The sequence below is a fragment of the Ylistrum balloti genome, unplaced genomic scaffold (assembly GCF_031769215.1).
Source record: "Ylistrum balloti isolate Yb309-2 unplaced genomic scaffold, AGI_CSIRO_Ybal_v1 Utg369790, whole genome shotgun sequence".
In the NCBI taxonomy this organism is placed as follows: domain Eukaryota; kingdom Metazoa; phylum Mollusca; class Bivalvia; order Pectinida; family Pectinidae; genus Ylistrum; species Ylistrum balloti.
Window position 1 is genome coordinate 1087934 of NW_026781974.1, and position 119591 is coordinate 1207524.

Sequence of the window (119591 nt, forward strand, 5' to 3'; positions counted from 1 at the left end):
GATTGCCTCATTCTGACCTCGAACCTGCGATACAGAGGTGGAGGGCCAGTGATAAAATTGGTCAGATTCCTTAACCACTCGGCTACCATTATTGGATCCATTTCATTACACAGACCGAGTCGTTTTTAACGAAGATAGTTGTATTTTGGGATTTTGGATTACTAGTGTTATTGTACTGCCACATCCAATCCTAGACAGCTCTATGACATATGTAAAACTGAATAATTATAAACGATGTGTTACACAGCGGTCTTAAACTGCTCTTTCTAGCAATCCAACTGGATTTGTATCGGATTCAACCTTTGCAGAATCTTGCATCAATCGATCTCAATCCTGGTGACGTCACATTATTTGATGACACATTTCATCTATGACGTCACATTATCTGTGGATTTTAGGACGTAATATTAAGAGCAGGTGTTGAAGTGACTCCAGAATCGTCTGTACCGTTGCATACTGTTGTCCCGGTTGTTTGGAATATGACGATGGAATATGTCAGGATGGTTCCAAATAGCTGCCAAAAATCAAACATAAACCGTTATTGTCTGCTGAATGTATTGTCAAACATGAGTGAACAAAAGACACAGAAATAGTACAGATTTAGAATCAGGTAAAGGTTACCCAAATAAAGTATTATACTGAATTATATAGTTGTTCAAGATTGTATATCACTATTTGAAATTTATAAATTTTTTTTTTTGAAAGTATATATACTTATGAATGCTGGTGCATGATTCTCAAATATAATGTCTAGGTTGCGTTTTTAAAAATGCAGTTTAGACAACGGTGAACAACAATAAAGAAGAATAATTTCATAGATGAAATTAACCATTAGACGTACCATTAGTAAACTCGAACCATCCACCGTGAACATTTCATACACGTTTATTCCAATTGGCGGTCCGTTCACTCTCGAGATAAAAATCTGAAGCTGAGCAAATGTATATACATCAAAAAGACATTGAATCTCTCATAATGGAAACTTGTATTTTTTTAAAATCTACATACATCACTTGCAAATAGATTGAAAACTTTATATGGATAAGTTATTGAAGTAGATATGATTTCAGCGTAGCAAAAAGTATTGACTTTCAACACAACATGGAGACGCATATTTAATAGGTTTTGAACTATAAGTTTCATTCTGTGTATAGATACAAAAAGTTTTAGTTCAACTGAATCATTTTGCAGAAGCTACTTTTGTTTGATTAAACCCTACAGGCGTTTCTAACTGCATGTGCATTTGAGATAACAAAGCGCTGGTGACTCTCTATGGAATATTGACTTTGCTTTCATATCCTTTGCTTAACCAAATGAAAGAAAGACCAGAGTAAAACTATGGCACCAAATACAATATTTGTGATTTATATATTTCTCCTGGGATTTTCATTATATATTTGAAAGCTTGTAATAGTTTTTATGAAATAAAATACAATACTGGTAATAACTCCTCTGGACTTTCAACTATTAATGCGTCAGTTGCAGATTAGCAAGCACAGATGTAGTGTCAAGCCTTGGTGTCCCGAAAATGACATTTCAGTGTGATGGCACTTTAACATGGTCGTTAAGTGATTATCTCTTGATTCATCCTCATATGACATTAGATGTTGTAAATGTTGAGAACCAGAAAACTAAATTTTCAAGAGTTCATGGATATATTTATCCCATTTTAAATGTCATTTCATGCATGTGAAAAATGGCCCAACGTAACCGGAAGAAGAATCACACATTAAAGATAGAAGAATTTAACCTTTATCATACCTACACTTTTCATTAGTATGTGCATATATACCTGTCTTCATATGACATTGGTATTTGTACGTAATTCAAGATTTAACACCTTTTTACCTGTCGCACTGTTTTCTCAGATAATCCTTTCAGATCAAATTGGAACAGCACATCCTTTACTTCGTGAGCCTGCAAAATGTAATAATGTTAATTAGATCTTTTGATCAACAGGCAACAAAAACATTGGTGCACATAGTTTCCTTTGGATATTCAAATTAATACCTTTATAACACAAATTTAGAACCTAACGATCAAACCGAAAACCAAAATGAATGTCGAAATCACATGATATTTCAGTAAGATTGTACTTCACAAAGGTTGTTGAATGATCAGACAACGTGCTGGTGCCAAGACAACAATGTTGGGTCGGGGGAAATCCCGTGATATAAATTGGTTAACAAGAACAATAATTGTCTTTTTCTACACTGTTAAGGTGATGAACTTTGTGTTACAGGTTTTATTGACACCCTTTCTGAGGCCCCATCATCATATTTTTAGTTTCAGCAATAACGTTACCCATACGCAACCTTTCTGTGTTTCTATTGCACTCGATCATTTGATGTTGGAACCCTTGTGGAATAGGAGTGACTTTTGTGTTTGATAGTTCTACGTGATAAATGTGATAATTAATATCTTAATACTGCATTACTCAGAATTGTACACTTTTCTTTTTTCCCTGTCAGTTTTATTTTTTCTCGTTTTACTCATATGACCCTAGCCGTTGGTATCTCCCTCGATACTATCTTCATATGACCCTGGCTGTTGATGTCTTTCTAGACATCCATTCTCGAATGGTCCCCCACGACACCCATCTTCATTTGACCTAGGCTGTTAGGGTCTCCTATTACATTTGTTTCATATGACTATAATTGTAGGCATCCCTAAGACACACTTTTGCATATGACCTTGGCTATTGATGTCACCCTAGACATCCCTTCTCGTATTACTTTAGATCTTGGTGTCTCCCTACACATCCGTTCCCGTATGACTAGATCTCGGCGTCTCCCTAAACATCCGTTCCCGTATGACTCTAGATCTTGGTGTCTCCCTACACATCCGTTCCCGTATGACTCTAGATCTCGGCGTCTCCCTATACATCCGTTCCCGTATGACTCTAGACCTTGGTGTCTCCCTACACACCCGTTCCCGTATGACTCTAGATCTTGGTGTCTCCCTACACATCCGTTCCCGTATGATTCTGGATCTTGGTGTCTCACTATACATCCGCTCTCGTATGACTCTAGATCTCGGCGTCTCCCTATATATCCGTTCCCGTATGACTCTAGATCTTGGTGTCTCCTTACACATCCGTTCGCGTATGACTCTAGATCTTAGTGTCTCCCTACACATCCGTTCCCGTATGACTCTAGATCTTGGTGTCTCACTATACATCCGTTCTCGTATGATTCTGGATCTCGGCTTCTCCCCACACACCCGTTCCCGTATGACTCTAGATCTTGGTGTCTCCCTACACATCCGTTCCCGTATGATTCTGGATCTTGGTGTCTCACTATACATCCGCTCTCGTATGACTCTAGATCTTGGTGTCTCCCTACACATCCGTTCCCGTATTACTCTAGATCTTAGTGTCTCCCTACACATCCGTTCTCTTATGACTTTAGATCTTTGTGTCTCCCTACACATCCGTTCCCGTATTACTCTAGATCTTGGTGTCTCACTATACATCCGTTCTCGTATGATTCTGGATCTCGGCTTCTCCCTACACATCCGTTCCCGTATTACTCTAGATCTTGGTGTCTCCCTACACATCCGTTCCCGTATGACTCTAGATCTCGGCGTCTGACTACACATCCGTTCCCGTATTACTCTAGATCTCGGCGTCTCCCCACACATCCGTTCCCATATTACTCTAGATCTTGGTGTCTCCCTACACATCCGTTCCCGTATTACTCTAGATCTTAGTGTCTCCCTACACATCCGTTCTCGTATGACTCTAGATCTTAGTGTCTCCCTACACATCCGTTCCCGTATTACTCTAGATCTTGGTGTCTCACTATACATCCGTTCTCGTATGATTCTGGATCTCGGCTTCTCCCTACACATCCGTTCCCGTATTACTCTAGATCTTGGTGTCTCCCTACACATCCGTTCCCGTATGACTCTAGATCTCGGCGTCTGACTACACATCCGTTCCCGTATTACTCTAGATCTCGGCGTCTCCCCACACATCCGTTCCCATATTACTCTAGATCTTGGTGTCTCCCTACACATCCGTTCCCGTATTACTCTAGATCTTAGTGTCTCCCTACACATCCGTTCTCGTATGACTCTAGATCTTAGTGTCTCCCTACACATCCGTTCCCGTATTACTCTAGATCTTGGTGTCTCACTATACATCCGTTCTCGTATGATTCTGGATCTCGGCTTCTCCCTACACATCCGTTCCCGTATTACTCTAGATCTTGGTGTCTCCCTACACATCCGTTCCCGTATGACTCTAGATCTCGGCGTCTGACTACACATCCGTTCCCGTATGACTCTAGATCTTAGTGTCTCCCTACACATCCGTTCCCGTATTACTCTAGATCTTGGTGTCTCACTATACATCCGTTCTCGTATGATTCTGGATCTCGGCTTCTCCCTACACATCCGTTCCCGTATTACTCTAGATCTTGGTGTCTCCCTACACATCCGTTCCCGTATGACTCTAGATCTCGGCGTCTGACTACACATCCGTTCCCGTATGACTCTAGATCTTGGTGTCTCCCTATACATCCGTTCTCGTAAGATTCTGGATCTTGGTGTCTCACTATACATCCGTTCTCGAATGACTCTAGATCTCTGCGTCTCCCTACACATCCGTTCCCGTATGACTCTAGATCTTGGTGTCTCCCTACACATCCGTTCCCGTATGACTCTAGATCTCGGCGTCTGACTACACATCCGTTCCCGTATGAACCTGTTTTTGACGTCTCCCACGACGCTTACCCTTATATGACTGTTGCAAGGATGAAAATCTGAAACAACAAACAATTCTTCCCGTTTTTTGTTTTCTTCTACGGAAGAATTGAGCCATTTAACGGTTGTCAGAACGCATTCATATTGAATATGATACTGACGACCGTTCAATAGTTTAAAATGTCAATGTGTTTAAACCATCCGATCATATTATCAAGATTAATTTGTAGCATGTTGATTTACTGGAAGAGCTTCATGAAAATCGTAATCATCTAAATGATTGATGTAAAGCTGTTTATGGTTGCTGCGGCAACGTGCAAAAAGCGTTGATGAAACGGTGGTTAACATGACACCATAATGACGTCATAGCATTGTCTTACTCTCCTGTATCTACACTCCTATGAAAATAATTCAGAAGAGCACTCCGAGTAAGTGAGAGAGTAAAATGCAAAGTGTCAACATTTATATACGATTCCGACAGGTACATGAATTATGAATTGATAACAAACAAATCTACAGACAGGGGTTGGTTTGTATATCGCTTAACGCCCATTGTGGCCATTACAGGACGGCCGTGGTAACGTCTTCTAATTCTTAGAAAACATTTGGTAAAATTCAAGATCAAGTTTAATATTTACCGAACGGTCAACAACGAAATACAAACAAGCATAATCCATTGTGTGTTTACATTGGTTTATATGTCAAGAATGAAGGTTTAGTATCACGTTGTGTACTTTGACCCCGAAGTTTATATTAAAGCGAAAGTTGGAATTTATTTACACAAACTTACTCGAAGAATCTGAAATACATATTGTGCCATTCTCGGTAATACTTAATTGTGTAATTAACACTTTCTCCTTCACATGAACATGCATAAGTATCTATATATTGATAGAGACTTCGAGATCCGGGTACCTCAATTACTCATTTACATTTCGTCAATGGTATTTCGTGCTCCGTACATGCCGATCAGCATGTTTCAGAGTTATTCTACTTCAGACCGATTTCATAGTGTTCGAAGGACAGGCCTCAATAGAATTTGGTTTCTGTTATTGTCCATGTGACATTGATTCTGAAAATGTAAACGTCACTATGGTCGTCTGGATAGTATCTTCTTGTAGTCTTGTGATTTACCATTCTCTTTTTAAGGAAACCGCCAGGTTTTCAATGACGAAGTCGTTGATGTTACCTTGTTCTTAGTGAGGATACGTCGTGTTTGACTTAACAATTCATAATACACACGTTGATGATATTGTTCCCGGGAGTGGTCACATGTTATAATTACATTCAAAGCAAGCGTAATTATCCTCGTTCCGGGAAGGCAGTGACTTACCTTTGAACTGAGACCTGCTCCCATAAGAGTGTAGTATAGGATTCCAAACAGAAAACCAGAAAGGAATTCCAAGAGGATGATTAAATCAACGGCATTTATGCCACTTTCAGCTATACCATATAACAGAAAACACACCAACGGAATACCGCTGATATACGAAACTAACACGCTGAATTGTAGTATCGGGTTTGATAATTGGAGCAAACTGGTCAAGCACTCGTGCTGTTTTCTGTAATCTTCCAGGTATTCTTCAATGTCCTCAGTACTATTGTATTCAATCAAACATCGCACTTTTTTGGTAACATCCGAATATTCTCGTTTTATGAATAGTATTAGTTCGTGTCCGAAAGATGTCACGGCGGTCATAGCTAATGTGAGAAATGCATTTTTTAAAACAATGACAACAATTGGAATGACCTTTTCAGTATCATTGGAGGATGGGAAACCAACCAAAAGTGTCATTATAATTGTTTCCTCCGGAAGAAAAAATAACAGTAAACCAATAGTAAGAGAGAATCCTAGAGAGTGTGTTACTACCATAATCATAAGATTCCTTCGCCGTTTCGCAAGGTAGTTTGGTTTCAGTTTCACGCCGTAACGTTCCTCCAAAGAATACAATGCACTTAAAATTTTGGGCACATGTTTAGAATTGAGATATAGAAATCCTAGTGTCAATATTGGCCCGACTAAATGAAAACATGATATGGCGAATATCCCGGCCAGTCTATTTGAAATTTTGTGAAATTCTTCATATTTGTAAATGGATAGGTATCTTGCAGCATCTGCGATGAATACCAACGAGAGAAACACACAGTAAAACCATTTCATCACATAAGGTAGCATTCCTGATCTGGTTTTTCTATCAACGAAAACCCCTGCGGTTTTCATCAGTAATAGCAGAGGACTGAAAAGTTTTGTTACACTGTTTTCAGTTGTATCTATCCTATCCCTCCTGTCAGTGGTTTTCGATGTCTTCAATTGATGGATTTCAGCAACAGACATGTTAATCGGTTATCTGAAAAAGTGGGAATTTTGGAAATAGTTACTCTAATCGATTGTTGTATATCCTTTTTAATTGATGAAATGCATACCATTGGAACACCAGCACTGTTGTTGTCAATATGTGCGAGACATAAATGAAGAGAAGTTGGATGATAACGATTATCACTCTTGCATTGATTATGAGTCTATTCCAACAGCTACACATTACCGCTGACCGGAAGCCGAGAAATATCGCTAGCACCATGTAATCCGAGAAATATCATTACTGATCACGCCGATGTCTCGTTATATTGGAAGCTCTGTTTTACGGCTGGCAAATACTCAGTGACCACTCCACAAGTGTTTGCATTCCTTTCAGAGTACCAGGGGTTATCAGTACACATGCAATTACGATCAAATATTTCAATCAATTTTATAACGAAGAATAGATCTGCATTGTATTTACTTTTACTGATCATGTGACATTGATTCATAAATAGAGTCATCACGATAAAATCCACCATGTCTCTTACAGATGATTTTTAATAATTGGGCTTGGATCAATTCGTTTCATTTTTGTTTTATTCTAAAGATAAAAGCAACGCAATTTGTGAATGCACATAGTTCAAACAAAGATAACTGTTAACCATTAAGTACAAACAGTCATAGTCATGTGATGTCAGCAGAAGATGGAGCCACTTCAGCCTGGACACATTAGCACTTCACCACTCGGTCCCGTTATACTGGTAATGTAATAATGACAGCTCAGTCTCAAACACAGAACAGCAGATACCAATTTCATTTTATAAAATTTTGGCGGCAGGAAGGAATTTTTCGTAAGAAAAATATACACGTTATTTCAAACCTGTCTGTTTGATCATTAGAATTTTTCGAGAGATTTTATTCCTTTTACATGTATTGAATTTTGAAACAATAAAACAACTTTATTTATGTGTAGAAGGTTCAGAACAGGGGTAAACGAATCCATGACATCTGAGGCTTCTGTTGGCTGGCACGTCATTTCATAATCTCAAAATCGACATATATTTTCGGTCACAGGAAAAAAAGAGAAAATATCAACCTGCCAACAGATTCCTAATACAATGTTAAATTCAACAAAACTTGGGCAAACTATGAAGAACAATAATGATATGATGAAGACTAATGAAACGCACAAGGAAAATAAGGCAAGATGTTCTGGCAAAGTAAGCTCTTCTTCTTCATCAAAGACACCCGCCATGTCAACATTGGTCAATGCAAGTAAGTCATGTCCAGTTCCCAAATGAGAACACGATAAACAACAACGGAACAACAGGTAAACTAAAGAGCATAAACACGTGCATCTTAATATCGTATAAGGAGACATTTCCCAATGAGATTATTATGACGACCATAAAACTGCGACAAGTTAACACCATAGGTTGGGGATCAAGGGATGTTACTGTCTAGATCTGGAAAATTTACAATAAGGAAATAAAAGTCACTACGCCTATCATGGCTGTATTTAATCTTTAATCAACACAAGGAATAAATATGCACTTTTAGCTTGTAGTCTTTCAGGTTTATATATCGTCCTTTTATATGACTAATACTCCATTTCCCTGTAACTTCTATGTGTAAATTGGCAATGGATGGAGAATTAGGTGAGTAGAACTGAAATATTCAATAACTTAAAATCAAATATATGTAAACACAACCTCATTCTGATTACATAAATATATGTGAGAATGTCCTCTACAACGAAACCAATATGACTAACAACTAGTAAGCGTGATGATTTAATTTCTTTTTAGTGAATTTTTCATTTCTACATGGTAATAATTCCTGCATTCCAAACCTACATGTATGGTGTTTACAATTCGATATACAACGGATAGTTCCCAATATCAATACCATTTCAAGAGATAGAAATTGGTGAAGACAATGAGATTTTTTTAACTGTCCCGTTGATCTCGTTGGGAAATCGAGTAACGCCTCAGTTTACTACAACGAAACCATCTAGCAGATTACAGAGATCGAACATATCTAGATTCATACCGAACAAAGAAAAGGAACATTTTCCAATGAGATGATGATGGCAACCATAAATATTCCCTGTAGTCTTTATTAAGTTGCATCTCTTGACACTGTGCTGTTCATTTATCTGTCAGATGTTAAATTTTTCTACCCGATGGTGCTGCTGTCCCGTTGTATGCTCCTACGTTGAAGTTAATATATCTATTTTCTTTTGTCTACGTTCCTTTACAATAATCTTTATCATTTTTTTTTTTTATTAAGTTTTGATAAATTTCAGTTCAACGAAACACATTGTACTTTACAATACATACAAACGTAGTTGTGGAAATCACACATTTTGGCAAAAGTCTCCGGTTAAAGATTGTTCCCACTTCTGTCTTCATTTTCCTCGTTTCACTAACCAAAGACATCTCCTTTTTTCGTCTCTTTCTGACCTGAGCGATCGTATTCCTAAACATTCTAACATTTCTAAATGGTTACCATGGTTACGAATAATTCAATTTTTGAGTAGATTAATAGATTCATTACTGATTACGTCTTTTTCAAGTAGATATCCCCTTCATGCATTATTGTTTCAGGTTTTTGTCAGCTTTTTATCTGTATAAATTCAGCACAGGGAGGTAAACATAAATAGACAATTTGACTGTGCTGTGTGTTGGACTGGTTCTTGTCTAATCATTGAGTGATGTTGTTACCACTAAAACCATTAGTATTTATCACTGTTTTCATTCATTATTTGACTGATGTGTAAGTTTGTGCCCAGTTCCTTTCGTCAGTAAAACCATGAAATAATCAGAAAGGAACAGCAGTATAAAGGTGACTACAAGAGTAATCAGAGCATTAACGTCTATAGTATGTTTACATGAGATTGTTCTGCTGATAAATGTCCATTTTAGACAATTTGCTTACCTTTGAATTGAGTTCTGCTCCCATAATTGTGTAATATAATAATCCACCCACAGAGCCGAAGAGGAATTCCACAAGAATCATTAAGTCAATAATTCCGAGGCCACTTTCAGCTATACCATACAACAGGAAGCACACAACTGGAATTCCACTTGAATACGCGACTAACACACTAAATCGTAACACCGGATTTGATGATTTCAGAAGGCTCGTCAAGCACTCGTGCCGTGTTCGGTAATCTTCTATGTACTCATCTATTTTCTCGGTACTGTTGCTATCGACCAAACCCATCATTTCTTTTGTAATCTCGCAATATTCTTTTCCTATAAATCGCATAAGTTCGTGTCCAAACGAACAGACGGCAGCCATAGCTAATGAAAGAAACATCATTTTCAAAGAAATGAAAGAAATAGGAATGACCTTTTCAGAGTAATTTGAGTATGGATAAGCAACCAGAACTGTCATGATTATCGTGTTCTCAGGAAGAAATGTCAGCATCAAACCGATTGCAATAGCAGAAAGGAGGCTATGACTTACTACAGTGATTAAAAGCTTTCTTCGTTGTCGCTTCAGAGAGTCTAGTTTTAAATGTACTTCATAACGCTCCTTATAAGAACACAATGCACTAATAATTTTCGGAACATGTTTAGTGTTCAGATACAAGAATCCCGCTGTCCAGATTGGCCCGACGGAGGTGTACGTTGTCAAGGCAAATATCCCAGCAGCTCTGTTAGAAAGATTACGAAATTCTTCATTTTTGTAAATGTACAAAAATCTTGATGCGTCTGCTGTAAACACCAACGATAGAAATATACAGTAAACCCACTTCATTGCATATGATATTGTTCCCGATCGAACATTTCTATCAATGAAAACCCCTGCGATTTTCATCAATAACAATATAGTACTGAAAAGATTTGTTAAATTGCTTTCACTTGTCTCTTCTCGGTCACTTCTGTTAGCGATTTCTGTAGACTTAAATCGGTGGACTCTTGTTTTAGGCATAGTCAAAGTAATCCCACACAACGTCAGATTCGTTCTGTAACGTTTTGCTGGATTGTCGTTCACTTTACGCGTCAATGATGCAATACACACTTCTAAGATCAATTTTTGATTGCACCATAGAAGAGAAGTAGAAGAATACACAATATTAAGTAGTTTTCCGATTGGTCAAAGGTGGATAAATTAATTTATGTCCGAAAGTGAGATATACATGTTTCTCTCTAAATAAAGACCGAGATTAATTATTTGTGTCAATTTGCCTTAATGGTGCGAATATTTAATATCTGATGGTTGATCAGACTGATGTCTAGTTGTGAGGGCAGTTGTTAACATGAACGTACAATTACTTTTATCGATTCAGGAGTTCTATCCACAGACGGATGTTATCAATGATTCCAAATACCGCATTCTATTATTTATGTATTTATGATTGGGTTTTCCTATCGATTTCGTCCTACTAGAAGGACAGGTCCGTGTGATTTTGTTTACTCTCTCGGTGACAAACTAATTCATGTTTTTATGTTACTGATTGCTAATGATATTTACATAACTTTGAGCACATATGGGAAAACAATGAAGTGTTCTCAAATAAAATCAATATACAAATATATCAAATCCAAATCTTGATGTTAATGAGGCAAGGTAGTCACTTATTAAAGATGAAATATCATTAAAACTTCACCAACATGTCACTACCAACATTGTTAAGAAAATTATGGGTGTTAAGAAGAGAATATAAGAGGTTATAAAATTTTTTGAATGATGTTAATGAACAATTGAAGCCAGCAATGTAATTCTACTAGAAATTTGTAGCTAAGACAAGGACGTAAGCGACCTGTTAAATGTATACATGTACAAGCTTGTAGTGAGGCGAAAGTGACAACACTGTTCTATAAAAGAACTCAAATGCTAATCTTCAATACCCTCTTCTAAAAAACAATTTTTCTGTGAGAACTTCTTCTTTTTCCACTCTGTTCATCATAATACTCCATTTTAAATTGAGAGAACCCTTCACTTCTCTTATATCAAGAAAGGTGAACAGCGGTATGGTTGTGAAATATTCTAAAGTGTATTTCCTTAAAAATACGCCCAAATTAAGGAAAAACATACGGATGACGAAATCATAAAGATACTGAAATTTCTGGTAGTCAATATCTTCGACGAATTGGTGATAAGATCTTTCAACAGACTATTGGCATACATATGGAAACTAACTTTGCCTCTTTATCGAAAAGTTTATCAAAACAGATCACAAAGATCTTGCAAATTCCTTCATTTTCACTATCAGACATATCAAAACCTGATATTTATGGACCATGACCATCATATAAACCGACCAGAATTGAAAAAAAATCCCTGTAGTGAATGTTCCATTTCTGGATAGCAACATCCTCTGCATCCATATCCTGTAGTGTTTACATATCGCAGTTGATTCGAAAATCAAGGGACTTTTCCTAATATCACTATCTCAATGCAAAATGTCGTCAACTCACAGACAAATTCATAACACATGGTTTCAAAAATTGCAGATTGGTGAAATTAATATATATCTGAATATAAAATTGTAAATAAATATCTCCTACGCCCACTTTTAGGTATTGCATATTTGATAAAATGTAGATCCTTCAGGCCCAGTCACGCCGTTTCGAGACGAACTTACGTGCTACTTGCAGGAGTGTGTAGGGAGCAATTTTCGCTAACCGCAGATGGCGCGGACTCGAAATTATCTGTTGCGGATCCTCATCCGGACGTCATCGAGGGTCTGAGATGTCCGGATGAGGTTTAGAACATGCTCAAAACGTCTTAGCTCACAGAAGTCCACGCAGAACCCCAGCATGGGATCCGTTGCAGAGGAAGCTGCGGTATATGCGGTCTTCCCACCGGGTTGTTTTGTAATGTATTCCAGTGATATCTTCTGTTCCTTCTGTCTAAGTGTTATGTGAGTATGGGGGTCCAATGCTTCATGAACTTGTTGTTCTCATTCTCACTTACCGGGTTGATCATGTGCCATACAAAAGCGAATGGTAGGATATTTCCGAACATATAGCAAACGCACTTTTTTTCAATTTTGCTGAAATGCGTAAGGCTCTTACATTTTGTAGACAGGTTTGGCTGGGGTGTCTGTCTGTCCGAGCGTTTAGTTCGTATCGGGCTGGAGAGAGGATGACATTGTGAAGAAGTTGTAGCACCTCTAACCCGTAATCTATTATCGGTCTTACAAATGTAACAATGTGAATGGTACATAATTTGTATTCTCTTGTTATTTGTTTCTTAGGTTTATTCAACGATATAATATGTCGCACACTCCGTAATTGTCTTGGTCACGTGACAATACATGACATGGAAGTAGGTTAACACTATATTAATGTTATTTTTACCTAGTTAGTTTTAATAACCTTTTAATCAGGCTATTCGTGAAGATCCCATACATGTGTATATTTTTAAAATACAGTTAAAAGTTGATTACGGAAATATTACGGAAAATTGCAAATTGTTTCGACCAATCGGATCCAAGCGGTCAGTTCAAACCAATTCTTTGTCATCGATTCGGCAGTTACTGGTCAGACAGCGGACGACCAATACATGTCAAAGTAAATTGATTCTAGATAATCTATCTCCGATCAAGACAAAATATGTTCCATTCATATATCACACATGTACATATCCTGTGTAGGAAACAGTAATCTTCCTGAAATCTTCCTTAGGACAAATGCTTATGCTAGTGATCATGATTCCGAAATGGAGTTTATACTCCAGAGCATAAAAGAACTTGTGCATAACTCAGATGGGTTTTGGTGTTGTCTGCATGTTACACAAATGTAACATACGTATGGTAGGGTTCACGTCCATCGAATATCGAACATATAAGGGCGTTAACCGGCTGTGTTGAATCCCTTCTTCAATCTTTCCTGCCTGTCAATATTCCGAGTGATTCCTTGATGGTCCGCCTGTTTCCTCTAGAATGACTTCCCTGAGATTAAGTTGATAAGAGGTCCTGTTGTTACCTGCTGAGCCTACTGTCTGCGACGGTCGTTACATCCACAAATACATTCTTTATGAAAACTCCAAGTTGATCCTCCTTGAAGATGTTAAGTGTGGCTTTGGTGAAATACTTGTACAGGGATGGAGACTACTTTGCGCCTTGCCTTGCAGTTCACCTTTTCCAATGGCGGACTGATCCCCTAACTGGTCCCTCCATTTCACCTGTAAAGCAGTATTTGTTTACAACTTCATGGTGAAAAGCCAGATGTCATTATTTATACCCACGTCATATAGCTTCCCCAGTAGACTGCCGTGCAGAACCCTATCGAAGGCTTACTCCCCGATAAGTGTTACCATGACTACGGGTTGCTCGACATCCTTGTCTTCATTTATTGTTTCTTCAACAAGTACAGCAGCATTACTAGGTGAAGTCTTTGGTGTAAAACTCTTTTGTGTCAGGTATTGAGTGAGCATTAAGGTCTCATCAATTACTCGTAACAAGAGAGCTTCAAATGCTTTTCCTTTAACTGATGTGGGTGTATTACCACGATAACACCCAAGTGATGTGTAATCTTTACCCGTATTTTGGCAACTGGGATGATGATAACACTTTTGGTGTTCTGTGGTACTCTTCTGGGTCCAATAATTTGGTTCATACTGTCTACAGTAGGGACACGTAATGTATCCCTATAAAATTTAAAATGTGCTACTTTGAGTCCAAAGCGCACATGGAGCTTTTACCGAGGCTTATCGATTTCACTGCGTTTGTAGCATTTTTGTTTGTCATCCTCAGCTGTGGAGTAGGTTTTTTGGACAGAATATTTGCTATCAGGATGAGTTCGTCCTGTAAATGTTGGTTGTGTAACTTGTTAAGGTGTGGCGTTTCAGTAGTTGCTAGCTGTTTCAAGAAGTTGTCCCATTCGTCTATGATTTTCACGGCTGTTCTTACTATCTCCTTCCAATACTAACGTTTCTGTGAGGGGTTGTTGGTTTTCCTTTGTTTCTCCTGTGTTGGACTCCATTATCTCGTGAGTACATATTTCTTTCGATTTCTCGTCCCCTTATGCCTTCCACTTAGTGTTCTTGGTTCGGTATAGAATGTCTGCTGGACTTGGCTTGTCCATGCATGCGAAAAATTGTCTCCCTTTTAACATACACAACGTAGTCGTTCACCACACGAGCCTGTGCCGATAAGGACGGCCATTATCGACCATGAGCCCCCCGCAACGACCATAACATGGTGTAAATGTAATCCTCGTAACAGGCAGTGGTTAAGGATTCATTGTCAATGGCATATAGGTCTGTGTTGGTTTCATATCAATAAATCATATAACATTCATGAAAAAAGCATGATAAGTTGATGGACAAAAACTGTATTTGTTTTCTTAATTCGTTCAAATGACGAACGGTTTATTGAAAACAACTAAATTTTAGAAAGAATCTTTAAATTTGAATATTGAGAATACATATTTCTAAGTCGTTTTACTTTTCACTTATAATTTCTCCTAAACTTTCCTTTCCATGTTCTCATTTATTTCGATAAAGCTGTGTAATATCATTTTGATTTTTTTATATTGCTTCTATATATACAATTAATGGGTTTAAAATTAAATGATTACATTTAAAAACAATATCAGGTTGATTCTACTTATTTCTTTCAACTTTATCTACACTTTGGTTTCAATAGTACTTAGTTGTTTGTACTTACGGTAGTTAAACTGAAGTTGTTATTTCATTTGCTACTATCTTTTATAATATCTTACTCAGAACTATTCAAATGTGAACACTCTTCCGGATTCTACCGCGTGTCGTGTCCATAACTAGAATCACCCTGGTTTACATGTGCGACTTCCGGTTATTGTTGAAATGGAAGGAAATTTTGAAATTGCCTGCTAACTAACATTTTTATTTCGGTTGCAAGAACAAATTTCCGTCATTATGGCACACTGGACACCAAATCAATATCTGCAGTCTGTAAGTTCAATGAAATGTTTGTGTCAATGTTCCCAGAGACCTAGATCAGGGAATGGTACCTAGTATGGAGACATCGACTGAGATTGTGAGAATACATCGTCAGTCTCTTTCTTGTCACTTTTCTCTTTCTTCACCCTGGCCAAAATTCAACCTAAATTTCAAGACACTGGCCATGCATTTATTTATATTGAAAGTCAGACTATTGAAACTGTTTTGTTCAATCTGTGTTTACGTGACATGAACATTAAGCTGAATTTTGCCTGATGACGGACTCCAAATAATTGCTCCGTACGGAAACATGTAATTCTGTCAAATTACTGCACATGCTACTGTACAGTTGTTTTCCATTATTGCCGAATACAGCAATCAGATGTTGCAGATGTATTCCGGCAATTGTAGGATAAAGTATCGTACGCATACGTCCATGATCGGAATATATCGTGTTTAGATTTAGTTATTAAAACTGCATTATGTCCATGGATTATATAATTTAGAATTGGGGAAAAGGAGCTGGTCGTGTGGTTTGTACATGTACATGTTGTTAGAGCCATGAAGATCAATCCGGAGACCCGGATTTGATTCCTAACATTGTACAGGACAGGAATGTGAATTTTCCTTGTTCATTTGCAAAATGTTTTTCTGTCTGTCTGTCTCTCTCATTACTTTTGGTTTTGCATCTAAAAACTAATATGAAATAATAGGCCTCAGGTCGGCTGTGTACGCCTTTGATGTAGCAAATGGGAAAATTATATAGGTTGACATAATTTGCCACATAAAATCATGATCAGTCAAAGTGAAGGCTACAGGTTATGATTATTTGTGGTATTTAAAATATAGATCTTGGATTAAGGTTTAGGAAATCTCTAGATTAGTGGGGGTAGTGTGAAAGGAGGCGGTCAGTGTGGCTTGTACCAAGTGTAAGATAGGGTCTCATTCACACAGCCGATTGATCAGGCTACAGTGGATCAGTTGGTAGAGCTGTAGCCATCAAGCCAGAGACTGGGGTTCAATTTCTGTTAGGGCTGTATAAAGGAATAATTATGTTTTTGCTTTTCTTTCATATCGGCACCAATTTGCATGTACAGACTCAAGAATTACACTGAGCATTATTATCGCAAGCATTGTTGTAAACCCAGGAAACGGGAGGGGGGGTATATGTTACCATGGCAAAATATTAGTCGCAATAAACTGTTCTGCTACAGGGGGATCTTCTATTTAGATTAATCATTTGATAGTAAGACTAGTAAGTCTAACAGAGGCATTGAAATAACAAATAGATAATACTATTACAGTAGTAAGGTTAGTGTGAACATGTTACCCTTTCTCCTTCCTTTTGACCAGGTGATGCAACATGTTATATATAGGTATTGTTTAATAATTGCGTCTCTTTATTATGAACTAACAATGTATATATTATATCTTATTTTTGTGCCAAGTCATATGTCTTGTATGTCTCTGTCTCCTTTGTCTCTGAGATTCCAGTAGCTACTGGTGGCTACATCACTGACCATCATGCAGAAGGCCCATACCTATTGACCCCTCCCCCCTAATTTTGGGGTAGTTTTTTGCTCTAAATTGTGTATTTCAATTCTGCATGTTTCTTAAACCTTAAATTTAAAATTTTGAAAATTAACATTGAAATATTCCAACAATGAAAGAGATTTACTTGACGAGATACTTATGACAAGTAAGAGATTGACTGACCAGCATCCTAATGGATAGAGATTGAACCACACGCTTTTGTCTTCACTTGCAAAGATTGCTTTTACATGGACACTCATTCTACAGGCTGAGCTATTGTTGGTATTGTTAATCTGTATAATTCTATATGCAGGTACAATGTATAAGTATCTGATTAGAATGAAAAACACCTGTTACCCGAGCATATAAAATATTTTTCTATGCATTAAGAAAAAGTCACCAACCATCCACATCCCTACACCCATTTTTTGTGAAAAAAAAAATGAAAAATATGAAGATATAAACCTGTCTATTTCAGATGGATGATGCACTTTCAGAGAAGGATGGTGTTGTGTGTGCAGTAAGTTATTTGTCAATAATGACCTGATTTAGTCCTAGGAGAGACTAATGAGTCAGTCTACCTTTTCAAATATCATTAGTTTCTATCTCAATATAGAATAGACTTACATCTATGTGCTATATCCTCTTGGTTTATAAACTGCCTATGGAATCAGAGAAAATATCATTATTATAATTAATCAATATAAAAGTAGTTTCAAAAACTCAAGTTTAGTAGCCAATTACAGTACTTAGCTCTTGCTATAATCATTTATATGAAAAAACAGAATTTGTGATTAAAAAAATGAAATTGTTCAAAGTTTAACTGAAATATGCTGTTGACAGGAGTTACTTTCCTTTAACCATCCTCACATCGCTAACCCACGCCTCCAGATGGAACATCCTGAGTCAACTGTTCAACGAGTGTTTGATCCCCCATGTGATGAGCTCATTGCTGCCCATTTACGGTAAGTCATTCTTTATCTTCGTTTACATCCAAATGAAAATTGTAGACCCCTTAAGCATCAGTAATTTTGTTAATGTTACAGTTAAGGTTGAATTGTACTTGTGTTGGTGTCTGTAATAATTTTTGTGTCAAAAATATGTACTTAGGTATTTCTAGTACCTGGATATACAAAATCATGTTTCCATATATAGCAATACAAGAATTTAGATATGCTGATTTGGGCTGTAAATTTCATGCAGTATATTCATATTATTAGAAGCTACATAAAAACAAATGAAAGTCAGCACATGTGAATGGTAAAAATGATCATGAACCAGTGATCAGTTTACAATTATGTTGATGAGTACTTTTCATTTTTATTGCTAAAACAATGGGTCCAATATTGTAAAATTTAAGTCTTTGCGGAAATTCTGGACTCCCATAAGAATTCTGTGAGTGCAGGACAACAGCCTTCCATGAAGATTTATCACTGAAGAACATGAGTTCACTTTTGTAGTATAGAAAATACAGTTAACTCATAGTTTATAAACAATATTAAACAAATGAATTTCATTGAGAATTAACTAAAAGTTTGTATTTATCTGACATCTTGATGAATTTATTTTTCCCTGAATCGGTCAGTGATGATCATCACAGTATACATTGGCCCTGTTTGTTAATTTTCTACATGACTTCAATAATACTCTACATGAATGTGATAATTGGATAAATGCATTTGTCATTGTGTGTATATTTTCAGATGTTGCTGGGCAGTGTCAAATCATGACTTTATTGAAGCCTATGGTTGCCAGTCTGTGGTGGTACAATATCCTTTTCATATAAAACATACTGGGTATTCTGTATCCCATATGGATTCTCTCAGAAAAACAATACTAACAAGCAGTGTCAAATCAGGCTTTGAGAGGAAGGTACACCTTCTCCAACAGGATAACACTTAATTGTACTTCCTACTTATAAAAGTAGGGACAGTCCATGATTTTGTACCATGAGAAATTTCCAAATCAATGCTTTCTCTTTATTCTGTCCTTTGCTGTTTTTCCATTCAAAATCCATTCAAATTTATATTTGCATCAAAGTATAGTGCTGATGAATTAAGAATATAATGTATTGGCCTATTTTTTGCTGTTTATCAAATTTTAGAGAGAAATTAACCTCAAGATTTCTTCTTTCCCAATGTTATTTGTATATTTCATTTTCATATTAACTTTTGCATTTGTGTAGTAGATGTACATAGAGGATTTATTTGAACCATTGGTTGGTGGAAAAGCCTCTGAAAGCATCTTGTATCATGACATGTCACATCAGAAATATTTTATCTTTAGTTACAAATCCTCTACTGAATTTTATCAATACCTTGAGATGCCATTGTTGGAGATCTTGTATCACTAGTTTCTTCAATGAGAGCAATTCTGTGCACTAGCTTGTTTTCATCAAATCCATCCATATTCAACAGATTTTTTTTTACGTAAATTATGAATATATTTCAGGCAAATTTCAGGCAATGTACTTGCATTTAATTAAGATACAGTTTGATTCTATCATCAATATGGAAATCTCGGCCTTCACTAAGAATTGCCATGTTATAAGACTTAACAGCCGTGTCACTTTCCTGAAAAGACTTTTCCTTAATTCCTTTACAGCATTCGTCAAACTGTTTCAAAGTGTGAAAGAGGAGAATTGGCCGCTTTCTATCATGTTTTCTGTCTGTCTTGATCTCAGGCTGTTTGCTAACAGTGTAAGTTTGATAGGAAATTAACAAGAATGGTACATACACTTTAATTAATAAATCATCCGTTTTGAAGGTGACTTAGATTGTCTCCCTTCTTTCTCATCCTTGTACCATTAAATGAGGAAAATACTTTACTTGACTCTTAACTTTTATATTTCAAAAGCAAATGTATTCATACCTATACAAATAACTTTATTAAATGTACTTTTCCTGTAAAAATCATTTTTCAGACTAAGATTAAGAACCTAGTCATAATATTTTACATCTAGGCAGACCTTCAAGCTGCAAAGAAAGGAAAAGGAAAACCTGGTGAGAGACTGGAGAAGTCAGCTGAACTCTTGATGTCATGCTTCAGAGTGTGTGCAAGTGATAAGTAGGTTTCATCTCGGAAGTTGAATTTCTATCTACTTTTTTCTTAATCAAATGAAAATCATACATCTTTTCATGGATTTTCTTCATATTTTTCCAATTTATATGATTTTGCTTTCATTATTAGTCCCCATCAGGAACAGGGTTTGGGATGCAGTGAGGGGGCTGGGTTGGGATTAACCATAGTTTTGCATTGTGTTAACACATCCTTCTGTCTTTCTATCCTCCTGCTTATTCAGGCTTTATCTTCTGCCTTGTACTGTCATTGTGTATCAAAAGTGATCACTCTGGCCTATATTTTGACCTCTGACCTATATCAAAGAAAATTATTTTCGTTGCTCTTATTTCCTTCACTACTAGTCATGGGAAATTTTAATGTATGAGCTCAAATTGATGAGGCAGTGTTTTGGTTCGGGACTGTATTTATTTACCTTTTATTCATGTTTTTTTAATATTACTCAGTTAATGTTTTGAAAGGCTTTTGTTTGATTCCAGATGAACAGAAGAGAGCTCTCCCAGAAATTTTGAAAGTCAATTTAACAAAAACAAAGGAAGATAGTAGTTGTGCTGAAAAATGCTGAGAAAAATTAAGAACTTAAGAACAAAATTTCTGATATTTTGCTTTTTATTTGGATTAGAATAGTTTGTACATTAGATTTTAAATTCTGTCATGGCATTGAGCTGATTTTAATGCTATTGATGTTTGTATATTTATGTTTACAGTATCTCTGTTTTTCAGCCGAGCTTCAGTTGAGGACACAAAAAAGTGGGGAATGCTGAATCTAGTGAACCAGTTATTTAAGATATATTTCAAGGTCAGTTTTAGTGATTTTTCATGTAAATTAGAATTTTTTGTCAAAGTTACATCATGTGGCTCAAGAGTACAGTTGTGACATCAGGAACTGATATTGTCATTAAGTGTAAGGGATAGTAACCTGAACCGAGATATGAGGCTGTTTAGAGACAGTACTATTCATTATTTGTGTTGTAAAGATAACTTAAATTAAGGAAATTCCCATGGAATTGTTCAGACTCTTGTAAAATATTAGTAAAAATATTTATTGACTATGCTGAGATTCCATAAAACCTATCCATTAATTTAGATGATGTTGCATTTTGGTATATTTAAAATATTTTGAATATTTTTTGCAGATAAACAAACTTCATTTGTGTAAGCCATTAGTGCGTGCCATAGACAGTTTACCCATCAAAGACAGGTTTCCTCTCTCCCAACAAGTCACTTACAGGTACAGTTTGATAGTGCAGGTTCCCTCTCTCACAACAAGTCACCTACAAGTATTAATCGAAAGGTTTCCTTTCTATGAACAAATCACATAATAGCCTAGCTTGATTGAAGAATTTCCCTCTCTCTTACATAGTCACCTACCATTACATGTGTGGAGTGATTAATGAGGTATTAATGTAGTTGTGCAGAGTTCATCCTGCAACAAAGCCAAAGGCTAACATATCACCCTGATTCAAATTTGAGACGTAGGCTTATTACAGGACAATAATGATATTTCTGTGTAAAATCCTGTAAATATGGTTAAATATAACCAACTCTGTTAACTAGCAAATGCATGTATTGGATCTAGTCTGAAGTACTGCAAAAACTATAATCATCTGGTCATTTGAGATTTTCAAGGAAAGTTGGATGTCAGCTTTGAGTTAAGGTAAAGATTATGATTTTATTGTAACATACAAAAGTTAGTTGATGGAAAGTTTGGATATCTTAAAATGATTCCCAGTAAAGTATAAAATATCATAATGAAGTTAGGGCTGTTCCAAAATTATCTCAGTGTATGGGAGGGATGGCAGGTAGTTGTATTATAACTTGATGGGTGATGGGGTAACCACCATTTTTCTGTTATTCTTTAAACTGTATACACGTATATTTTGATATTTGATGGGTATTGAGGTCTCTGAGGTCCCACCCCACCCACACAGATAATTTTGGAACAACCCTTAGAGTAGAGTATGATATTTCAATCACAATCAAGATGTCCTACTGTCATGTCCTGTAGGCATAGCTTTTTAGAGAAAGAATGTTTTGCAGAACTTTTTTTAATATTGTAAGAGTCAAGCTGTCATGTTATTCAACATTATGAAGAAAAATTACCCCCCCCCCCCACCCCCTCCCTTCTTGAAAATATATATGACTTACTGCTTTGAACTTCCCTGAAGTAAGTGAAATATTCTCTTTTATCCTAACTTCCACTGACCTTGGTCTTCTGAACAGTATTTATTTAGTTATCCAAACCAGAACTCTGTGTAAATTGTCCTTACTATAACTACCATTTCACCTTCTGGTGACAGATGGTCCAGTCATCCAATACAAGTTGACGATGCTGTATATTGCTGTTCAGTAAAATCATAAACCAAATTTATTTCCTTGTCCAGTGATATGTCCACCTTGACTAAGAAGTGGTATGTTGTTTCTGGGATGAATTTAGCTTTAATATAGCACATGTATGTATACACTCCAGTATCTAGGATTTCTAAACCAGCTCTCAGTTGGCAATCATCAATAGGATGTTAGATCTAATGACATTGGCACTTTACCAACCCCTTTAGTTCTACCTTGAACTTTGTATAATGATGGTGATTGCTCATCAATAATGAGAGACTTTTATTTTGTAGATACTATGTGGGAAGGAAGGCTATGTTTGATAGTGATTTCAAGAGTGGTAAGTCTTTAGATTGCTTACATGCATATTATACCCTCGGGGAAATACAGGTTAATTTTCTTGCAGTAACTAACTGCTTCACTGCTGTTTTGTCATCTTTATGATCCTTTACTTTCAATTGATTTCTCTTAATTGCTAAACACACATATTTTTCTATACCTGGTATCAAACAATGGATTATGCTTTTGTTATACAAAATTGTGTACAAGAAAGTCCAACCAGCTGTTGTCCTATAAAGCAATTTATTGTCTTCAGTCATATTTTGTGAAAATCAGCAAAAGGGTGGGTGAGGGGGACATAATTTTTGTTCGTTACTGAAAATGCTGATATTTATTAACAGTAAGTTTTGTTACATACCATTGTTCCTGTTGTGGTATGGTGTTTCTCGATTATTTATGTTGCTTACTAGAACTAACATTACATTTCAATGTATGGGGCACTGTGTGAAGCTCCTTGTGTCCTTTATCATGTACACATGTTTTATTTTGTACATGTATGTATAAAATCAAAAACATTAATTTTTGTCTGTTGCAGCGGATGAGTTCCTTTCCTATGCTTTTGAGCGTTGCCATCGAGCCAGCAAGAAAAACAAGAGAATGACTTTAATATACTTGTTACCTGTGAAGATGTTGTTGGTAGGTATATTCTACAGTGGTCTCTTTATTAATGGGAAATACAATTATAAATATTTCCTCTCGCAAAGTTTTTATGCTCCCCAGAGGGAGAGCATATAGTCACTGCTAAAACCATACAAGGTATAAACAGGAAACTTCCTAAGTAGATCTTAACAAATAGGAGGGTAGTGCACCAGAATCATATCTCTCTAATTGCCCTTTGTTATTTTTTGTACTTAAATTTTGTCCCTTTCAAGGAGCATAACCTGTCTCTGACAGCCATTGTATTAGATAAATACTTTTTGGAAGGAATCAGGCAATGTCAACAGCCGGAAGCCTAACGTACAAGTGGACTGATACACACCAAAGATCGTAGAATGTAATAATTGATGTTAATTTCTCCCATCATTCACAGGCTTGTCACCTGTTTTACTTGTTCAAGATTTCTCTGTCAACCCCTATGGTATAACAGATAGCGCCTGCACTGGAAGTGAACCGGAACTACTTCTACACACGTCGTCTGCTGCATATGAACAGTATTTTTACCTGTTTGTTTACATAATTACTATCATTGAAGCTAAGGCTCTCTGAGAAAAAGTAAGATGGGAGAAAAAAAATCATCCCCTACCTTGAGGGTGTGATGGAGAAATCTCTAACCCTTGGGGTGATATTCTTAGTTGTCTAACCCTCGGCAATTTTATTAATGAACATTGTAGACAAACCAAATAGCATTTACAGTTTAGGAGAGTTATCTCCCTTCTGTAATCAGACTTTTTCGGACACTATTGATATTTTATCTGGCTGGTTTTGACCTCACTATGGTGAAGGAGCAGCAGCATGACTAAAGTGGGTTTTTCAGTAGAGCTCATATGTCAGTTATTTTCTCAGATTACATGAGTGTTACTGCTACAAGCTGTGGTATACACAAAGATGTGACATTGTGAAAACAGAATCTGGTAATGATTGCATTGGTATGTATTATCACATCGAAACTACAAGTATAGGTGATGTGTGTTTGATTCATACAGTCATTACAAAGAGTCTCAAACAGGAAAGGGACAGATCTAGAATTGAACAGCATCCACTAAATATGTTCTCCATAAAAGTCAAAAGTAATTTCCTTCAAAAACAAAAGCCAAGAAAAATGAACAGTATTTCAACGTTTTGTTATGTTGAGTGCTTGATTTTTTCTTAAACTGTTCTTGTTGTAAAGCACATCTACATAGAAAATTAGATGATGATGTTCTTACCATGTTAACTTGCTTGGTATTATCCTTCCAACTTACTAGACTGATTCTGGCCATTTTTGGTGATATTGTCAATACAGTCTCAAAGGTGTTTGTATAAGTTATAGGTTTCATTTGAATGATATCTTTGAAATTGAAGATTATGTAATATGCTCAGTTATGTATTCAACAATTCTTATTGAAATATAAGCTCTTTCATATCTCAATATAATTATACAAAAATGTTATTTCATTGTCTTTGAGCCCAGAATTGTAGGTCGACCCATTTGGCTTATCAAATGATGATTATAGTATTAAGTTTTCCAGCACAGATATGATTGGTGTTGTAGTAAAAGAAATCACTACAATAACTCTTTATTTTTCTCATTCAGGGTCACATGCCAAAACAATCCCTGTTACAGAAATATGATCTGATGCAGTTCTACGATGTAGCAAAGGCTGTCAGGTAAGAGACAGTAGAACAGAAACAGAGATAGGCCATGTCATCAAAATTTTCAATTTCAAAATTAAGAAAATGTTGGAAATAAGGATTTTTATTTTATTTTTCAATTAAAAATCTTATTAATAATACCCGATAAATTCTTCAATAGTTTGGAAAACTTTTAAATATGGAGGTTGTTTCAGAATGTGAAGGTTTTAAACATTTAAAATACTGTTGTACATAGACTTGTTTGCATCCTTATAGTGACATTTTAACCTGTCTCTAGATGTGTATATGTGAACAGTGAAGGTCAGGGTCACAATTTTTGAAAATAGAATATATTGTCAAATACATGTATGAGGACATACACAGTACACAGTAAGGCCCAGGCTCCCTTGTTTCTTGTCAATAATCTCATATAACTCTTAGTGGTTAATTCCTCCTTCACATGTCAGATGTCACATATTTTTCCGATCTAAAGATGCTTGCTATGTCCAACATGAAAAACTTATTATTGAAATCTTTTTATCTGGAAAAAAAATTTGCAGAATGTATTTGACTTATCCAAAATATCAGACTTCCGTTGAAAATTTCACTTTGGAAAGTCCTCAAGACATACATACAATATGTACACATTAGACGTTCCTGGAAATCTTACATTGGAATGTCAAAAAAACCCACCCATACATATAATACATTGTACATATACACAGTAGACTTTTGTGTAAAATCTTATATTGAAATGTTAAGAAAAAAAATAAAATACATACAATATGTACACAGTAGATATTCCTGGAAAATCTTATAATGGCATGTCAAAAAAGACAATTCAGTATTTATCCATAGTAGATTTTCCTGAAAATCCTTTATCAAAATTTGAAAAACCATGCACATAATATGTATACTGACATTCCTAAAAATATTTATCAGAATGTGAAAAAACACACTTCGAGTGGTTAGTGTTATTAACTGCCACTTTTATTTCATGTTTTAGTTCTGGAAATCTGTTGCTGCTGAATGAAGCATTGGAGAAGAATGAAGCTTTCTTTATCAAGTGTGGCATTTTTCTCATTCTGGAGAAACTCAAGATCATTACATACAGAAATCTCTTTAAGAAAATGTAAGTATAAAAAGCTGGTGTTTTTCTGACAATTAGTCACATCAACTAGATGAGAGGAACTAGGTTACTGAATATATCAAAGCCTTTTTTTTTTGCTTCCAAGAATGTGTATGTTCATGATCCTTGTCTTTCGAACTTGACTTCTTGATATCACTATGATAGGATATAATCAGTATTTTGATCGATTTTTTATCAAGTTCTATATTCAACTGTTAAAACCAAATGGTATGGATATATTTTCCAGTTTTTGTTTAACTTACCAGAAATGTAACTAGGGGTAGGGCTGCTTTGTTCCCAAAGTCCAGGTAACATTTCAGGTAGATCATCAATAGGAAAATTTCATATTGTGATTTCTATCAATTAAATAATTTTGAAATTTCATGAATCATCGATCAGAACTGGTTTATATGAAAAATTAGTTTCTATTATAATCAATCATTTAGAACAACATTTACAGATATATGTACATCTTCTGAAGCATCAAATAAAATTTATAATCCAGTTACCTGCTCCTAAACACTCACCAGATACCAGTGAAAGCCTTCACAGCAGCTCTCAGGATGATGGAGGTAAGTATACCTATATCATAAAGTGGGGAGTGAAGCAATGCATTCACTTTTAATTTGTCTCTTAAATCTGTGATCATTCCATCCCTGGTGTTGGTTGTCCTCAGATTATATTTACAATCCCATAACAGTCTGTTTTAGTGGTGAATTAAACCATTCCCACTACCAAATGTTGTATATTGCCACTGTTGAGCACAGTTATCTCCCTTGCTATATTTTTTAAAATTCTGCCATATTACATCAGTCTGAGTCTCCCATCTCCTACACCAGACATTTGAGATTTTGACCTGATGCCTAGTGAAGGAGCCACAGGTAACTGTGTAGACTGTGTAGATTGTGTAGATTGTGATATAATGAATTTGCTTTTGAAGGAAATATCTACGTTATCCATTGTATCAGATTTGTAATGATGAGAATGTGCCATACAATGTGAAAAATATAATACATAGTGTTTCCTGTGGATGTAGAGTTGATATCAATATGTTGTGAAGTTATAAATGTATCATTGCAGGTTACAGATATTGACGACGACGAAACATCATGTATCATCGCAAATCTTATCTACGAGGTTTGTTTCTGTTTTTCTACTATCATAGTGTTCATGTAAAAGCAAACTTTGACAGTAACTAAACTTTTGTCAGGAATTGAAAAGAAAATCCTGTTATTGTATCACTTTTGCAAATCATTTTCTATTAAGTCACTCGAGATTTAGTCTCAAGTTACTTATTGAATTTGTCTCTTGTCCATCATTATGAGTCATCTGTCGTGCATCCATGAATAATTTACAACTTTTCAGCTTCTTATCAAAACCCCTGGTACCAATATCCCAATATCAATGTAATTCTGCAGAAACTTTCCTTTGTTAAAAAGTCCTCATTTCAAAATGGCCTGAGGACCCAAAAGGAATTAAATTGACTCAAAAATCTTCTCATGATTCAGATATGGTAGAATCAAATATGTATTCTTCATAGGTGAAATAGACTTCTAGTGCTTAACCAAAATGTTCATTTTGTGTTCCCCATGGTCCTACATTTCCCATCTTGAGCACAATTTCTTAAATTTACAATGACAAATAATCTGAAATAATTCAAACTTGATTAGCATTATGCAAATGTAATTATAGACTGACAGTTTGATATTAATTCTGGCTAACCACCAGGGGATGATGTATAGTTTCAATTTGACTAAAGCATTAAAAATCTTCTTCTCTGGACCCAGATATAGTAGAATCAAATACTCTTTATGAATGAAAGTGTTTTTATTTGAATATGAATTCTATGACCCAAATTTTTCACAATGCCACTTACAATGGTTTTTGCAAGAAAATCACATTTTTGAGCATAATTTGACTTATTTTCATTTTTAAATAATTGGTTAGGATTATTTACATGGGATAGCAGTTAATGCACAATTTAGTTTTGCATTACATTCACAGACCTTTTGGCCTCTCATCATTGAATACTGCCTTTATTGATATCATTATTTATCAAAAAATATGTACCAGTTTTTGTTACTTTTTCAGAACAAGATAAAGGGCTACATTTCCCATCAACATCAGAAACTAGTGGTCAGCAAGCAGAATGCATTCCCTGTCCTAGCATCAGTGTTATCATAGTTATGTTGGCATAGCAAGTAAAGCCATCACTACAATTTCTTGTTATGACTTCAGCTATGTTAGATTCGCTATTCTGAAAGCAACGTTATGGCTGTATCTGTTTTTATAGAGGGCCACCAAAACTATCTGTAGCACCAGTGATTGCTGTGACCTTAACTTTCAATGTCTTGACACAGTCATTCAATGCAAGATACATGTACCCAATGTCACCTGACTGGATTTTAAAAGCTGCTTGTTGGAAATTATCACAAATAAGATACAATGGTTAAAGTGCTTCATTGTTGAATTTTAATGTTGGATCTTTATACATGAAAAAAAGAAAGTGTGGAGTTGTTGGAGAAGAGAAAGTGATAAAGTATGTTCCTAGAATGTGTGATACTGGAATATGATGTGTGTGAAATTAGAAAGGTGTATATGAGAAATAGATAAAAGTGGTGGTATTGGAAAAATAGTGCTAGCATTAATGAATGTGCTATGTATGGTGAAACTATCTTATGAATGATTTGTGATTTTAAATGTGTATGGAGTTTTGATGTGTGGATGTATTTGTAATAAAACAATTTCAGAATACTTCTCTTTGATGGTTTCATTTCTAAGTGACAAGCATGGAAATAACAAGTTTACAGTTGGCAGTGACTGATAAGAAAGGGGGAAAAGAGGATTATGTCATATTTCGGAAGTGTAAACATCAAGTTATTGAACAAAATTCAAGTACACCCAATAATATGATTACAACAACACAGTCTTAAAGAAATACATTGTTTTCGCTTCTAAGTGATTCTTTTTCTCTGCTGTGGTGTCGGTATTTTTTTCACTTTAGAATAAAATCTAAGTGTCCCATTTGATAATTGCAGAGGTTATACAGTGACTGTTCACACTGTCACAGGAGGGCTGCTCCAGACTTATCATTCACACTTGCTCTTATCATTCACACTGTCACAGGAGGGCTCTCATTCTCCACACATATCATTCACACTGTCACAGGAGGGCTCTCATTCTCCAGACTTATCATTCACACTGTCACAGGAGGGCTCTCATCCTCCACACATATCATTCACACTGTCACAGGAGGGCTCTCATTCTCCACACACATCATTCACACTGTCACAGGAGGGCTCTCATTCTCCACACACATCATTCACACTGTCTATACTTTCAAGTCACATGCACATACCTATACTCTTTTAAATATGCACATTATTTTTTCCACTGTTTCAGTAACCAAAACTGACACAAATGTGTATACATAATGTTATTAAAATGAAAACCTGCTTATTTTATTATCAAGACAAGATGTTTCAAGTTAGAAAATATTTTTTGTATCGCCCGAGAAATAATGCTGGTGAGCAGGACAATTGATATATAAAATCTTACAACTCAAGCAAGTTTTACATGATTTTTTAAGCGAGTCCAAATCAATTTTCCAAAATTGTGAGTCTGCTTTATCAGATATAATTGGTTCCCCAATTTTCAGTGAGTCCCATAGGAAAACCATATGAGCCCAGGACTCCAATATCTGAGTACAGTATCTTATGCTATATTAACAAATGTGAATGCAGGAAATGAAAGAAACACCACAAATAGAGCACAATGTGATCATAATGAAAACTTCCAAGTTTAAAACGGAAACAGGTATCCATGCGAGATTAACATGAAAAACAAAATTATAAGTCTTTTAAAAAAATGTGAAGAAATTCAATCAGGAAAATGAAGAGATCTACATGTCCTGTTGATAAAAGTGAAAGAGATACATGTGTAGGTTGCTAACTGTGGGCGATGCACTACAGACAATAACCCCTTAAAAACTGGCCTAATGATCATACTTTTGAGGAAAATAATTAAATGTCCTCCACTGAGAAAAAATAATTTTACATGTGAGGATGAAATAGCCAACAACAAGGAAGAGAAAAACAGGAAATGTCTGGACATAATATTAAAACAAGAAGCCCACAGGCCTTATCAGTCATCTGATCACTACAAAAACTTTCAGTAGGGAGAAGGGTTATGTTTTCTACTTTTAATGTAATCTTACTAAGAAGCTGTTTTCCTTGATGCAGATGGTAGTTTTGGTGAGAAGTAGGTAACTGTAACAAGTGTTACCTATTTTTTGACAGTAAAGTTTTCAAACAGCATTCAACCCTAAATCTGAGTCAGATTTCTTTTTGAAGGCACAGCCCTTGTGTCAAAGGGAGTTAATCCTGCCCTCTATATATGAGAAATGTTGAGTGACAAGTTTGGAACACAGCTATGATTGGGGAGTATATATAAGATAAATATTTCTTGTGATGAACTTTAATTTGGTAGTGACTTATGTACAGTACTTAGTGTATTAAGAACTGTTTCTAGCTTGTGATTGTAGTTTTAAATTATTTAAATTTTACTTTTTAATTACAATATTGTTACAAATGCTATGAAATTGTTATGTAGTATGTATTTAAATTCAAATTTGATAGATTTGAGCAATTTTTGCATCAATATGTAGTGGTGATACCTGAGAACTTTTAAATAGATGTTGCACAAGAAAACCATGATTGTGCAGTCATGTTACAAAATGGCCTCCCTTGCTGCCTTGTTAGAGTTTTGACAAGGTAAAAAAACCCACTTTGTTAGGTACCTTTCCTTAACATTCCCACCACTTTTTAGCTCAATGGCACCAGTGGAACTGGAGAAGAAGTTTGAAATATGTTTTTCAAGATGATGGCGATCTTGGATTTTAAACAGACTTTAAAATGACAACACATGGTCAGGACCATCCCAGGATCATTACAGACAAGTTGGAGTTAAATATCATAGGTGAAATGTAAGAAGAAAATTGAAATGTTGGATGACGACGACGGACGAAGCACAATGACTATAGGTCATTAAGACCCTTTGGGTCAGATGACCTGATAAGATCATGAAAAAAACAGCATTAGGATGAGTTACTGTAATTTAACGATACTGTGTTTTAATGTCTGACTCACTGCATGCTTCAATATCGAAATCCATACATGTAATTATTCTAAATTTAGACATGCTGAATATTTATTTTGTTAATATGTACATTGTATGTATTTGAATTTCCCGCCCAAATATCTTCACGCTGAGAAAAAATATTCTGTAATTTATATCAACCTTACCTTTATTTTTCGTTTTTGTTTTAGCATTCCATCGTTGATTTCGATCAAATTAAATTCAATAATATACTTGTAATTGAAAATGGTTTTATCTTTTCGTAATATGAATATTTGAACTTAACAGTGCGTTTCATTAAATTTACTTGCAATTCGTTAATTTTATAGAACCTATCAATAATGGCGGACACGTTGGCTTTACCTGTCAACCAGAGAGTGATACGTGATCGTTTGCATGCTTGGGAATCAACCACTGAATCCACAGCTCCACTTACTGGCACTCAGAAGGATGCTTTGTTGGAATTGACATCAAAAACGTCAGAAAGGCCATTTCCTAAAGATGTCAGTACTTGTCCTAATGTCGTTCTGGCCGAAACCGGCCTTGGCTCTTATCCATAGGTTCTCGGTTAAGGAACATATCTAGTTTATAAAGAATCCCATTACATTAATAATGATTTATCACTACAGGTGATTTTTCCAAAGTTGTATGTTTAATAAACCAGGTACATCATATCTTGTGATTTTTTTCTTTACATGTAAATTGTATGACAGTATAATGCGAGTATACATATGCTCCCGTGCCTTTATCAATTTGTTCTCGACCCGAAACCAACATTAGCCTATTGCTGGAAACTTGTTTCTGGTTGTTGATGCTTCTGATATATATAAATATATGTATGTATGTGCAATATATGCCTCCACATTAATAGCAGTAACTATAGTGTATAGTCTATATATCGTCTGAACATCAGTTCCTGTCCGCAATATGTTTTAGGTTTGACCATTGTATATGAGTTGAATTGTATTACATGAACTAAATGACCTAGCACACGGGTGTTATTGGTAACTGTATCATGTATCAAAAGAACAAAAATCTTGATTAAATCCATTCATTGTAAAATAAGAGCATTCGTTTCATAGGCAAATTTGGGTCTTTTTCTTAACACACATTTTTACATGCCAAACATCCTTCCAGATATCATAAAACAGCCAATCAATCCATCCTTGGAAGCAAGTATTTTGTTGCAGTCTATCAAGTGAATTAAAATTAATTGTGAATTATAGGCCACGCCTCATTGCAACTGCACGTCTTATATTGGGAAAAAATATGATTTTAAAATAATCTTATTTGGTGACTGCTTTCCAATTCGAATGAACAAGTGAATTGAAGACTGGCACATGAGGATATAATCTTATTTGAAATGTTTATGGTCTGAAAAAAAGGCAAGAAATGTAGCTTGTTTAAGAGAAAACAGATAAAACAACGAAAACTTTAATCTTGCCCTGTAGAAAAGCACACATGATCACAGAAATCTGCCATTTTCTGGAAATGGTTTTACATTGATTTTTTTCATTGAAATGTCATTCCCATTGTAAGTGATGATTTTATGAAAAAAATGTGCATTTCTGGGCCACTGTAAGGCTAACTCAAGAGTCTCTGTGATACAATGATATCACCAGAAACAGAAGTGAAGACATGTTTCCGATACATGTCTGTTATATCAGCTGAGCAAATTTGTGGTTGTATTTTTGGATATCTTTCAGAAAAATACTGTTTCACCGGTCATTTTATTGAATAAATTCCATAGTATGAACACATTTCAATGCATTAACAGATTTTTTACATACCTCAAATGCAGGTGTGGTGTTCTGCCCAACCTGTTAGGTGTTGGGGCATTTTGGTAACAAATCGTGTAGGGACAAAGGAGAAAGACAATTCAAATTGATTCAATAGTTTAGCCAAAGAAAACAAATAAACAGCTTTGAAAAACACATTTGTTGTTGAAAACAGATATAATGTACCTGTTACAGTAGTCAAATATTTTATAAACAATATCATTTATTTACTAGGTACACTTTACACACAAAGAATCCAAATGGAATTAAAGCTAACAAGTTATTGATGATGAAGAACCATTTCATGGCTGATAGACAAAAAAAAAAAAAAAATGTTATGCTTTTCTTAGAACACCAATTAATTGGTTGCTGCATGTCACACAGGTGACACTGTCAGACATTATTAGGAAGAGGTGACATCACGTAGATGTTTAAGAAGATAATGAGAAATGTGATCAATGCCAACTGTTCAATTAGGCTCTCAAATGATTCAGTTACATATTTGTGGCAATTTTTCATTGTTAGGTGTGTGTTTTTGTAATTCAGCACCAACTTCTTAAGCCATCATTTACTCCTGTCATATACAGGAATGAGACCATATTATTAGACATTTAATCCTCAAGCAATTCGATGATAAATTTCCAAATTTGTAGTCAGTCATGGTATGATCAAAAGCACAAATACAATGTAGCTGGTAATTGATGTTTTATTTGTAATAGATAACATGGCTTAGGCATGACATGCTCCAGGGAAAATAGGGTTATGTATAATAAATTACTAAAATATTCTTTTTCAATATTTGTGTTATCAGCTTCCAGAGGATGAAGTTCCATTTGCAATGTCAAAATCTCTGTCCTCTCAGTTGACTAGCGACGTCTACCAGGGAAACAAGGATTTTACTCTGTCAGATGACACAGAAAAAATTGACACTGCTCAACAGGTAAGAGAGAAGTACATGTATATATCAGGACATTGCATGGTCAATTTGTAAGAGATCAGAAATGTAACTTGATATATATATGGTATGACTTTTGCCTCCCTGACTAGCCATCTTCTTTTTTTAATGGATTCTCTCAGATCACAGATTTTAATTTTGTATGGATTAGCTGTTTTATCATATTCTAGACTAAGCTATAGTGTCTATCACATTCGTTCAAAGAAGTCTACATTCTTGTATTTTAAACTGTGGGAATACCCAGTGGTATGTACGGTTATGTTAATATGTCGTAAAGTTGAATCATATCCGACACATATTTATTACTGTGATAAGAAAATTAGGATTTAGATGCTATTGTTCCATAGTAAATACATTCAGCTTGAACATCAGACTGTTTTTGAGCAGTATTTTACAAGTTGTACAAATGTTATGGATGATTTTTTAGTTTTTCTCCTGGTTTTCCACGGTGGAAGAAGACATTGAGAGAGATGAAGAGATAACTTACAGGTGAGAAACATTAACATTAACTGACAATTATTTGTATGTCTTTCTTTGAGATTAAAAGATTATAAACAATTAATCAGAAAAATCCAACACTAAAAATAGCAAAATATCTCTATATGTAGTGGTAAACATGCTAATAAGTGGTGTTGTGTTTGGTTGGTGTAGTAGTAACACACTCACCTTTTACCTAGTCATCTGGGGCTCGATTCACAGAAAGGGCATAGAAAGGTATGGGGTCGCCTGCCAAACCATGTGGGTATTCCCCAGGTCCTGTGGTTTCCTTCAACAGTAAGACCCTTTGTACACTTCTATCTTAGCCAACAAGAGTGATAGCTTGTTTCACAATTGTTGTAAAATAATTCGTATTTATAATTACTGTATATGGAAATTAGATGCATTGATTTAACTCAATCTTCATAAACTTCATCAAGAAATGAAACCTAAAGACTAAGAACAAGCCACATGTAATTTTAAAATTTATGCCATACTATTTGTGCATTTAAACCATCATTGCAAATCAAATTAATATAAATCACCCTTTTCGTTCAAATATTTTGATAGGCAATTGAAGGTTTCTCTTGAAATATCTATATTATAGTGAATAATAATAATAATAATAATATACAACATTTATGTAGCGCACTATCTATTTTGACAAAATGCTCTAATGCACTTCACAATTACATAATAATCTTACTACAAAATTTACAGAACATGTATAACACAGTAATCAACATATGTAACACAGTAACCAAATCAAGTAAGTAGTGGTGAAAGTATGTATATACAGGACGTCTGCGTGAGAGTCTAAAATGCAGACGTAAACAGGTGGGTTTTAATATCCCTCTTGAATTTGGCCAGGGATTTTGACTTTCTAGTAGCAGATGGTAAGCTGTTCCACAAAGTGGCCGCTACCTTTCGAAAGCATCGGTTACCATAAGTCACAGTCCGAGAGTTCGGAATGCACAACAAGGATTCTGTCTCCGATCGTAGTGATCGTGATGGCCGATAAACGGTGACAAGTTCCTGCAAATATTCAGGAGCTGTTCCATTTATTGCCTTGTATGTATACATCAAAATCTTGTACTGTAACCGGAATCGCACGGGCAGCCAATGCAATAAGTAAAGGACTGGTGTAATGTGGTCCCTCTTTCGAGTACGGGTAACTAGGCGTGCTGCGGTGTTCTGTACCCTCTGCAGGCGGCTCAGTAGTGTATCAGCTACACCAACGAGTAACGCGTTACCATAGTCTAACCTAGAAGTAACAAGAGAATGTACCAATGTCTTGCATGCATCTGTGGTGATGAACTGACGGATACCCCCAATGTTTCTGATTTTGTGATAACAGGAACTGGCAATTGAGTTTATCTGTTTCTCCATGTTCAGAGAGCTATCAAAGTGTACACCAAGGTTTCTCACAGCTTGGACGGCCTCAATAGTTTGGGCATCGACCTTTAACTGGAGACCTTTAGTGTGTTGATACTTGTGGGAAAAGACGATCAGTTCTGTCTTTTCCTGATTGAGCTTGAGCATATTTGAATTCATCCAAGCACTGATGTCATTTAGACAGGCTTCAAGACTTGCTACTATTATGTCCCAGTTGTCTTGAGGTCTGATAACCATGTAGATTTGTGTGTCGTCGGCATAACAATGGTACTGAAGGTTATGACGACGATAAATCTCCCCGACTGGTTTCGAATAAAGACAGTATTTTCTAGGTCCCAGAACGGACCCCTGAGGAACTCCGAAGTCTAAGGTTTTGCTGTCTGAAACAGTTGATCCAATGGCAACGCACTGTCGTCGTTCATTCAATATAATTTTTAAACTGGATGTGCTAATAGAAGAGACCATTGAGTATACCTTCATTTGAGGTAATTGTTTTACATTAGTAGAATGTCTTTGGGAGCTGGAATCATGATATTGCTGGAGTGTGTTGGAGGGAAGGTTTTGCATGTATTTGGACTAAGATTGATTAGATTTAGGACTGGCCATCAAACTGATGAAGCTTGATGAGTACAGATCTATTGAGAATCATTTCTAACTAAGATAATCAGTAGGTTATTGAAATAGTCTTCAGATACCATACTAATACAAACAACACCTTGTATTATAAAGATGTATAATTTATATACAGACGTTACATAGAGGAGCTTAGAGAATATCAGAAACAATGTGATCAAGTCCTGGAAGAAGTTGGGAGCGCTTTAGATTACCTCTGCAGTCTCCAGGCCCACTACATCCACGTCTCCACAAAAACAAACGCTCTCCATGATGCCTGCGAACATCTGCTTGCAGAACAGGTATTAGTTCTGGAATGGTTCTTGTTTATAATTGTCATGGATGGATTTCAGTGTTTTGCAGAATGTATATGAGATTCATCTAAAGTATTTACTCTAAGAATATCAATGAGTAAAAGCATGGGTAAAAATCACTAAATCACAGGGTCCTTACTCCAGAGTCGACTCTGCAGTCCTAAAGGTTTTGGTTGTGAGGGGAAAGTAATATCTGATTTCTTGGTATGCTGTAATACCTCGAGTCATGATTTGTAAATCTAGGATCTAAGATAAATTGAATACTGATGTGCATTGGTACACTCTAAAAATTAAATTGTAGTATGCTATATATTTGGGAGGCCAAATAATTAGCTTAATATTAAAAAACAACAGCTAACCTATATTTATGGAACATTTTTGCAGACACGCCTCATCAACACAGCAGAAAACATCAGCAATAAGTTGTCTTACTTCAATGAGCTGGACCGAATATCTTCAGTAAGTGACCCAAGCATGTTATAGTGTGTACAATTTGTATTAAACAAGTTATGTAAACAAAGCATAAAATTGCCTCACTTGGTTTGTTTGGCTTAAAGTTTTTATTTAATATCTTAGATGTAACTGAAATTATAGAAAAATTCTTTAACGTGTAAGGAAATTAAATCTTGAAGCGTATTGTTCATCAGATGTTGTCTTGCTATTGCTAAATACTTAGGAATTGTTTATTATTGAACCTATGTCACATTAACTTGTATATATTTCTTGACATGTCTCCTGTTACTTAAAATATTTGTCATCAAAACTTTTGTATTGTATTACGGTAACTAGGGATGACAAAATGTAACTGCCTAAATGTAGGTCATTGTGACCTAATGTCTAGACTTTTGATTTTTATCTAATCAAATATATTATTAGGCATCTTGGACTTTGACAATAAGTTTTTATCTCTTTTTCTTAAGAAGTACTGTACTGGATGGATCTTTGTCAAATGTTATATATAAGTTCCTCTTGGTCTCTAGCCGTGCCCTTTTGATATCTGGTCTGATCATAAAAACCAAAATGGGTTAATAGTTTACCATTTTTGATTTGACAATTAGAGATTAATAATGTTGGAATTTTCAAATTTCACATAATTTAGAACAAGAATGGAGAAAGAACATAAAAGAAGGTAAAAGACCCATCTTTTAGAAAAGAAATAAAGAGCAAACAATTGTGGGTGCCAAGATCTCTCTGGATCCCAAGATTATCTTTTACTTTCATTGCTACATCCAGAGTATGTGTCTGTACACAGTATTTCAATGTTTTACTGCAAGCAGTGGAAAGTTAAAGGAGTATGGAAAAACATTTTTGTTTCAGAAACTTGGGTCTCCCACTCTAACTGTCACCAATGAATCCTTTGTGCCCATGCTGTCCCGGTTAGATGAGTGTATACTGTATATATCAAATAATGTAAGTAAACATCATTTACAATTAGATATTAACATTATTATTTTTTAAAAAAATCTACATTTCAGTGATATTGATATATAGTTTCTAGAAGTCTAATTCTGATGATTTCTTCTGTTTTTAGGCACGCTGTAAGGAATCTGCAATTTACCTCACCAAGTTTAGACACTGCCTTGCTCGTGCTTTAAATCTTATTAAATGTCATGTGGTACACATCTTACAAATGGCTACACAGCAAGTGCAGCCAACTAAGGTCAGTACTATGAAAGTTGATAGTGATAGCACTGAAGTTTGGCTGTCATTCTAACAAAACATAGGATCGAAAGTAGACATTAGTTCATATTGAATATTTGTTGAAATTGAAAATATGCAATGAATATAGTTTCTTGAAAGTTCTGTAATTAAGAAATCAAATTTGAACAGGGAATGTGCATGTCCATGAATCTGTATTTGGTATGGAACTACAAACTACTTTCACTTGGCTTTCAAAGGCAATATGAATGCCCAGGACCCCTGTTCACAAGGGAAGGCCACTTCTGTTCATTTACATACCTTACAACATTCCTACTGGCATTTCATGAGTTGTTAATACACCACTGGTTTTACTATAGCAGTGCCATACAATGGTCAATATTAAGATGTGAAATTACTCTTGTTATCAGTTGAAGTTTTAAATGTTTCTGGTGATTTCCTTGAAGAAATCGTTTGATGAGCATAACATGAATCCATTAATTTCTGCCAGAGAGAGGGAGCAAACATCCTTAAGTCTGTATGTAAACCTCTATATGGTAATGAAGTCTACTATTGATTTTAATGGTAACTTTATTACCTGTTTATAGGATACTGTCAGTGTTGGTGACAATGCCTTCACATTATTCTATGGAAAGTTTCGAGCCAACGCTCCTCGCGTGAAATCTCTGATGGAGGAACTGGAACAGAGGGTAGATAAAAGTCCAGAGTAAGTGACATAGTGTGTATGTGATGGGAATCCAGGTATAGTTGATTCCAATGATGGACAAGATTGCCAGGAAGCTTGTGATTATACTGACTAAATTTTAATGCAGCTTTTCATCAAGTTTCCTCAAGTTTTCTGATTGATATTATTCAAATGTATGCTTGCAATGCCAACTAAGATTATTTTCTTGGTGCTCTGTTTTTTACCTGGAATGGAGGGATGGCAACACAGAGTTGAACCTCTCTAACTTGCAGTCTGAAAAATATGGAAACTTGTATACAACAGAACCATTTATATGATTTTCAGGTATGTACAGATACTAGCGGATTGTCATCAGTGTTACTTTCAACAGAGAGAGGTGCTGTTGGGACCAAGTGTGTCATCGACTGTTACAGACCTGGCTACAAAACACGCTCGTGACCATTGTGCTCTGGTGAGTATTAAGCTAATTTAGGTTGATATTATGTAAAATTTTGTTGGTCTGGCTGATTCATTCCTCCAACAATTGCTGTAGTGACAGGTTGATGTGATACAAATTGTCGTCAGTCAGGCATAATACATTCCTACGGCCACTCAGTATACAAATCCGTGTAGTGGTAAGACAGATTGGGTTTTTTTTTTATCCTCCCACCATTTTATGGGAGGGTGTGTGTTATAGAGTTAGCTTTGTCTGTCATTCGATCCCATCATGTCATGTCATGTCACTTCCCTTTCTGAATCAATGTTGTATCTTCTCAGATTTGGTTCATATTTACCACCATAGTAACCTAACATCAAATGTTACATCTGCACTTATTAAGGTTGATCTTCAGTCAAGGTCCAAGGATCAGAGGTCATACATTTGCAGGGATATTCATATCCTTATATAGAAAGACATTTTGTATTTTTTTTTTTTTATGTCACCAACCAGTCTACCAAACACAGCAGCATTGGGTATACACTGAAGTAATAAGGTTGAAGTGCTTTTGTGGCCTAATTTCGTTTTTGACTATAGTGTTTAATATAATAGTAGAGGTTTTAATGAATTTTTGTTTGTTGTTTGATATAATTGTTACAACATTATAACAGATGAGAAGTGGCTGTGCCTTTATGGTCCATGTATGCGAGGACGAACATCAACTCTACTTCAACTTTTTCTCCAAACCAACTGAAAGATTAGAGTAAGTTTTGTATAATCTTCAGAACCCCTCAAGATTTAAGACTGCTGCTTACCGTAAAGCTGTGTTGTTTGAAATAAATCTTGTGCTTCAGGATCCCCGATAACTCATCTCTTAAGAAATATGATCACAGAACAGAATATATGTAGGAATTTATTCTGAGGGATAGAGTATTTTGAAATGGAAACACTACATGTATCTCCAAGAGAAAGGTCTTACAAGTCAGGCATTTTATCCTATCATCATTTTTTAAATCAATTTATCTTGATTGATATCAATTTTCGATGCATGATTAAAGGGAGACAAATCTGTCATTCTCACAGTATAGTAAACAATCTTTAAAAGTGTTTTTCAATGTATAGATATGTTTTACAAACACTCCATTACCTAATAAGCATTCTAAATTTCAAATTTCGTATTCTTGTTTTTCATACTGTTCAACTAATGTTTCTTCCAATACATGTAGATAAATTGTACCAGTATTTCCATTTGTAGATGAACTGTACACATACAAATGTTTCTGTTCATAGTGAGATGTTAGAACACCTTTGTAACAGTCTGTATGACATGTTCCGACCTCTCATCATCCACATCAACCACTTGGAAACATTAGCAGAGTTATGTTCCATCCTCAAGATAGAGATGCTTGAGGAACATGTACAGAATAACGGTAAGCATTGGTTAGAATGAGATTGATTAATTTGGTTTAGATAGATTTAGAAGATGTTTATTTTTATTTATTGTTCATTGAATAGACAAAAGTGTAAAATGACTCTCATATACTGCTAGCTGTCTGACTGAGGTAATGTCAGTGTTTTATCCACTTCATCCCTTATTTTTCATCATTCAGATTGAACTTTAAGACACACCCCACTGTAAAATATAAAATGTTGATGTATAGATACTCTTGTCATGTTCTTGGCCATAGACAAATCAATATAATGAAATGCAACAAAAAAAAACTTGAATGATAAGTGAAAAGTCATTACTGATGAAATTCTTTATGTTATACTAGAAAAAAAGTGTCAACAAATGTTTAATGGTACATATGTACTGTATTTACCTACAAAGAGCACCTTAAAAAAGGGGTAAACAAATTAGATACAAAGCTATTTTGATCAGAAAGATGATAGTTAGCTACTGACACCACAAATGTTTGTCAAGAGCTAATAGGAATATTATCCTGTGTAGATGGATTGTACCTCATTCTGTAGTATTAAGTATTGATATTTAATATTGATTTATCGGGAAGCTTAGAACTATAGTAAAAATACCGAAATACAATGGTTTTAGTTTGATTCTGCAATATCTGCAAACCAAGCTAAAACCATTTAGGAGAGACCGCACAAATAAATAGCATGCTTGTCAAAGAGATCAGAACTGTTCCATAGCTATATTAAGGCCAGTGACATGAAACAAAACACAATACATCTTCACTGAGTTAATGAATAATTGTAATCTTAGTAATTTTGAAAACTGAAATCTTTGATTCAAAATATTTATAGTGAAAGAGCTTGGAGCCTTTGAGACAATCTGTAAGCAGATGTTGATGGATGTACAAGAGCGACTTGTGTATAGGACATACATTTGTATCAAGGCTGACATTCTCAACTATAATGCTGCCCAAGGTGACCTTGCTTACCCAGAGAAGCTGGAGATGATGGAGGTAGGAATAACTTTATGGTGTTACAGGATTTTGAAATCAGGGGAACCTTGGATTGCCTGTGATTCTCGTTATTATTTTTCCTTTACAGACTTAAGTGAATGTTGATTTTTGTACATATGTATAGATATTTCTCAGTCCCAGTCAGGAAAGAGTTTCCTATTTTATGTTCGCTATCACCTTTATACCATGTGTTATTTCATTCAAATAGTGTCACAGTTCAGATATACACATGTACTTGATTTTGTTCTAAAGTTATCAGATATATGGTGGAAATTGATTGAATTATGGAGCTAGTGCACTTCCCCATCTAGTTTTTTTACTTTCCCTCTGATTACTTTGGATTTTTCCCTCCGAGGCTTCAAAATTAATGCCCTTTGTCTCACTGACGAGTCCTAAATGGACAAAGCAGCTGTATGATAGTCTATTTCATTGTTTCACTCTTCTGTATCCAACTCTAAAATTTATTTAAAGGTGCTATTCACTTTAGTGTATTTTGCACAATCTTTTAAGAAGTAAAATGTTTACCGTTTTGCAGAGTATAGCAGAGGGTATTAAAAACAGTCAGAATGCCAAGGAAAGGACATCCTCAGTATCGTCAGTGGGTGAAGGTCACAAAAGGTCACTCTCAAATGTTTCCAATACCAGTCTGGAGGTAGCTGAGATTACAGATGGTGATCAGAAAGAGATGGGCCCACCTAATGTTGGAGGGGACCCACAACATCCTCAGGGTTAGTACAGAACTGAAAGCAGGTCTTGACCACTCAGGTGGTGGTACATTGGCCTACACAACTTCTGGTGAAGATCCAAGGTGTGTAGTTTAATGCTCCATATCGATGGCAGTTCATGTTTCTCAGGAAATTTAGAAATAGCTTTTTGCTTTCATAGTTGTGTTGTTGGTCTGGACACTTTGCTCCTGTTGTTCTTTGTTAAATTATTCACCTTACAGAATACTCAAGGTGATCGTGATCACTGAATGTCATGGTCCTTTGTTTGATGACTCACCTCACAGAACATACAGACTGGCCATGATTATAGACTGTCATGGTCCTCAGGTGTCATCAATATGGGTTCTAGTTGTGCACTCCACATTCTGAACTCATCTGATATTAAAAGTGACTACGAGCAGCCATTTATGGTTTTGATATTGGAAGTTTGTAATTCTATTTCCTAAGAACAGATGAAGGAATAATGATAAAAACGATAGATATTTTCAATAAAGGTTCAAATTGTGTATTTTCAGCTTCATTGGATATTCGAGTATGCTGTGAACTTCCAGTTTTAATTCCATATCTGCTTCATTCTTTTTACAAAAATACTACTGTTGTATCAGTATCAAACAATGAATAGAGAACAGAAATGATCAGTCGCAAATACAATCTAAATTAAAATAATCGATGGTACCGCCAAGATTCCTTTAGGATCCTTTTAAATGATTTTAATATTTTTATTTTTTGGATTATGTATATATATAGGGACCTCCATGCCTCTATCTCCTGCTGACCTCCATGGTATGTGGTACCCGACAGTGCGCCGGACACTAGTCACCCTGTCTAAGCTCTACAGGTGTATAGATGTAAGTACAATACACAACACTACTCACCACAACAACATGAAAGTATACTATATTTACTCTGGAATAAGCTAGGGGAAGTAATCACACTTCCTCTCACTTTTATCCAAGGAGTGAGAATATTTACAAAAATCATGACATTAATTTTTATTCTTGTGAACAGCAGTAGATATGACTTATCATCGCTTCAAGTGGTATCTGTTCTCTTAATGTAAATTCAGAAAATACTTTCTTTTAGACAATGTTATTTTCTGTCTGTAATTAGGATTCTGTTACACTATATCCCTACTGTTATTCTGTTATATTATTTGTTAACAGAAAACTACCTTCCAAGGTCTGTCTCAGGAGGCACTCCAGTCCTGTATACAAAGTCTACAGAACGCCAAGGATGGCATCACAAAACGCAAGGTCTGTTGTGAAAAACATCCGACATTTATGTCAACTGCTCTGTGTTTGAAAGCTGGTAGGCACTGGCAAGATGTAAACCTTTGATTCTGTTGATCTGGAAACAGGGTCTAGAAATATCAGTGATTGTGTAAATTTATTCTTCTTTTGATAGAGTAATAAAAAAGTACTCTTCTGAATAAAAGTCCTAGGTTTTGTGTGAAGTACAATAAAGTAAAAAGGTTTGAAAAGTTGCTTCCATTTATTGAAGGGGAGAAAATATGAGAAAATCCTTAGTATTAATTCCAAATTTCAATGTCTTTTTGTCATGCAATTTAATTTGCACCATCATGTTAAGGAATAAAGTTATATAGTAAAATATTGAACTTAAATGAATGTGAAAAGACCAGATTAAAATGTTGTAGTATCCTATATAAACCCCTTATTCACTGTAAACATCTATCTATATTCACCTGTTTATTTTTATTTTCAACCTTCCAGAATGTATTGGATGGAGAGCTGTTCATCATCAAACACCTTCTGATTTTACGTGAACAAATTGCTCCTTTCCAAGCTGATTTTTCTATTAGGGAAACTTCACTTGATTTCAGTAAATTCAAAGGTAGGTATAATAATGATATGTTGCAGCTTATATTTATGTGTATATGCTATTTATTTATTTTTTATGGGAGGATATATATTGAAATTTTATACTTTGGTTGAAAATAGACTCCTTTGAAATTGATCACCAGTATACATTTAAAATTTTCATAAAGTAGGTGATTACTTTGTGTTGGTTAATATTTCTTTCTTAGGTACTAGTACATGCAGCCAGACGTTCACCTCAGTACATGGTTATATAAATGGATATATATCAGTGTGTATCACTTCTACAACTTGTAGCTACATACAACACCCATGTGGTGCTATCATCATATACACATATATGTGTTATTTTATATCAGTCACATTGTGACCAAAAATATCATCAAATAATCAACATGCACAGATGACTGGTTTAGAGTAATCATGTATTAATATGTTACAATGACTTTTTTTCTGTAGATTTCTTTAGTTTTTTGGGTTATTTTGACATGAATTATTATTTTAGATTCCTTAGAAAATACCACTAAAAACAGTTTCCTTTCAGCAGTAAAATCCATATTTGTCCAGTTTGAAACACATAGCTAAAGTACATGTGCATTTGTGGTAGTCAGGAAAACTCACAGTCTAGACATAATGTGAGGGAACAGATTCCCATAACATTACTTATACTCATCAGTCAAACAAACTAAGGCATCCAAGCTAATATGATAAACCACTTTTTGAAAGTGTTTTTTTGATGATTTCTAACTTGCTAAAATTTCTGTGCAGTTTTCTGTTTCACAAGCATTCTCATCTTAATCTGAATCAATGATCTAGTGGTTTGATGTGTATTTCTGTTTTTTATAGAATTCCTTTAAATATTAAAGCACTTTGATTCCATGAAAAAATTATCACATCTTTGTAAATTTGTAGATATGAAAATTAATATGAAGCAGAGAGTGTTACTGTACCTTTTTGAAATGCCTTTAACTCATTAAAATCCCTTTTTAAATAAACATTTTGTTATGTTCGGTATACTTTTATTTTGTTCTTTAATTTACAAAGTCAAATAAACATTCATAGTTGAGAATGTTTGGAGTTTTTATTAATACTGCTACCATGATTTATTTACTGTGCAGACCTGAGTTTATCACAAGCTGGGCATAAGTTTTTGGGTAACTATTTTCTGCTGGCTTTTTTTCACACTGGGATAATTTTCACCTCATCAAGAACAGTGTTCTCTCATTTGTCTTTAAGAGTTACTTCCTTGTCTGAATGTACAGTGCCATATACTTGCTGTCTTTTATCTCTTGTTAGCAAAGCCATGCTTTGACTTTATGATTGTCTCTTTTTTTCCATAACAAAAGTGCAGAGTTGACTGAAAACATGACATTAGTGTTAGAGCCCACAACCAGTGTTAAGATATCATATTTAGCTCTGTTTCAAAATTTTCAAATACTGCAACAGTAAAATTTAGTATATAGGTAGGTGTACAACTTAAATTAAAAGTGAGGTGGAGATTTGAAGGATGTTTGTTCCAAGTTTTTTGGGTTAAAAACAAGAAATTTTGACAGATATTGGAAATTAACTTGAAATCAAAAAAGAATTATCTTATTTAGAAAACAGATGTTTTGCTGGTTTAATAAATTTTGTTGTTCTGGATTCTTGTCTTTGGAGCCATGGTCATTTCTGATCAGTAAATTAAAGAAGGGATCAGAAAATGTGTGATACTGCAGAATATTAATGTTTTTGTGTGAAACTGGCAAAATAAAACTATCACTTTTGTCATTTGTCATAATATTGCTCTTTAAAGTCAGAAAAATAATGGGTACATGTACTTTATAATAGATAACCAACTCAGACCTATATTAAGGTAACTGATTGTCCTCTCAAGTCTGAAACACACTGAAAATACTTGATATTCTCCTCTTTACATTGTCTTGGGTTTAATGTTATTAGATTGTCTAAGTGATATCAGATATGACAAGTTTGAACACTGTATATTGATAAGCCTGTAAATTATTCCCAGTATTTCATTCTGCCTGTCTGGTGTTGTCTCCCTTTGTATGTATTATCTCCCCTTGTATTAATTATCACCACAGTTTTGTGTATTATGTCATGCTGTCTGTGCAATGTTAGCATCTTAGTTCTAGCATGGTGTAGGCTGGTGGATTGCAACTGCATCTTATATTTGTCAGTTAAGGCATGCAGTGTAAACAAAACCACTGTTAAAATTTTAGCAATCACTCATCTTATGTTACTGTGATTCATAAACATATTGTCAAAGGAAATTGTCTATGCTAAGTAACATGGCTGGAAATAGTTAAGTAGAAGCTAGACTTCAGTTAGTTTGAACATATATTAAATAACAGGTTTTGTGATGTCAATATATAAATAGAGCTTTGGTAAAGCATGCATGGAAAAATATGGACAATGCAATGTCATGTTTACATGTATTTTAAACTACTTACTTTCTTGATGCCTACTCTCCAGCTTGTTAAGTTTATCTGTATCAAGTTTGCTTTTAGTTTTGTGGGGTTTTTTCTGTTGAGAAGAACAGTTACAATAAGTAGCTCATAGTGAATATAAAGTAGATAAATAATCTATTAAGTGCATTCAGTTTCTTTTTTTCTGTAATGATACAACTTGTGTTTGTGTTTTAGGTCCACCAAGTCAGCTATCAGCTATGAATGATGAGTGTGCATGTTCAATATGTGTTCTGATAAGAAGGAAATAGAGTTCAAATGACATATTTCTGAAGTTATTTTATGACTTCTGTACATTAAGTGAATCAGTTTTATGGAAAACCTGTATGAACTTTACACATAATAATCCATTAAATCACTCTGGTTATTTAAAGCAGTCTAGTGTTGTGATGAGAAGATACTGTCTGTACCGTGTTTGTCTTGTGACTAACTAAAATGTAGTTCTTTGTTTATTGTTGGTAACTGGGTATCTGTGTTAAGATTTAACATAACAAGTCAGATGTATTTAGCATCACCATCATACTAACCCTTACAACACTTGTGTTGACGGTCTGTAACATTTCCTTTCAAAGGAAGATACATGTATTCTAATGCATTCGTTAATCAGTAAATATGAGATATTGAGTGACTTTGTCATCTTAAAACCAGTTTTGCCATATTTCACTTTACCTTATTTGGACTTTGTCATCTTAAAACCAGTTTTGCCATATTTCACTTTACCTTATTTGGACTTTGTCATCTTATAACCTGTTTTGTCCTATTTCACTTTACCTTATTGATAACCTCCAAAGAATCATTTATGTTAAGTCATAATATTTGAAAACAATTTTTCTTGGATGAAACACAATTAAATTTGGCAAAAAAAACACTGACCTTGGCCTAAGATCACTTAATCAATAACATGAAAAATATGACGAAACGAAAAAGTCAGGATAGAAGCCTGAAAGATTGCAGACACTGAATGGTTTGTAAACTTTTAGAAAAAGACGACATTTCATACACTATACTATGAATGTCACTTCTCTGTAGATTGAGATTGAATGAGAGCAAAATGGATTTGGTGGATAGTGTAGTATCATTCTCTGCAGTTGAATCCTAGCTTCAGATGCCTCCCTGTTTTTATAGTTTGACATGATGATAATAATTTCCTAAACCAATATTTCCTTATCTTCCTACAATGCCTGATAATATGATTTGATTTTCAATGTAAAAAATAAATTTCTAATTGCAGGTGCAGCATATGGTCTTGTAAACAATAAGTCCAGGCTGTTTGCTTTAAACAGCACCAATGCATTACTACAATTCATACTGGAGGTAAGATCAGCATGTATGATATATCCTAAGGTTTAGATATAGGCATGTAAAATTTAATAAAGGCATATATCATTGCTTTTATGATACAGTATGATATGGCTTATAGCATCACTAGTGATGATAAGACTTTTCCAGTAAATCTGATATAACTTTATTTATAGTTTTGATTGAGTTGACCAGTCATATCGGTAATTTCTTGTCCCAGTACTGAATTCATCAATTTTTTTGTTTAAACATTTAAAACCAATTTGTAGGTGATTAGTCAGTTAACATCTAATCCTGGACACTCCGGAGGTTATGTTCACTATCACTCTCTGTAAACCTGGAACATTTCATGGCAAAATTGAAGGCACAAGAGAAGTAATTTGATTGGTCCAGAGTAGGGCTCTGGAGAAAAAAACTGACATAGTTTCTGTGTTATTAGGTCATCTGACCCGAAGGGTCCGATGACCTATAGTCATCATGCTTCGTCCGTCGTCGTCCGCCGTGCGCCGTGCGCCGTCCGTAAACTTTTCATTCAAACGACTTCTTCTCAAATACTAGAAGGTCTAGGGGGCTAATACTTGGCACAGAGGATACTGGCATGGAGCTCTACCAAGTTTGTTCAAATGAATGACCTTGACCCATTTTAAAGGTCACAGGGGTCAAATATGTTAAAATCTTTAAACAACTTCTTCTCATTAACCAAAAGGCTCAGAGTGTAGATATTGGGCCTGTGACATGCTGGGATGAAGGGCTACCAAGTTTGTTCAAATGAATGACCTTGACCCACTTTAAAGGTCACAGGGGTCAAATATGTTAAAATCTTTAAACAACTTCTTCTCAATAACCAAAAGGCTCAGATTGCTGATATTGTGCCTGTGGCATGCTGGGATGAAGGGCTATCAAGTTTGTTTAAATGAATGACCTTGAACAACTTTCAAGGTCACAGGGGTCAAATATGTCAAAATCTTTAAATAACTTCTTCTCAAATACTAGAAGGCCTAGGGGGCTAATACTTGGCCCATAGCATGCTGGCATGGAGCCCTACCAAGTTTGTTCAAATGAATGAACTTGACCCACTTTAAAGGTCACAGGGGTCAAATATGTTAAAATCTTTAAACAACTTCTTCTCAATAACCAAAAGGCTCAGATTGCTGATATTGTGCCTGTGGCATGCTGGGATGAAGGGCTATCAAGTTTGTTTAAATGAATGACCTTGGCCCACTTTCAAGGTCACAGGGGTCAAATATGTTAAAATATACAAAGGACTTCATCTCAATAAGCAAAAGTCTATGAGTGCCGATATTGGGTCTGTAGCATGCTGGGAGGAAAGGCTACCAAGTTTATTTAAATGAATGACCTTGAACAACTTTCAAGGTCGCAGGGGTCAAATATGTCAAAATCTTTAAATAACTTCTTCTCAAATACTAGAAGGCCTAGGGGGCTAATACTTGGCCCATAGCATGCTGGCATGGAGCCCTACAAAGTTTGTTCAAATGAATGACCTTGGCCCACTTTCAAGGTCACAGGGGTCAAATATGTTAAAATATATAAAGGACTTCATCTCAATAAGCAAAAGTCTATGAGTGCCGATATTGGTTCTGTAGCATGCTGGGAGGAAAGGCTACCAAGTTTATTCAAATGAATGACCTCAACCCACTTTCAAGGTCACAGGGGTCAAATATGTTAAAATCTTTAAACAACTTCTTCTCATTAACCAAAAGGCTCAGAGTGTAGATATTGGGCCTGTGACATGCTGGGATGAAGGACTACCAAGTTTGTTCAAGTGAATGACCTTGACCCACTTTAAAGGTCACAGGGGTCAAATATGTTAAAATCTTTAAACAACTTCTTCTCAATAACCAAAAGGCTCAGATTGCTGATATTGTGCCTGTGGCATGCTGGGATGAAGGGCTATCAAGTTTGTTTAAATGAATGACCTTGAACAACTTTCAAGGTCACAGGGGTCAAATATGTCAAAATCTTTAAATAACTTCTTCTCAAATACTAGAAGGCCTAGGGGGCTAATACTTGGCCCATAGCATGCTGGCATGGAGCCCTACAAAGTTTGTTCAAATGAATGACCTTGGCCCACTTTCAAGGTCACAGGGGTCAAATATGTTAAAATATACAAAGGACTTCATCTCAATAAGCAAAAGTCTATGAGTGCCGATATTGGGTCTGTAGCATGCTGGGAGGAAAGGCTACCAAGTTTATTTAAATGAATGACCTTGAACAACTTTCAAGGTCGCAGGGGTCAAATATGTCAAAATCTTTAAATAACTTCTTCTCAAATACTAGAAGGCCTAGGGGGCTAATACTTGGCCCATAGCATGCTGGCATGGAGCCCTACAAAGTTTGTTCAAATGAATGACCTTGGCCCACTTTCAAGGTCACAGGGGTCAAATATGTTAAAATATACAAAGGACTTCATCTCAATAAGCAAAAGTCTATGAGTGCCGATATTGGGTCTGTAGCATGCTGGGAGGAAAGGCTACCAAGTTTATTCAAATGAATGACCTCAACCCACTTTCAAGGTCACAGGGGTCAAATATGTTAAAATATACAAACGACTTCTTCTCAACAAGCAAAAGTCCATGAGTGCTGATATTGGGCCTGTAAGATGCTTGGAGGAGAGGCTACCAAGTTTGTTCAAATGAATGACCTCAACCCACTTTCTAGGTTTGGCTTGCTTTTTGTCAGATGACCGTTAAGGCCCATGGGCCTCTTGTTTAACATGTACTCATGTCATATTTACATAACTATAGTCCTGACCTATTGTAACATTGTAAAATAGAGTTGAGACAACATTACATGATGCCATTAAGGAGGAAAATGTCTTCAAGGCTGACATACAAAGACAGGTCTTCTACTAAATGTCCATGTAAATGTGTTTATTACCAAGAGATGAAAAATATCTTCCAAAAGGTTTTGTTTCATAAAAATTTGAAGAATTTGATTAAAAGTTTTACTTTTAGCTCAACAGATGCAGATTACTATGACACATTCTTATACTTGTTTCATAAATCTTCTTGGACCATGAAAAGTCATGATAAATCACATATGATCTGAAAAGTCTGATATATAATTAATGCATATTTTCTCGTGAAATTGTGAAGAAATAATGGGCAAAATGATGCAAAATTGATTTTGCAGGGAACGCCACAAGTGACTGAATATTTTGTTGATTCCAAGAGAGATGTTGATCAGCAATTGAAGAAAAGTTGTGAAGATTTCATACACCATGTTACTGGGCTGTTTACAGAACCACTTCAGACATTTCTGTCCAGGGTACGTATGTATGATATTGTAAATTGATCCTCTACAGAAATGCAATATAATCATTTAGTAGCATGAGGTACTTGTGATCATAGATATTAGTATAATCATGTGAATGATGTTTTCAGGCTGTGTAGATATTAGTATAATCATGTAAATGATGTTTTCAGGCGAGTGTAGTTATTAGTATGAAGACGGAGGAGCCGACCAGAAATGTAACACTACGACAACAGCCCTTTGCCACGCCAGAGAAGTTACATGATGTCATAGCAGAGACATATCGCAATCTCAAGACACGTCTCCCCACAGTCCAACGATCTATGGCTCTGTACTTGGCCAACAGAGACACAGAGGTCATTCTCTTCAAGCCAGTTAAGGTAGATCATGATAGATCACTATGAAATTTTGCATCCATTAAAAAAAAAAAACTATTAGCATTAAAAGTCATTCTTTTCAGTTGGAAAAAAGTTTCAGATATCGTCAATTTTATGTTGACGTCAAACCTTTTACATTAAAAGTAAGGGTCCTAGATCAAATGCTGTCAGTTGTATGGCCATAAGAATAATGAAGAGATATTTGTTGTTTCTAAATTTTGCTGATTGTTTGACCGATGTCTTTGGGAGACATAGCCTAATCACTCACATAGCCTTCAAACTTTTTCATGTATATGTTTTTGCCTTGAAGGTAAACATTCAGCAAACATTTCAACAAGTGGACAAGATTTTGGCTGATTATTACACAGAGGAGGACAGACAGATTGTGGCCTCTCCCAGCTCTGAACAGGTACAAATATAGTGTTGCTCAACTCCAAACAGGTGGTATAGATCATTACCTCTCCCAGCTCTGAACAGGTGCAAAAGTAGTGTTGCTTAGCTTCAAACAGGTGAGTAGATCATAAGCTTTCCCAGCTCTGAACAGGTACACAAACTTGTGTTGCTCATCTCCAAACAGGTGGTATATATAGATCATAGCCTCCCCCAACTGTGAACAAGCTATAACTATAATATTACCTTGTGGTAACAAGTGATGTAGATCATAACCTCTCCTTACCTCTCAATAAGTACAACTGTAATATTACTGGTAACTTTTATTGTAAAATTACCTAGCTCTGATCAGGTAAGATTTGTGTAGTGTGTCTGGTTGCATGATTGTAGACTTACCTAGATCTGAACAGGTAAGAAAAGTATAACATGTCCAGCTTCAAACAGGTAACACTGATTGTAGACTTACCTAGATCTGAACAGGTAAGATAAGTATAACATGTCCAGCTTCAAACAGGTAACACTGATTGTAGACTTACCTAGATCTGAACAGGTAAGATAAGTATAGCAAGTCCAGCTTCAAACAGGTAACACTGATTGTAGACTTACCTAGATCTGAACAGGTAAGATAAGTATAACATGTCCAGCTTCAAACAGGTAACACTGATTGTAGACTTACCTAGATCTGAACAGGTAAGATAAGTATAAAATGTTCAGCTTCAAACAGGTAACTCTTATTGTAGACCCTGTTTACTGGATGCATTCTTGCCTCACTACAGCACTAATACATTGTTTGATTTTGTTTCAGATTAATTTATTGCTATCAACATCCAAGTCCTGAGGAGTGTAGGAACAGTGTTAATATCTGTGATACCAGTCCCCTATAGACACTACTACAAAGTCTGGCGATCCCCAGGCATCTTATCATTATAGGGACATTTTCATGTGATTTGTTGTTATGATGTCAGGTCTCTCAGTTATGGTTCACAACTGTAAGCAATAAGTTTTACTTACAGTAGTCTAATTAGGTAGTGTGTAAACCACATTTTTCAGAATTTTTTACTGTAGACATTATAGAAGGCTTAATTTCATTCAAATTGTGAGGGATAAAACTTGAACAGAGGATAATAATTATTGAAGGAAAGAAATAACATGATTATGTAAATTAAGTCAAACTTGTGCTGGAAGTCAACAGGATATGTTATCACAAACAGATACAAGAGAAGAATTTGCTGGAACACATAAACAATCTTAATTAAAATGGGGTTTTGGTGTTATCAGAATTCAACATGATAAAGCTTCACTGCATTTACTTTTCTAAATTTTTCCCTGATCAACACAACATGTGAAAGGAAAAGAAATATTTTTGTCATAATTGCCATTGACGCCTAATATGGAAAAGGTGGGTTATTATGTTGAATGTAATTAATACCTAATAGTACCCAGATGTGTTAATTACATTGTTTATTATTTGGGTTATTTTGTGTAAATTTACATAATAGTAACCAGAGGTGATAATTTTTTTTATTTTCTTTTGAATTTTTTTTTTTTTTCATGTAGATTTATATATATATATATGGCGTTATGTTTATGATCATATCAGTACACAATACTGTAAGGTATAAGGACTATAGATATTCATATTTATGACTGACCTATTGACGTGATGTGCAATACATGAATCATGGGGACGGAGTATGTTGTGAGGACTGTATAACAAGAATTGTTTGATGTGGAGGAAACTTTATTATTGTCATAGCTAAGTAAATCTTGAAACACTTTTTCTTCAGGTATTTATTTTGCATGATAGGTTTACCATCCTAATCTCGACATGACTAGAAATTATATTTACTTTAGAAAAGCAATATCTACTGATGTTTAAAGGTCATCTGACCCAAAAGGTCATGGTAACCAATAGCCTTTGTGCTTCGTCTGTCGTCATCCGCCGTGAATAAACTTTTGACATTTTAAACTTCATCTTAAGTTCCACCAGTTGGATTGATCTCCAACTTGCATGAAATGATCCCGAGATGGTCCTGACTAAGTGTTGTTATTTTTCTGGATGGTCTGAAATCCAAGATAGAAGCCATCTTGAAAAAAACATATTTTAAACTATTTCCAGTTCCCCTGGTGCCATTGGGCTAAAAACTTGTGGGAATGTTAAAGAAAGGTAGCCAATAAAGTGTTGTTATTTTTCGTCAAAACTTTGACATGGAAGCAAGGGAGGTAATTCTCTAACATGATTGTGCAATCATAGTTTTCCTTTGCAACACTAATTTCAAAATTTCACCAGTAGCATTGAACTCCAACTTTACAGTCAAAATGTAGGTAAGGCTTCTTACAATTACCTATTGCTCACCAAACCTACCATCTTCATCATGGAAAACAGCTTGTAAGTAAGTTTTCATTCAAAGAAGAAAAAATAACCCTTCTCCCTACTGAAATTTTTTGTAGTCAGATGACCGTTAAGGCCCTTAGGCCTCTTGTTTTAATAGTGAGGGAGGTTATTTTGATGGAAATTATGTTTTTTCATTTAATATATGAGTATTGTTGATTTAAACGTAAAGATGGTACATTGTAATACAGATGGTCTAGCACTGTAAATGAAACTCTAGCTGAGGAAAGATATGGTTATATTAGAGGGATGTATATGTGTGCAATGATAAGGCCTTTGTGATTGTGCTATAACTTACATTGTATAGAATGATGTATGAAAACTTAGTTTTGCTTGCTTATTTATATGATTTGCTTGTAACTGAGGAAGTTGATACCTGGTGATTATTTCAGATAATTCCACTTGTAAGAAAATTAGAGTCTACATCCGTACACTATTACTGCAACACACCTTTTATCATGTGTGTTGTCAAATGTTAATAAGAAATTCCAAATACAATAGCAGAATTTAATTACAAATAAATCAATTATTACAGACATGCTAAGGATTGTAAACAATAATATGTTATCATACTTTAGCTTTTGGTGCATAAGAACATGTAAATTATTTATCATTAATCAGTTACTGGTTAAGTATATTGTTTCTTGTTACAAATATTAAATGTGTACAAATCCATTCATGTCATTAATTGGTTGGGATGCAATAGATTTTAGCACACCAAGGAATTATCCTGGATCAAGGTCTGTCCTTTATTTGTTAGGTTTGTGTGATTGAGTTTTAAGTAGAACAGGCTCTTGGACGGACCAAAATATCAAGGTTTTTATATATATGTTACTTATGTGATGGTCTGAGTGTATTATTTACTATCTAGCAGCTGTTACTGTATAGTTTTCACTGGGTAAATTTTATACTTGGAAAATTAAAGATAATGTGATGGAAACAACATTTTAGTTGTGCAGTTTGTACTGTCACTGCTAAACTAACATACATGTACATGTATGTTATTTACTGTGCCTGTGTTAGTCATGTGTTCTAACAGTAGTTTGTTCATGGGTTCATGAATGAAATATTTACACTTCCTTTTTTAAATATATTTTAACTGCTACCTACGAATTTTTGGAATATTGTGTTGTGGCTGTGAGTGAGAAAGGTGATTTCATTTTCCCACAGCAGGATTTCTAAAAAATGTCAACCTCACAACAAGAGACATATATACTGCAGTTGTGAAGTAATACATATGTTGTACCTACCAGGTATTGGGGCTACATTGGGATGAATTCCTTTTGCACATCCTGACAAAGAGGGATCACTCCCAACCCATTTCAACCAGCACTCAATTAACTAAGAAAAAGAATAAACATTTGTCCTAATTTGCCCAAAACACTACTATATTGATACACTTATGGAGACAGATGCCCAGAACACTACTATATTGATACACTTATGGAGACAGATGCCCAGAACACTGCTCTATTGATACACATATGGAGACAGATGCCCAGAACACTACTATATTGATACACTTATGGAGACAGATGCCCAGAACACTACTCTATTGGTACACATATGGAGACAGATGCTCAGAACACTAGTATATTGGTACACATATGGAGACAGATGCCCAGAACACTAGTATATTGGTACACATATGGAGACAGATGCTCAGAACACTAGTATATTGGTACACATATGGAGACAGATGCCCAGAACACTAGTATATTGGTACACATATGGAGACAGATGCCCAGAACACTACTATATTGATACACTTATGGAGACAGATGCCCAGAACACTACTGTATTGGTACACATATGGCGACAGATGCCCAGAACACTACTATATTGGTACACATATGGAGACGGATGCCCAGAACACTAATATATTGGTACACTTATGGAGACAGATGCCCAGAACACTAATATATTGGTACACTTATGGAGACAGATGCCCAGAACACTACTGTATTGGTATACATATGGCGACAGATGCCTAGAACACTACTATATTGATACACTTATGGAGACAGATGCCCAGAACACTACTATATTGATACACATATGGCGACAGATGCCCAGAACACTACTATATTGATACACATTAGGAGACAGATGCCCAGAACACTACTATATTGGTACACATATGGAGACAGATGCCCAGAACACTACTCAACACTATTCAGACTGTCCTTCTTAACTTGTAACCTACATTGCATTCAAAGCTATTGCCGATAATTTTTGACATTATGTCATTTCACTAGTTCTAGTGTGCAATATACTGGAGGGTTGTTACATTCGTTAATTGTTAGTACACTACTTTAGTACATTTATTGCTTTTGATTTTTATCCCTATGTCCACATGTTCTGTACGTTTCCAGAACTAGCTAGTACCTATTAATAAATTTTCTGTTAATAGCTGTCATTATTCAAGATATTTTTCTAACGTGCGTTATGTTGAGAAATATTTGTAAAGAATGCAAGTTGACACACCAGAAAAGAACAAAGTGACCAAAATATTATATTTTGACAGCACCTTTATTCAGTTCTCTCTAAAAAACAATGTACTGACTAAACAACCTGACACATGATAGAATAGCTCAATAGCTGGTTCTCTATTAGGTAGGAGAGGTCAACTACACAATTAAACAGAAAATAGTTCCACAATATAACACTGTCATTCCATTTATAGACGTTGATTCATTTGTATCTGGCGCCAATGATATTCCATGTATAGACGTTGATCCATTTGTATCTGGCGCCACTGCCATTCCATTTGTACATGTTGATCCATTTGTATCTGGCACCACTGATATTCCATTTATAAACGTTGATCCATTTGTATCTGGCGCCATTGATATTCCATATATGAACTTTTATCCATTTATATATGGCACCACTGATATTCCATTTATAGACGTTGATTTATTTGTATCTGGCGCCATTGATATTCCATATATGAACTTTTATCCATTTATATATGGCACCACTGATATTCCATTTATAGACGTTGATCCATTTGTATCTGGCGCCACTGCCATTCCATTTGTACATGTTGATCCATTTGTATCTGGCACCACTGATATTCCATTTATAAACGTTGATCCATTTGTATCTGGCGCCATTGATATTCCATATATGAACTTTTATCCATTTATATATGGCACCACTGATATTCCATTTATAGACGTTGATCTATTTGTATCTGGCCCTACTGATATTCCATTTATAGACGTTGATCCATTTGTATCTGGTGCCACTGATATTCCGTGTATAGACGTTGATCCATTTGTATCTGGCCCCACTGATATTCCATTTATAGACGTTGATCCATTTGTATATGGCCCTACTGATATTCCATTTATAGACGTTGATCTATTTGTATCTGGCGCCACTGTCATTCCATTTGTACACGTTGATCCATTTGTATTTGGCACCACTGATATTCCATTTATAGACGTTGATCCATTTGTATCTGGTGCCATTGATATTCCGTGTATAGACGTTGATCCATTTGTATCTGGCCCCACTGATATTCCATTTATAGACGTTGATCCATTTGTATATGGCCCTACTGATATTCCATTTATAGACGTTGATCTATTTGTATCTGGCCCCACTGATATTCCATTTATAGACGTTGATCCATTTGTATCTGGCGCCACTGATATTCCATTTATAGACGTTGATCTATTTGTATCTGGCCCTACTGATATTCCGTTTATAGACGTTGATCCATTTGTATCTGGCGCCACTGATATTCCATTTATAGACGTTGATCCATCTGTATCTGGCGCCACTGTCATTCCATTTGTACACGTTGATCCATTTGTATTTGGCACCACTGATATTCCATTTATAGACGTTGATCCATTTGTATCTGGTGCCACTGATATTCCGTGTATAGACGTTGATCCATTTGTATCTGGCCCCACTGATATTACATTTATAGACGTTGATTTATCTGTATCTGGCGCCACTGTCATTCCATTTGTACACGTTGATCCATTTGTATTTGGCACCACTGATATTCCATATATAGACGTTGATCTATTTGTATCTGGCCCTACTGATATTCCGTTTATAGACGTTGATCCATTTGTATCTGGCGCCACTGATATTCCATTTATAGACGTTGATCCATCTGTATCTGGCGCCACTGTCATTCCATTTGTACACGTTGATCCATTTGTATTTGGCACCACTGATATTCCATTTATAGACGTTGATCCATTTGTATCTGGTGCCACTGATATTCCGTGTATAGACGTTGATCCATTTGTATCTGGCCCCACTGATATTCCATTTATAGACGTTGATCCATTTGTATATGGCCCTACTGATATTCCATTTATAGACGTTGATCTATTTGTATCTGGCCCCACTGATATTCCATTTATAGACGTTGATCCATTTGTATCTGGCGCCACTGATATTCCATTTATAGACGTTGATCTATTTGTATCTGGCCCTACTGATATTCCGTTTATAGACGTTGATCCATTTGTATCTGGCGCCACTGATATTCCATTTATAGACGTTGATCCATCTGTATCTGGCGCCACTGTCATTCCATTTGTACACGTTGATCCATTTGTATTTGGCACCACTGATATTCCATTTATAGACGTTGATCCATTTGTATCTGGTGCCACTGATATTCCGTGTATAGACGTTGATCCATTTGTATCTGGCCCCACTGATATTCCATTTATAGACGTTGATTTATCTGTATCTGGCGCCACTGTCATTCCATTTGTACACGTTGATCCATTTGTAGGAGAGGTCAACTACACAATTAAACAGAAAATAGTTCCACAATATAACACTGTCATTCCATTTATAGACGTTGATTCATTTGTATCTGGCGCCAATGATATTCCATGTATAGACGTTGATCCATTTGTATCTGGCGCCACTGCCATTCCATTTGTACATGTTGATCCATTTGTATCTGGCACCACTGATATTCCATTTATAGACGTTGATCCATTTGTATCTGGCGCCATTGATATTCCATATATGAACATTTATCCATTTATATATGGCACCACTGATATTCCATTTATAGACGTTGATCTATTTGTATCTGGCCCTACTGATATTCCGTTTATAGACGTTGATCCATTTGTATCTGGCGCCACTGATATTCCATTTATAGACGTTGATCCATCTGTATCTGGCGCCACTGTCATTCCATTTGTACACGTTGATCCATTTGTATTTGGCACCACTGATATTCCATTTATAGACGTTGATCCATTTGTATCTGGTGCCACTGATATTCCGTGTATAGACGTTGATCCATTTGTATCTGGCCCCACTGATATTCCATTTATAGACGTTGATCCATTTGTATATGGCCCTACTGATATTCCATTTATAGACGTTGATCTATTTGTATCTGGCCCCACTGATATTCCATTTATAGACGTTGATCCATTTGTATCTGGCGCCACTGATATTCCATTTATAGACGTTGATCTATTTGTATCTGGCCCTACTGATATTCCGTTTATAGACGTTGATCCATTTGTATCTGGCGCCACTGATATTCCATTTATAGACGTTGATCCATCTGTATCTGGCGCCACTGTCATTCCATTTGTACACGTTGATCCATTTGTATTTGGCACCACTGATATTCCATTTATAGACGTTGATCCATTTGTATCTGGTGCCACTGATATTCCGTGTATAGACGTTGATCCATTTGTATCTGGCCCCACTGATATTCCATTTATAGACGTTGATCCATCTGTATCTGGCGCCACTGTCATTCCATTTGTACACGTTGATCCATTTGTATTTGGCCCCACTGATATTCCATTTATAGACGTTGATCCATTTGTATTTGGCACCACTGATATTCCATTTATAGACGTTGATCCATTTGTATCTGGCGTCACTGATATTCCATATATAGACGTTGATCCATTTGTATCTGGCGCCATTGATATTCCATGTATGAACATTTATCCATTTATATATGGCACCACTGATATTCCTTTTATAGACGTTGATCTATTTGTATCTGGCCCTACTGATATTCCATGTATGAACATTTATCCATTTATATATGGCACCACTGATATTCCTTTTATAGACGTTGATCTATTTGTATCTGGCCCTACTGATATTCCGTTTATAGACGTTGATCCATTTGTATCTGGCGCCACTGATATTCCATTTATAGACGTTGATCCATCTGTATCTGGCGCCACTGTCATTCCATTTGTACACGTTGATCCATTTGTATTTGGCACCACTGATATTCCATTTATAGACGTTGATCCATTTGTATCTGGTGCCACTGATATTCCGTGTATAGACGTTGATCCATTTGTATCTGGCCCCACTGATATTCCATTTATAGACGTTGATCCATTTGTATATGGCCCTACTGATATTCCATTTATAGACGTTGATCTATTTGTATCTGGCGCCACTGATATTCCATTTATAGACGTTGATCCATTTGTATCTGGCCCCACTGATATTCCATTTATAGACGTTGATCCATTTGTATCTGGCCCCACTGATATTCCATTTATAGAAGTTGATCCATTTGTATCTGGCGTCACTGATATTCCATATATAGACGTTGATCCATTTGTAACTGGCACCACTGATATTCCATTTATAGACGTTGATCCATTTGTATCTGGCGCCACTGATATTCCATTTATAGACGTTGATCCATTTGTATCTGGCGTCACTGATATTCCATTTATAGACGTTGATCCATTTGTATCTGGCGCCACTGATATTCCATTTATAGAAGTTGAACCATTTGTATCTGGCGCCACTGATATTCCATATATAGACGTTGATCCATATGTATCTGGCGTCACTGATATTTCATATGTAGATATTGATCCATTTGTATCTGGCCCCACTGATATTCCATTTATAGAAGTTGATCCATTTGTATCTGGCGTCACTGATATTCCATATATAGGCGTTGATCCATTTGTAACTGGCACCACTGATATTCCATTTATAGACGTTGATCCATTTGTATCTGGCGCCACTGATATTCCATTTATAGACGTTGATCCATTTGTATCTGGCGTCACTGATATTCCATTTATAGACGTTGATCCATTTGTATCTGGCGCCACTGATATTCCATTTATAGAAGTTGAACCATTTGTATCTGGCGCCACTGATATTCCATATATAGACGTTGATCCATTTGTATCTGGCGCCACTGTCATTCCATTTGTACACGTTGATCCATTTGTATTTGGCACCACTGATATTCCATTTAGAGACGTTGATCCATTTGTATCTGGCGCCACTGATATTCCATTTAGTGACGTTGATCCATTTGTATCTGGTGCCACTGATATTCCATTTATAGACGTTGATCCATTTGTTTCTGGCGCCAGTGATGTTGCATTTATAGACGTTGATCCATTTATATCTGGCGTCACTGATATTCCATATATGAACGTTTATCCATTTGTATCTGGCGCCACTGTCATTCTGTACACTGTACACGTTGATCCATTTGCATCTGGCGTCACTGATATTCCATTTATAGACGTTGATCCATTTGTATCTGGCGCCACTGGTATTTTATTTGCGGCGGTCACCATTTTGAGACACAATTTGAAAATTGTTATGTGATGCTTGGCTTTGTGTGACGCAAAAGATTTTCTCTCAGACTGTTCTGTTTTAAAGATCTTGACTCGTACTCTTCTCCCGATATAACCTGGAATACATAAATAACAATCATTGCAGCTGTAGTGGTACATCTTGTAACTTATCTCACAAAGAAAATCAAAATAATCTGGAATATACACGATAGGATATTACCATTTCTGGAGGGCAGACAGAGATTTGACAGAATTCGGCGAAAAAATTACCTTCTAGATGCGCATGGAGCCGGTGTGACCGTTGGCATAGTGTTATAATGATGAAATATCTTGTGATTTATGTACTGAAAATTGTGGATTATATTCAAATACTGTTGATGTATATTCTTAAAAAATATTCAAATTATGAATCTAGTGATCTTTATTAGTAACAGCAAAAACAAAAGTGATGTAATGTATAATAAATACATGTACTGTGTTTTATCTTCTTAATCTGGTATTTCATTATGTAAATCTGTTTATATACGAATATAAACAACATAGATCACATTTGATGTAGAATAACTTAACTTCACACGTACAAATTCAAACCACTATTTGATAATCAACAGCTATGGAGCCCCAAAAGTCATGACACGTCTCACATGTTGCATATAATTGGCATGATTAACTAACCTTGTAGATGCACAGAGGTGTAAAGGTTCCTGAGCCAGACTCAAACCTCGCACACAATCTCATATCCGTCCCCCTTGCACCCGTGTTCACTTTTCCCGTCCACAGTGAGGAGTTGGAGTCCGATTTTTCCAGATGGAACCAGCCGCCACTTGTTACTACAGCGACGTCATGAGCCTCGTTTAGCTGTAAAGAAAACTTCACCTCAGATTTGGCGGGAATTTGACCGGAGAGTGGCGAGTGAAGACAGAAATTCATCGGTACATCATGTGTTCTGCTTGGAAATGGTGCCCAGTTTGCACATGGAACCTCCGCTAAGATTATAGCATTGTGCCAACAAGTTGTTAAACCTTCCGATGTCTCCACGTAGAGCGACAAGAGGTAGGTTCCTATCCTAGGCAGCAGCACTGTACATGACAGAAGATTATCGTCCAAATTGCACTTTGTGTACACTGTCATGTCCATACAGTCCTTTCCCAGAAGTCGTAACTGTATGAAGCTATTTGCGATTTGTTCATGGTTGAATACAGGCTGAAGAACGACCTCGCCTGTTACGGGTGCTGTTGAGAATGGCGTGAGCCACTCTTTCTGGTCAAATTCTGCAACCAAACCTGCCGTGGTGGTACCAAGCTTGTTATTTGGGAATCCCGGAGGAAGAGTAACATTTGATGTTTGACTCCTAAAATCAAGCAAATATGAGCAGACGGAAACGGGAGAGTTACTAATTTTCCTACAAATGTTCAACACGTACTGTCCAGGACCTGGGGAATGTATAAGGAAGTGGGCAAGACCATCCGATGTCCAGAAAAATACATAGCGATTTAAAACTTCCTCGAATTGCTCACCTCCTCTCAGTGTTATCGATAACTCTTCACTTTCACATCTGCTTGTCATACGGAACTTCAGATGCAAGGAAGAGGCTTCACAGACAATAGATGAATCAAAACAGTTAGCAGGTGATAGGCCTGCCGTCAATGTGTCGGCACCCGGTCCCCACTGGTATCGTCCTTGAGATGTCGACGGGAAAAATGTTACGTCCCCCGAGAGCTTTTCGCAGTGCAATTTATACGAGCACAGATGCATGCATTTGTATGGGATTTCAAGGATATCCAGTCCATATATTGCAAGTACATACTCACCAGTATGAGGAGGAACGACACGAATCACTAACTCAGATATTTCAGATATTCGAGTTTCTATGAATGTACTAGAACAGTTTTTCGGTAGACTTATTTGCACAGGATTTCCCTGAAATAGAAGTTTCGCTTCAAAGAGGAGTTGGTTCCGCTCTGGGTAACGTAAAAGCACCATGACCTCGTTTTTGTTGCAAACTATTTCGTACCTGTCGTGGCTATGGAGCTGGAGGTTGTAGTGGAAGAAGTGTGGCGTCAACAGCACCATTTCGTTCCACTCTTTCCTACTTACAGGTCGACTTAACTGTTGCCAATAACGTTTCTGTGGTAGATGTGTTTGGATGAAACACAAAGGACTCACGAGCCACGAGGTACAAAATGATGGTCGATACGCCTTCCACAAATGTTTTTCGTCCCGAAATACGCTTCGTCTCGTGGTATCTATGTATTTCCAGATATCGTTTAGCAGTACGGCTGACCAGACCGACTGAATTGGCTTCTCTTTCGTCTTGTCAACTACGTCAAGTTTGTGATAACCGCTGACGGTCGCTGTTGGTATATCCATGGACCTATAACATTGTGTAAGACTCATTTATCAACTGTCACCCACCGTATTTTTATCATTAAAGCTTTGGACATTTGGGGGATTTCTGAACAAAAGAAGGGAAGTTGTGTATCATTTATCATTGATATACAATCACGTCAAACTGGTTTATATTATCAATGGTATATCTAATCTGCGACTTGTGTTTCTTACCTGCATACATGATTGAAAACATGTACTCGTAATACGTCCTCTTCGACCAATTCATTCATCAGCTCTCCAACCAGATCCTCTAGTTCAGCTCTCTGCGCGAATTGGACCAATGAAAACACACACCGTATAATGGCTTCTTTATCCGAACACGACGTCTGGATTTGCGCGAGAATGTCCTTCAGGTTGACGTTGTCCTGGAAACAGATCAATGTACAGTGTAGTTATTCATGTCTTTTTCTTGTGATTTTTACATCGTAATTCAGAATCCAAACACAATTCGGCGGAAACAGGCTTTAGTATGAAGGTCCATTGTTATACATGTAGAGTGCACATGTAAATGAAGACGTCCCGCCATCACTCAAATGGAAAGAGTATGTATGCGCTGCTGAAAGCTGAAGGTACTGAAGCTGGTAGTAATACCATGGTTACATAGAAAAGGAGTTAACATGGAAAACAAAAACTGTCTGGTGGGTTTGGTATGAAGCATTCACCGTCTGATACATTTATAGATGGTGATATAAGACGGTACTCCTTGAACGGAAATTAAAAGGCTATCTCACAAGCACAGTGGCTTAAAGGCCATTTCTTGAGCTATCATACTATACCAGAAAGGGCAAATACAATGCTTCCATAAACAGTCCATTGAATCAAACATGGGGGCATCTCATTAACGAGGGACAGAGCCTCGAACGCTCAACTTAAAGGTCAAAAGTTCAACTACATGCCCAAGCCCAGCTGGTCGGACAGCTGTAGGGAGAAGAGTGGTTTCTCAGATAATGCAGTTGAGTACATCATTTAATCGTTATATGTATATTGTAAGACGTCAAAAAATCATATCGAATTATCCCAAAACCTCCCCGACCATGTCTCTATATGAATCACTTGAAAGTCATTGAACTTAACTTACTTTGATCGACCTTGCTTTCAGACTGGATACGACGGCCTCAATCCCGCACTCAACCACCGTCTCCGGTGCTATGTACGGATGTGGTAGCACACGGCCGAAGTCGTCACGAGGAGGGACAATCCTGCTTTCCTCCCATGCCTCCTGAGCTGCACGCAACACCTTCGGAGTTGGAAAACTATTAAATAATCCATTCTGTTTATGACTTGATTTTTCAATCGCAGCTAAGTATTCTCCTGCGATGTCAAACTCACAACTATCCACCAAATCCTCCAACGTTTTTGCTGTGTTTTCAACATCTTGAGAGACGTCAGTGTTTTCGATCTCTGTCGTGTCCGACATGTCTACTTCATTTCTCTCTTTCACAACAAAATCCAATAACTCATTGATCAAATATTCAACAATATCCTGTCCAATACTATTATCTGCACGTGGTGTGCAATTCTCATCAGACTCTACCGATGTGACGTCATCGGTGTCGTCATCAACATCGTCCGAGTTTGTGGTTGATTCAGGCGTATTGTCGTCATAGATAGAATCAAACTTCTGAATTACATTACGATGTTGCTGCTTTGATGAATATAAACCCACATACGCAGTGTTGATCGGAGGAACAACTTGTTCTATAACGACACCCTTTTCCCGACAAATAAAATCAGACCACGTGACTTCTGTACCCCCTGTGGCAGCAATTTCCACGACTTGACGATGTTGTATCGGTACGTTCTGGCTGAGGGTGTCTTCGTCGATCAGTTCTCCAGCAGTGCTGTCATTATCCGGGGTCGGCGTTGGATCACGCACCTGTAGTATTGACACAAAGACATGAAAGATATACGGCATGCAAGAATACGTCCCATATCTCCACATTTATTGCATACATCATACATATTTTAGTAAATACTATGAATAAGACTGGACGAGAGCATTGATTGTGGAACTAATACATTTCAAGGGAAACCATTGACATGATTATAGATCCCGGGTCTGCTCCTACTTCATAATGATCGCCTTACATAGCGATGCGGGGGGTAGCAAAGGTATGAAATTCCTAATCGATAAGGCAGGTTCGCGCCATCTATCGGTTGCCATAAGTTCGGATTTGATTCGGTGACGATTAACTCCTTAATGTCAAAAGTCTCCTATAACAAGAATCAGTCACGTGTAGCGTACAATTTGTGGGTTATAAAAACTCGTGATGTGTGTTCAGCTTGATTTACCAATGACATTGAAAGGAGAATGGTTAGCTGGCCTCCAACATATTTTAATATTGAACACTTAAGCCTGGATTCCAAAGGCAAAGAAGCAAAATAAGAGAATGTCGATCTTCAAATCACAGAATATTGATTAGTGTAGCAGTTTCCGTCTCCCAATATGTCACTTTTTTCGTCCGTTCATCATAATAGCGGGATGCCGTTAGAATCTTACGGCCAATGATAATTCCATAATTATTTTAGATGTCTTTCCTCTTTTACCACTATATCCTTGTATAAATATGACATGTACTTACCACTGTAAGAATTCATAGATAGACAAGTTCCCGCAGTGTGTCTTGTAAGTCCCGTTGCCGTGCTAATTAATATAGTTACAATATGGTAATTAATGGGAGATGGTGTTTGATGTATCAGTGGCCTATTGTGTATTGGTGACAACAAGGGGTCGAAGTGGTTAGTTATGATAACATCAGGGACCTGACACAATAATACCGGATAGAATTATTAATATTAAAGTATTTAAAATACATATGGACATTTAGTTAATAACTATATATTATATCACCCGTTCCCTGTGAACTAATAAAGCAGGTAAGTATAATTAAATGTCTGTGTTTTTCAGTAATTAAAGAAACTTCCCCGGCACAATTACCAAAATATTTGTAACTTATCTGTGTTTTATTCAGCAATGCATGAATAGATTTTATCATATTTCTGTGTAGTCATAATCAATGTAAAGAAATGTTCACGACCCGATTTTTATTCGATTATCTTTTGTCCTATCTAACTGCATTTTATTGGATTACAGTTTTTAATTGTGTTTTAATTACTTTACAGAGCACTGTCCACACCAAATATGGTACGTAATACAAGCTGCCGTGACCATGCTTATATGCGAATGAGATTTTAGAGGTCCGTGTAGATACGGGTACACGCACGTGTCATGAAAACTTCAGCAGTTATAAAGATTTTGACCAGGATTTGGTTACGGGCACCTGTTGTATATATAATATCAATATATATTGGTGGTGTGTGTGTGTGTGTGTGTGTGTGTGTGTGTGTGTGTGTGTGTGTGTGTGTGTGTGTGTGTGTGTGTGTGTGTGCGTGTGTGTGTGTGTGTGTGTGTGTGTAGGTGTGTGTGTGTGTGTGTGTGTGTGTGTGTGTGTGTGCGTGTGCGTGTGCGTACACAGAATACGACCAGAACATCTGTCCTGGTTATTTGACGAAAACGTAAACATTGGCTATCGTGTTCATTTCTTTTTTTTTGTACATATCAGAATGTGTAACTATTAGGAATAAAACAGACCCAAGCAGAAAGCTGCTTACCTGTTGTCGGTGAAGCTTGACCACACCCAGAGCACCTGTTCCACATACACGTGATGCCGATGACCCCATCCTATCCGGATTAAAATACACAGTGTCTATATCAACTAATCCTTAACCTCAAGCAATGTAGCAATATCAATCGGCCATTAAATATGATGCGTTTCACTTGAGTTGAATTACTATTAATTACTTCTGAAATCAATTACTTTGTTTACATATAACTCCATCTCTCGTCTCGATCAAATAAACTCATTCGATATAAACACATTTTCTGCATGCACCACTAGCCATGTCCAGTAAAAATCACGTATCGCAGTACGCCAGGAGGTATGTAATAACGCCATGTTTTATTTAAAGATCCCAACACGAGCCTTTATTAATTTCTTTGGCCAATAAAACAAAAGATACGTGTACATTGTACTGGTGTTTGTGAAATACAATGTGTGTGAACCTGAAGGCAGACGATACCTCTAGAATTACATTCGAGTGTCGTATATGTGTGTACCTGTAGTCAGCTTTAGATTAAGTATAAGTCGTCCACCTGTAACAGTTCTTGTCAAGTAGAGACGAGATAGCCAAAGACAATGGGTCAGTAAACCAGAACATGTGATACACGTGGTCTTTCATATCGATATATTGTGGTTCTGTCAATTCGACTGATTCACAGCGTAAAAACAATTGTAACACGTTCATGAAAAACCCATAGGCGTGATGGTTTAGACATCAAGCGTGCAAAGTACTGTTCGGCAAGTGTATTTCACCAATTTTTTACTGAACAACAACAGCCAAGTTTCTTAATTCAAGTTTTACGTGTGTCTCGAAGTTATGCTTATACGTTAAATTTGTTTCTGAAGACCTTTTAGTTTACCGGGAATACTTTTTCAGTTTTAATGTATTTAAACAATCACTAATGACCTCGAAAGAGGAAATAGATACGTTTCGTGATGAATGCACACTTGGACATTGTCCGTTTAGAGTTTATCAATGAACTTGCTTCACTAGGTAATTTTACTCTGCTTCAACTATCAACAATATGATTTTTCAATGTTATGTTTTAGACGAAAAACTGCAAGTTGTAGAAGCAGTGTCGAAATCGACCGAAAGTTATGGGACCAAAAAACTGTAAGTGTTCCAGAAATTATAAGATAAATTTTAAACAAGTTGAAACGTTAGAAAGTCTAATCGATGCTGATTATACCACCGTATCTTCATTCTGTCGAGGACATTGCCTACCAGATGATAGTTTTCTTTAACAAATTCCTTAAGATCATTCATCGCGTAACCCCTCAGTAAGTTTCAAGTTCCACCACTGGTATTCAGTTGAATATTGCCTAAAATGATCCCGAGATGGTCCTTAGACATCAAAATACAAAACTGTAAAGTCTGAGTTGGGACGCCGACGGAACAGAATTATAGCTCACGGGTGTCTGTGATGGTCGTGTTTCTGCGGTAAGTGTTTCGGTACGATAGTGAAACAGAGATCATTCTCGATTTCAATGCTTTAGAGTGGATTCGAACCGGGGACATCAGCCTTACTAGCCAGACGTCCCGAAACCGATTTAGCTCGATCGGTTGAGCGCCAGACCAGTAGTCAATGGATTCCGGGTTTGAAAATTAGCGGAGGTAATAATGACTTCTGTTATACTATCATGACTTGACGGGAAAAGGTGAATATGTATATCTCTCCTGATTATCATTTTCTTTACCGATATACAAATGAGGATATTGTTGTAAATCAAAGAGGTTTGACGCCTTTATAATTAGTTGAGAGGAAGATGTTACTTATATTTTATATAATGATGTTCAAATGCCATATGGCGAAACAAGATATCAATTTTTAATACGTGTGATTCATTTTTCAATTTACACCTCATCACTTTAGATATTATCCGGATTTTCTTGACTGTCAATTTCTGATTTTAGACGCAATACTGAAACATCCGGTTTACAATTTGTTAAGAGTTTCAGATGCTGAAGGAAGAAATATACTAGAATAAGTCGTATACACCATGGACGCTCATGTAAGTAAACTACTTAAAAGTGAACGATAAATAAATGTTATATGATGGATAAACCCAGACGCACTCGTGGTACCATCGAACCGGTTGGGCTCAATCCCGCATTTAGGTACTACTTTATCAGCCTACATTTGAAGGATAGTTTCAACAGTGACAAGTCCTAATAAATTAGTTACTTAAATGTAAGAACGTTGGAAGTAGAAGCACATAATTCCTTTTTAATATTTGCAACAAAAAAACGTCATATAAGATAAATAATGATAATATTTTTGACAAATAACCAATGCGACAAAGTACATTTCCACACAAAAGTGAATCATTCGGTTGTGTGTGTTTTTTTTAATTACAAACTTTAACACCTCCGTTGCATATAATGTTGTTGAAGATAAAACAAAGGTAGATTCGGGCTCACCTATATATGACATTTACATAAAATGTACCAAATTGCTATACATTGTAGTCCGTGATATATCAAGTGTCTTTCTTGTGTGAATATATGTATACTCACTCTGGCTAGTAGAACTTTCCCTTTGTGGAGTGGTAGAGTGTCCGGCCAGAGGCAGAAGGGTTACTAGTTCAAACCCCATCAGAGATAAGGTGTTTTTCATTTTTCCTTCCTATTTTGATCTGGTCACAGTACCAAATTTGTAATAAGAAGGAGTAATGAAAAAACTCTACCACCGCAGGGGTTCGAAATAGCAACCGTTTGGTCTCTAGCCTCACACTCTACTGCTTTACTAAATGGAAATTCCCACTAGACGAGACTAGTAAGGCAATCTGTACTCTCAACTTTTTTTTATATAGAACTTTATGTTTCTATTTTACATGATCCTGCATTTGAGTAACTGATTGATTACTAAAAGAAGTAACTATCCCTCTGATGCAGAACTATTATCCATATGCAGGTTTGTGTCAGACCTGCTTGTTGAATTTTTTTTATACTATGCACTGATCAGCATTTATCAGAGTAACATTTTGTCTTTAGTGTGGAGTTTTTGTTTTATAACATTTTTACTGTTTCAATAGTCACAAGAAGTTTATCTGAAGAAACGACTTCAGGGCTTTCTTGGAGAGATGCTAAAAATGGGTACTCTTAAAGGCTTCAAACACTTCGCAACTTACATGAGAGGAAGAGAGGAGATGGTGATCAGCATTGTAAATGAACCACAGGTATGAAACTATCACTTGTTTCAGCATTGTAAATTTATGTGCTTATACAAGTCACAGGCAATTGAATTATTCTATATTAATTTATTCATACATGTATCTGCTGATGCTATTGACATTGAATTTTTCATGAATGTTTAGTCAATCGATTAGACATTCATTCTCAGCTAAAATTTGCAGTTTAAGCAAATTCAACCCACATAGGACTTAAACACAGAAGTCATAACATTGTTTGATTGGATGTAATATCCACTTCCCAGAGTAGCTAGATTCCTAATAAAGATATATTTTATACTTTAGATGCAATCAAAATGTTTTGTACTAGCAACATTTATCTAACAAAAAAGATTGAAAAAGGCAGTTAGTATGATATCTAATGTGATCATGATCTGCACTCACATTCCATTAACTTCATTCTACCTGATGTAGCTGAGTAAAGTATATGTGATAGATCAAGACAACATTTAAGTCAGATTGGGCAAAGACATTGTGAGGAAAATGTTTGAAATGAACCAGATTTTTTTTGTCAAAGTCAACTAAGCATAGGAAGTGAATAGATTTTCATGTAGTTTATATTACTTTTGCATGCATTATATTAATTCTGAGAAATTGATAATGTAGAATGTTTTTATTGACAGACCACCCATCACACATATGTGTCAGAGTCTAGTGGAACAGGCTTCAGCTCTCCAGACAGAAGTGGTAGTCTCACTTCACAAAACCTACCTTATGATAAGTGAGTGAAATCCGTCAACAAGCTTTAAGTCATGTATTTTAAAATTTATGTATATAAGAATAATAGCATAGCACATTATCTTTTGGTCAGGTATAGGGGAGGTGTAGACGAGTACCCGAAAACTTGTAATCTAAATAGAAATATAATTAACTTTCATTTTATTTTTCAGTTCAATTATTCACCTTTCTATTGAAAACAGTGTTGTATCTATTATTATTTGTTGAGGGTGAGTTATTTTTAAAATTTTAAATTAGAACAATTTTCAAATGTCAAAGAAACCTGTAATGGTGGGAATTTGTTTTAGACGGTCCTTGCTCATCTCAATGCGATCACAGATGAATCTGAGTACAGCTCCCACAGGTATTGGCTTGCCTCCAGCTTCACCCAGTGATCAGGAAACACAGATTGGAGTAAGTTGTGCAGCTTGTCTTGAAAATAAATTTGCAAATAATGAAGTTTCAACAAAAAAAGATAATATTAATGATAGTCAAACTAATTTTTATTGCAAAAGGAGCTTACTCTAGAATTGTTATTTTGCATATACTTGTTTGTGAACAGAGAGCATTGCACAAGCAAATTGAGCATAATATCAGGCTACCCTGCTGACTAAATATTAGAGTTTGGCCTCCAAACCACCAAATTATACTGACAAGATGTTAGAATTTGACCTCCTGCTGAATTATTTTAAACATTAAACTAAATGCACAGACCATTTAGCTCTTGTTCAACATTTTGATGCCATTATCAAATAAAGTTTAACAATCCTGTCTGTCATTTACATCCACCAAACTCTAATTACTTATGAATCAGTACTATTAGAAAAATGGCCAGTTTTCGTTAAAATCAAATGCTGTCATCTTTTACACTGTTATAATTATGAAGTAAGTATTGTCAGTGTTTCTTTGAAGGGAGAGAACTCCACTCTGTTCTTGGTGGCAGGCTATGCTCGATACTGTTGTCCCTATGTGTGGGTAAGATCCAACCATGAACGACTGATCAAGCTGACAGGTGACTCTGCTAATGACAAGGATTGCCCACTCAAGCTCAAGACTACTGTTGGCTGGAACAACTCAGGTATACACTACAGACAAGAAAACTTGTCGCATATGTATGTACAGCAGTGTGTTTTAACTCAGGGAAAACAAATAGATAGCTCTCAGCTGTATGAATTACAGTGTAATACCAGAGTAGCTTGTCTCAGTTTTCTAAATAAGCATTTTCCTTACTATGGAAAAAAATTATGAAAATATTTTAATAGGTTATTTTCTGCCTAGTTGTGTGGTGATTTAATACAAGGGAGGCAACTCCTTTGAATCATCCTTTAAGCATCCCAGGTCCAGGTCTGAAAATCCAAGTCTGTAGAAAAAAAGATAAAAAAAGAAAATGACAGTATCATTTGTAAGAAAAGTTAATACATATATGTTAATGCAACTTTAAAAACATCTCAGCTGTTTTTTAACAACAAAAGCAACAAAAGCTAAATGGTTATAACTGTCTGAAGTAAATACAGCAGTGATTTAATATTGATTGAAATATTCTACTTAAATAACATTTTATTGATTTTATGTCATTTGTTGTTGTAGATTTTAATGTGTGGGATATTGTGGCTGAGCTGGTGAAGCTGTGTTGTTATCCTGCTCCTACTAACCCATATGAGATTGACTTTGACTACTTTGATAACCTTACCCTACCTGAACAAGTGCTGTCAACAGCTGCCATGTGTAACTTTCTACAGAAGGTCCTTGTCCATGTACCAGATGATAAAGCATACATAAGTAAAGGTAAGTATTTAGGGGATCTAGAACATAAATCGAAACTGTGATGAGCATTTGAAGAAAACAGACTTAAATATTTAAATGGCCCACCAAGTGAGAACTTATTGGTCATCCAGACAACTACTACTGACTACAACCAAACCACATACAGGATATACATGTTGATAAAGATACTTTTATATTTCTACAGCATGTAATTTATGTTAACGTGATGAACAGTGTAATAATTTTCTATATCATTATTTGAAAAATACAAGTGTGGCTATGATCATTATAAGAGAAATAATTGAAAACTAGAGAAAAAAGTGAAATCAAAACTTCTGATTTTTTTTCCACACTTGAGTTATCTACCCTGACATCTGAAAATGAATTAGAACACTTCTTTAATAGATCAGAACTTACAAAATTTGTAGAAAATAAATTCTCATTCAATGCTTCACAAATAAAATTGTTTATAAATGCAATATTTTGGTTGCCATGGCAACTTTAAAATGAGAGAAAGAAATTATTTTGCTATGAAATTTTAACAAATAAGCTTTTTCAGATTCCTATTATATATTCTGGTGGTTGACTAAACTGGTTATTTTGTTATACAAACCTTTTTTTTATTCAATGAAATATGGGCAAATAAAAATGAAATTTTCTAATTTTAACAACATGAAATATCGAAAAAGCAAGCTGGTAACCAGGGCAACAACCATGAATCAATACATTTCCTTTAGATTTCTACTCCAGTAGTTCACAATAATATGAAGTGCAGAAATATTTTTATATACTCACTCCCATGATTGAAAATATTTGCTAACAATACAAAATTAATATTTTCAGCTATTCAAAATTCTGGTTGCTATGGTAATGTCATTATTCGTAAAATATTATTTTTGTCAAAAGATTTAAGAGTTAAGATGGTAAATGTATTACACTCAGCAAGTAATGACTTTTGAAATATAGAAAGTAGGATGTTTAAAAATCTATATTGGCTAGCTGGAAAATTGCCGTGTGCTTATGTGATAGTTACCTAGAAATATTTAACAATCCATGGTACCATTTAGGCAAACATGTGGCTGTGTCATTCATATTGACCCTGTCACATCAAAACAACCAGGTGATTACACTAACATTTCAATCACATCTCTTATTTGATTAAACAAAAACATGAATGATCTCTGACTTTAAAGACGAAGTATTTGTCAACTGATGCATTTCATTACCTGTACTGTCGTTTGATGAAATGTTTGTAAAATACTGCAAAATAGTGAACATGAAATAAATAATTTTTTTCTTTGATAAATACAAGATAAAGTATTGTGACATATTTTCTTTCAGTATTTGAAGAGATCCAGATTCTTTCAAAGTTGCACTTCAGTGCATTACAGAAGCTTGCCAAATCCGGGGGCATACCTATACTTAATCAACACTTGCAGGCTTCCAGTCGCCGACAGCACAGGACAAGCGGCTCATCAGCATCTTCACGGCAGAGATACCCTAGTAGTGGAGGAAACTATTGGGGTGGGCAACAGGCTCCGACCCGAGGGCACACCTTCAGTCAGTACTGATGAATGGATGGGCAGCAGGCTCTTGTTTGAGGGTATATCTTCAGTCTGTACTGAGGGATGGGCACGTGGGCAGGCAGCAGACTCCTGCCTGAGTGTACACCTTCAGTCAGTACTGAAGAACAGGCAGGCAGCAGACTCCTGTCTTTGATTACAACTTCAGTCAGTACTTAAGGATGGTGGAGGCAGGGGTGGACAGGCAGCAGGCTCCTGTCTGAGGATACAACTTCAGTCAGTAATGTAGGAGGGGGGAGAGGAAGGGATGGACAGGCAGTAGGCTCTTGTCTGAGGGTACAACTTCAGTTAGTAATGTAGGATGGGGGAGAGGAAGGGATGAACAGGCAACAGGCTCTTGTCTGAGTGTACACCTTCAATCAATACCGAAGGATGGATGGGCATCAGGCTTTTCTCTGAGTGTACAACTTAAGTCTGAGCTGAAGGATAGACAAAATCTGCATTATGGGGATGAAGAGACTGTGCTAATTATAGATTGTCTTGGTGGATTTTGTTCAGAGAGAGAGATTAAGAAATATACATGTTGTTCTTCTATGCAGGCTTATTTTCATGGCGTCTACATGTATAAATCAGTACTTGTTCTCAGTATAATTACATTGTAAGTCAATAAAGAGATTCTATGCTAGATATAGCTATTACATCAGGTGTAAGTAGGCGTGCTTTGTGTTCTGTAATATAACTGTCATATTGAATGTTTATAGCAATAAACAGCTACCATGCACAATATACAGTGCAGGTATAAGTGTAATTAAAAACCCTGGCTTAAAGTGTCTACACACTCAGAATCTTGCTTTTGAATCAGTCCTTTAACCAATCTTTTCTCCAGTTAAATGCCATTAAGACGAGTGAAGAAATTTCTGTCACATGGTATCTCTATACTTTGAAAAGTTGCTGTAATAACAAAGTAGATTAGGACTGAAGTATACATCTTTTTACTGTATTTTTTCCAGTGTATTTCGTCTCTGGATTGTACAGATTTTTAGCAGTCAATAAATATTTCTTGTTTGCTTTCATATAAAGATCATACATGTAATTAGTAACTCTCACAGAAATATAATTTTCTCCTTGATTTTAATTTGGATTGTTACGTGTATGTTAATTTCTTGGCTTTAATTTCAATCTTCTTTTCCATAATCACGTATATATGGTATAACAGTAAAAAAATTGTAATCAACATAAGGATTTTAATGTGAAAGTTGAGGTGTTTTACATTCATTTAATGAAATTTGTTAGTATTCTTTGTGTTGTTACATGTCCTTTCACACTTTGTGGAGGCATTGTGATGTATATCTAGAGGACAGTGATACAGATTTATATATAGATGGGATATGTAAACATGAAATATCAATTAGATAAAATGTCTATTTTGTTGGCATATTTGAGCCTGTCGGCTCCTTTCAGGGATATATACTTATATATGTAACAGTGTCTGTTATATTGATTTCTCTATTGCAAATTGTATGTTAAATAATGGTTTGAAAATGGTGTATGTGTATGGTATCATGAAATGTATAATCATCCTATTTGGTATTTAGTCTAAGGTTTAAAAAAAATGTGTTTATGTTTATAGAATAATCATTATATAACAAGTTATATTTGTGAATGATAATGATGAGTTTATGGAAGCTTGTTAGTGTTGGTGGCTAAGAATTGTGTTTGACAGATCAATTATTGTGATGGCTGGGAATCATTTTGATTCCAAATTATTGCTGTATATCAGCCTACAATGTTTCTAAAACATGGTACAAATACTGGGATCAGGTATTGTAAATGTTGAATGTCTAATTATCTGACATATCAAATTTTTAATTTGTTTAAGTGGTTATTGTAACATAGAAATACCAGTTGATGATGTGTTTGAGGTTTTGTGATAAATGCCGTGGTAATTAATATTTGACATGTCTAATTTAACAAGATATTCCACAAGTTGCTCTTAAACTTCACCATCTAGTGTCAGTTATAAAATGGTGACAAAAACATACAAACATATTTTACCTGTAGATTAGTGTTTAAAAAGAGTTTGAATGTTCAAAAGAGATAGAGGAATAATGATTTTATATTAGTTATACAGAAACTGTGTATATTTGAAATTTATATCGTACTCTGTATTCTTTATTTGAAAGTTTGAGGTATTCTGACATGTAAGTCCTAAGATGTGTAGAATGTTGAACAGCCTATATATCTACACAAGATTGATTTCATTGTTATCATTCTGGTATTTCTGGAAAAAAAAAATTCATGCATCAATATTGATGAGGGATGTTTTTTCTTAATTCATGGTTTTTTCTTTCTGTGTTTCGTTTTACGTTTTCAGTGAGGTTATACTGAATTGTTCGTTTTTGTGCAATCTTTGTAGACAAGTGGCAAGGTGATGCCATTTTGAATGTAGGACACATATTTTAGTCTCTTGTTGGTGGCTTAAAAGCAAGAAACTTATTAGTAAATTACTGTGTATACATGCATGTTATATTCTGCTATTTTTGGGGTTTTTATTTTCGGGTGAAATATTAATGTTAGTTTATTATTTTTTAAATAAAATTAAGATCAAATGAAGAAATCGATTTAAAGCTTTTATATTGACAACCAAGTGTGTTTACATGTAGGAAATTCCTGTGAAAACTTTCAATATTATTTTGAAGCAATGGGTACAGATAAACCACTGGTTTATATAGGTCATATGAGAATTCCAAATGGAATTAGAAAACACTTTATCTGTTCAAAAAAGACTTTGTTAAGCTGTGTTTACTAAAGAAAGATAAACTTAGATTTTGAAAATTGTCATACCTGATCTCCTGATTTCTATTCAGTATCCTCACTATTTCCTCAAGTTTCTCACGAACAGGATTATTGAATCTTCTGTATAAATTTACAATATGCTTTATAGCTATTTTGGTAAAGATATTTCTATTCTGTAATTTTGTGCATCTTTCATTGTTTCAAACAATATAATTTTTGCTGAAATTTTCTGCTTGAATGCAGCTCTCTGTGACAATGAATCTTTCTGCTGTATTTTATTCAGTGATTTTGTCGTACAGTGTACAACAAATGTAACTGAGATTTTTTTAGTGTGAAATGCTGACTTTATTGTAGTAGTAATGTGTATAAATCTTTATACCCTGAACATGATATGTGCTGATATTTAAAGATCTTGCAAATAACTTTGATGTGATGATGAATATACAATTGATGACCAATTTATTGTATGAAAAATACAAGATGTAGAATGTGATGACAAATAAATTTCATTAATATCTGCCTTTGTTTCTTTTTCTTATTAACAAAATTGAAGGGGAAGAAGGATTCAAATCCTTCAGATGTTGCAAGTTTCTAAGCAAGTTTTTTGAAGCAGTTCCTGATCACTAACATCAACATCAAGATTATTGCATAGTTTAAGCATTAATACAAATTAATACAAATAGCTGTCAGTTTATCAAACCATGTATTTCATCTTTCACTTCTGGTGACCAAAAGGTTAATTAGACTTTGTTCAAAAAAAGTCTAGGTGTATAATATCTGAATTTTTCCAGCAAGGTTTTTTAAGGTAATGGCGATGTTATGGACCAAGGTTTAATATGGAATGTTGCTAATATGTTGATTCATATTTTTTTCAAATTTGTAAGTTCAAAAAGAGGCTAAATGGACAGACTTTTGAAATTTTTTCAGCAAGTGTTTCATAAAATTTCTTCACTATCAAGTACAAGTAGTGGTCAGGAGTGAAAGCTGAAAAATATATATCTCATATTGTTGATTATCCAAACAGGTTGCCTGGGAGAAAACGAAAAATAAATACAGGACCTAGTTATATCTTGTATTAGTCTCATAGTTTATGGTGACACGTAATTAAGGTAGTATGACACTTACATAAAACATGTCATCAATAGGTGAGCTACTTTCTCAGATCATCACATCATATGTTTTGTCATTATGTCCTTGGGATGGAGTACAGAAATATATCCCCATTTATGTCCTTGGTATACTTGATAGTTTTAAAACTTATTCCAGAGTTGAGCAGCACATAATTTATACAAAAATACCTTAAATGGGACATCCTAGTCTTCTTGTAATTTCTATTACACGCAATTACTTTTCAAAAACATCACATTGTGATTCGAATACCAGAGGTACATTTCATTTGCAAGTTTCTTTATACTGTGCTAATTAAATTCCGGAATCGGGATAATTCCTATTTTATTGTTGCCTTTCAAAATTATCTCCCTTGGCACACTTCTTGTCGATTAGCCAATCAAAATTCACCATATACTTACTTTTCCTTAACAGCATACTTTGTTTCAATATGGCGACTGATGGTCTGAAAACAACCTGTTGCGGAGCAATTTTACGTTGGTGCGGGTATAGATGGACATGACCGTCGTTTACGTGAATTGAACCGCAATTTCCTTAGCTGTTATAACAAAATAAACGTAAGTATGCAGCTCCCGCGTAGAAATAATTCTGTTTTATACGCTCTCAACATCATTTAAATATTTGTTTTTCAAAACAACTTAGCACAGGCCTAGAAAACACATGATTTATTATGACATGCATTTGTCAGACCTCGACACATTCTAGTATCCTTTATCTAACCTCGCTAAAAGGATAACTGAACGATTCTTACATGTTTAATATACCAGGAACGAAGACGCTATGCCGATATTTATGTTTTATTTTATTGTAACGTAATGAATTGTTTCATAAATTGCACAGACCTCATACGATTTATCTGTTATATGACAATATTTTAAAATATAACGTTTACACTGTATTGTATTCATTTTGAATAAATGATTAATCTTGTTATTTATTTAATTTCATCTCATAAAATTAAAACAGATTTTTTTTTCATCAGTTGCAGATTAAAAATGTGAAGTGGTTTTAGCCAAACAGAATAACAGGAGATTTGTTGTTGTGAATGGCCGTACCATGGGAGATAAATATGGCTCCGATGTGTACCTGCCGATGCCAGTCAACAGAGACCAGCTTGGTCAAAGGAAGGTGGAGAAGATTCAACGAGAGATTGAAAGATTGGAAAAAGAGCAGGTGAACAAGAAAGAGTTGATTGAGAGACTCAGTCGTTTACAACAAAATGAAGACAGACAGAAGGAAATACAAAACAATGTCTTAGTAAGTGTCCACAAGGCAACATACCAATTAAAACTCAAAGTGATGGGATGAGCTCATTGAAGGACTCATTTTAAGTTATATGGTATAATGTTTAAACTTTAATCACTTGACTAAAAGTCTATGATTTATATTAATTCATTTAAAATCTCTTGGTACTTCACCATCCTGATTACACTTCATATCATGTAGATGTGGTTCTGGAAAACTCTATCTAGAACAAGAGCAATCATCGTGTATTTCTTAACTTGATTTTTTAAGTGATCATGCATATGTAATTATAATTATCTAATGGAAAAAAATGTGAGCTGGTTGATTTTGCTCAATCAGATTGTTTTTCATTTCCAGAAAAAAAAGTTGATTGATAAAACTTCATCCTTGCATTTTTTTATCCCAATTTTATTTTTCTTCATTTTGCAGAATCGACACAACAAAGACCAACTTTTATTGGCAGAGAAGGAGCGTACACATGGCAGGGACAGTGTTGCAAGCATAAAAAATGGTCTGTTTGATAAACTAATTTAACATTAAATTACTGGTTAATATTATCAACACTGAACACCTATGTTAGACAATTTTTTTCCATCATATTTGGTGAGCTTTCAATATGTCTGACTTTTTTTGAATGAATAAAGATTGTTATCAACTATGTGAAAATGATAGTAGACAATTCAAATTGCATTTTGTTTTTCACTTTTTTCAAGTATTCTTAATGGAATGTGCACATTTATTGATTAATATAGGTGTCCTATAAGTTTGCAACATCGTGTCTTTCAACAAGTCAACTAATTACAAAGATCTGTCTATACAAATGTATATTTCAATGTTGTTACAGGTGAAAATATAGATAGTGTCATCGCTCAGAGAACAAAGGAATATTCAAGGCAACAGAATGCAGTAGAATTAGAAGCAAGGTAATTGTCTACATTATACAATGTATATATAAATTTGCAAAAGTTACTTCTAACCTTTGGTAAATCATGGAGCTGGCACCCCATTCAAGTATAGCAAGTATATGCAGCTTTGCCTGTTTCCTTTGGTCAGTGCATTTTTCCCTACTTACATGTGCTGAATAATTATGTACACAATCAAGTGACTATGTCTTCCCATGAGTAAACAGCTGCAAGACTATTATTCCAAATGAAGTTAACCCAATAAGTTTTGAAATGATACACCAGACCATTTATATGTTATTGCATTTAATCACAGTGGACCAGAAATGTGGGCTATTTTTAATATACTATTTACATCAGATGACTTTTGAAGGAAATTCACAAGATAAAATATACATTTTTTGGGCAAATTCCATATGAAACCATGTGAAAGAAGATATAAAAAATTAAGAAACAGTTAAATATTGTGTGCAAAGTAATAGGTTTTCATTCAATTATACAATTACCGACAAGTACAGAGTACTGGTCATGAACATCATCGGTGGATCCCTAATCAAAGATAAGAAAGTCAGAGGAGGTAAGGATACATCAGGGTGGAAGTTAACATGACATCTAAAGATGTAACACCTATTTAGTCTGATGTCTACTCATGAAATAGTGATCAGGATTTAAATTAGAATGAATGCAATTTCTTGCTCTTGAGGTCAAAGATGATCAAAATGACTAAGTAGTGATATGAAGCATAAGTGGTTATGTTTTCATGATAAATCATGATTCTATAATAAAGTCTGTACAAGAAAAGTCTTAAGATCAAATAATATCATTATGAGATTCACTATTCAGCCCCTTCTTATATTGTAACCTGTCTAGCAAGTCTCAAGTCCATACTTTAAACATTGACTGATGTTCTGGGAAAAGTCAGGTAGACTAACAAATGTGCTTGCCTGAATGTACACAGGAAATTAAGTAGAGTTATGTACCCTCAATGTTGTTGAACAGGGGATATCCTGTATAATAAATGCTGGAAAATACTGAAATTAAAATAAAATGATTTGACCTTTTCAGTGAAATTATTACAGGAGTGACCTTTGTCAGACATTTGTGAATTATGAGTCGGATTATTGATTCTGAATGATATTTTTGCTATTGAGAAGAGCACAATAGTAGATACAAATATTTTGTAGCTTCTGTAGATTATCAGAATCATATTGTACCAGTATATAATTATGTAAATTGTGCATTGCAAATGTAGCTGATACCTAACTATATCTTATAAAAGTTAGTGATTACAGAATACATTTAAATTTAAGTATAGCATCTTCAGTATTTGTATTTGGTATTCTACCTGACAGATTTCTGGTCCAGGAACGAGACCGATTGCAAGCAGCCAGGGAGAAAGTGAGGGAGCAGAGACGTGCACTACAAACCATGACACCTGCGGGTAAGATTCAGAATGAACTTACAAATCCTTCTTATCATGGTCACCGTGATAAACGAGACCCTACAAAACGAAGGGGGAATATTAAACAAGCGGCTTGGGAGTTTGATGTTTTAGGATTTCTAAAGTCCTTAGGACTTTATCACCATGTGGAATCACCAGTATATGTTACTACACCTTTACCTAAGAAACGGAGAAGGAAATTCAGATATTTTCCTTGTCCTGTTCACAGACATTTCCCATGGACTTGGTGAACATGTACACATTATTCATGTTGTGCAACAACCATTATCATTCAGTAAAGTGTTTATATTGTTTACTAAGAATAGCTTATTGGTCTGTAATGTACTGTATTTATCCTGCAATAAACCAATATTTTGGTCAGAAATCCATTCATATCTATTATGTAGAAATATCAAAATAAAATGTCATTTTTCATTATTGACATGACAATGGTTCAATCCCATCCTTCCATGCTTTTTTGACTCAAGGATTATATATATGTTTTACATGGTTGGTTCATTGCTTGATAAATATGCTTGGTTAGTTGTTAGGTGAAATCTTATAAAGACAGAAACAGTGAATACAAATGTTTTGTTTTAATTTTACTACAACATTGTCAGTGAATGATGATACATAGATATGTACATTAGAGCTGTGAGTGACTAAAGTTTCCACAGTTCATGTGTCCCTAACTTTTTCTTCAATGGCTGAAAATTGTTGCCCCCAATCATTCTTGCCGAGAACTTTGTTATAAATTAAAAAAATCAAAATAATTGTATTTGCTGTTCATGACAATATTGATCACATCAGAGGTGTACTGACCTGACAATTGGGACTCTGAGTAAAGATTGGGCTTTATTTGGTTGAAATTTTGGGTGGGGGCTAATGCTTTAAACTGTAAATTGTACACCTCTGTTATTCTAAAAAAAAAAAAAAAAAAAAATTATGTTAGTATAGATTGTGTAGTTCACTTACTTATATTCTTAAAGTTATCTTTAAAGTCTTTGCATGACAGTGATTAGGGAGTATGTAAGATATATTTATTTATATGGTGTCATGCCTAATGTTTTGTTTGTCAATGTTGTATTGAATTGTTATATTGTAGCGCGACAAGGTAGAGTATATTTTGATGCAGTCTCACATTTGGTTGGATAATTTGTGAAACTCTGGTTTCCCTGATAAGTATCTTTGTACTTACATTTACTAACAATAACAAAATTTACACAACTTGTTTATGTTTTATTGTTAAAATTTTTAACAAAATATTTATCCAGTTGTTAACTTCTTCTGAAAAGATTTTGCTCCCTTGTTTTTCTGTGTGTTTGAATAAGTTTTGGTTCTGAGTAAGTTTATATACTTTTTTGTAGTTATGAGAAAACTTGCTTATTTTCCAAAATTTGCATCTCACCTTATTTATGAAATTTTAAAGAAGTATAACGTGATGGGTTTGTCTTCAATAGAAATAGATTTGTTCTTAAATGATAATTAATGAGCTGTATATTTGCAATTTGAACTTCCACATTTCATCATCAGATTCCAAAATACCTGGTTAACATCCTATACTTCAGTCGTCACACAGGGTCATGTACTAGTGTTGTCATATATGATAAAATTAGTGATAAATACTATCACTAATTTTAATATGTAAGGAATATACTTGATTATGTCCTTGTGGTCTTTGGTGAGATATTTGGACTTTGATGTACAGTAAATTATATACGAAGACAACTACTCAATCTTAGAGTATGCTTGAACCATTATATATATGTACCCATTCTTAAAACTCAAGATATAATTATTTTCAAGGGCAGTGAAAACTTACGTCTACTTGCTGACTGTAGTTACAATGCATAAATTTCTCTCACTGAATAGTAATGATAAACTTTATGAAATCAAATAATTCTAAATGTCACTGATTTTTAATAAAATGTACATAATTATAATTATATAGAAAAAGTAATGAAATAAATTGTTTTAATATTAAGATAAAACAATAGCTTATGCTACATTAAAATAACATTTCATTAAAACATGTTTTTGTTTGATGAAAAAAAGAGGGGGGAAAAACAAGAAAAATAAAAGGGCTCATCTTGTTCAGTTGGGTGTTACATATATTTTGTTAGAAAGAATGATCTCTCTAACAACATTCTGATTTATTCCACTGTGAAGATGGTGAAAAGATTTTTACTGGATAATCAGTTGTAATTATTGAATCTTGTCTGAAAACAATTTATAAGAATATTCATTGTAAATGAATAAATTGTTTGTTTATTTACTTATTGTTTGTCTTGATTTATTTTCATTATGTTGCATTGTTTCAAAGAATACATAGTAAACTGGCAGTTCTATGAGAAAATTTTCTTTCATTGACCATCTTTTTAAAAAGTGTACTCTTATTGTTGATTTTCAATTTATTTTTCTTTAACAAACACAAACAGAATCATTATGAGAACAAACAGTTCCTGCTAAAGTCACGTAAGGATCAGTTTAAACAAGATTTCCCATTTCTATAATCACAAAATACTTTCATTTAAGAACTTTTTATAACTGAATAATATATTTGATCTGTACAAATTATAGAAGAATAATATATAGTAGTGCATGTATATCCTTCAGAAGAAAATGTGAATATGTGTTAAAAACTGATAAATTGAAATCAAATATGAGTTTTTCATTTCCTATCTTAAAGTGGTTTTCATATTCAAATTGCTGCCTGCCTTTCAATGATAGAAGTTCATGCAAAGGAGTATAGATTAAAGGACCTGTTGTAACGGTCTACTGAGCACATGGAAAAGACACATCCTTTGCCTTTCATACTGTATATAATGGATGTTCCTTTGGCTGTCATTCAAGTTTACACAGTAAACATGTAAAGAACTTTTATGATGTCATGATGAAAAGACTTCATCTCAACTCCACAATATTTGTTTAAATCTTGTAGCTTTGCCAATAATTTGTTCTCATAATGATAAAAATTAAGGCCAAACAAACAGAGAAATTTTGAATGAGATGACAGTATTCAATAACTCCTAACAAATTATTTGTGTGAACAATATATATATATATTTTTTTTAATTTATTCGCCTTTAATCAATATCAACACAATAAAGTTATGTAAAGATAAATTTTAAATCAGTGCTTACCTGTAATAACTACCCTCCCATTTTACATTGAGACCACCTTTTCATTGATAGGGATAATAGCCCAGCTTTTCCTTAGGGGTGTGAAGGTAGATATTACAAATATTTTCTTTTTCAGTATTGATGTAAACCGAATGTATTTGTTTGGGTACCCTTTGACTTATATTGTGTTTGTAGTGTAGCTGTGTAGCTGTTATACATTAACTAATGCTTCTTGTTTTAACACCTGTTATGTTTCTTTTGTTACTTTTGTGATACTATTTGTGATAATGATAAACATGTATATAATAATAAACTTTCTTTATTTTACAACAGTTGCGAAGCAAGTTTTTCCAACTTATATAAATCACTCTTGTTGGCTTGGATGGAAGCATGCGAGGGGTGTTAATGTGGGAGGAAACCGAAGTACCCGGGGAAAACCCACGTGGTTGGGCAGGTGACCCCATACCTTTTCACATCCATTCCGGGAATCAAACCCCGGATGGCTAGGTGAAAGGCGAGTGTGTTACTACTGTGCCACCCAACCACCCATAAACATGTATATTATGACATGTTTAATTTTGATATGAGATGGCTTGTCATCCTATATGTCTTTCCATTATGACAATAGCAATAACTCAATATCTTACCATTTCATCCTGCTCTATGCTCAGGGGGCAAGGAGGCAAATACATCACATTTGATGGGGATGGGTTAGGTGGGTGGGGATGCCAGGACGGATATTCCAAACTACATAACCTCAGATGAAGGTCCAAGGTGTATGTATCAATGCTCTATTACTCAAAGTGGTTTGTGTTTCTCAGGAAGCTGAAAAACCCAACAGTCCATACTGATGTCATTGTGTTCTTGTGCAAGACATGTTACTCTAATTGCTCTAAATGTCTTGCGACTGTGATGTAGTCACTATCTACCTCAAAGTGACCCTGGATGTTCACAGTGCAATGAACTCAACAAAACAAACAAAACAGACCAATACAGGACAATTAAGTAGTAGTTGTTTTATTGTTAATATAAATAGATGTAGGTGTACATATACTACCAGGCATGGATTATATTTACAGCCTGGTAAACTGGTAACAAAAACAAGTTATTAACATTGAATGTCAGACCACATTGTGATATTAAATTCTGTTATGACGTGCATTTGATAATTAGATATACCATAATAGTTAGCTCATTTGTTGTCTGCACACTTTCCTTTATTAACCTGTATTTAGACTTATTGAAAAGTGACCTTTATGGTCATTTTTGAGAACTTTAAAAGAAGTCATAATTTGTCTGATGTATTTGTCTTATATGAGATACTAAAGTAGATTTATATGAATTGATATGACTTGAATTTGATTTTGTTAAAATATTAAGATTATCTTTTTTTATAAAATATAGCTTGATTTAGGAAGAAAATATGTCATTTTAAACAAATTTCTTGAAATCTCTTGAAATAATGTCGTAAAAAGTAATATTTTGTTGTTGAAAGACCAAAATAAAAGCGCAATATATCTTTCATTAAATATGATATTTTTCTTCCTATAAGTCTATAAGTAAAACTTGCAATATTTTGGCACATGTACCAGTGTTATTAATGCTCTTGACAACTGCATGGACAAAAATTCAAAATTTCAAAAACAAAATTTCACCTACCAAACATAAATAATGTCACCATTCTATGAAGTACAGAACATATTTCAGTAGGTGATTGTGAGCATGACACTTTAGATTCCTTTGGACTTTCATAATTGTATTTTAAACACAATTCACTTTCTTGTCCATAGACTCTGTGTTGAGTGCGCCTGACATTGTCCAGAGAGGAGGTGGGTCTGGGGCAAGGCCTTACTCCCGTCTCAGTGTGGCTACTCCAGAGAGAGCCGTACATAGTGTGGATGCAACCATCAAGGACACAATCAAAACTCTGCCACAGACAGTTGATAAAATCATGCGTTTGAGGTAACGTCATCCTGTCTTGTCTTCTCTGTGTTTTTACTGATTGTATTATTGATATTTTGAGATTTAATGTATAATTGAAATACTGGTAATATGATGCAGATGATGTTCTATTAGTCATTTCACATATCAAGAAAACAATTTGAAAGGAAAGGGATTTGCCAGTTTGTACCAAACCTAAAGTTTTGTAGTAACTGGAAACAGGTATTTAATTGAGTTTGCATTTGTAGTGGTCTATATGTGTTGAAGCACCTTTAAATAGATAAATCAAACCAGACTCTGAATTACAGACAGGATGTTCAGCGGCATTACGAGAAATACAAACGGCCATACCGCGGTGAGATGGGCATCCAATCTTACAAGCCACAACAAATAGAACACTACTTCCTTGTGAGTTTTACCTAACATAGATGTATTGTCTGATGCTTGAGAACTGGAACTGATCACCAGTTTTGTTATTAGTGTGAAAATCTGTGCCCTCTTATTTTTCCCATCTATAAAGTTGTTGAGATGCAAAATGACTTGATTTCCATTGTGTTTTTGCTTAGCTGGTTACTTTCCAAAATGAGAATTAACATCATTTTAAAGGAAAATTAGAAATATATTTTCTTTAAATTTCCATCCATGCTGTATTAATATCGATATATAAACAGTTATAAGATGAAAAATGATTGCTTAATGATTTGTCCACAATATTAAATTAATTTTAAATGATGAAACTTTATACTTCAAAAATTTTTCCATTGTACATGAAATATTTCAGAATCTGTCTTAATGTGAAAAACTTAACCAATATACTTGGTAACTTTCGTACACATCTTACTAATTAACTGTACTCAGGTGAGAGCCATCTTGGATGATGTAGTGACAGGATTCTTGGACTCCTACTTCAAGCCGGCCATCCCTCTAGTAGAGAAGGAAGCCTACACGTAAGTAAACATGTTCTGGAGGTAGAGCTGCCATTTCACATTCCATATTTATCAAAAATCTTTCGGATCTACTCATAATTGTCAAAAATGCCCATTAAGCATGTTTTTGCCAATATTCAGACACCATTACATACAAAAAAAATCATCCTAAACTATAATGAAAGATGAAACATGCATGACTTTCTCATCAATATAATGTCATTATACTGGATTATATAGTATTTGTGGAGAAGGAGGCAGTATAACTCATTTCACTTTTACAGTTTTAATGAATGAATTCATTGATGGGCTTCACATTCATTATTATCTAATGATAAACAATATAGAATTTACAAGTAGTCATGATTTAAGGTACCAAATGTACGGTATGATAAGGCTTGATTATGTTCACAGTACTACCTATATATTTGTAAATGATGAAATACTTACAAAAGCCTGATTCTCACTTCAGAATGACAGATGTCCAATCTTGAAAATATAGAAAATGTTGCTTGTAAGGGATTTGCATGACTTTTAGAAATCATGTACCTTGTAGAGGTAGGATTTGTGAGAGTGTGTGAAAGAAGGATTGGGAGGAGGAATGTTCACAGAGTTGCTATTTCTGTACAGGGCTTTAGTAGAAAAGGACAGCAAGGACCTGGAAAAAGCAGCCATTGCTCTGTCAGAGAGGAAGGCAGTCCAGCTCATCATGGAAGAACTTGTACTAGACGTAAGTCATCTCAGAACTAGGCCTAATTCACCATGACAACATGGCTAGGGCCTGGAGAAGTCACCATGAAATCACAGCAATGGTCTGTTTATGTCACCATGACAACATGGCTAGGGCATTGATATAAGTCCCATGACAACATGACTAGGGCCTGGATAAGTCACCATGAAGTTACAGCAATGGTCTTTTTATGTCACCATGACAACATGGCTAGGGCCTGGATAAGTCACCATGAAGTCACAGCATTGGTCTTTTTATGTCACCATGACAAAATGACTATGGTCATTATATGACATATTGACAACAATGTCAACAAGGCAACAGTCTGTAAAAATACCACTGACCAATTATCATGGAAATAAGCTTAACTTTACCTTATACTTAAGTATTATAGTGTAAAACCCTGTTTTTTTTTCATTTCAGAGATCTGTAAAGTTTTTTTCAAGTAGTTGAGGTTTTATATGCCTACTTTCTCACAAATTAGGTGCCACAAAAATAAGTGATATTATATCGTGATATGGGATTTTCTACTTTTTAAAAATCTTACTAAAAGAAATGTTTCGCATCAACAGACAAATCAGTTCTGATATGTGTTGACAGGTGACAGCTGACATGACCAAGGAGGCAGTGGATGAACAGAAACATACATATGGTATGGTCAGGAACATGGCCTTCAAGGAACTAATGAACAGGACTGAGGTAGGTCTTTATACAAAACTGCTAAAATATGGCGACAAATGCCAGAGCTGTGATGAAAACCATATATATCAAATTACGCACTTTGTGGTACAAATATATTTTATAGAAAAGGTATGAGTAGACATTGCTAAATAAGTCAGGATATTTTGTTATTGTTTTGGGTGATATAAATTGATATAACTTAAAGACTAGTGAGATCTCTTCTGCCTAAATTGTGTTTACCTATGCTAAATGAGGGTAAGTACAGAACTTCTGTATCTTATTGTATGATTGGAGGGTTAATGTGTGGTCTCCAGGAGAATCTAGAGTGTTCTTCGTGGTCTGTTACTTAGGACACATTAAGAAATTGACCTGTATTCCAGTGACAATTCTTGTAGCTACATGTGTTCTCTTTAATGGCGGTTTATATTAGCTAACTTTAGAGTCCATCTGTTTTTGACTTTATAAAAAGTGTGAAGATATGGAATGCTGAATAATACTAAACCAAATAAAATGTCTATTGAAATTTATTAAAAACAGGCTATAGTACTTGGAGAGGATCAAGGGAGACAACCCAATGATCAAGGATACAGTATGGTTACAAAGACATTCTTTGGATACCAACAACAGAGGAACAGACAGAGGTAGGGAAGAGAAGCAGTTACATATTTTTTCCATGGGAATATATCTGTTATGTTTCAATAACTGTGTTAAAACATCATACTACCATATGAAATCTTTCTCAAATTTCATTCACAGTTTCTATTTTGTCACATTCAATTTGAGAATCAATGAAAATTTTTTTTTCTTTGTATCTGTCCATCCTTCTGTCCTTCATTCTGCTGTCTTGTCAAAACTGGAACTCATATTTGGGTTATGGGTTAACCTTGGTTAGGCAGTGTGCCATGTATCATATATAGTTCATTCTCAGCTGTTGACCTAAAGCGGAGAATAAAGCTTGTTCTGCAATAATTTTACATTTGTTTAGGGATCGTAATTTACTGCATTGTCTCGTTATTTTGATCTTGACCTTAGGATGGAACTTTGGGGTCACTCTCAGCCATTCACAGTCAAGGCAGCACCACAACGCATCAGAAAGAAAAAACCTGAAAAGAAGAAGAAAGAAGAGGTGGCGGATGAAGAAGGGGAAAAGTAAGTCACTTACTCTGTATTTGTGGTGTATCAAGTTTGTCTCAATTAACATTTACAATTTACAGGGATTTGTGATTGACACATGTTTATGATGTCACTGTCACCTTGTTTTGATATTTGATTCACAACATCAAAATGCTTAACATGATTAGCTATTTTAATTTCTTCAGGTTTATTTTTTTTATTAACCTTTAAGATATGAAACAACAAAGATATAATATATTTGTAGAAAAGATAACTTTAACCTTTTTTTTTAAAAAAATTGATTTGTTTTATTAATATTTTAATATTGATAGATTTATATTTAATATTTACTTGTGTTCAGTTGTTGTATGTTAGTCATTGATTACTTGGAAAAATTAGACTCATTCGACTTATAGACTAGGCTTTTGGCTTATGTGAAATGTACAGAAGTATGCATGATCATGTCACACTACCATGTGTAACTTTAATATCAAACTGCTGTCTGTTATATCTTTCATTAGAGAGTTTCAAATTTGAAGAAGGTTGCCATCAATCAAATCAATTTTATCATTGCATTCAGCACTAACGGTTGTACAAAAATAAAATAACAAATCTCAAGGAAATATTGTTTGCTTAAGAAAAGTGGGACTACAAACATAATTATTAATTTCAGTTTTTAGATTTGAAGATTTATAGAGTTTTGTTGAATTGAGACTACCCGGTATATGGACTGACAGTTAAAATCTAAAAAAAGAGGTGTTTTTGTGACTATTGAAATTGAATCTTAAGCATTATACCTAGGTACTTATGACATCATTTTGATACCATGATCATGTTTGGGAAGAGAGGGACCTTTGAAAAATTCACACTTTATGGTTCTAAATGCAGGGTCATGCGGATATGTGTGGGGTGGGGTGCGGGGGGGGGGGGGGGGGGGGGGTCATTTACTTCTTATTTGTATTTCCTTGAATTACAAATCTACCTTTTGTACTTTAATACATAATACTAGAGGTATAAATGAAAACTTTAACAGAGCAGATACTGTTAGTATGATTAATTCACTTCACTGACACTGTTTATATTGGATGATGTATGTTTGAAGTAGGAAGTTTACATGGAAGTTGATATTTTGATATTTGAATCTTGTTGATATTTATTCTACTTTTGTGTTTTACTGCAGTACTATTCATTGATTTAGATATCAACCAGTCTTTTGAAATGATTACAGTACCATTTATACCAGAATGTTGGATATTAATTTTCTGGGTTGTCAAATGAGTAATTAAAATTGATAGTTAAATCATGTACACAGAGAAGTCTTACAAAACCTGGAGAATTCTGTTTATGTAGTTGTTATAATCTGGAATATAAGCTTACTGGACACAATGTGCTTTTAATTGAATTAAAATTCAATTAAAACAAAATAATTTAAATAAGAAAAATATCAACTTTCACTACAGCATAAATTCAATGATATATCTGGTCATTGTTGTGGTTCTGGCTAATATGTGTTACATCTTTAAATACAATGTATATCAAAATGGTTCTCCTACCCATTTACAGAATGTCTGTCTACTTTATTTGTCCTGTAATAAGCCCAGGTTGCCAACATATTACTACAGACTCAAAGTCAGGGGGTGGGCTTATCACAGATCAAGTATATTTGGTTTAATTGTTGCTTAGTTCCAGTATTAACAGCATGGGTCAGAAATCAATATTTGTTGGAAATTCTGCAAAGCTGACATAGATATATATAGGCTTTTTACAAGTTAACAAGGTCAGATATATTTAATAAATAACACACATCTACCAATGTAATGTCTTTTGGTTATGATTAAAAACATTAATATAAATTATGTATGTAAGGTTGTGAAAGGATGTCTGAATTGACACCGTAATATTGACCAGCAGACATTTTGCAAGAAGTGTGTTAAATATGTAATCACATGTTCACATCACATTTTCACCTGTTTGATGATTTGGCAGAGTGAGGCGATATTGAGGAGGAGGTAAATATTTGTCATCATAGCTAGAAATATTGTCTGGGACATCACTAAATTATCTCCCTTATTTCACAGTAAAACTGTAAGGGGAGATAATTTGATAGTCACCATTGATATTGTATGTCTTAGATGTTGCAAGAAATAGTATAAAGAAGTTATATCATTTAACTATTTAGAGGATTTAATCATCCATATTTTGAAATGTATAATGTATCGTAGCATAGTTTTTTTGTATGTCTTATTTATATTTTTGGAGATATGATAGTGCATAGATTTTATTATCTTTTAAAGAAAAGGTGGTGGAATTTTTTGCACGTGTATTTTTTTTTCTTTATTTTCACTTCATTGGTAGTATCTGAAAGAATAAGTGTCACTGATAAAAAATTAAGGGTTTATTAATATTCAATTTTCACTCAGAAAAATAAAATTTACCAATGTCAGATTTGTGATCCAAGTATATGTGTTGAAACTCAAATATTTTATTTTTGTCTCATCAGAGGCTTCTTAAACACAGACTTTCTAGATCTTGCTTGAATTTGAAACTCATTTAAGAATATCTTTATTATCAACACCCTATACAAAACATTTCAGAGGAAATCAATGCTTTCTTTATACATTTTTTTTTTCGTTAATTGGCTGTTTTGTTGCAAACTTTTAAAAAGTATACCTTTCTCTCCAACTACTACAAACAAATAAACAAACAAACAAACATCAATGATAGAAATGTAGTTCACACAGACAGTGAAATGTAGTGCACCGTGTGGAAGATTATAGAACCACAGCCATGGAGACTTGGCTGTGAGCTTGTTTGCACGCATTCACCATGCTGATATCAGGAAAGCTTTAGTGTTAGTCAGTACATGTGTTTCCTTAGCTGTTATAGATATACATGTATGGAATTCTCTTTCAGAAGCTGCGAAATGTATATATTTTTCAATCTTAATGTTTGATAAAAGTCAAGATAAAGGAGTATTCAAAACAATTAAAAATTCTTTATTATTTAAACAAAAAATGATTCTCAGACAGAAAAGGTCCTAGTTACCATGTCAGTAACATTGATACTCATGGTAGCAGTTTTAGTAACAGTGATATTATGTTACAGGGACGACGAGGAGGACCCAGACATCATAGTACTAGAATATCATCAAATCATTCCTGTAGATATTAGGGCATATGAACCTATACGCACTGACACACCAGATGTCAAACGAACTAAACGCATTTATCAAACATATATGAACAAGGAAGTGGAATATTGGTCGGTGAGTAGATAGAACCATTTCAGTGATAAACCTCTTCAGGTAAACCATAAAACAACATCTTAATTTTTTTTTTTTATCATTCTAATTTTTTTTTTAATTTCATTATTATGACAATAAAAATTTCTGAAACATTTACACGACATTTTAATGGTAAATGTTATTTGTTTTCAACAGAGGATGGAGGCCACTCTACATCGTATAGATCTGCCTAAAAGATGTGGAGGTGTACTGTCCATGGCTAGATCCCCAAATCAACGTTTTCTTGCAGTGGGAACTATCCATGGTATGGAAGTTATCACTGTCACAAGCAAAATTTTACAAATTTATGTAGATTTGAAATCTTAAACAATATTTCTTGAGTGTTAAACTCCAAGACCTGTTGTAGCAAGGTAGGGAGATTATATGACTGTACATGTGTACATATGAAAAAATGTTTGTCTTTGGTGTTTTGCTAAGGGTTAAGGTCACATATGATTCCCTCTACCCCTTTTTTTGTAATTTCAATTTTAATGTGTTTACTTTTGGTAAACTACATAACATGATACATATATTATCATACAACAAGATCACATGGACAAATTATTATTAATGATCAATCTAGACTGATTTCCATATGACCTTTTTAATTTTATTGCTGGAAACAATAGGTCCCACAATGTAAGATTAGGTTTCTACTCTCCTTTTTCACATTAACTGGTGACAAGGACTGAGAATATGAACACATTCATCAGTTATTTAAACTTTCTGAAACATGTTAACTTCACTGTTTTTCATCCTAGAATAAGCCTGTCAAAAAGATTTACTCTGTATTCTTTCCCTTTATCAGCAAAACTGGAGTGGCAGATGCAGGGGGTTGTGGTTGGAATTAATATTTCGTACACATTCTCGACCATCTACTTTTTTTAGAGAAGAAATATTTGTTTTGAGAAATCATGAAAAATGAGTTGATTCATTTTCAAATAATTTAACACTCATTTGACACATCTACTCAGTTTGAGAACTACATCAAACTTTCATTTTCACATTTCTGCACTACAGGTGAAGTTAGTGTAAGGTTGTATTTGTAATAAATTGTTGTAACTGTTACAGTGACATTAAACAGTTCATGTCATAGGGGCCTGTATCTGTTACTCATAATTATATACTGTTTACCTGTCACTGAAGTCACCTTATGATTGTTGATGAGTCACAGGGGTATTAATCTATTACTGATAATTATATACTGTTTACATGTCACTTAAAAGTCACCTTATGATTGTTGACATGTCAAAGAGGATGTATCTACTTCTGAAATTTATATACTGTTTACCTGTCACTGCAGGAACCTTATGATTGTTGTTGTATCACAGGGGCCTGTATCTATTACTGATAATTATATACTGTTTACCTGTCACTTTAAAGTCACCTTATGATTGTTGACATGTCAAAGAGGATGTATCTACTTCTGAAATTTATATACTGTTTACCTGTCACTGCAGGAACCTTATGATTGTTGTTGTATCACAGGGGCCTGTATCTATTACTGATAATTATATACTGTTTACCTGTCACTGAAGTCACCTTATGATTGTTGTTGTGTCACAGGGGCCTGTATCTATTACTGATAATTATATACTGTTTACCTGTCACTGCAGGAACCTTATGATTGTTGTTGTATCACAGGGGCCTGTATCTATTACTGATAATTATATACTGTTTTCTGTCACTGTAGAGATCTTATAATTCTTAACATGTTACAGGGGATTGTATCGTCTATGATACTTGGACAGCGCCATGGAGACCCATTAAAGTCATAGTGAACAATCAGAAAGGAAATGACGCCATTTTGTATATTGCCTGGAGTCTGGACAACTCTCGGCTCATTACAACTACTGCCTCCGTACGTATACACATTTCATCAGATCATTAGATTTCGTATTTTCAGCCCATTAACATGCATTGCAATAAGGCTATTTCACCTAAGCAGTACACCTGTAAAAATATGAAGAACTGGGAAGAGAAAATCGTTTGTAGATTGAGAAGCTTTCTGATTATAGGCACCACATGATTTCTGTGGCGTCCTGTTTTCTGTTACCATATTCAACCAAATAAGTGTTCCATTAGATGTTATAGAAGTGATCTTCATTAAAAACATTCCATTTCAAAGTTTCTAAACAGTATGTGCTGAGATATAAAACAGCAGAAAACACAAACTAAATTAAAAAAATTGTAAATTCCTGCAATATTACTTAAAGGCTCAATATATGAGTACATATATATCATATTTCTTTAAAAAATGTACAGTATTAGGCAAATAAATACTGACACAGTATTTTAGGTGAATTTTGATTGAAAAATTTCCCAAGATCTAAATTTAGGGCAGACACATCAACAGTAATTAAATACTCTTTGTCTGTATATCTTTATGTCTACATAAATGAAGAAAACTGTTTAACAAATTCATTGAGGTTGATTACATCATCTATGTCCAGGGTTTAGTCAATATATGGTCATTCTTGGGTGGAGGACTGAGGAAGGCCGACACAAAGTCACTAGGTATCCAGCCAGACTCAGATGGTCAGCTTCCTAAACAGCTGGGACTTATGTTCCAATTTGATGTAGATGAGAATGATTTCATGTTTTACCAAGGTAAGCATCACTAAGATCAGTTTTGTATTTCCCTGATAATGTTATTTATTATAGATTTCCGTATCTGCCTGCCTGATATTTAAGATCATCTTGGTCAAGGTCACTTATCTTCTGAGTAACAGAATCAAGGGTGTTAAGTTAAATCTTGATATTTCTTGGTCAAGGTGTTTGCTAGGGTCAAATATTGCCAGGGTTTTCAGATCTGCTGGAAAACAAGAGTATGGAAGATGGAAAAATTATTTAAGCATTACGAGCACATTTGTATATAAAAGCTCCAAAAATGTGCTGGAATACAGTAAATGATACAGCTTTATTTATGAAGTTAGCTATAAGGAAGGCGAGGTAGTTAAGCATGTCAGTGCACCTAGAATACATCAGTTTTACTGAAATGTAATGTATCAGTGTCATTTTCCATCATATTTCAATATTTACTATATTCTATCATATCTTGAATACAGAGTTGATGAAAGTATCTTTTGTGTTGTATATATGGAGTGTATTTTTTCTCTGTTCTACACATAACTTTTTAGTTCATAAGACACCTAAATTTTATCCTTTTAGGGCCATTTGTGGAACAGGAAACTCTAACCCAGAGCTTCACACCAACAGTCGCCTCTTTCTACCCTAGTTTTACGCTCTTTGGAATCCAGGTAAATTACTGTGCAAACCAGAAATTTCATTCTCGCATGCAAAATATACCAAATCTGTAGCAAATGCTATATTCTTTAATTAACATCTTTAGTGAGAAATTCTGCTCATGAAATGAACATAGCTTTGGTATTGTTGATTTAGGTTTTTCTATGTTAATAAAGACGTGTGTTATAATAATTATTTTTCTGTTACAGAACATGATCTGCATTGCTTTGGAGAACGGAGATGTCCTTAAAGCTGACCTGGAATATGCTCTTGGCAGCTCTGGATCAGCTGAGTTTACAGAGGCCCCGAAGATCCTCAATCAAATGAACTTTGTAAGATAGCAATTCAAGTGGGACGAGTGGAATCAGTAACTAACAAATAACAATGTGCACATTTTATAGACCTATAGGTCAGAGTGACACTACATCTACACAAAAATTGTTATTTTAGAGAAAAAGTTGTGGATAATTTTACTTAGAAATATTTTTTTACATATATTTGTCTTGTTGTTGAATTCAGTTTGTTTTATTGACATACAAGTGTTGTCACTAATCTTATGTCATATTAAAATACATTAAAAGGTTTCAGCTTCTGTAGTGAGGTGCAATTTAAGTTGAACTCCTTTTCCCCAGTTTAGTTATAAGGCTGTATGATTACACTCAGATTTTCTCAATTGCTATTTATGTTCAGAGGTGAAAGGTCAGGTCACCATTACTATAATAGAAATGGGAACATACAGCAAGAAGTATGAATGTAACTTGTAAACATGATGAATTACAACTGACATAGTAGTTCATCTTTTGCACGAGGTTCACTTCCCTTTATCAGGCCATGAAAGCAACAAAATAGACATTCAATCCTTAGAATGAAAAATGCAGTAAGAGATATGTGTATCTGAATATATGTAAAACAAAATATCCAAATTATCAAGATATCCAGTGAAGATTACGACTTTTAGTGGCATGTGATGAGTCGTATTGTTTGTAAGTCGGGACTTGTTGATTTGTCCTTAGGAGGAGCTTGAAGGTATTAATGTAATAGGGAAAGGCATTGAGGCAGAGCTACTGAGACGACATAAAACCATCATCACATTCATGGGATATGTGGACAACATCAACCGCATGGTCACTGTTGACACCGATGGTTATATCATGCTGTGGAAACTTGACAGGTAGGAACTTACCTGACACCACAGGTATAAGTTGATATGCTGGCATGGCAAGTAGGAACTTACCTGACACCACAGGTATGAGTTGATATGCTGAAATGACAGGTGGGAACTTACATGACACCACAGGTATGAGTTGATATGCTGAAATGACAGATGGGAACTTACCCAACACCACAGGTATAAATTTACATGGTGAAGCAAAAGGTAGGAACTTACCTGATATGATTACCAGGTATGAGTGTGGAAATTCAAATTAAAGGCATGTGACAGACCTCCAGTATGTTGTTCAGTGAAATACTACCAGCTATTTAAATGAGACCCCACCTCAAAGTCACACCTGACTGTTCAAGTATCAACAAAGCCAGCAGCAAATCAAACCTCCAGTAATTAATTTTTTTAATGTTCCCCAAATGAAAAGCACATAGTCATCGCTTTGTCCATCTGTTCGTCACGATTTAGTCCGGAGCATAACACAAAAACTATAAGAGATATGAACATAAACATTGTAGATAGATAGATCTTAACAAGGAGAAGTGCAGTGCACAAGAATTACCATTCTCTTTGTAGGAGTTATTGCCCTTTGTAACTGTTCATACTTAAATTTTGTCCTATTCGGAGAGCGTAACCAGTCTGAGGGCCCTTGTTTCTATAAATATGTTTTTTTCTTTTGTATACTATGCAGCAATTAACAATCATTATAATTTAGATATCTGATTAGAAGATATTGCTCTATTTCTGTACTGTAGTATGTGTATTTTGTGTATTTGACCTGCTGGTGTTTCTCTAACAGTGAGAATATGACCACAACAGGATGGTATGTTCCTGAGTTTAAATACCGGATTGCCGCATCAAAGGCCATGTACACACCAATCACCAAGGAGAAGCCAAAGGTAAGAGGTCATATCAGTAGGTTATACTTCATAGCATTAGGTTAGAGGATAGATAGTATGGTTAGAAGTTAAAGAGTAAGTAAAGAGATCATAGCATTAGGTTAGAAGACATGTCATTAGCTTAGAGAATATATCACTAGGTTAGAGGTCATAGAAATAGTTCAGAGTTCACAGCATTAGGTTAGATGACATATCATTAGGTTAGAGAATATATCACAAAGTTATAGCTCGTAGAAATAGTTCTGAGGTCATTGCATTAGGTTAGAGAATATATCACTAGGTTAGAGGTCATAGAAATAGTTCATAGTTCACAGCATTAGGTTAGAGGACAAATCATTAGCTTAGAGTTCAAATGTTTATCACGATGTATGTTGTAAATAATATTATATCAAACTGAACTATAGGAGGACAACTTTTTATTTCATGTGACAGAAATATGAGTAAGCATTGTAACACTGATTTTTACATCCCTTCAGATGATTTTCACAGACCGACTGTCACAGATGCCTGGTGAACGTCCAAGGACACTTCAAGAGATAGCCAAGCAAAGAAAGACAAGTAAATATCATAAGTCGAATTATTATTGACAATACCTTGGATATATACTGGGATATATAGTAGCTAGTTTTTGTTTTCTTCAGGAGAAATCTGTTCTGAAAATTTTTCAACATGATACACTGTCGTGTATATCGTGGTACAATAAGATGTTCTTTGAATTTAATTCTGTAAATAGGATAATGAGATCATGCTGTTTAACCTGCAGCATGCTGGAGTACATTCTAGTAAATGGTACACATTAACTTACCTTCAAGGTCAAAGAGGTCAAGTGTGGTCTAATATATCTGATTGAATATTTCCGTCGTTCTTTATCTGGCAGTGATAAGGAGTTAATAAGTTTAGTTTGGTCTACCAGACTGTAGCATTGTCACCTTCTGGTTACTTGTGTTTTTAGTTCTGTTTATTTTATTATTCAGTATTTGCTGGAATCATAGTATATTTGTTATTTTGTTTTTTAATTTTAGCACAGACCACCTTAGACAATATGCAGCTGGGTGATCCCTGGCATAAAGAAATTTTGAGGGACGACGGCCTCACAGTAAGTTTTTAACATGAATGAAAGATTTTTTTAATACGATCCATGTTCTTGTTTATGAAATTTTGCTCTGTTATTGATGAAAACTTGTACAAAAATAAATTATAAATATTGACAAATCAATATATAGAGTTGTATTAAGTATCAAGTGTTTGATTAGAATATGAGGAAATGAATGATAAAATCTCAAACCTACACCAGTTAAGGAACATAATGATGATTGACATCAAGATCCTATTAATTAGGGGTAATGCTACTGAATTTTGAAAGTTTTGTAGTATATCATCAATTGAGTTTTACTGGGAACATGTAACAGAGACAGTATTACAAATACTGTAACAGCATAGTCACATTGTAACTTTCAAATCACAGGAAGGTTATCCCCGTTCTAATTTTCATAGATTTAAACAAGCAAAAAGCATGACAATTCAGTGTCTGTTTTGTGCACAATTTCAGAAATCTGAGTTAATTTGCTCAGTATATGAGACACAATTAACTTTTTGAAACCAAGAGAAATCTAGTTGATGTTTGGAGTTCTCTATCATTCCTGACATCACTTTAATGATGTAATTGGGTCACTCGGAATCATCAACGTCATTAGAAATCATCCAAGTCAGATATTATAAAGGAAACATTTGTTGATGGTATGTCATGGTTATTTTAATCGTCCAATCAAATGCCATGACACATCTAGTATGAATTAGAATTGAGCTAGTAGGCTCAAAAAGTTGAGTTTCTTAGTTGATGAAAGCTTTAGAGTTTAAAACTTGGCATGAACAAAAAGATGAATTTTTGATACACTTTTCCGGGTGAATTTCTGTGTGATGGTAAATGATATTGTTATATAAATTACAAGTCACATTACAAACTGTTTATTTTATATAACTGATTTTTCTCTCTCTTATTATTTGTCAGCTGTTAGTGTATGCCCCAAAAGGTGGTGTAAAGACTACAGGTGCCATGTTCCATCTTGTCATGAGACACATTGAGACTGACACGCTTTCTTCCTACGTAACACGCATGTACAAACCCATAAAGGTAAGAAAACGCCTAACTCCTGACACAAATGTATAGTATTCTGAATTAAACATTAAACAGTACTTACATGTGTGAGAGTCGTTCAATAAATACTACATACAAGGAGAGTTTTGCCGTCGTCTTACTTGCCCCTTTTTCTCTTTATAAGGAGAAGTTAAATTTCACAACATTGTCAATGTTTCACTGCTCCTCACTGTCAAAGTGACAATTATTGTAAAAGTGAATTTAAAACTGTGTTTTCTAGGTTTGTAACTTGCATTTCCTTTCAGGTGAAACACACTAAGTTGTTTGAACCCAAGATGTCTATCAACGGGCGAGATATGATCTTTCTTATGCTTTTTCCATCATACCCTCCCAAAGGTAAAGTGAATTCTAAAATTGTATCCATGAATTTTGAATTTTTCCTATAGTATCTTGATACCTATATCTGTTGGTTCGTCCTGGTTGAAGATTGTTAATAGTAATTTCTCTATATGTTGTCTGTTGTGCATTGCTGTTAAATCTTGTTTTTTGATGCTAGATCTCAAGACAAAACAAAACGTTGGTTGATGCATTTATTCACAATATTTTAACAAAAAGATAAATATCATCTGGGACAGTGTTAGCATGTGGTCAAATGTTTTCAACATTATTTTCATGGTTTTGTAGAGATGATTGAGGTCCTGTTAAATTTTTCATTGTGGGACAGGAGACAGCAGTTCTTATCTCATGTGACTAACTGCCGTTGAAAACTTGTTATCAATTTTTTGATAACATGACAGATGTAAAGCTTTTCAATTTGATGTGTCATAGTAATCAGAATTGCCAGTTTTTCTGGGAAAGACTATGCTGTTCCATTAAAACTGGCCAATATGTGGTTACATGATTACAGTTATTACAGATTAGAAAATATAAGTAAAATGTTAGATTTTCAATAGTCATACAACAAAAACAATGAACAATGATTACTTGTTTTGTTAGCTGCCCACCTGACGATTGTTGTGTGTGACCTGACTATCGGAGAACTGAAACCTTTTAGACGCGACATCCACCTCACTACTGCGGAGTACAACGACATCCTAGAAAATGATGTTGTACAGTATGATGTAAGTCCTTTATAATATTCGGGATCATTCAAGTTTGAGATTACCAGTCAATATCTTTCTGGCGGAAGTTGACTTAAGCGTAATTCCCTTAGCATCAGAGATAGTATTGTATTAGAGGTGACTGATATACAATGATAGTCCCCCTGGTGTCAGTGTCAGTATTGGTAATGGAGGTGACTGATATACAATGGTAGTCCTCCTGGTGTCAGTGTCAGTATTGGTAATGGAAGTGACTGATATACAATGATAGTTCCCCTGGTGTCAGTGTCAGTGTTGGTAATGGAGGTGACTGATATACAATGGTAGTCCCCCTGGTGTCAGTGTCAGTGTACAATGACACTGTACATTGTACACTGACAATGTGTACAATGTTAATGGAGGTGACTGATATACAATGATAGTTCCCCTGGTGTCAGTGTCATAGTACAATGACACTGTACATTGTACACTGACAATGTGTAAAATGGTAATGGAGGTGACTGATATACAATGATAGTTCCCCTGGTGTCAGTGTCAGTGTTGGTAATGGAGATGACTGATATACAATGGTAGTCCCTCTGGTGTCAGTGTCAGTGTACAATGACACTGTACATTGTACACTGACAATGTGTACAATGGTTATGGAGGTGACTGATATACAATGATAGTTCCCCTGGTGTCAGTGTCAGTGTACAATGACACTGTACATTGTACACTGACAATGTGTACAATGGTAATGGAGGTGACTGATATACAATGATAGTTCCCCTGGTGTCAGTGTCAGTGTTGGTAATGGAGGTGACTGATATACAATGGTAGTTCCCCTGGTGTCAGTGTCAGTGTACAATGACACTGTCATTGTACACTGACAATGTGTACAATGGTAATGGAGGTGACTGATATACAATGGTAGTCCCCCTGGTGTCAGTGTCAGTGTACAATGACACTGTACATTGTACACTGACAATGTGTACAATGGTTATGGAGGTGACTGATATACAATGATAGTTCCCCTGGTGTCAGTGTCAGTGTACAATGACACTGTACATTGTACACTGACAATGTGTACATTGGTAATGGAGGTGACTGATATACAATGATAGTTCCCCTGGTGTCAGTGTCAGTGTTGGTAATGGAGGTGACTGATATACAATGATAGTTCCCCTGGTGTCAGTGTCAGTGTACAATGACACTGTACATTGTACACTGACAATGTGTACAATGGTAATGGAGGTGACTGATATACAATGATAGTTCCCCTGGTGTCAGTGTCAGTATTGGTAATGGAGGTGACTGATATACAATGATAGTTCCCCTGGTGTCAGTGTCAGTATTGGTAATGGAGGTGACTGATATACAATGATAGTCCCCCTGGTGTCAGTGTCAGTATTGGTAATGGAGGTGACTGATATACAATGGTAGTCCCCCTGGTGTCAGTGTCAGTGTTGGTAATGGAGGTGACTGATATACAATGGTAGTCCCCCTGGTGTCAGTGTCAGTGTTGGTAATGGAGGTGACTGATATACAATGGTAGTCCCCCTGGTGTCAGTGTCAGTGTTGGTAATGGAGGTGACTGATATACAATGATAGTCCCCCTGGTGTCAGTGTCAGTGTTGGTAATGGAGGTGACTGATATACAATGATAGTCCCCCTGGTGTCAGTGTCAGTATTGGTAATGGAGGTGACTGATATACAATGGTAGTCCCCCTGGTGTCAGTGTCAGTATTGGTAATGGAGGTGACTGATATACAATGGTAGTCCCCCTGGTGTCAGTGTCAGTATTGGTAATGGAGGTGACTGATATACAATGATAGTTCCCCTGGTGTCAGTTTCAGTATTGGTAATGGAGGTGACTGATATACAATGATAGTCCCCCTGGTGTCAGTTTCAGTATTGGTAATGGAGGTGACTGATATACAATGGTAGTCCCTCTGGTGGTGTCAGTGTCAGTATTGACAATGTGTACAATGGTTATGGAGGTGACTGATATACAATGATAGTTCCCCTGGTGTCAGTGTCAGTGTCACTGACAATGTGTACAATGGTAATGGAGGTGACTGATATACAATGATAGTTCCCCTGGTGTCAGTGTCAGTGTTGGTAATGGAGGTGACTGATATACAATGGTAGTTCCCCTGGTGTCAGTGTCAGTGTATTGGTACTGACAATGTGTACAATGGTAATGGAGGTGACTGATATACAATGATAGTTCCCCTGGTGTCAGTGTCAGTGTTGGTAATGGAGGTGACTGATATACAATGGTAGTCCCCCTGGTGTCAGTGTCAGTGTACAATGACACTGTCAGTACTGACAATGTGTACAATGGTTATGGAGGTGACTGATATACAATGATAGTTCCCCTGGTGTCAGTGTCAGTGTACAATGACACTGTACATTGTACACTGACAATGTGTACAATGGTAATGGAGGTGACTGATATACAATGATAGTTCCCCTGGTGTCAGTGTCAGTATTGGTAATGGAGGTGACTGATATACAATGTTAGTCCCCCTGGTGTCAGTGTCAGTATTGGTAATGGAGGTGACTGATATACAATGGTAGTCCCCCTGGTGTCAGTGTCAGTATTGGTAATGGAGGTTGCTGATATACAATGATAGTCCCCCTGGTGTCAGTGTCAGTATTGGTAATGGAGGTTGCTGATATACAATGATAGTCCCCCTGGTGTCAGTGTCAGTATTGGTAATGGAGGTGACTGATATACAATGATAGTCCCCCTGGTGTCAGTGTCAGTGTTGGTAATGGAGGTGACTGATATACAATGCTAGTCCCCCTGGTGTCAGTGTCAGTGTTGGTAATGGAGGTGACTGATATACAATGATAGTCCCCCTGGTGTCAGTGTCAGTGTTGGTAATGGAGGTGACTGATATACAATGATAGTCCCCCTGGTGTCAGTGTCAGTATTGGTAATGGAGGTGACTGATATACAATGATAGTCCCCCTGGTGTCAGTGTCAGTATTGGTAATGGAGGTGACTGATATACAATGGTAGTCCCCCTGGTGTCAGTGTCAGTATTGGTAATGGAGGTGACTGATATACAATGGTAGTCCCCCTGGTGTCAGTGTCAGTATTGGTAATGGAGGTGACTGATATACAATGATAGTTCCCCTGGTGTCAGTTTCAGTATTGGTAATGGAGGTGACTGATATACAATGATAGTCCCCCTGGTGTCAGTTTCAGTATTGGTAATGGAGGTGACTGATATACAATGATAGTCCCCCTGGTGTCAGTGTCAGTATTGGTAATGGAGGTGACTGATATACAATGATAGTCCCCCTGGTGTCAGTGTCAGTATTGGTAATGGAGGTGACTAGTAATTGTGGTAGTTCCTCTTATGTCAGTATAGGTCATGGATATGACTGTATAATATATATGATAAACTATGGTATCTCTTTGTTGTATATGTATTATTGTTTAATTCATTTGTCTCATTTTGTGCTGATCTACCATCATACACTGACAAACCATCCAATTGTTTGTAGGTCAGTCAGACGTATGGACCAACAGGTTCTTCCTACGTTTTTGTCAACATCCGGGGTGAGCTGAAAGCTTTTTCTCTCACCTCAGGGCGACAAATTGTTATGATGGAACGCGAGGAGGACAGATTTTCAGGTAAACACAAATATCTTCACTGATGTGAAATAGAGAGAGTGTTAGAGTTCAGATATCACAAAACTTTCAGAGTGATACAATTTCCTAACATCTTATACTGTTGGCCCTGTTTTAATGAAGCATGGCTATCCTGTATGTGTGAAGTGTATTTAATTTTTGTGTTAGGTTTCCCGGGCTGTCTTATTGATGCCTCTGACTGGGAACTGCCACGGAATTTGGAGGTCAGTCTGGTGTGTTCCAAGGGCAAGATGTATGCTGTTTTCTATGGACAGGTAACATTCAATTCTGATAACCCCTTCTTTAATGGTGTACAGTTTACTATAGACTGTTAACGTTCAATTCTGATAATCCATTCTGATAAGAATTACAGCAGTTTACTGGCACCAATAATACATGAGATGATTTTGTCTTTATATCTACACTGATTTTGTATATTATTGAGTCACAAAAGCAACAAAATATCTTATTCTTGAAATAATGTTTCTGAGCTAACAATAGTTTGGTACAAGATTTTGTGTTTTTGTAGAAAATTAACTACATCTCAATCATCACTTTCACCGACACCAACTCCTACAGACAGCGGAGAGCCATGTGGAAGTCTTATGAAGTCTGGTATGTGGTACAAATATGTAATGATTGTTTGTCATTCAAAATTTATTGATTAATTAAAGATTGCTGGATTTGGTTGAATCTTTATAAAATGTTAGCTTATGAGGTAATATAGAGTGGGATTGAGTTTGGGGTCCAAAGGTCAACTACAAATGATAACTTGTGATAGTATTGACCAATTGTTTTGAAACTTGATGAAATCTAATATTGTAATATTATTAGACAATATATAGGGTTGGATTGAGTTAGGGGTCAAAAGGTCACCTGTGAAGGCAGTGAAGGTCACTTATTACAATAGACATTTATCACCATTTTAATGACACTACATCAAAGATGCGGGATGCAAAATTTCTCAGAATAACACCAGTTGTCAGCTGACCAAATTTCAAGGTCACAGTGTTAGAAAGTCAAGGTCAAATTTTACATTGTCGTATACGGGTGTAAAGATGTAAAATTGATTAAAATGGTTAGATTTACCCATAAATGTCAGACACAAAGCCGAGTCCTTTCTGACATGTCAGTGATTTAGTTTGTTTTCCACATAATCACTTATTTGAATAAGGAGTGACAAACTTGATTAAAACTTCATATAGTATTAAGCACAAGGGAGTGCATATAAAGTTTGTTTAAATGTTATTTCCTGGTTTTTGCATCCTTCCTGTCTAGACACCTCTTTTCGAAAGGAAGACTTCCAATTGATAAAATGAGACATCTGTTCATTGCTATCAAGGTCAATTTTGCTTCGAAATTTTAGATAACGGCAATCATTTTAAGTCCTTTCACATTTTGTTTAATTGAAATATTTTACTGCTGAAACAATAAATTTGATTGCTGTCATACCAAGAGACATTAGTCGAATCTTAATGAATTCACTTGCATGTTTTATATCTTCAACAGGACAGAGCACCAGGTTATGCCAATTGAACAGCGATGTAACTTTATTACACAAGAATTGGCAGACACCCAGCATCCTAGTGTGTACATGCGTAGTCTTGTTATAGAATGTATGGACAAAGCTATTAGGCAGTCGGATGGTGTGGACTTCACCAATGACTTCCTATTTGAAAACCAGGCTATTGACAAAATAGAAAATTACCTTGCTCTACAGGAGGAGGTAGGTATTCTCACGATACCACAATTTCAACTTATTCCATGAAATCCTACTTCCTTAAACCTGTGTTACTGTAATACCCCCTATTCATCAAACTCATTACATGGTCCAGACCAAGTCCTTATATATTCTTTGTTATTTAACCATGGATTCCTGGAATATTCTCCTCAAATATATTTTTGTCATCAGTCCTTAACTTTCAAAGTAATTTCCCCTCTGTTCATTGCACAGGTATTACCCTTGTCAAAATTTACCCATGCCACACATGACTGAGCAAACCGGTTTTGATGAACTCCTTTTTGTGTCGGCTGTCTGCCAAAGTGTGACATATAGATATTCTATGTCAGCAGCGGTATCATCTGCACAAAGGTTTTTTCATAAAAACCTGAGTTTGTTACCTTACCGAAAGTGTTCGCTTGGGATCACTTTCTGCTCTGAAGGTCAAGGTCACTGTTATTTTAAACAGAAAATTAGTTTTTTCACAATAACTTCAGTTTCGTTCGGCTGATCAATCTCAAACTTCATACAGTGATTCTTTACGCCAAGTGCTTCCTTGGAATAACTTTTGAGGTTTGAAAGTCTAAGGTAAAGGACAGTGTGACCATATATAAGAGGTTGGTTTTCATGCATTTTGTTTGGACAATTACACTTCATGAAGTGTTTTCATACCAAAGGGGCTTGCTAGGGATTGCTGTTTAGGTTTGAAGGTCAAAGGTCAAGGTCACTGTTACTGTAAATAGAAAGTTTGTATCCATACAATTACTTACCAATGGTACTTGCTTGGGATTGCTTTAAGATCAAAAAGTCAAAGGCCAAAATCATTGCAGCTGTGAAAAGAAAATTGGTTTTGTATGATTGGGGTTTTTTTTTTGTTTTTTTTTTGGGGACAATTAGACTCAAACTTCATACAATGATTCTTAACCATAGGGGCTTGTTTGTCCGGTGGGTTGTCTCTGTCCCTGCCATATTTGGAGCAAATCAGTATTTTTTTTTTTTTTTTTGTTTTGACACTATACATCTGATTTGCAAGTTTACCCAGGACATCTCAGACAAATGGACAAATTACATAAATGCAATGAATATCTATGTCTGTTGTTCTATAAAACTCATCTCCAGAAATCTTGCTGGGCAGGCAACACATCCACTTCTGTGGAATTCTTGCTGTTTATACTGGTGTCTGTATGTACAGTAGATACACTATAAACAGTGGTATGATTACCTGCCTGTACTGCGAACTTTATAAATTTTATGACATTGACAAAAGATATTATTTCAACTTATATTAATCACTCTTGGCCCGGATAGAAGTGAATGGTGTCATTGTGGTAGGGAAGTGGAGTACCCAGGGAAGCTGTTTATATCCTATTGTTTACTTTACATGAATTTAACTCTATCAAATTAAGTGGAGTAAAAATGTATTTGATGGTGTTTTGGCTGTGAAATACAGTATATATGGGATATAGTTTGTTAAGGAAAACAGTTGTAAGAAAAAGTGACATTTTATTACACAAAACAAGAAAAAATACAATTAAAATTTCGATCTTGCATTAGTTCAGGTCTCCCTTAAGACAAATGGACTCTGAAACTTGACACATAATAAACAAATTATTGTTTGGTTTCCATTCTGCAGGTTGAGAAATCCGACCTTTTGATAGACACGGCTGCAAAACCTGTGGAAGAGGATCCGGAAGAGAAAGACAAGACAAACTTTGCTCCTGAAGATTACCTCATCTCTTAAGGCTTACCTACCCTTAGAGAGAAGAATTGGGTTTTTAATTGTCAGGTGTGGAGGATGAAGACGTTGACTCAAAAAGTATAGACCTTGAAGAGAGAAATTAGCATGAGCTTTGATTTCAAGTTTTTGTATCCTTCACATGTTTACCTGCATAATAATTCAATCTTTCTTCCAACGTGACTTGGCTTTATGGAAAAGACCATAGTTTGTTTCACTGTATTTACTTCCCATATCATTTTTAGATCATCTGACCGAAGGGTCTGATGACCTATTGCGATCGCTTTTTGTACGGCATCGTCCGTTGTCCATCGTAAACATTTTCAACTTCTTCTCAAGTTCTACATGTCTCATTGAGCTGAAACTTACCTGAAATGATCATGACATGATCCTGACCAAAGTTTGTTAATTTGGGGTTGGTCCGAAATCCAACATGGCTGCCATCTTGAAAACATATTTTCGACTTCTTCTCAAGTTCAAAATTTGAAATCTTGTGTTTTATGTCAGATGACCATTAAGGCCCATGGGCCTCTTGTTTAAGTTGTAATGTTGTAAAATCTAGTTATCAAATGTAACATCAATTATCTTTAAATGATAAAACTTTTTGCTTGTCCTAGACTTATGTGTCAACACTTTTCCTGCTTTGATAGTGATTGAATTTGTCTGATAAACCCAAAGATATCTCAAGCAGTACTTAGTGTATTTAAGTTTAGCACAAGGCTTGGACAAGTGCGGAATTCGAAAAGTCTTACCTCAAAGGCCCCTGCTTTTCACAGAATTGTTTATTAATTTTTCCCACACTTTGAGTATTTTTTCATTATGAAAGTGTGGGAGAAACTAAATAATTCTGTCTATGAAATATCACAACACAAAAGCTTCAATTCTGTTTTGTGTATAAAATAGATGTACATATGTACTTTTACAGGACACAATTTTAATTTTTGGTTTCATGTAAGAAAACAAAATGATGTGTTTTTTTTTTGTTTGATGTCTGGTGTTCATCTTATGTAGATAACGTTTTGTTTTATATTTAGAGTACAATGTATATACATTATATGGGACGCAAGTCATAAAACATGTCCATTACACAATGCTATTTATGTTAGAGTATATTTTAAACAAAGCCCATTGTATCCATGAATGACCATCGGTATCATTAGATTTTTTTATCGATCTGTGTAAACATATGTAAGGTGTAAGAACTCAGAGGTAGCTGTCAACCATACAACACATTAAATATTTCCAATGTTTTTTTTATTTTAAAGCATATTTCTGTACATGCAAGTCACACAGTCTAAAATGATGTCAGGGTAATTCATAGAAAGACTGTATGTTTATATATATATATATATATATATATATATATTTCATTATCAGAATTCAGTTTTAAATAATGACGATGATCTCATTAACCATATTTGGAATTTCATGTATGTACTTCTTTAATTTATCACTTTCCAATTAAAATTTTGTCAGGGGAATTCATGTTAAGATTGTTTATTTATGAATATTTTCATTATTAAAATTAAAATATCATTTTCATTTACCTTCATTGTATTGAATTTTAATTGAAAATGATTTATGTACTTTATTATAGATGATGATGAGGTTTATACACTTTCTAAGTAATTCACATGTTATGATTGCACCACTACTTATCTGTAGACATCATTGTAAATGGTTCATTATTTAGATTGCTATGAGGAGTTGTGCTGTCCTTATGGGCAACATTTGGTTCAGGTGTGTTATACGGTTTTACTGTGGGTGATATTTGGTTCGGGTGCATGTTATGGTTTCACCATGGGTGATATTTGGTTCGGGTGCATGTTACGGTTTCACCATGGGTGATATTTGGTTCAGGTGTATGTTACGGTTTCACCATGGGTGATATTTGGTTCAGGTGTATGTTACGGTTTCACCATGGGTGATATTTGGTTCAGGTGCATGTTACGGTTTCACCATGGGTGATATTTGGTTCGGGTGCATGTTACAGTTTCACCATGGATAATATTTGTTCGGGTGTATGTTACGGTTTCACCATGAGTGACATTTCATTCGTGTGTATGCAATGGTTGACCCCTGACTGATATTTAGTTCATGGTCTGTGAGAATGCTATTGGGTTCATGAGTAAAGATGTTTGTTTCATGAGAGGAAGTGTTGAACTCTTGAGTAAATGGCAATTTTCATGAGGTCATGAAATTTGATTCATGAGTATTCAACATTTGTATACAAGTATGTGGCGGTTGGATCTTAGTTATATTTGAAATATGAGTGACATTTGGTTGACCATGAATACAAAACAGAATTTATAAGTGTCAGCTAGTTAATGTGTGAGAGAATCAGATTGTAGTAAAGTAGCACCTGTTTCATGTACATACCTTCAACCCTGTTAATGTGCATTACTCTGGAATCTGTACACAATCTTTTTTTTTCTGAATGTCCTGAAACCAAGCTGTGCGATTTGACTGCTGCATTTTGGAAGTTCTGCATGATAACCTGCTCAACATTTAGATGACATTTCCTGAAAGATAAAAGAATATGATTTAAACAAAATATGTGCATAATTTGTCTGCTACATTCTGTTGTTGTTTTTTGTTTTTTTCAATAATGATAATCAGATATGACTGTGTTCTGATGAAGATTGATTCTTATTCACATCACCAGCGAAATATCTGGTTCAATCAAAATCCATCAGTTCTAAAGTTGCTCACAGTAATTACATTAGCTAAATGTGAAACATTGTAGATAATTTGTCAGGAAGGGAAGTAACTCTATATTTTGGAATTTAAATTTTCTGACAAATGTTGACTAACAATACTTATTAATGTAGGAATGAAAACATAGTAAATTTCTTTGGAATTTTTATGATTGTTTGAATTCCAATTACAACATTGCATATTCTGATTTCAATAATGAATAATGATGATGTTTATCATCAGTTACAATGTAGTTATAATTTTTTCTATGATTTGCTTCAGAATACCAGCTATAAAACTTATTCTGCTAACAAATGTCTTGTAAATACCTCCTTTCTCTCTGATAACATCAGAAGGTAGTTTTGACATAGGTGTTACAGCTGGTACTTTTTTTATTGTGTGACAATGTTACAACAACGGGTTCCTTAAAATTCCTGGTGGGTCATTGAATTTATAGTCATCCCTCTGTCAAAAGTTACTCATACAGTTACAAATAGTACAAATCATTACAGAATATTCTATGTGAAAATATAATGAAAATTTGGGTATTTGAATTTCTTATGATTGGAAATTGTGTGAGTGTTTGTTTTCAGTCAGAAGTGATTACATGTTGTTTAAAAAACCCTATTTTGGACCATAAATCTTCCATAGTTTGTAATCTGTTTGTTGCTTGTGGCCTTTGCCAATGTCTATCAATGTTAAAACAGAATGTTACATATATACATACCTCAGGCACCTGTCCTGGATTCCTTACTGAACATTTCTGTCTGTTTATGTTAGGCCAGCTTTGTCATACTGAACTGCCATATGGTTTTACTCCAAGTACATTACAAAACAAGTACAAAAATCTAAATAAGACTTTTTAGAAATAAACTCTCAATGATAAACTTGATGTTGATGTCATACCATTAGTCAAAGACTACCATTGACTTACCTTCTTAATCATTTATTACTAGAAAGGGTGGTAAGGAACAAAGTTTGTGATTGGCTATGACAGCATGTATAACATAGTTTATCACCTTTAATTACCAGATTTTATAAGTATCAACTAGTTTGAACTCTGTCCATGTACATACAGAGTTATGACCCTTTGTTTTGAGATGAATTAAAAGTTTGTCTGAATTTGTTTGGATGTTGGTAATACTTTTCAATTTTTTTTTCCTGGTTTGAATTTGTGATATGGTTATACTATACTAGAAAAATCGTTTATTAATGGTATTTATTTACCTTGTGTAAACCTGTAAATTTTTTTCCAGTGTTACGTTCATCCTAAAGCAATGAAAAACATACAACTATAACATCCAACCTGAATCCATGCTAACTTTTATTTTTGCCTTAAATGGTTAAAGAGAAAAATGGATGAAATTTAAACTACATTGGAAGGTTCTCCTTTACAGATGCTTGGAGTCAGAATTGTTCAATGGCTATTCATAGTAACATAGAATTTGTAAATCATCTTTCCAAAGTTTTGTTTGTATTTGTACTGATGTGTAATAATAATATAGAATTTGTTTTTATTATTTAAACAACCCATTATTTCAAGGTCGTTCTCACATGAATTCGTTGAAGCAGACGCATTTTTTCATCACACATGATTTTTTTTTCCTGGGAATGTGTTCAAATTTAAATAGAATCAATATTGTGTACATACACATGAAAAATTCTTATTTTTGTGCAAGATTATCTGAAATATGGTTGATCATGAACAATTTGTTAAAACATTTTCTGAAGTTTTGTATGAAATGTTGTGTATTGATAGGTATTGACATTCAATTACTTTTTGTCACAGTTACTGGTGAATATCTTGTAGTAAGATTTTATCCCCTTCAGTAAAAACATGTAGCAATGGTAAGTCTTGGATATCAAAACATGTTCAATAATTGATCTCTATCTATCTCTCTCTCTCTCTCTCTCTCTCTCTCTCTCAATACAGAGTTATGTCCCTTGGTAAATTTCAATCTTTGGTCACAGATTGGAGTTTGTGGATTACATACAATGTTTGAAAAGTCTCCTAAATGCACTTCCATCCAGACTCAATCTTGTGGTCAAAAGTGTATATAATAGCACATTACAGAATGTAGCTTATCCTTCTAGAACACCTGGTCTCTGTACTTTTTACAAGGCTGTCCGATATTAAATGTCATACCGCAATTGATGTCTTTCCGAAGACATGTACTGTGCCTAATTATTTTTATTTTCACATTAGAGAAAGTATAATTGTTATAAATATTTTTATTTAGTTTCATACACATTATGTAGGTTTTTTTTTTTTTTTTTTCACATTTTTTTTACACATAGCACAATCACATTTGATAGAGTCATTTATTTATTGGGTTCATCCGTCCTCCTTCAGTAGTGTGTTTATATAGAAGGTAATTTCTTATTGAAATGAATACATGATTAGCTTGTAAATACATTTAAAGTTGTGAATATAAATTTGATGATATCATTGCACCAAGAATAATGTTACACAGTGGAATATATTAATTCAGTACCGGGTATATTGATTACTGATAATTATTAATGTAATTGTGTTTTGATGAGATGAAAATTGTTCACAGTTATAATAAATGTAGATTCGTATTAATCAGCTATCTTACTAGTCTGTTATATTGATAGAGATATGACTGTAGATGGTGATTTAGGCTGTGTTACAGGAGAGTAGTGAGTAGTTTTAGATAAGACATCCTGTAGAAAGTGGGTTTTAGTTAGGATTTTACTTGTCTGCTTGATGATTAGAAAATGTCCAATTAGTCATAGTTAGTTTAAGACTGTTATTTTTGATTTGTACATATCAGTTACACAATAAAACCAAGATTTCAATTGTGTTGGAGGGAGTACCAGGTGAAATGATTAACTTATTACCAGTAAGTATAGACAGAAGAAATTATCCTTCATCATCAAGACTCTGAGGTGTGGAGATACAATCCCTGTAACATAGAAATATTTTGTACAATGATGGTTAAATTACTGTACCTATTATAGGTAACCTTTCTGTAGAGAATGGTGACATCCATGTCAGAAAACCACAAAACATATTGGAAACCTACAAGAACATCTACATTGTGTTTTATATACATCATATTTTATATACATGGTAGTAATGTTATAATAATATACTATAGTGGCGAAGGAAGGGGGTGGGGGTGGTGGGTGGGGGTGGTTGGGCGGGGCGGGGGGGGGTGGGGGGGGGGGGGTTGACCCTCACTTTTTGACAACTTCCTACACCACTTTGTAGTATTCAGTGTAGAGAGGAAAAGTATGAGGCTTCCCTCCTGATATTGTAACTGGTCACATTTCTATTTGTGGAAATGACTACATACCAAAGGAAATGACCTGTGGTGCTGAAATTACTTGGAATATTCATTCCTAAATGTGGCCATTTGTTATTTGATAATTGTCATAAAAAGTGTTTCCATTATGAATGTTTCCTACTGTAGTCAATGTGTCAATGAAAGATGAACATGGCAGACAATTCTGGTCAGATTATACAGGTAACTGTTAGTCAATGTTTGATTTTATGACATGTTATTGGTTAACATTAACCTATTAAATAAGTGCTGTTAGAAATAAACAAATGTTAATGTGACTTTATGAGATATTTGTGTACAATATCAGAGGGTCAGAAGAATGGTTTACAATGTAGCTTCACTAATCAAGACATTGCTACAAATTAGAAATACATTTATATATTGTTCTAATGTAAATTATATTTTTACAACAATCCTATATAGATGCTACCTAATAGGGGCTCATATGTTGTCTCCAGATTATAGATTGATAGTATCTCTACATACAATGTAAGATGGGAGGGCTGTGTTGTACAATACCCTGTACACTTATAGATTGATAGTATCTCTACATACAATGTAAGATGGGAGGGCTGTGTTGTACAATACCCTGTACACTTATAGATTGATAGTATCTCTACATACAATGTAAGATGGGAGGGCTGTGTTGTACAATACCCTGAACACTTACAGAATGAAAGTCCAACTTTCAATGTCTTCCATTTCATTAAACAAGAAAAATAAAAGGAAAATATGACTATATTTTAGCTTTTGACTTGGTGTTTTTATCCTGTGAAATATTACAATGTGTACATTGATAATGACATGTCAGGGATCTATATATCACAGGTACATATTGACTATATTACAGTTTTCTCTCCACTCATCACTAGTGTCCTACAACTACAAACACAACAAGAACGCAAATATCTATTGGCCGTCTAGCCAGCCGTTAATAGAACTACAAAGAATGGGTGTCGTATGATATCAAAAACGAAAGACAACAGAAAAAACACCCAAGATTTAATAACTGGATATTTATATAAGTACAAACCTAAATTCTATGTCACTTTCAACAGTTTACATAAAGAATTGGCTATATAGCCATCTTTGCTAGACTCGGTCTTCCAGTGTCCATGCCTTTTGAAACAATGTTCCTTAACGTCGTTATTGGCCGACCAAACGTTAGGAACAGTACAGGCATATAGCACAAAGGCGCTGAAAGAATGTTAGAAACAGTACAGGAGTATAGCACAAAGGCTGACAGAACGTTAGGAACAGTACAGGCTTATAGCACAAAGGCTGACCAAACGTTAGGAACAGTACAGGCTTATAGCACAAAGGCTGACAGAACGTTAGGAACAGTACAGGAGTATAGCACAAAGGCTGACAGAACATTAGGAACAGTACAGGCATATAGCACAAAGGCTGACAGTATGTTAGGAACAGTACAGGAGTATAGCACAAAGGCTGACAGAACATTAGGAACAGTACAGGCATATAGCACAAAGGCTGACAGTATGTTAGGAACAGTACAGGGGTATAGCACAAAGGCTGACAGAACGTTAGGAACAGTACAGGCTTATAGCACAAAGGCTGACAGAACATTAGAAACAGTACAGGAGTATAGCACAAAGGCTGACAGAACATTAGGAACAGTACAGGCATATAGCACAAAGGCTGACAGTATGTTAGGAACAGTACAGGAGTATAGCACAAAGGCTGACAGAACGTTAAGGACAGTACAGTAGTATAGATAAAGGCTGACGGAACATTAGGAACAGTACAGTAGTATAGATAAAGGCTGACAGAACGTTAGGAACAGTACAGGATTATAACACAAAGGCTGACAGAATGTTAGAAACCGTACGGGCATATAGCACAAAGGCTGGCAGAATGTTAGGAACAGTACACAAGTATAGCACAAAGGCTGGCAGAATGTTTGGAACAGTACACAAGTATAGCACAAAGGCTGACAGAATGTTAGGAACAGTACAGGAGTATAGCACAAAGGCTGACAGAACGTTAGGAACAGTACAGAAGTATAGCACAAAAGCTGACAAAACGTTAGGAACATTACAGGAGTATAGATAAAGGCTGACAGAACGTTAGGAACAGTACAGGAGTATAGCACAAAGGCTGACAGAACGTTAGGAACAGTACAGGCTTATAGCACAAAGGCTGACAGAATGTTAGGAACAGTACACAAGTATAGCACAAAGGCTGACAGAACGTTAGGAACAGTACAGGAGTATAGCACAAAGGCTGACAGAACGTTAGGAACAGTACAGTAGTATAGCATAAAGGCTGACAGAACGTTAGGAACAGTACAGGATTATAGCACAATGGCTGATGGAACGTTAGGAACAGTACATGATTATAACACAAAGGCTGACAGAACGTTAGGAACAGTACAGTAGTATAGATAAAGGTTGACAGAACGTTAGAGACAGTACAGGGGTATAACACAAAGGCTGACAGAACGTTTGGAACAGTACAGGAGCATAGCACAAAGGCTGACAGAATGTTAGGGACAGTACAGGCATATAGTACAAAGGCTGACAGAATGTTAGGGACAGTACAGGGGTATAACACTAAGGCTGATAGAATGTTAGGAACAGTACAGGAGTATAGCACAAAGGCTGACAGAATGTTAGGGACAGTACAGGCATATAGCACAAAGGCTGACAGAATGTTAGGAACAGTACAGGAGTATAGCACAAAGGCT

The 119591-nt window shown here is 35.3% G+C and overlaps 6 protein-coding genes across 6 annotated transcripts; all 6 read left to right on the top strand.

Annotated features, from left to right (window-relative positions):
- The first annotated feature begins 15800 nt into the window (after positions 1-15800).
- LOC132544325 (PCI domain-containing protein 2-like) lies at positions 15801-29324 on the top strand. The gene is made up of 15 exons (XM_060207905.1): positions 15801-15901; positions 17901-17942; positions 18266-18387; positions 19126-19191; positions 20025-20121; positions 20385-20488; positions 21224-21299; positions 21637-21731; positions 23125-23171; positions 23706-23806; positions 25404-25477; positions 26448-26573; positions 27076-27142; positions 27651-27707; positions 28662-29324. The coding sequence occupies exons 1-15, from the start codon at positions 15866-15868 to the stop codon at positions 28752-28754; spliced, it is 1203 nt and encodes a 400-aa protein (XP_060063888.1). The 5' UTR covers positions 15801-15865; the 3' UTR covers positions 28755-29324.
- Positions 29325-32047: 2723 nt separating this feature from the next.
- LOC132544291 (conserved oligomeric Golgi complex subunit 3-like) lies at positions 32048-56121 on the top strand. The gene is made up of 22 exons (XM_060207866.1): positions 32048-32209; positions 34296-34424; positions 34867-34928; positions 37060-37225; positions 37622-37696; positions 38555-38647; positions 38769-38897; positions 39484-39602; positions 39906-40032; positions 40668-40759; positions 41287-41426; positions 42262-42422; positions 42958-43150; positions 43895-43995; positions 44311-44400; positions 44878-44998; positions 46101-46136; positions 48679-48761; positions 51900-52034; positions 52193-52399; positions 52707-52805; positions 53592-56121. Exons 1-22 carry the CDS (start codon positions 32048-32050, stop codon positions 53622-53624), a joined length of 2553 nt encoding a protein of 850 aa, XP_060063849.1. The 3' UTR covers positions 53625-56121.
- An 869-nt stretch (positions 56122-56990) lies between these two features.
- LOC132544319 (uncharacterized) lies at positions 56991-62807 on the top strand. The gene is made up of 2 exons (XM_060207896.1): positions 56991-57023; positions 57795-62807. Exons 1-2 carry the CDS (start codon positions 56991-56993, stop codon positions 62805-62807), a joined length of 5046 nt encoding a protein of 1681 aa, XP_060063879.1.
- Positions 62808-70783: 7976 nt separating this feature from the next.
- LOC132544295 (uncharacterized) lies at positions 70784-79270 on the top strand. Its single transcript, XM_060207869.1, has 7 exons — positions 70784-70800; positions 71824-71967; positions 72603-72700; positions 73005-73110; positions 73609-73774; positions 74284-74481; positions 75802-79270. Exons 1-7 carry the CDS (start codon positions 70789-70791, stop codon positions 76029-76031), a joined length of 954 nt encoding a protein of 317 aa, XP_060063852.1. The 5' UTR covers positions 70784-70788; the 3' UTR covers positions 76032-79270.
- A 1693-nt stretch (positions 79271-80963) lies between these two features.
- LOC132544320 (uncharacterized) lies at positions 80964-110882 on the top strand. Its single transcript, XM_060207897.1, has 29 exons — positions 80964-81164; positions 81582-81663; positions 81997-82075; positions 83407-83495; positions 88408-88579; positions 88867-88966; positions 89417-89505; positions 90115-90214; positions 90815-90913; positions 91433-91536; positions 91928-92044; positions 95114-95273; positions 95448-95556; positions 97013-97152; positions 97745-97901; positions 98463-98551; positions 98747-98869; positions 99551-99708; positions 100499-100614; positions 101040-101156; positions 101621-101694; positions 102607-102729; positions 102999-103089; positions 103690-103814; positions 107295-107424; positions 107590-107696; positions 107951-108036; positions 108931-109147; positions 110775-110882. Exons 1-29 carry the CDS (start codon positions 80964-80966, stop codon positions 110880-110882), a joined length of 3462 nt encoding a protein of 1153 aa, XP_060063880.1.
- Positions 110883-118089: 7207 nt separating this feature from the next.
- On the top strand, positions 118090-118614 carry LOC132544321 (uncharacterized). The gene has a single exon (XM_060207898.1). The coding sequence runs from the start codon at positions 118090-118092 to the stop codon at positions 118612-118614; it is 525 nt and encodes a 174-aa protein (XP_060063881.1).
- The last annotated feature ends 977 nt before the right edge of the window (positions 118615-119591 follow it).

Coding starts and splice junctions, on each gene's coding strand:
- LOC132544325 (XM_060207905.1), top strand. CDS start 15,866: ATGGCACACTGGACACCAAATCAATATCTGCAGTCT. Junction 18,388..19,125: donor CTCATTGCTGCCCATTTACG/GTAAGTCATTCT, acceptor GTATATTTTCAG/ATGTTGCTGGGCAGTGTCAA. Junction 23,172..23,705: donor TGATAGTGATTTCAAGAGTG/GTAAGTCTTTAG, acceptor TGTCTGTTGCAG/CGGATGAGTTCCTTTCCTAT.
- LOC132544291 (XM_060207866.1), top strand. CDS start 32,048: ATGGCGGACACGTTGGCTTTACCTGTCAACCAGAGAGTGATACGTGAT. Junction 42,423..42,957: donor AGAAGCTGGAGATGATGGAG/GTAGGAATAACT, acceptor ACCGTTTTGCAG/AGTATAGCAGAGGGTATTAA. Junction 52,035..52,192: donor TTCAGACATTTCTGTCCAGG/GTACGTATGTAT, acceptor TGATGTTTTCAG/GCGAGTGTAGTTATTAGTAT.
- LOC132544319 (XM_060207896.1), top strand. CDS start 56,991: ATGGCGACAGATGCCCAGAACACTACTATATTG. Junction 57,024..57,794: donor CCCAGAACACTACTATATTG/GTACACATATGG, acceptor GTTCTCTATTAG/GTAGGAGAGGTCAACTACAC.
- LOC132544295 (XM_060207869.1), top strand. Junction 72,701..73,004: donor CAAAACCTACCTTATGATAA/GTGAGTGAAATC, acceptor AATTTGTTTTAG/ACGGTCCTTGCTCATCTCAA. Junction 74,482..75,801: donor TAAAGCATACATAAGTAAAG/GTAAGTATTTAG, acceptor ATTTTCTTTCAG/TATTTGAAGAGATCCAGATT.
- LOC132544320 (XM_060207897.1), top strand. CDS start 80,964: ATGGGAGATAAATATGGCTCCGATGTGTACCTGCCGATGCCAGTCAAC. Junction 103,815..107,294: donor ATGATGTTGTACAGTATGAT/GTAAGTCCTTTA, acceptor AATTGTTTGTAG/GTCAGTCAGACGTATGGACC. Junction 109,148..110,774: donor ACCTTGCTCTACAGGAGGAG/GTAGGTATTCTC, acceptor TCCATTCTGCAG/GTTGAGAAATCCGACCTTTT.
- LOC132544321 (XM_060207898.1), top strand. CDS start 118,090: ATGTTAGAAACAGTACAGGAGTATAGCACAAAGGCTGACAGAACGTTA.